The sequence below is a fragment of the Xyrauchen texanus genome, chromosome 44, assembly GCF_025860055.1.
Source record: "Xyrauchen texanus isolate HMW12.3.18 chromosome 44, RBS_HiC_50CHRs, whole genome shotgun sequence".
Taxonomy (NCBI): domain Eukaryota; kingdom Metazoa; phylum Chordata; class Actinopteri; order Cypriniformes; family Catostomidae; genus Xyrauchen; species Xyrauchen texanus.
Window position 1 is genome coordinate 22,147,711 of NC_068319.1, and position 140,930 is coordinate 22,288,640.

General features: G+C 39.4%; 3 protein-coding genes across 3 annotated transcripts; 1 reads left to right on the plus strand and 2 right to left on the minus strand.

Moving 5' to 3' along the window:
* The first annotated feature begins 26,278 nt into the window (after positions 1-26,278).
* Positions 26,279-28,218, plus strand: ppp1r3c2a (protein phosphatase 1 regulatory subunit 3C2, duplicate a). The gene is made up of 3 exons (XM_052117364.1): positions 26,279-26,420; positions 26,565-26,633; positions 26,862-28,218. The coding sequence occupies exons 2-3, from the start codon at positions 26,620-26,622 to the stop codon at positions 27,841-27,843; spliced, it is 996 nt and encodes a 331-aa protein (XP_051973324.1). The 5' UTR covers positions 26,279-26,420; positions 26,565-26,619; the 3' UTR covers positions 27,844-28,218.
* Positions 28,219-53,331: 25,113 nt separating this feature from the next.
* On the minus strand, positions 53,332-62,253 carry prkab1a (protein kinase, AMP-activated, beta 1 non-catalytic subunit, a). The gene is made up of 8 exons (XM_052117367.1): positions 62,116-62,253; positions 61,333-61,537; positions 61,052-61,221; positions 57,668-57,761; positions 57,473-57,587; positions 57,171-57,304; positions 54,377-54,445; positions 53,332-54,287 (listed from the first exon to the last, which is right to left on the minus strand). The coding sequence occupies exons 2-8, from the start codon at positions 61,477-61,479 to the stop codon at positions 54,210-54,212; spliced, it is 807 nt and encodes a 268-aa protein (XP_051973327.1). The 5' UTR covers positions 61,480-61,537; positions 62,116-62,253; the 3' UTR covers positions 53,332-54,209.
* An 8,141-nt stretch (positions 62,254-70,394) lies between these two features.
* LOC127636690 (PHD finger protein 24-like) lies at positions 70,395-121,083 on the minus strand. Its single transcript, XM_052117357.1, has 8 exons — positions 120,757-121,083; positions 104,599-105,026; positions 90,080-90,265; positions 82,467-82,545; positions 81,314-81,516; positions 79,237-79,403; positions 72,050-72,139; positions 70,395-71,736 (listed from the first exon to the last, which is right to left on the minus strand). The coding sequence occupies exons 2-8, from the start codon at positions 105,022-105,024 to the stop codon at positions 71,640-71,642; spliced, it is 1,248 nt and encodes a 415-aa protein (XP_051973317.1). The 5' UTR covers positions 105,025-105,026; positions 120,757-121,083; the 3' UTR covers positions 70,395-71,639.
* Positions 121,084-140,930: the final 19,847 nt, after the last annotated feature.

Below are 140,930 nucleotides of genomic sequence, written 5' to 3' on the forward strand. Positions count from 1 at the left end.
GATAAGACAAATTCAGCATCTGACTTATTATTCTGCTTTAGATACAACAGAAGTTCTCCATGGTCCTTACCACCCTCGGATTGCTAAAAAATGTCCTGCAAGCAAGCTAGGAAGTGAGACAAAGAACCTTTAAGATGTTTTCTTGACTCCAAAATGCCATAACCCAGTCTAGCGCTTTGCCTGACAGCAGTGATATAATGAAGGAAACACAAGCTTCAACATTGGGATACATGTGAGGTAGTTGCGACAGAAAAAGTTCACATTGTAACAGAAATCCTTGACACTTCCTGGGTGATCCGTCAAACTTCTCTGGAAGTGAGAGTCAAGGATTTACAACAGCCGTAGAGGGCGTTGGGCTGTAGGCGGAACTGCTAGTGGAAACCCCCTTCTGAGATTTACATGGGTTGGATTGTACAGATTTAAAGAGTTCTTCTGTGATAGATGTGAGCTTGCAGAGCTGCTGATGGTGACTAGTCAGCATGGCTGCTTGCAATGAAACAAGCTTGTGTAACTGTTGAAAAGCTGCTGGATCTAAGTTTGGCAAAGTCTTTTGTAGCAAAGACGCCAGGGCAGTAGTGTTAAGATCCATGTACGGTTTAATAAGGCAAATAAATAGTAAAAACAAAGAGCAAAAACAAAGGTAGGCAAGGGATTGGTACACAGATAGGCAGTCCTGAAAAGAAAACAAAGTAAGTCCGATAGGCAGAGGAGTAATCCAATAAACAGGCAATAAATCCAAAACACTCACAAGCAGGCTGGGGAATACGGAGAACAGGCAGGAGTCAAACACAGGGTAATCAATGATTGTAATAAAGCTCAGAATTGTAGACCAGGCAAACAAGGCTTTGCATTGAATGCGTGGAAACTGGGAACTTAAATAGACAGAGTTAATATGAAACAAGTGGAAGAGTAATCAGTCTGACTGGAGGATTATGGGAAATGTAGTTCGTGAAATATCAGTACTAAGGAGATGACGACTTTTGCCGTTCAGGGGAGATGGCAGGCGCTGCGGATGTAACAGATGCATGTCACTTGTTTGCATCAAAAAAGAAGAACCACAATCAATGTTGGAGCATTTCTCCTTAAATAAAAATTATGGCTGAGTTCGGAATGGCATACTACCATACTACTCATCCTATTTCTGCCATAGACACATATGGCAAAAGTAGTACGAAAAGTATGGTTAGTAAGCCATTCTGAACTCAGCATATGATTTCTGCATACAGTATAACACAATAGTATGTTTAAGTACAACATGAAAACAATCCCTGTTGATCTTCTGGTCTCCTTGTTTCATCCCAACCTACAATTACATCAGTGATCACCGGGAAATCCCAAAGGCCCATTTGTATCCTCAACATCAGTGGTTCTCAACCAGGGGGCCTCAGCATACTTCTAGGGGGCCTCAAGATCTTTTAAGATTATTTAATATATGATAGGTTATTATAATTTTAATATAATTATTATATTCAACTTACTGACAATTCAAAAAACTCCCTTCAACAGCTTGCTTTTTCATTTCTGGAGTTTTAAGTAAATATCTTATAATAGATATATGTTATAATTTAAATATCTAATAGCCTACATAGGGCCCTTCGAATATTTTCTCTGACAATGGGGGGCCTTGGAGTCAAAAAGGTTGAGAACCACTGCTTTACATGGGTTTTGCAGGATTATTGTTAACGATTAATTGATCGTTAATTTCCACGACGATTGATTTTGAAAATGTCTGAAAATGTATATCCCTAATTAAAACCAGTGAGACTGTAAAAACTTTAATAACCCTGTTCCATCTCAGTTAGCTTTTTTCTTTGGACAGTTGTCCTAGTAATGGTGTTGCAGTGATACTTTTAATCATTCATTTGTTCTCCTCTCCACAGGCAGTCATTCACACAGAAAAGCCATTGGAGAGCACAGCTGAGGACATGAAAACTGGGTGAAAATGTTCTCAGTTTTTCTCTTTTTTTTTTTTGCCTGAAAACACATAAAATGATTATGCTTCTCTGGCCCTGGGGACCACATTTGATGCTACTTCATGAGAAAATTTCTGTCAGGTGAATTAAAATATCAAAGCTGTATTCACAAGCGCTGCACGTGTGTTATTGTCGTCTGTTGTTTTTTGGACTATTAGAGAGCATATACAAATATCCAGGAGTTTGTCAAACACAAAGCAATTTTCATTTTGTTTATTTAAATATTACACAGAATCAAGTATGGGGTGTACATCTTGAAATGGGAAAATAGACAATTTCTAGCCTCATTTGTGGTAGAAGAAGGGAAGCCTGGATGCTTCGGTTTAAATCACTTTGCTCTATCTTGTCATGGGACACATTTCATTAAGCAGACCAGCTGGGGCAACAGTGTGCGATGCGTCCACTGATCCATCATACAAATACTTCTCTCTCTCCCTCTCTCACACACACACTCGCTCGCTCGTGCTCTTTCTTCCTCTGTCAGAGTATGAGTAATCTGTGTCAATCCGTCTGATGAGATGACTGACAGCTAGGACATATTTATTTCCCTCATACCCTCCTACTCTCTCCCTCTACCTCTTCTCAGCTTTTTTATGTGTCCATCAGACATCACACATAGGGGCCAGGTGTGTGGAATCACGACCCGGACCTGCCCTCCGCCCTGCCACACATGGTTTTGAAAAAAATCGATGCCAGCTCAATTAAGCTGGATAAAACAAAATACAAATACTACACCAAATTAAAAACAAAATCATAAATTTCTCAGTGTAACTTTTCACTCATAATACTGTTAGTACAATTTGTACATTGAGAAACAAATATTAAATCAGAGAAGAAAAAAAATTGAAGCATTTTCACTAGTGGTTTAAAGCTTGCAGTCCTCACTGTACACCGCTACTGAAGCTTAGTTTGGTTTAATTGGAACAGGCCAGGGGGTGGGGGTGAATTTCAGGCTGTTAACTTAGGTTGCGAGAGGTGAGCTGACAGGAGCACGAATTAAAGTTTTATGTTAAGTAATTAGAGGAGAAACTTTGAAGCAAATTTTGGCTCCATCTTTCCATGAGGCACTTCTTTCATCTTACTTTCCTCCATGTCTTCTTATCTGATTTTTACAATTTGTTGCTGAAGTGATGTATAGCTTACAATGGTCATAGGTATTTTTTCAATGGAATATCCAATATCCATTTTGAGCAACAGAGACAGACGTATACAAGGGTTAGTATTTATATCTGAAGATATGTCTAATATCCCTCTGTGTGAGAATGGGAAATTGGGCTATTCCGCACCTTGAGTTCCCGTGGGAGGAAATACGCATAGACCCCTCCCATTTAAAAAAGAATGAGCAAAGATTTCCCTCAAGGAACTCCTGCATGCTCCCCATAGAGTGGATGCTATGCTAGGAGACATGATGGAGGGGGAAGATAAACAGAAAAAGAGAAAGACAGGCAGATAGAGAGAGAATGTATGAGTCACTCTGTAGAAGAGAGTTCTGTCAGAAGGAAGGACTGGGGAAATGGGAGAGGTGAGGTGAGATGAGGGGAAAATGAAATTGCAAGTAAATCCCTCGCCGGGCTGGCATGTCACAGGGCAGAGTAGCAAATGAGGGGTGGGAGGGAGTAAATGGAGAGTGGCAGGGATGGATAGAACAAGAAAGGAGGAGGGGTGTGATAGAGAGATGGTGGCAAGACTGCTCCCCAAGCCAGCTGCTGAGTTAATCCGTTTAGGGGCCTGGAGACTGGGGGAATTGCGGAGAGGTGTGTTTGGGTCAGGGAGAGGCTTCTACGGGTTCAATGGCAGTCCTGCAGGTCTCTGACACTCTCCAGTCTGCAACAGACTCCCTCCCCAGTCTCCAATCCAATCTAAAGACCTGGCAAACAAAGGTCTGTGTATGTCTGGCTATGTGTGTGTGTTGCCCTTGACCCTATTTAGCAAAGCATAATCCGAAAGCCTCTATGGGTCTACTCCTCGATAGCAACAGATGTGAGCCTGAAACCTCAGCTTATACACAGCCCGCTAAATACTCACGTGTTAACTGACTCTTAGAGGACATCCAATCAAATGGCAACATCTAGGTCGAATCTGCTAGTACAATATCTGTCCAAATGAACCAGCTGCAACAGTAAGTGATTGTTAGAAATGTAAGTCAAAGTACTCAGGCTGGTAGTTAGGCATTAAAGTTTAAATTTCACTGTGAGGCTGTGCAAAGTTATCTAAGAACAAGAGCTGTAAAATGTCCAACCTCTTTGTTGGCAGACAAAATCTTTCTCAATTCTGAATTTTGTAATGTAAATTTTCCCCTTTGGTCGATTTGATTCTTGAGGGTGCTGAGAATCACCTGCTTTCATGTGAAGTGACTGAGACAAGTCATGGTTCATTTTGTTGTTACATGCCATCGTGTTACTACAATAATAGACCGGTGTGCATCACAGTGTCATTTCAAAGGTCTGCATATCAGAGCCGCGGCAGATGCGTTTGAGCTCATTAAGTGCTCGCCTGTTTCATTCTCCCTCTCTCTTCTCAACAGTTCCCTGTAACATTAACTGTCTTGTCTAATGATAAAAAGGCAAATATAAAAAAAAATATATATATATATATATACCGTCTGCAAATATGCACATATCTCCTTTAAGCAGATGTATAAAAAAAAACTCACACAACTTCAACAGATCTAGTGTCCTGTGAAGCGTTCATTTATTTACCTTTAAAGCATATATTCTATCAGCCTCTCCTCAGCAGTTCCCTGTAACTATTATCTTCCTTTTCTAATGATAAAAGGAAATCGTCAATTAAACTTCTATTATATTCTGTCTGCAAATATGCAGATATCTAGTTTAAACAGATGTAATTCATGAACCTCACGAAAATCCAATGTTTTCTTCTCGTCGAGCGCTCATCTAATATCTTCCTCTGAAGCGCACATTTCAACAGCCAGAATCAAAACTTAAAGATCCAATGTTCCTCTGATTCACAAATCATGACAGTCAGTCCATGACAATCCAAGCAGGCGATCCAGGCCGTTTAAACTGTCAGGAGTTTCCTGCTCATTCTGGATCCACGTGTGAGTGCAACTTCAAAGTAAAAGCGCTTCATTTGTGCTGTGAGTAAATGTCTTATTCACTATGCAATGTATGTGCAGTTGGTTTGATTAATTATTTTTTTTTTAGAAAATGAGATTGCTAATGGTTGCTGGACTGCTGTGTGTACTGTTATTTCCTTCTTCCAAATATATTCATTTCTTCATGTGTAAATATATTACAAAAATTTGATGACTCAACAAATATAAAAAAATAGAATATCATATTTTTTTATTCTTTTTTACAAAGTTAAAGTTTAGTGTGAAATTCAGTAAATATAGTGCTAAATATGAGTTTATAATTTTTTTTAGTAATTTTATGGTTATTTACTATATTAAATTGTGCAATATGTTGGCAATGTATCAGCCTATCTGGCATCCTGCTCTCTGGATACCGGCCATAAAAAAAAAAACAATGTCGGTTGATCACTAGATGCCAGTGAACATAAAGGGAGTTTATTTGATTTGATTTGGGCTATGTGTAACGGGAGCCAGGTTATAGATAGCTGTGCTATGTGTATAGCTTGTTAGCGCACCCACCCCATGGAGCGGGTAGAACAGGACCATCACAATGGTGCCATGACCCGGGTGGGATTGAGGTTTAGGGGGGTGAGTGTAACGGGAGCCAGCTTATAGATAGCTGTGCAATTTGTAGAAACCTCACTGGTATCGGAATCGGGTCCGATACCATGCTCATGTACTCATGCTTGTAAAAATGCTTTGAAATGTCATGTTTAAAATTTTAATTATATCACATCATGTCCTAGTGAGATTATTGAAATGCAAAAGCTGTGATATAATGACATAAATATTTAGTTGGCATGTGTGAACAAATGTGAGCACTTGTCAATATGTGGAGACAGTGTTGTGCCATCGCCGGCTGCACATACCTTTTAAAGCTCCTTCTTGGCTCAAACATGGAAATATCATCATGATCATCACATGCTCTGTTTGTAGCAGATAAACAGAGCACAAATTCACGTTGTAGCGCAAGGCACAAACAGAGTACATACTTATTTAAATAGCAGTCTTTGTGGTTTAATAATCACTTTGAGTTATGTAATGACCGGCTTTTCTGTACTGAAAACCTACTGTCATCACACAGAAACAAAGCTAAATTTCAATTAAAAAATGTATGACAGAAATATATCACTACTGTAAAAGTATGTAATAATCACTGTGTTACTGCTACTGATAACAATAATAACAACAGTAAATCAATAGTAATTGTATTATATTATGTAGTCATTTTATTTTATATTATATAAAAAAGTAGTGGGGACAAAATTGGCTATGACAAAAAGTAATGGAAATGACACCTATGTTAATTAAAGGGATAGTTCACCCAAAAATTAAGATTCTCTCATCATTTACTCACCCTCATGCCATCCCAGATGTGTATGACTTTCTTTCTTCTGCTGAACATAAATAAAGATTTTTAGAAAAATATATCTGTAGGTCCTAAAGGCAGCATAAATGTAATCCATTCAACTCAGTGGAGACTTTTTTTACTTTCAAACAGCATTTCCTATGCATTCACGCAAGGAATTTTTTTAATGTTTTTTGGTGATTCACAGTTTGTATAAATTGCCACCTTCTGGGCTGTAGTGCAAATATGATTTATTTATTATTTTCCTTTCCTTCATCCCTCCATTTTATTTATTTCTAGTTTTTAAACCAAGTAGCTTTTCATTAGCAAAGCTATTTTTTGACTATGTAGTGGCATAGCTTTGACAAAAGCTTCACCGCTACATCATACATGGAATACAAGGAATTTGGCAAATTATCAAAAGCTTCCAGTAGATACTGGAACAGCTAGACACAGAATTACAGGATAAGATGAATAGTATACTGTATGTCCGAATTTTTATACAGGAAAGTATGAAATTATGTTTAAATGGGTATGGATTTGTGGAGGTAATAGTATAAATGTCAAAAATACAATTTAAAAATAGTGATTTCACACATGCGTTTGTATAGATAGAATGTCTAAATATAAATGTACATACTTTTAGATGCTTTGCCTATGACAGTATGCTTTGTGCATCTGCGGTTGAAAAAAATATGAAGTGGCTTAAATGTAGTTGCTACTACTAAATGAGACTCAAAAACGCAACGTTCATAGCATTTCTATATACATTTTCCTGTTTGTATTGTAAAATGTGACTGGAATTTGAAATGCACAATAATTGCATTTATCTCAAATAATCAAGGTTAGATCAAATAATCATGATCAGACTAATATTTAATAATCAGGACAGGCCTATTCTGCACTAATAAAAAGAGAGGAACAACCAATCACTGGGGGTAATTGAGAAAACATCTAAGGTCATTTGTGTTAAATGGACATAGGACTCTAATTAAAAACAGAAACTTTCTTATTTGCGAAATCCCTAACTTCTCTCGTTTACGGTTTACTCCCCAAGGTGCCACATTGCTCCCAATCTGGTTGTCTTAGTCCAGGGTAAACCCCATTAAAGGCATTCATCTCCCAAAGGGACTGCAGAGCTCCCTGTGCGCAAACACATAAACTCAAACACAGACTGCGCCAGACAGCAGGCTACGTTGTCTTAACACCTCTTTACACACGAGCAGTGCTGCAGCAATGCAACATCATATTCATTTGTTTTGACACCTCTGTCAACATACTGTTAGTCCCCCTGTGAAACTTTGACAGTAAATATCATTACGTGGGTAGCAGAGAGGTCCGGAAATCCATTTCCTATAATTAACGTGTTTGGTGTCCTGGTTAGCAACAACGGTCCACAAAGAGTAGCCTAGATTGTGTTAAAGGGACCAGTCAACACACCTCATATGTAAACTGCTCAGTTTTGGTACTGGAGGGAGTGATGAAAAAAATATTTGCTAGGTTTGATATTAAACTAATAAAACAATCTGAGGAGGAAGGAAGCAAAGAAACCCAGTGGGAGTGGAAGGCCTACTTGAGGGGATAAGTAAGACTGGCTTACCTGTGACAGCTCCTGGACATCTTTCAATGCACCATATAGAACAAAAATTTCTAATATAGGCTGACAAACAATCATTTTGGCAGAGGGGACAAGGCTTTAATAGAAAGAGAGAACTTGGGGATTTTTTAAAAATCTAAGAACTAGATAGAATGAAGTGGGAGTATTGCTTTTGTTTTGTAGGTAACTACTGAGTGCCATGTAGGAATAAGTCAAATAAAGTCCACCAAAAGGCAAAACAATTTGATAACTATGCAAGAAGTTAGTTAAGAGGTGTGACAAAAATGTGTCAAAAATGTTTTTACATGAAGACTATTCTGGTTAAATGTGACCAATACAAGTGTGTCAAAAAAGCAAAAACAGTACACAAGGGTTAAACTGCAAAAGGCTGCGATTAAAGACCGATAAACATGGTCTGTGTGTGCTTTAGAATAATTGGTTGACGTGCTGTTCTGTGCGAGGCTCATGGATGTTTATAGTGGTTTTAGAGTAGTTCACATGCATTGTGAAAGAAAAGTTCATTTTCAAACATTAGAAAACACTAACATTTATTATACAAATGTATATACGCGGCACAGTATAACAGAAAAGGAGAAACTGACAGTGTTTGACCAGATGCAGAACATTGTACTCACTGAATTTTAGTGTCAAATCCTCAAAATAATAATGATAATTCAGTCTTAAATTATTATCATATACAGTATATACTGAAAAACTACTGTCATCACACAGAAACAAAGCTAAATTAAAATAAAAAAAAATGTATGACAGAAATATATCACTACTTTAAAAGTATGTAATAATCACTATATTACTGCTACTAATAACAATAATAACAACAATAAATCAATAGTAATTGTATTATATTATTTAGTAAATGAGCATACTGGGGAATGGGAGGTCCGTGGGGGATTCCCCTGCAGAACCACTCCCATTGGGGTCCCCAGTGCGCTCAGTGGCATACTCTGCAGTAATCGCTCAGAGGGGGAGAAAGCCACTGAAATGCACCATATATCCAACAGCATACGCTTCTTGTTTAAGAGGTGAATGGAACTCGCTGCTCAACACCACTCGGCTATGAAGAAAAAACAAAATGAGTGATTGCAAGCTTTTTTCCATTGGCCTTTTCTCAAATATCCGAGGTGTTTGGGGCTCCCAAGAGTGACCCCTAGTGTCACAACATCCACACAACGTTGTGTGAGTGACAGATAGGGAACTGAAATATCACATCGATAATAGTATTCAGACCCTTAACTCAGTACTTATTTGAAGCACCTTTGGCAGCGATTACAGCCTCAAGTCTTTTTGAGTATGATGTGACAAGCTTTGCACATCTGGATTTAATGAATTAGAGTCATTGTCCTGTTGGAAGGTGAACCTTCGGCCCAGTCTGAGGTCCTGAGCGCTCTGTACCAGGTTTTCATTAAGGATATTTCTATATTTTTCTGCATTCATCTTTCCTTCAACCCTGGCAAGTCCCTGCCGCTAAAAAACACACCCACAGCATGATGCTACCACCACAATGCTCCACCATTGGGATGGTATTGAACAAGTGATGAATGGTGCCTGGTTTCCTCCAGACATGACGCTTGGAACTGAGTCTGAGCAGTTCAATCCTTGTTTCATCAAACCAGAGACTCTTGTTTCTCACAGTCTGAGAGTCCTTTAGGTTATTTTTTGATATTTCCAAGTGGGCTTTCATGTGTCTTACACTGAGGAGAGGCTTATGTCTGGCCACTCTGCCATAAAGCCCAGATCGCTGGAGTGTTGCAGTGATGGTTGTCCTTCTGCAAGTTTCTCCCATCTCCACAGATGATCTCTGGAGCTCAACCAGAGTGACCATCATGATCTTGATTACCTCTCTTACCAAGGGCCTTCTCCCCTGATTGCTCATACAGGTGAAACTCGAAAAATTAGAATATCGTGCAAACGTTCATTAATTTCAGTAATTCAACTTAAAAGGTGAAACTAATATATTATATAGACTCATTACAAGCAAAGTAAGATATTTCAAGCCTTTATTTGATATAATTTTGATGATTATGGCTTACAGCTTATGAAAACCCCAAATTCAGAATCTCAGAAAATTAGAATATTGTGAAAAGGTTCAGTATTGTAGGCTCAAAGTGTCACACTCTAATCAGCTAAACACCTGCAAAGGGTTCCTGAGCCTTTAAATGGTCTCACAGTCTGGTTCAGTTGAATTCACAATCATGGGGAAGACTGCTGACCTGACAGTTGTGCAGAAAACCATCATTGACACCCTCCACAAGGAGGGAAAGCCTCAAAAGGTAATTGCAAAAGAAGTTGGATGTTCTCAAAGTGCTGTATCAAAGCACATTAATAGAAAGTTAAGTGGAAGGGAAAAGTGTGGAAGAAAAAGGAGCACAAGCAGCAGGGATGACCGTAGCCTGGAGAGGATTGTCAGGAAAAGGCCATTCAAATGTGTGGTGGAGCTTCACAAGGAGTGGACTGAGGCTGGAGTTACTGCATCAAGAGCCACCACACACAGACGGGTCCTGGACATGGGCTTCAAATGTCAAACGTCTTACCTGGGCTGAAGAAAAAAAGAACTGGTCTGTTGCTCAGTGGTCCAAAGTCCTCTTTTCTGATGAGAGCAAATTTTGCATCTCATTTGGAAACCAAGGTCCCAGAGTCTGGAGGAAGAATGGAGAGGCACACAATCCAAGATGCTTGAAGTCCAGTGTGAAGTTTCCACAGTCTGTGTTGGTTTGGGGAGCCATGTCATTGGCTGGTGTTGGTCCACTGTGCTTTATTAAGTCCAGAGTCAACGCAGCCGTCTACTGGGACATTTTAGAGCACTTCATGCTTCCTTCAGCAGACAAGCTTTATGGAGATGCTGACTTCATTTTCCAGCAGGACTTGGCACCTGCCCACACTGCCAAAAGTACCAAAACCTGGTTCAATGACCATGGTATTACTGTGCTTGATTGGCCAGCAAACTCGCTTGACCTGAACCCCATAGAGAATCTATGGGGCATTGCCAAGAGAAAGATGAGAGACATGAGACCAAACAATGCAGAAGAGCTGAAGGCCGCTATTGGAGCATCTTGGTCTTCCATAACACCTCAGCAGTGCCACAGGCTGATAGCATCCATGCCACGCCGCATTGAGGCAGTAATTAATGCAAAAGGGGCCCAAACCAAGTACTGAGTACATATGCATGATTATACTTTTCAGAGGGCCGACATTTCTGTATTTAAAATCCTTTTTTTAATTGATTTCATGTAATATTCTAATTTTCTGAGATTCTGAATTTGGGGTTTTCATAAGCTGTAAGCCATAATCATCAAAATTATATCAAATAAAGGCTTGAAATATCTTACTTTGCTTGTAATGAGTCTATATAATATATTAGTTTCACCTTTTAAGTTGAATTACTGAAATTAATGAACTTTTGCACGATATTCTAATTTTTCGAATTTCACCTGTACATTTTTTGCTTTGTCATTATGGGGTATGGAGTTTAGATTGATGTGCAAAAAATAATTTAAAGCATTTTAAGACAAGTCTGCAACATAACAAAATGTGAAAACAATTGTGTCTGAATACTTTATGAATGAACAGTAAACCCAGTGTTTTTATCGATTAATCGGTACTGAACTTGCTGGAGGATTCTTCAGTTAGAACAGCTTTGTTCTTCAGTATAAAAGCGGCCTCTAGAGGTGAAATAAAAACTATCACTGATACCTCATGCAGATTTGCTGTTAAAACTTTAATAATTGACAATATTCATCCATGTTTTTATCCTCACGTCAATGCATAATTTGTTATTTTGGTTAGATAATCAAGTGTTCTAAATTGAAGCAAGGACATACAAAGAAAAATGTGAATACTCTATATGGAAACTTGCCCCTTCAGCATATTACAGTGTTCAATTTATAGTGTTTATTCTGTAATAATAGTACATGTTTCATTTCCCTTATGTGTTTGTGTAAACTGAAATCCCAGATATTTAAAAATAAAAGTCCTTGGTGTATTTTGGGCTTGTTAATAATTTTAATTTCTGGGTTATGCTCCAATCTATTTTTTACTTTTGTAGTCTCTATGCATGTGCCTGTCAAAGAAAGGAAAGACTAAGAAAATTTTTAACATTCAAAAAATACATTTTTTAAATGATCTGCTTTTTCTACCACCTTAGTTATCAGTATCTGCAAAATTGACTATCCGTCGCCATCTAGTAGATTCTATAGGTGTTTAACTACATTTCCTAGGAAAAGCTGCTTTGCCTTGAGCACTAGATCCTTGAGTAGAAATCTTTACACAAGAGGGACGAACTACAAATTTCAGTCTTTTTCTCAAAGGAAAATGGCCTGTGTGATTGGAATGAAAACTCATCTCAGCTCGCGGGCAGCTTTATGGTGGAAGGTCAGGTCTCAGCCAAAGCAATCCCAAAGACTGCGTCTAGCTCATCATCTCCAAACACAAACCACAAATAAGGAAGGGTCCACCTCTATTGCAGTTTATCTCGACAATGATCATCATGACGAGGGATGAGGAAGAAAAAATATTTACGAATCCAATTATTTAAAGAATACTTTCTTTCAAGAGGTAAAGAGTTTGGAAAGTGGCCTCGGCTTGTGGTGGAATCAAAGTGGGCTTGGCTTGTGATAGAATCAATGTGGATGACATCCATTCCTTGAGCCAATTGTATTTGAGGTCAAAAACCTGTCCCAAAGACTGCTGTTGGACATTGTGAACAATTACTTGACATGCTTGTCCTGTGACTGATGCTATGAATCATTGTCTTCAGTCTTTGGAAAGTCATTTGTCGAACATATTGTCCATACCTAATTGCTTTGGGCTGCTCGGAGAGAGAACAGCAACTCAATGTATGAGTCATAGTAAATATATCTTAGGTCAGTGAGAATGCAGAGTTTGGTTAATTAATATTTGCAAGACAATAACACCTGGTATTATTACCATGTATTCACATTTTTAAGCAGTGCATGTTTCGATCTTATAGTGCATCATTCAGTGTAAAATTGCAAAGCAAGGAACAGTACATCATTCAAAAGTATCAATAGGTAACAGGACTTTCTTTGTGCCCTGAATGGCTAAAAATCTGGAGGAAATAAAAAATTAAAATAAAAGGAATGACATGCTTTCAGTAACAAAATGTAATGCTTTTCTTCATTCTCTTATTTTTTACCTTGTCTTGCCTTGGCTGTCAGAGGATATCAGCCATTTAGAGAAGTATGATCAGGTGCTGCCTGTAACCGCTATGATTGCCTCGCTACAGCCATGATTGGCATGTTAAGCACAACATATTTTTTGGTTTATAGATCAGGTCTGCTTAGTTTTGACAGGTTGCCAATTTTAGATAAGTCAGAGAACTTTTTAAATTAGCTGGCACACAATCCAATCCCAGACCGAATAGTAATTCAATTCAATTTGTTTGTATAGCACTTTTCACAATGCATGTTGTTCCAAAGCAGCTTTACAAAGAATAGCTCCTTACAAACCCCCAGTGAGCAAGACAAAGGCGGCAACTCATACTTTTTTTTTTTCTCAGCTGGCAAAGACCAAGGTTTATTGTCTTGACACATATTTTAATCACAGATGTGCTTAGCGTATGGCGTACAGTATTACAACTTAATCAAAAGGAAATGAAATGTAGATATTCATGAAAGGCGGTTATTTACGAATAGTCTCTTGAGGATGCTCTTGAGGTTTGTGACTTTCTCATAAATAATAAATAGTTTTAGAGGCTCCTTGGAAACATGCATGCAATAAGGGAGAATCTGAACGTCAGTAGCAACTGATATATTTCTTTATTAGCAATTAACCATTTGCTTTGCACAATAGACAGCCCCTCTGGCATGCTCACTGTTTTGGTTTCCTGCAAGAGCCCCTTGTACAGCTCCTTCAGGAGAATCTTAATGGAGCAACAGCTGTGCTGTAGTGGTTCCTCATTTAGATCACTTAGTGCCTGCCTCCTTTCTTAGCTTCTGAGTATAGACCAGCATCTCCTGCCCCCTGATCTGTTTGCCAAACTTCTGTAAATAGTCAGAAGTAAATGAGATTCTTTTTCATCTGTCATGTTCATAAACCTTCAGTAATGAGGACACCATCTAATGCACTCCCAGTAACCTCCCTAATACTGGGCTGGTCAGGCGTGTCTTAACAAGTTATTCAGTGATAGGATCAGCTCAACTAGCTCTTATTTTAAGTTTGGTGAAGTTTGATGAGCCTAAAAATTAAAGGTGATCTGTGCCACAAGCTGCACCAAAAATATTTGCACTTTGATTTTTGAGTGGCCATAATAACAAGTTTGAAACTTGTTAAAAACCTTAATTGATCCCAGACCAGTACTCCAAGTACTCTCAATCCAAGATGTACTACCCTCAATACTTGTGAAACATTTCTTAGACTGTTGCTAATAAGTCAATGAAATGAGAGGGAAATAATATAATGTGCTCAAATGAGGAAGAATAGCCCTGAAAAAAGAGGTATGCACTATATGCCAACACAATGAAAAAAAATATCTTTAGCAGAATGACTGATGTATTTTCACAGCAAAAAATAAAATAAAATCCAAGTCAAAACCAATTTCTTCTCTATACTCTTCAGCACTCAGCTTTGCCAGCTACCTACCTCTGAGTGCCTGAGACCCATGGCCCCTACTGAGTCTCTCCTATTGGTGAGAGAGACCTTTAGTCAGAAAGTCTCCGCTATGGTTTACTTCACAGCCCTTGAACACAACCCAAAATTACTTCTCAGTGCCAGTAACCCAGCAGACACAAGATGAGTGCTTTTAGAAAGTGCTTTCACACTTTTCCACTAGTAGATGGAAGGAAATTTTGGTCCTTTTTCACTTTTTTTTTTTTTGGTGGATTGTAACCTCCAATCTATTGAGTGTCCAGAAGTTGTTTAAATCCATTGTAAATACCAGCCCCAATACAGAGACTGCTCAGTACCCAATGTGCACAAAAAATTAAGTATTAAACATCTGCCAAAGTCCAATTAAGACATTTCTCACTTCATCGGCAGCCCATATGTTCTAACGCAAATGGGTTTATGTATATTATTAGTCTAATAAAGTTAAAATGCAGAGGTTTGCATCCAAAGCAACCCTTTGAAGGTTCCTATCAAATCTCACTTCCCAATAGACATCTCTCTCATTTTTCAAGAAATTAAATCCTGCATTATTTAAAACCAACGGAATGCAATTTTGATTATATAATTTAAATCAAGATGAAATCTCAGGTCCCTCTGGTTTTGAGATAATAAGCTTTCATTTCATTTCCTTTACATTTTACCCTTTGAAAAACAGCAAAGCAAAGGTTAGAAAAATACACCTAGGGCTGCATGATATGGAGGAAAAATGCAACATGCGATATGTTAAAGGTAATCCTATGATGTCATTGTAGCGTGTGGAACATCGGAACCCCTACCGCCCAAATAAATGGAAGTTTATTGGAATAATAGCTGTCTTTTGTTCGTATTCATTTCAAAATTAGTTCATTCAATGTGGGATTTTCATTTTGAAAAATTATGTCCAAAAGCACTTGCCGTTTGTTTATATTCAGGTGTCTTGTCTCATTATTATCTACACACACACACACACACACACACACACACACACACACACACACACACACACACACACACACACACACACACTCACACACACACACACTGCATGCCCACACACATATCACGGCCACTGTTCTCTGATGTCTACTTCGCATTGAACATTACTGAATTAAAATCTTTCAGTTATCGAAAGGCTTGCGATATGCATAACGTGATTTTTAAATTCGATATATCATGCAGCCCTAACTCAGAGGATAAAATAGTGCCAAGCAGTAAAGCCATTAGTTTGCATTTTATGTTGAGTTAAATCAGAATTTCTTAAAAATTAAATCAATAGTTTCATATTTTTCCATTGTTTTTAATTTTAATACAAAATTCAATTACATTCATGAAAGGAGTTAAGGACACAGTCTTGAACTTAAGTTTTTGTCCGATTTTCAAATTGTTTTTTGCTTTCAATCAAAGTTTGGAGTGTTGTGATTCATGTCAGAGCTAGTTGGTTTGTTCATGGCTTACAACCCCTTTATAAAGACATTTATGTAAACTCTATAGAGAAAATAATGGGAAAAATACTTACAGAACCAAGACGGCTGAAATGGTGTGATAGTACTTTTGCTCTGTTGGCTGCGTTGGCTGTATATCGAGAACACAAATTCCCAGCAAAATGCTAAACTTAATTTAAATAATCTAAATCATCATCAGGTGAAAATCAAGCACTTTTTAAGCACATTTGATGTACTTAAATCATCTTTTTCCAAGCACCCCAAAGCTTTAAATATTATCCAAATCTACATGTTACTTGACAAAGATGGAATGATAAAAAACATACTCTGTGATTTCAAACATTGCAAAGTTTCAAGAATTCCTTTACACCTACAGATAGACTTGAATCTTTAATATGTTTACAACAAAGGTCTGGGTAGTATCACGTATCTGGATGGCAATATGCATATGGTTATTATTTGTAGATGAGGTTATGCATAGTAAAAACTACGGCTGCAACTAAGGATTATTTTGATAATCGATTAAGATTAATCTTTGCTTATTTCTTTGATTAATCGGATAAAAAATCATTTTATTTCCAGTATTTTATAAATATATATATATATATATATATATATATATATATATATATATATATATATATATATATATATATATAAACAGAAATGATAAAGGCATTTTTTGTACATTACTGAATTCATGATTTTATACTCTCACAAAACTTTGAACAAAGCCTGAGTCATGAAAAGTTAAGTTTTAATGTATTATTATTATTATTATTATTATTATTATTATTATTATTATTATTATTACTTTCAGGACATATGCAAAACAGTTCCTTTCATTACTTGTAAACCTTTGTAGAACAAAAAGTACTGTACATTAAAGAATAAAATGATGCATTGTGGACAGAGTGGGGCATCAGCCCAACAGAGGGCAATGGTGACAGAAACCACTCCACAATAACCTGTATGCTTATTATGATCTTCTCTGAAGTGTTTATAAAGTGCTCTTGTGTGCTGAACAACTTGGCATGTGTTTTTCCCATCATTGTTTTTCAAATGAGTTTCATCATGCAACACATTTATCACCGGGCTGTAAAGTGATGTCACTGGCGGAGCTTCTCTGTCCTTGCGGCATATATCCAACTAATTGATAATGAAATTCATTGTGGATGATTTCCATTATCAATAATAATAGATTTTATCATTTAGTTGTTGCAGCCCTAGTAAAAACAGGTGTCATAAGCTCCATATATGGTTATTTCAGGGAGGAGATGGGGTGGGAAATGAAGCACATGCACATATGAACAGTCTTCTGCTCACTGTGATTTATAAAGGAAAATCTGTGCAGGTTCTGGTGTACATACAGTTTTATACATCTGAAAATGATTGTGCGTATGCAAAATTGGACTTTTGATAGATGCACACTTTAAGTATGAAATCTACACAAAGTTTTAGGCCCCTGATCATTAACCACTATAGGCTTTTGCTAATTTCTCTGGCCTTTCACTTTGTTGGCATCTCTGTGATGCTAATATCACACAAAAGGAACTAGACACTGTGATGACCAAACAGCTGCCAAGGTTTACATAAAGAGTGAGGGAGGAATATGAGGTGTGATTTCCCAGAGTGCTCTGCTAACATGCTAATGAAGAGCAAATTCCAAATGGCATTTTTGCATCCTCGAAGGGCACTATAGTTTCCAAACAAAAGCAAACAATGGAATCCTTTCACTAAGAGCCAAAGTGTACACACACCATAGTGACTTTAAAGGAAGTAATTTAGCCTTTTATTGTCATGTGATTCACGCTGTGTCTGAATATCCTTCCCTAATACATAGTATGCCAAAAACAGCATGCCAATTGTGTAGTATGTCCAAATCCTCAGTACTCTTTAAACAGTAAGCAAAAAATACCAGGATTACCTTCCATTTCCCAATGGAAATAGTAGGTCATCCTGGTTTCCCAACGGAAATAGTAGGTCATCCTGGCATTTCTCAGATTCGATTCTAAAATGTGGATCGACTGGACATTTTACGATTCCATAATAAATGGGAACAAAAAAATGGCAGATAACTGTGAGTCAGAAGACTCTCTTCAACTGTAAGTGATAAATATACAAAGAACGTTGGTCCTTGTGCTCAGACAGTGCTTATTTGACAAAACTAAAGTAGATTACTTGTGCGGTTGTTGTTTTAATGTCATATTCGAGTCACGGGACAATACCCACATTCCTCATAGTTGTTGACATAACTTTAAAAACATGCTGTTAAATCCCCTCTCCTTTTTACTGGATGAAACAGCAGCTCTCAGTGTGTGATGGATATATTTCAGTGTCATCCTCAGAAACTCCTGTAATTAACACATGTTAAGAGTCATTTCCACCCAAGTCATGTTGACAGCATTTATCAGCATTGGAAAAAATAGTTTCCGGTGCTGTGGCAGATGTAAGAGTCAAAGCACAGAAGTGACTGTGCATAGAGTCCATTCATACTACTTCTGTTTTAGCCAAGTAGGTAAAGCTGCAGGCCAGAGATCTCCAAAGGAGCAGAATCTCCAATAGAGGGCAGGGTTAATCCAAAAGGGGGTTGCGCCAACTCCAAAAGGGGGTGTCACTTCCACACACGGATAGGGTTAAGGAACGGTTAGGTTAGGTTAGGTTAGGTTAGGTTAGGTTAGGTTAGGTTAGGTTAGGTTAGGTTAGGTTAGGGGCTCCCTATATCTTTGCTGGCAGTTTGGAGCTCGCACCTCTTTTAGGAGCTCTGCCTGCAGCTATATCCTTTTTTCTCTAGTGGCCGAGAGTTGCATCCTTCATCAATACAGTAAATATTCAGACAGTACGCCATTTCGGATGCAGCTAAAGTGTTCACACTTTTCAGGGAAGTCAACCTGCAAATAAGCTGGAATAGGAAACAAACAATTTGAATGGAACAAGACACAAAGAAGCAATAGGCTACTACAACAGTCTTACCAGCTGTAAATCTGTATTTTGATGAGTCAATGTAACATTCCAACTCGAAATAAAACTGCAGTAACGCATGTTTTCGAGTAGGGTGCACTAAATGTGCACAAATTAACAAATCAAGAGACCTGCCTTTACTGAGCATGACCTTGTAAGTAGCACCTAGTCTTTTTAAGATGTCACACTTTTGTTTATGACATTTGCACAGGTATGTAATTTATGCGGTCTCTCATTTGGTCTAATTCATTCTGAAATATGGTTCCACATGAAGCATTTTCAGTTCTTCAAACTCTCCAACAAAGATACTAAACAGGCATGAAAACAACATAAGCTAACTGCCTGTTGCTCTTTTCAAGATTTTAATGAATTTGCACTTACCTTTTTTTTTAAGTGTTGACGAATATCGCAGCCATTTGAATTCAGTTCCTGCTCTTACAGCGGGAACACACCAGTGCTGAACCACAAAGATTTGATCCACTTTGTTGCTGCAATCAATCAACTCTTCCGTCACATCTGTTCTCTAGAAATTGCATATAGAACACAGTTTTTCCTCCTGTGAGACATCAATTTGCCTGGCCTGTTAAAAGCAAACAAGAATCATAAGCAAGCATATTTCTAAGATGCTTTTGTTTAACCTTTAGAAAAATAGAGTCAGTCTGTATGCGGCTTGCTGTACTGCACTGCAGATTGAGACGCAAGTGTGCATATTCCGAGTTATCTGATGCTTTGCTGCCATCATTTGGTTATTCAGTACATTGCTATGTGTTGTTTGTGAACAAACACATTCAAGCATTATCTTGCTTTTAAAAGGTCCAAGCCTTTTGTGTTTGTTCAGATTTAATTCTTCTTCTTATTATTATTCATATAAAGTGTCTGTGTGTCGGAAACACTACTGTGCAGATACACCAAACTTGTGGAAAGTCCCCAAATCTTGCCCACTACAGGCAAGTGGAATGACATCCACCTAATACAAGGGGGCGATAATATAAGCTTATTTACGTTTTTGACTTTGGAACTCAATGGGCTAGAATAAAAATGTGTTTGTCTCTAGATTCCTCGAGATTTGGTTTGCCATTCCTGACAGTTTCACAGAACATTTCTAGTTTATCATGGGGTGTACTGACAAATTGTTTAATATCTCCTAAACGCAAAAGTCCAGTCTGCTTGAAACATGACAAAGCTTTGTTATTCACAGTTTTATTTTTTTTAGGTTCAGCCCTTTGGGAATAACACTATGCTATGCACAGGAAATAATGCATAACTGTAAACTGCTTGCAACTTATATTGCTCGTAAATTGCTTATAACCAAGTGAGGAAGTTGACATTTGGTTTTGTGTAAAGGATTCTTAAATTGTTCAAATGTGCTGCTACTTTTGATTGGCCATCAATGAAGAAAGATGCTATTTGCCTGCAGAATGGTATAGTTCCAGAATGGTGTAGTTGCAGCATCTTTGACCCCTTGGCTATGTGCTACTGTTAACATATGCTTTAATGTCATTATCCATTTCAATAAAAAAAACACTGGAAAAATAAATAGACAATTATTTCAATTGCAAACTGCCGGTAATGATATTGGACACAAATGTGGTTGGTTTGCCAGATATGACCTGCCAAATTTTGGGGTGGTGGGGTGTTGACTATAAGAGGCCTGTATCTTCTGAACACAAAATCCTCTTTATGAAACTGCAGAGAGGACATTTTTAGGATGTGCTCCAAGTTTTGTCAAATTCTGTTAAAAACTAAAATATCCTCATAACTCTGCAATAGTTTAATTTAAAATGTTCACATTCACCACACTGTGTCCAGAAGAAAATGTTCTGCCTAATTTGGTCATTTTCGTGAATTAACCACCCAAAACATTTTAAATATGTTTGCCTTCACAAAAATCAAGTGTTCTGGCAAACTTGTTCTGCCTAATTTGGTCATTTTCGTGAATTAACCCCCCAAAATATTTTAAATATGTTTGCCTTCACAAAAATCAAGTGTTCTGGCAAAATATTCAAAATATTTGCAACTCATTATGTTCAGATGCAAATGAGATTTGCAGCAAATTCTTCATCATTGCCAAAGGTTTGTCAGAACTCTCGATTTTTTGTAAGGGTGGTGCAAAGTACAAAATCTGACCTAAATCTTAATTCACTTAATCCAAGACAACCTGTTCTACAGAGCGATCCACATTCCAAATTCAGGAGTAGCAAACCAATAATGAATTAGTTGATTATAAAACGTAGCCTACATATTTCTGTGCACCATTCTTGTTACAGGGCATATTGGTAAAACAGAAATATAAAAATATATAGAAATATATATTCTGTTCTGATAAACATAAAATGTTTATAAACAATTGTTTGAGAAGAAGAAGGTTATGCGTTAATGAACTAAATGCTCGAGGGACACTAGTATGTGTCATTTCAGTGGCACAACATGAAGAAAATGGACAGCATTAACCTTCTCATGTTCTTTCTCCAGCGCAACTGGAAGATTGAAAACGATCAAAGTGTGTACAAAGGTCCAGCTCATGGACAGATCAATGCAGAGATTAGTAGCAGAATTGGAGAGCAGAGATGGTGACATTTGCTTTGCCGGAGCTGCCTTTCCAATAAATGAGAATTCCCAGATAACAGTCAACCTGTTGAGAAGAATTGATAACCTGAGTTTGCTGAGGCAATTCTTATTGATTTCATTCAATCAGTGTGCATGCAGTGGTTTTACAGGCTAAGATGATAGATTCAGTGAAGTCCACACAGCCAATTACCACTTCGATTTTGTGTGTGTGTGTGTGTGTGTGTGTGTGTGTGTGCGTGTTTTTGTGATTTACGAGGACAATTTTGTAAGTTACAAATTAGTAATTACAAGGGTATTATGCTATAAATGTGATTTATGAGGACATTTCTAGTGTCCCCATAATTCAAATCGCTTAAAAATCATACTAAACAATGTTCTATTGAAAATGTAAAAATGCAGAAGGTTTTCTGTGAGGGTTAGGTTTAGGGGTTGTGTTAGGTTTAGAGGATAGAATCTATAGTTTGTACAGTATAAAAGTCATTATGTCTATGGAAAGTCCTCATAATGATAGGTAGACCAACGTGTGTGTGTGTGTGTGTGTGTGTGTGTGTGTGTGTGTGTGTGTGTGTGTGTGTGTGTGTGTGTGTGTGTGTGTGTGTGTGTGTGTGTGTGTGTGTGTGTGTGTGTTCCCATGCTATATTCTTGTTAAAAAGAGCTGCAGAAAGGTGGAGGTAAACCCACACCAAGATTAATAACTGCACTGAATCACAGATTCCATTACCAATTCATGTTCAATTCAAGTTTTATCTAGTTGATATTTGGTATCCAGACATAGAAGAGGCTGTTCCAGATCTTATGGCGAGTTTCAAGTAGCAACATAACATAGCAACTTGCTGTAAGTCACTTGGGAATGGAAAGTGATCTGCATTCCAAAGGAATTAAAAAAACAATTGTAGGCTAATGAGATCAGTTGGACTGAAACTTGTTGGATTGGAACAAGGAGCTCTTGGTTGGTTGCACACCCATATGAAAGATCCACCTAAACTACTCTTTCATCTTATTATGATATTATGTATAAAAAATGTACACACCTCTCCTGAAGTTGCAGCTTTTGTTCAAGTTGCATCTTTTGTTTGGTTGTGAAGTCTGAAATCAAGACGAGTTATGTAAGACATGTTAGACAGCTTTAATATGAGTTTGTAGTAAACTACATCTCTGATTTAAAAAGATTTCAATTTAAAACCAGTTGCACATAATTAAGATAAACTGTATTCCGACATGATATTCATTAATGTTGAATCTTAGAAGTTCCTCATGTTTTCAGAAGCAGTTTCCTTTAGAACCTGCACTTTTAAAAATAAAAGTTCCATAGTGATCTTTATGGCCTGATGCCATACAAGAACATTTCAAAGCTTTTTCTTTTGTAAAGCACCATTGAAAGAACTTTTCATTTTAAGAGACTTTATGAAAATTCTGGTTTTTATCAACCGTTTTTTTATCATAATTTATAAATTATTTATCATAATTTAATACATTTTAATGAATAAAAACAACATACTGGTGCTATTTGCATTGAGTTATTTTGTAATTGGTGTTTCTGTATTCGATGATACACTGTCAAAATATGATTCTGCCCAGTTAACAGCTGCATGGCAATAAAGTGTGCAATATACACTGTGACTCTTGCATTAATCATATTTCTGTGGAGATGTTCTCAACATCTGTAATAATAATAAAATAATTTTAGAGGACCATAAAATTCCTGTTTCAATGCGTACTACTGGATTGAGAACTTCACCTAATCTATGTAAAATATAGTGTAATAGCTAACTGAACACTGTCTATACCCAAACCAAAATTAATTTGTTGCTGACTGCATACCATGTGCAATGTGATCTTATGCCCTAATGTTGTTTCTATTAATTTTATTTTCTTTCAATATCTTATTTGGTATTCTAAACCTAGCTAAGTTGAAATACAGTACGTTAGGGCCAAAGTGCTTTAAAAACATGCGCTATGTCATCAATGTAGACATACCTCAACAACATCAATTGCTTGGGGTTTGGTTAAAAACATGGACCAAAGTTTTTTCTTTGTTTCATTAAAAATTTTTAATCAGAATTTCAACCTCACCTTCGACTAGTCATAACAATACAGTGTTTAATACATTTTTCTTTAGGTTATTTCAACGCCACTTTAAACTAGATTTAAATGGGAAGTTTTAAATCTGAATGTAGTAAAACTTATTAGGTCTGTATTGTCTTTGATCACATTTACATGCAAAAACTTTCCTTTATCGGCTTTCCTTTATTCTTACACTGATTATGCGTAATAAGCCGACAAAGTGTGTGGTCATGTAAATGCATTAAACGGCTTTCCTTTATCGGTGTAAGATAATAAATGGCTTAAGAATAACTTCTACTTCATTCTATGAGTAGAATTCACACACTAGGTCAGTAAAAGATGCGTTTTACTTACTTGATGATGATTTAAAGTGATATATGTGTAGTAGAAACTGCACTTGTCTTGATTCTGTTCTCAATTCATAACACACTATACTATGCGCCGGTTACACTGCTATTGTAATTTATGATGACACCAATACTACTGCAAAGATTGGTTAATGAAAGAGTGTTAATGGAAAAATTCTGACAAATGATTGATGATGGGGCATATCTTTCTTTGGCCAGATGTGTGAATTCATATAAAGCAAAAGAGTGAATGAGCACTTGAGAGTATATGAGTAGATTTGATTCCTTTTGTAGACTAATTAAACAAAAAACTGCATGACATGTTTTTGGAGAATGTCTCTATGCCAATTATGTAGGTTAATTTGCACCAGCTTGCTTACGACTGTGCACGTCAATGTGTTCTGGTTGACTGAACTTGACTGCCCAACCAACATAAACAAATTTAGCTGCTGACCTCAATGTAGTTGGAGCTTCAGGTCACACCTACCGATGACATGGACTAATGGCAGTAAGAAGGTGTTTAGCAGTCAGTAAGAAGTTTTCATAAAATTTCGCTCAGACGAGCTGTTATGAACCACCAAAATCAATGCAAAAACACCTTTTGGCAAGATTTTTTTCGTATTATCTGTTAATTTCGTATTAAGTATATTAGGGCCTTAAACCGATCTACGATTTTTGCCCATTATCCCACTTTCGAGTTGCATGAAACACCGTTATCTGTGTTCGAACCAGCTTATCCAATATACGCATGTGTTGTGTGCATGCTTCTTTACAGTTTGACATCAAAAGCATAGAATAACTGGATTATCTCAAACCTCTTGTAAATGCAGTTTCGTGGCATCTAAAAAACTGTTTCGCCCCCTTGTGGTCTGAGGTTTGTTACTGCCAGAGCAATGCAAGAGCGCACATAATGTATGTACAATGGGACCACACGTTGCACATGTGTTGGTGAAGTGCTCCTGACTGCATACTTGTGTGAATTATGTTTGGGCCCTTACTTACCAGACTGATATCGAGTTCAAAAACTGTACATTGAATTTTCTTGAGGTGAACTCTGTCTGTGCCTACCAAATTTCGATGCAGTGTTGTAACACCGTTTTTTCACAATGTGTTTTGTATGAATTTAAATCACATGAAATATCTTCTCATTATCATGCAATACTACAAATATTTTTTAGCCAGTGATCTGTGCAAGTAAATGTAGTAATTCTAAAAAAATACAAAATAATACAAAAAAAATCTATAAAAAATAGAGAAGAAAGAAAATATGAGGTCCTATTTTAGGAAGACCAGGGTCCATTTTAACATTTTTAAATTTTGGGTGTAAATCTCAGGAATCAAATTAGCTACATCACCAATTTTGTGTCACAGAAGAGTTCCCATACCAACTAAATAGTTCTACCTTGTTAATATTGTAAGATATTTTAAAACTAGTGAAATGTTTCAATTTCCCCAGAAGATAAAACAAAATAATACAATTAAAATCAATTAAACAACAGCTTATAACATGTGTAAATTGTGTTAGACAACATATGAAAATAACATAAAATGTAGAAAGATTATTTTAGTTTAACTGTTGAATAATTTTGAGACATACACACATTACATTGTATCAATATTCATTTACACTCACTTAACTACATTTCTCCGTTTATATAATCAGTTTCATCATGGTAGATAATTGTAAAAACAGGAGAATAATAAAAAACTGACCAAGGCCAGTAATTGAAAAAGTCAGAATATTGTCTGATTTATCGGCCTCGGTCATATATTGGTCGACCAATAGTCATAACTATCTATTTTTAATTGTTCAGTTTATGTTAGGCCAAATGTAACTATACATTGTGTGGAAACAATATTTGTTAATGAGTCACTGTCCCAAATATAAACAAAGAATTCTTTCACAAACTATGTACATATATGGCAGAGCCAGTATACTGGCTTTTGCAAAGCTTCAATCAAAAGAGTTTCTAATACTGTTTTTCATGTTTTTATCCCACTGACTTAAGAAATTATTTAATGAAAGTATTATATTTTGACTCTACACATGCTCATCAGAGTACTAAAAGGATTACGTACAAAACGTCAATCAATCAACACTAACGGATTGCATTTTCGTTGAAATTGACAGTAGACCTACTTCATTCAGTACATGCTGTACATTTTGTATCAACGTTCTGTATTTAGCCCCGCCCCGCCCCGCGCACCCCGCCTTCTGCTCGCGCTTTAAAAGCCCACAGGCCGCAACACAGAGTTAGAAGTAACACTGAGTTGAATAAGGGTTCGTTTCAGACGGCAAACAGTGTTGTTTACTTTATTGTTTCGCGTATTTCTTTGACATTGAGCGCATTTCTACGTTCAAAGTTCGTGGATAATCCATTTCAGCGCATCTTTCATTGACTGAGGTGAGTCAAGAACTGTAATTCTGCATGTTTTAACACTAAATATAATCGTATTTATTGAAATAACTAGTTTTCAGTAAATAAATTCACCCACATGTCAAAGTTTGAGCTCGCTGTTTACTTAAATTTTGTATTTTTCCTTCATAGACATTTCACCCTCAGCAATCTGTTTGGGATCTGACTTTGCGTCTGTAAACCAGAAATGAGCAGCACAAAGTAAGTTGGCTATAGTTCTTTGCACTACATTAAGTTAACTTTTTGTTCTTTGTTAAGCTAGTCATCAATAAACATGGACTTTGGGATATTTGATTAGAAAATATTTTCACTTTGTTAATGTAATTCTGTTTATGTCATTATGAATTAAAACAATGTGTGTGTGTGTGTGTGTGTGTGTATTCTACTTTAGAATTGTCTTAATTTAGTCTTCTCCATGTGTTTTTACAGACTATACAGATTTAATAGAGACTCTCTCCCAGCGCTTGTGATGCCTGTTGACCTCACCATGCATATGCAGATAAGCCCGTCAGTGTCTCAGCTCCTTGGCATGTCCACACTTAGGTCCTCTTCATCCAAGGACCTAAGTGTGTCCTCACAGGAGCTTCACCTATCCAGATCTTCCACCCCATCACCTACATCTTCCCTGTCCTCATACAGCTCTGGCAGCTCTCTCTCCTCATATTCTTCTGGCAGAAGCACCCCTCGCAAGAAGAAGCATGTAGTGTTTGCTGATGCAAAGGGTCTCCCTCTCACATCTGTACGCATCTTCATCACTGACCGTTTAGAGCCAGAAATGGAAGATCTTCCACAACCTGAGGAGAGGATGAAGGTTCGGTCATCAAAGCAGAGTGGGAGACTGCAGCTGAAGCTCGGATTTCCACAGACAGTTGCAAACCGTCAAAGCTTAATGGAAAATCTAGTGCAACTAGAGAGCTGTACTGTGACCGAGAGGGCGCTGAGCGGCACAGTACGGGTCAGGAACCTTAAGTTTGACAAGGCTGTCTTTGTTCGCATAACTTTTAATTCATGGCGAAGCCATCAAGATATCCCCTGCACGTATGTGAGGGAACAACATGCAGCTTTGGAGACTGACGTGTTTGCTTTTAATGTGTCTCTACCATCTGAACTGGACCCAAAAGAACGTCTGGAGTTCTTTGTGGTATTCCAACCCGGGAATGGCAACTTGCAGCTTGTGGACAATAACAAAGGTAAAAACTACCAGATCTATGTTGAAAACGTGATGCCGGAACCTCAGTTGGTGCAGATGCCAGGCAGACGGAACTTTGTTACTCCAAGTCCTCAGCGCTTTTCAGCATGGCCTGCGGTCAGAGGTTATGATATACCTAAGATGAACTATATGGCATGCAAAAGCCCCCCCATTTTAAATAGAACCTGGGAAAGAATGGCAAATGTAGCTCCATTGTGTTAGATGGGACTGAGACACATGAAGTCCACATGTCTACTTGAACTCTATATACATATACCACTGTAGTTACAGAGCCGTGTTTGCTAGTTTGCACATACTGTTGAAGTCAAATGTGAATGTCATGATATTTCTATTTTGATGCATTTTTTTTATCAGTTTTAATTTGCACATTTTACACATTTCTTTAAACCTACATTTGTAAGAATACCAATATAACTTTTTTGGGAAAACACTGGGGCTGTTTTCACCTGTACATAATGCCTTTAATTTGTCTGAAGTATTAAATATATATGTAAAAGATGTCTGTATAAATACTTTGTATATACTGTGTGTGTATATATATATTTATTTTTTAATCCTCATTAAAAAGAAAAGGAACATTAACTACTTTTGTATGATTTTGTTCTTTCCAAAAACCCAAAAAAAAACTGCAGGAATTGCGTCAAGTTTATTCTGTCAATTAAGTGCGGTTGTGCAACATTGTTTCTTTTCTAAAACATACACTGAGCATTAGCTTGTGTACATGCCTAAGGCTTTACATTCCTAAAGCTTTACATGCCTTAACAAGTCTCATAACTTGATGTAATGTATTATGTTGAGACACTCCTCATGTCTATTATTTTGATGAACCCACACCTAGCAACCAGCAAAACAATTTGTGCAGAAGAATGTTTCAGACGTTCTCATGGAATAGAACAATGTTATTCAGGTATGAAAGCTTTAAGGATCTCAACAACACCACACAGTATTTTAAACATTACAAACAAGTGACAGCAATAGTTTTAATGCATATTAGATATCCACAATTTATTTTACACTCTCCTTTTTTTTAACATGATTTAAACAATGATTCTTCAACAAAAACAACACTGTAAACTCTAACAAGTAAGCAGAACCTAAATAAAATATGAGGCAAGTTAAAAAACTCCCAAGTTTAAGTTAGTAGAACTATCAGATTTTAATTGTGTACTACACATGCATGTTAATTGCTATTTACTTAAAATATTGAGTAAGCTAATTATTACAATTTGAAAGAACTTAACTTTAAATTCTTTAAAACTTTTGCTGAACTTCATTTAAGTAACCTCAACTTACATATTTTAAGTTAAGAAAATCTAACTGGCATTAGCTAGTACAGTGAATGTTAGTATGCTGAATGCTTGCTAATTGGTATCTAGACGTTGATTAGCATAGCCATTGCATAATGAGTAAAACAATACTTTACCTGTCCTCAACCTAATCTCATGCTCTACTATTCACCAGAATGGTAACTTTCAAAACTCCAACAAAACAGAAACTCTTCTAAATAACACAACAAAACATTAAACACTAACAAGTCTCCACCGTTACATTCATCTTGTACAAAGACACATTATATAATAATACATTTCAACATTTACTCTCCATATCAAGTGTCATGCAAATCATGCTGGGAGATAAAATACCCTGAGAAATACCCTGCCCATTTTTAGTTCATTTAATTACTGTAAATTTAAAGAGGCATGTTCATTAAAGTCAAAACAATAAAATAATTCAGGTTATTCAAAAGGTGTCTGTCAACTAAAAAGAAAAAGTTCTAAATACTCATCAAGGTTATATATACCACTTATTTACCAAATAATCTCTGTTTGATTTAGTGAGTAATTCGTTACATTGATTCAAACATATTTTTTTTTATTTATTGTCTTTGTATTATTTCACGGTACCCTACCTATCGCATTCAATTCTTTCACGGTACCCTACCTATCGCATTCAATTCTAACTGCAAACTCTCAACATATACATTTGGTAAAATATTTAGGAGTGTAAAGGAATTCTGGATTATAGGGGGATTATAACAATGGGGTGTCAGTCAAAAGACTATGAGACGTGCAACCAATTACATCATTTATTTCATAACCAATGCCAGTAACTTCAAAGATTGAATCATTGCAGATGTTCACTTGGTGCAAGAGGTTGATATTGTAATTGAGTTGTAACCTGACACAACGTCTTTTGAAAGCAGTGCAAGATACATGACAGCGGTCAAAGACGTCTGTCTAATGCATGATTATTTACAAAAATAACTCTAATAACTTTGTTTATAGGAATGGTGAGGCCACACTAGGCCTGCTTGTCCCTCTCTCTCTCTCTCTCTCTCTCGCTCTCTCAAACGGAGCACCAGTGGGCCAAGGGTATGAGGATTTAAAGTAGGCTTTAATGTTGTTGCTGTAGAGATGGTCATGTAATAATGGGAAATTGCGGAAGGGGAACGAGGTTACCTTTTAGTGTAAAGATTTTTGCACATTAATGTTATAACAAGGTTCTGGAAAGGAGGATTCGAGAACTGATTTAAAAATCAACAAAACTTTAATGAGACACCAACATAAAACTGGATGGCATAGACCCCTCCGTCCCATGGTAACAGCCCTGCCACCTCCCGTCGACTCAACATATAAAACATATATAAATGTATATATATATCACCTGATGTGCTCTCATGTAAAGGCAAAATGCAGTGATTATACTTTTCTTGTCTCTTAGACGATATCTGTCTTTTGACAGATGGGTTTGCCTTCACTCTGCTCAGATTCAGAGGAAATGGAGTGTAAAAAATGCAGTAGCTGTAAAATCCACACTTAAACAAAATAACTTTAAAGCCATTTTTCTCAGTTTCAGTGTTGCTGTGGTTTTGTGTTTGTAGGGCAGAAAAGCGATGAATGAAATGTAAAGAATTACAACATTACTTGATCAGCATTCTTTGTAATCTCTAAAACAACATTCCAATTTAAAATCATTGCCTTTTTATTATAGAGGTTAGGTTAGGATTGGAATAAGGTTAGAGCTAGGACTGTTGTTAGTTGTTCTACATGTGTAAATCACACTCATATAAATCATGCATTGCCTCACACCACACATTCACATAAGGGCTATGTAAGCCAATATGGTCCACATGAGCAGCAGATGACCTGAAAGTTCCACTTTCATGAGTTTCACATTCTTTCCTTTCCTATATGATGCTGAAACAATATTGGGAAATTAGATACTGTACAACAGGTATGAGAATAAAATGTTTCATGGCTGGATGTTGTAAATTGAAGTAATCCGTTCTCCGCCTCCCTCAAAGTCTTTGTGGTTAGTTCAGCCCAGTGGAGTGAGGTAAGCAGACTGGAATGTTTCTTGTAGGTATGGGAATCTGTCACTTGTATATCAGAACATCTGCTGTCCCATTTTGAATGATGTCAGAAGATAACCTGTTCTATCTCTAAGCAACCTACATACTCCACCAAATTCCACCCCTAAACACGTGCATACAGCAGCAATTCCTTCTATGGTGTACTAAGGCTGTGACACAGATTGCATTCCTACATACGAACATCTTGTCACCTATCATTATATGTACTGGAGTTCTTAGAAAGGACATACTGTAGTTACATTGGGCAACTAGGGGCGTGGTTTAACATGAGGGGAAACAAATCCCATTTTCCCATTTATTTGTGCAGCAGACTTGACTTTGCATATTTTATTGCAAATAAAATAATTAATGAATAAATTCAGTCTAATGATTGTGTTTTCCCACACCAGTGTATATAATGCATTACAGACTGCATGTATCAGATTGAATTGAAGGAAATATTGATAATTATTGGTGATATTATCAATTTCAACAGTTGATGGATTATGATGGATTTATGTTGATAAAATAATACCAGAGCATAATACATGATTCCTATGTACACAAAAAAAAAAAATGCTGTTGGTTTAACTTAATTCAATTTGTGAGATGGGAATGTAATAATAAATATTTTTGTGTTGCATTTTCATATTTTAAGATAAAAAAAAACTCTGGGTCTGGGACAAGGGTGAAACAATAAAATCTACACTTACAAGGCATTTTTAAATAGTCAAATAAATCATGAAAGCATGTTGCAATGTTTCCAAGACAGTTTTACTGTAATGTGACGTTCATATAAGATGAATATACACAGATGAACCAAAACATTATGTCTAATATGCTGTTGGTCCTCCACGTGCCACCAAATCAGCACCGACATGCTGAAACGTGGATTCTTTTTGCATGGTGGAGCCGCCATTGATTGGACTTGTTGGTCCAGGATTAAGATCGTATTGAGATCTGGGGAATTTGGAGGCCAGGGCAACACCTTGAATTCTTCATCGTGTTCCTCAAACAGGGAATAGAATTGCCATGAAGGGGTGTACCTGGTCTGCAATGATGTTTAGGTAGGTGGCACATGTCAAATTGACATCTGCATGAATGGCCAAACCCTGGGTCGAGAGGAGAGAGAGAGAGAGAGAGAGAGAGAGAGAGAGAGAGAGAGAGAAAAGAAAAGAAAATGCTCTTCTTCGGCTCTGACGTGGACTCATCAGACCAGGTGACCTTCTTTCACTGCTCTAAGGTCCAGTTCCGATGCCCTGAAAAAAGAACCTGATATGCTTTTTAATTGCGTCTTCCCTGTTTCATTCTTTCCACTCACACATGCTCTAAGAAAGGGACAGGGGAACCATTGTTAGGGCCAACCTCACCTGGGTTGAAGCAATATTACATAAATAGATACCACAGGCAGAAGAGAGGTTTCATGCTTGGATGGTGTGAATCCAGTTTTAGGCAAGAAATATTCAGGGAAAGCCTCACTTACTTTTCCAACTCACTTAACTTTATCCTTGATCTCATGACAGATGTGTATGATTTGTTCAGCCCAGGGGAGTGAGATGAACAGATTGGAATGTTCTTCTATCTGTGGGGAGTTGTTATTTATGCCTCTCTCTCATACTTGTCTCATACTTAAGATATCTTTGTATTTCCAAGGGGTCTCCCCTCCATACAAGTTTATATTATTAATGATGTCAGAAGCGAACTTGATCTACCCCTGAGCGACCTCCGACCTGCATTCAAACTTTTACAATCATAAACACACATGCACATGACATAGCACTTTTTTTTCACACTAAAATTAACTGTCTTAAATCACACTTTTCACACTCTTAATAGTTTCTTTAATTTGTCTACTAACCATTTCTATCTATTTATGGGTATTTCTTTAACTTTGGGGCCTCTTTATGTCCCATGCAGGGGCTTTTACAAATTATAAAAAAAATATGTTTTGATTATCTAAACAAAGAGTGAAATTAACATAAATCATTTCAGTGTTTTCTGTGGAAACATGTGTTATATCAATTTCCATCACATCATCATCATCTCCGTCACACCAAACAAGTTTTTTCAAAAGTAAGTGTACTTGATAAAGTCCACAAAAGTGTCAGTGAAAAGTGATTTGTTTTGTCAGACACCATCTGTTACCTCTCTCTTTCTTTAACCTCTTTCTTGCTTTCATGCTAAGCCTCTCATAATTCAGTATTATATGACTCATTTTTATATGATGAAGTTACAGCACCAGCTGGTCTGATAGCTGGTCTCAAATGCATACCTACAAACATTGTATCTACTTGTGTTGTGTGTAACTGAGTTCTTTGACTCAGGTCTCAGCAATCATCATGCGAAGTATCAGGCCTCATGAAACATTACATCATGTCTTCCTATAGTAAAGAACACTGTTTTAATAAAATGATGCTGAATACATCTCATGTGCATTCAAACTGATTCTGAATATAAGCATAGAAAATAGTTGTATTCTATCTGTAAGATCAGATCACATATTTATATTCACGATTTGAGATATCATTCATGTCTGTTGCACAAACAAAACAGGACGAGTTGAGCATTTAATACTTTGGGTGAAGTGTTTGTTCAAATCCCAAACTCTACATTAGAAGCAACAGTTGTAGTGGCACTTGCTGTATACATTTATTTCCCCAACAATTCAGATGCCCACAGAACTCTTCTCTCTCCCTATGTCACCCCTCATCATACATTTAAAGGAATATTCTTGGTTAAATTCAAGTTATGCCCAGTCTACAGCATTTATGGGATAATGTTGATTACCACAAAAATATTTTGACTTGTCCCTCCTTTTCTCAAAAATAAAAAGCAAAAATCGAGGCTATATTGAGGCACTTACAATGGAAGTGAATTGGCCAATTTTTGGAGGGTTTAAAGGCAGACATGTGAAACTAATAATTTTATAAAAGCATTTAAATAACTTTTTCTGTTAAATCCTTAGTATTATTTGAGCTGTAAAGTTGTTTAAATCACCATTTTCACAGTTTTATGGTTTGTTGGCATTACATCGTCATGGCTACGAATTAGTAAAATTGGATTTAACTTTACACGGGATATTGTTTACATCTTGTGGCTGTACATTTGAAACAAAAACAAAGTATTTTAACATTTATGGATTGGCCCCATTCACTGTGACCAACATTATGTAGGGGCGGCTGTGGCTCAGATGGTAGATCATTTTTGGTTGATGGTAGATAATCGCAGGGTTGGTGGTTCGAATCCCGGCTCCACATGCCGAAGTGTTCTTAGGCAAGACACTGAACCCCAAGTTGCTCCCAATGGCAGGCTAGCGCCTTGCATGGCAGCTCTGCCGCCATTGGTGTGTGAATGTGAGTGTGGATGGGTGATTGGGACACAGTGTAAAGCGCTTTGGTAACCTCTAAGGTTAATAAAAAAGCGCTATATAAGTGCAGACCATTTACAAATGCTGATGATTCAGCTAAACTTGTGTTGAACTCAGAATATTCATTTGAGGAGGGCTACATAAGCCTACATATGATCCTCATAAGCATAAATACATGTTTATAATAGAGAAGAAAAGAAGTTGATTACAACTGCAGATAGGCCTGCTAGTAAATGTATATTTGGAAATCACTATTGAAGACTTCCAGACACTCCACATTGCAGAGACGTACAAGCACAGAGTTAAGAGACATGGACCCTAGGTAGAGGAAATTAGACCACCTTAATGCAGAGTCTTATTCTATAGACAAAGAGAAGAGTGTTTTGGGTTGGCCCTAGAGAGCAAGTAGAGGTCAGAAAGTTAATAAGGTCCATCAGGTAGAGATGACCCTAAACCACTTAAGTCACTGTGCACCAGAAGTAGGTCTTTATACTGTACTGTATAAATGTACTCTGGATTCTATAGGTAGCAGTGTTATTGTTCCAGGACTGGGGAGATGTGAGCTGTCCCCACTCAAGTGAAGAACCTGATCCTGAATTACCTTGTTTACGTCTTTTCCAGGCAGCATGATAAGGACAGCATTGCAATAGTTGACACAACAGGGCACAATGCAAATTCTTCAGCATCACTAAAACTGAAAGAGGCACTAGAGTACAGGCTAGTTCACATTGCACCAAAAACTCAAATAAACATAATTCCTCTTTTGGAATGTTGTGGAAACATAACAGTGTATTTCTCCTTTTTCTGTCAAATAATATTTGCTATGCTCTTCCATTCACCCACAAAGAAGTTTACCCCGCTATAGTTTACTTCAGTTTTTCAAACTCAAAGAATTCAACATTTCTGGGAATACAGTGGGAAAAGCACATACACTATAAACTATACCCATTTATACACACCAATGTATAATATCGATGATTCCTCTCGTTTGCATTTATGTGCTTGTACATTGAAGGAATCCCGGAGTTTAAGTAAAGGGAAATCCCACTATTGAAGTGAAATTCCACTTCAAATCGCTTAAAAAACAAACTAAACGGCAGAGGTGGGAGCAAGTCACACATCATCATGTCACAAGCAAGTCTCAAGTCTTAACCATCAAGTCTCGGGTCAAGTCTCAAGTGCAGTGCCGAAAAATCAAGCAAGTCAAGTGGAGTCGTGATGAGTTTCAAGTCAAGTCGAGTAAAGCCACAGTACTAAAATAAATAGAGGTTATTTTTTAAATAAATTTTAATTTTTGCTCTGAAAAGATGAACTTACAGTGTATACAGTATTTTACAGTATATTTAAATTAGTAATTTTATTTTTAGATGAATTGTATAACAGTTATGTGTTCGGATATTAAGGTATCTAGAAGTATTCACGGTATTTTTAAGAGCCCACGATAAAAAATACAGTGCAGGTTCATTAACGCAATTTCATATATATTCCAGCAGAAATATAGCTGTTACCCTGGTAACACCAGTACACAAAGCAGCCCTGCGCTTATAAAGAATACTTTATTATGCATTATACTGATGTAAGATGAAAAGAAAATGTCATTGAAGACAGTCAGTTCCGTTCAGAGATACATTTATATAAAATAGTCATAAAGGTTTTGCATTCAAGGGCTTTGGTTAAAGTCATCAAAAGTCATAATCACTATGAGAGCACTTATAGATTTCATCACGAGTCATTCTGTATATTTTATACTACTTTTCACTTTTTAAATAAAGTGTTGTGACTGCAAATCTGCATGTTATGTTTTTATATTGCCAACAAATGTTTATGGTATATTGTTGACTGTTGAGAAGGTTTAGAAAAGGCACACACACATTTAGAGGCAATGTCAGGTCATTTCAAACTTGTGGTTTGAATCAACAACTCGGTTGATTCACGATATGGCAGTGACAAGCAAGTGTGGAAGAGAGACTCAGCGCATGAAAGTTTAAAGTGACTGACTGATGCCGCACTCATGTTATATAAAGTGGCTTACAATCAGATTTAGATTTGTGGATTTGTAGTTTAATTCATTATTTTGATCCGTTTGCCATTTATTTTCCTTTATAACGGTTTAATAGTTTATAAATACTGAGAACTACCATAAATGCTTTTAAGTGATGACAACATCACGCGGGCCACAAAAAGATGGTGGGCCATCTGTTGAGTACCATGGTGCCAGAGTCTTACCCCATCATTTCTGTGTGGATGTGTTCCACGTTGTGGCTTTGGTTGATTTTATTTGACAAATTGGGTAAAAAGCTCTGTGTAATAGTCTCACCCATTCATTTCTGATGGCAGGTCAAATTTGCAAATTTGTGGGAGGGCTTAGAAGGCAAGTGTAGGAAAAGTCACCAAATTTAGTATTTCTCAGATGAAGGAACCCATTTTTAATTGTTAAAAGTCAAGTCATTTTTATTTGTATAGTGCCTTTCACAACACACATCGTTTCAAAGCACTTTACAGAAGATCAGGCATTAACAGAAGATAAAACTGTAATGTCTATAATTTCTTAGAGTCATCATTGTGTAGTTTTATAAAATAAGATTTTGAATTGTGTTTAAAAATAATTCATTTATAATAATTGTATTTATAACCCCAGTGAGCAAGCCGAAGGCGACTATGGCAAGGAACCAGACTCACTGTGGGAGCCAGTTCCCCTCTGGCTAACTTCATGAATATAATGCCAATATTACGTATAGTGCAAATATGAACTGTAAAAGAATAATTAAATGGGTAAAAATAACCCGAATAGCAATGGAGGGTGAAACAGACAACTTTAGAATGTTTGAAATGTTTTTGCCCTTTGTTGTGACAATGTAAATTGTGTGAACTGGGTTACAAGCAGGTGAAAGGTGAGGAAAGCCTTTCTCTGTTCTCCACCTCCCTTAACTACAGTCTTGATTTCATGACGGATTTTGTGATTTGCTCATCCCAGTAGAATAAAGCCAGCAGACTGTCCTGCTATGTGTGGGAGTTTGTCATTCACACCTTTCTCTTGTCATCTAAGGTGATTAATATATTTCTAAGGTGTCTCCCTTCCAAACCAGTTTACTTTTTTCTCAATGATGTCAGAAACTAGCGTGTTCTAAGCGGGTTGCATCCATGACCTGATTGAATATGATATGACTCATATTTATATGATGATGTCTTTGTGGCAGCTGGTCTTCATTATAAGCTGCACAGAACAGATTCTTACCTATAAACGTCTTGTCTTCTCTCATTATGTGTAATACATTTGTTAGACATGACCACAGTCTGAGCATGCCCTTAATCAATCTGACAAAATTCTTACATCATGTCTTCCAGTTAATGATAATGCTTTAAGCAATGTTAGCCATTCTGTAACTGCTTCCAGACTTAAGGCCTGTGTCCATCTGCCTTGTTTTGTAATTGTTTTTCTCTGTAAAATGCACTAGACAGATGTCTTAGAGAGTTGCTGCTCTAACTGCTTCTTCAGCATCTCACCGTGTCAAGTTAAGAGAAACTTTTTTTTTAAAAGGCTTGACACCTGCAGACATGCTGTTCTTGTGCTAAAATGCTAGCAAAATAGAATTCTCACACAACAAATTAATAACTGAAAACTGCTAATGAAGCTACATATATGGCATTAAATTCATTTTGAATTGTCCACTTCAATTGTCACGCTCTTAGCTACCTGCTGAACGTGCACAATGATTGACAGGCAGAAAGTGCCTCAAAGTCTTCTGGTTGGCTTAGCAAAGTATCTGGCCACAGACTGCAGTCATATTTTAGTTTGCCGTTTACAGGGCTGTCAGAGACAGGTGTGATATTCCAGGACACTTAATTCAATGAATTCTGAAAGGTAATAGTGACATTTAGTAGACATTCTATATAAACAATCCCCTGCAGCACCTTTAGCGTTTGAAATAAACATTGCGTATGATATCTCAGGTGTATTCAAAAGATCATGAGCACATGACGTTCCTGGGTTTTGCTCAATTCCCTAAAGCTCTTCTGGCATTATGCCAAAACATTTTGTTCTTGGCCAACAAGATTCCTTGAATGAGGCTTCTCTGTGTTTTTTTTTTTTTTTTCTATGAAAAGAAGAGACATTCTCACGTTTTGGGACTCTGGAACTTGATAACGCAAGGGAACTGGGGGCTTTGTTGTTGTGGATGTGAACAGGAAAGGAGAGAAGCAAGAGAACGTAATATTGGACGTTTTTTTTGTATGTCCTATAGGAGCTGCATGTGTTTTTTGACGCAGAGAGTAATGTATTATTAGACCCTATTGGCAACCCGGAATTTGTCACATTGTAAGTCCTATTAGTCTAAGAATTCCTCAAATGCCACACCATTTTCTGTTATGACTGTCAATGCATTAAAGGGATAGTCTATGAAAAAAGAACAACATGGAAAATTCGGCAAAAAATGAAAGTTCTATCATTATTTACTCCAATCATTATTTTGTTCCAAACCTGTATGTCTGTAAATTGTTCTTTCGGCCGTCTCAGTCATCATTCACTTTCATTGCATCATTTTCGCACATAATGAAAGTAAATTCTTTCTGCAAACCACATCCTTTAATGTTCCTTGGAAGAAGTCATATTGGCCATTTCCGTTTTGATCTATATTTTTAATGCAACAGGTATATTATGCAAAAAAAGGAGTCAGTTATATTCATTTTTAATAAGAAAACACACACTCATACTTGAACACATTGATATAAACTAGAGCAAGGATTTTTGTAATACTTGCCCATGACCAAACTAAAGGAGAGTCACAGTGAGTCAGAAACTGTTGCTAGGGAACACATTCTTCATCTGTTTTTATTTATTTATTTATTTATTTATTTATTTATTTTACCTTGCCTTCTCTTTTGTAATGGGGTGGTTTTAATCCTATATTCAATCTGTTTTAGGTTTTTTTCAAGCTATGCTAGTAATCTAATTTATTTGTCTTTTGTAATACCTTGCAATTTATATGTATTGATTTTATGACAATTCTCTGTTAAAAATATGTTCTAGGTTGTCTTTATTTCACTTAAGCTCTATCGACCACCTGTGGTATAGACAGGGCAGTAGCTAATAGGTGAAAGGTGGAAACGATTCTAGGGGCCCATTCTAAGATCCAGGGGGGGGCCCCACAACAAAATGTAACCTGTATTTTTTATATGAAAGGGGCCCAGAGCAATATAAACTCAGGAGGCCCACAATTCCTTGCTACGGCCATGGGTATAAACCATGTGATATGCTGTTGATTAACAAATTTTATTATCACAAGGTTAGTAATTCGTTCTATCACACTAGTCTCATATGTTAAGCTTATAGTTTCGGAACAGTGTGACAGTTTCATATTTTAAACATTTATTAGCTGTCCTGTACATGCACATGCTCCATAGTCTTCCACTGTAAGAGCATTACTGTGCACATGTTGTTATAACAAATTAATGGACGAGTCAAAACTATATTGTTTGGTAATAAACTGCAGATGTTGTTGACCTTGAGTTGTATTAAACTCAATATTCAAGAATTGCATTGATTTATGTTTTGCCAGTAGATTGCTTGTACTTGTTTATGAATTCTTGTGACCTCCAACATAACAATTTGGGTAATAAAGAATAGTTTTTTTTTTAAACATGCATGTATTTTACTGCACAAACCAACCTTTTTGATTGAGTGACTGATCAAAGATTAGCACTTTAACCACTGCCATTCACATAAGATGTTTGAGGGGGGTTTTTTGCATTCCTGTATATCTTTTTCCCCCAGGGCAGAGGTTTTCTTATATTTTTTCTAAATTTATGTCTTTGAGACAATACTTCCAAACAAAACTAAAGAACAAGTTTATAACATGTTCCTGTCACACTGATTTTATTATATAAACCTTGAAAATGTTAAATTGGCCATGAAAATGTAAGAATCTTGATTTAATTACAAGAGAGGTGTATTTTAAACAATACAGATTTAAATATGTCGTTATGTTATCATAATAGAAAATATGTTCTGTAATTCACATCACAAACACATGACCAATCCCAGAATAATCAGAAATTAGACTGATTTAACTTGTTCTTTCTGGCCTACAAACACATTGCTTATTGAAATACAATTTTGGTCAAATTATCAAGATTTTATAGTATGCATTCCATCATCAAAATTGGTCTTTGCAAGTATAAATAATTAAGACTTTATATTATTATTATATTTGTAAAAATGATTTTCTTCATCACATTTTGGCCTCATATTGCATGCTTAACCCAATAAAGATCGAGTGAATTATAGCGTCTCCTAGTGGTGGATATTTTTAATTACAATACATTTGAGGAAACGTTAACAGAACAATTCAAAATACATCAAATAAATCTCATAGAATTTCCCTAAACGACTGCTAAAAATCAGACATTTAAATTCAAATCATTAAAATAAATCATTAATGTTGCTTCTATAAAATTGATTGAACTGTTCACAGGGAGTTCATTTACAGGAAAAAAATCTAATTAGACCTTCTAAACTGATTAGTGCAATAAAGATAAAAGGAGTGGAAATCAAACTACCTACTTTAAATGTGACTATATTTACATAAAAATGAACTGTGTCCTTGGCAGATGCATTTTCTTCTGCCAAACTGACCAATAAAACATCAAAACTGAAGAGCACAAATGAAACGTCAATTTAAAGCATGAAAACAAAAGGTTTGAAGGTTCAGGAATCCAATCGCTCCTGCTGCTAAAGTCCTCGCCTGACTCTATTGATGTTGCTGCTAGAACATTTTAAGACCAGTTTTGCATATCTGTTTGGTCACATTATAATATACTAATAATGAAGTGGCTTATAAAGATGTGACATTTTCTCATAAGGGCATATGCTCTAAGACCTCATTCTAGAAACGGTTAATTCGTAGCAGATCAAATTTGGGTCAATGACAAATAAGGACGTCTGAGGAAAACAACTTTTAAAAATCTAGTTTAAAACACACGCCACATTCTTAGAAATATAATCTTTGTATTCACTGTAAACCCTAATAAGTTATCAGAACAAATGTAAATTTTAGGCAATCAGTTACATCAAATTTTTTAAGTTAATATACTCCTGCGTTTAAGTTCAACTTTCAGATTTTCATTTTGTACGCACATGCATGTTAATTGCTCTTAACTAACACATTTTGATGGCATTTAACGTTGAATGTAACATTTCGGCTGAATCTACACTATAAAAATTTAAAATATTAATAAACTTTAAAAAGTTAACTTAACAATTCAATATAATAATTCTGCAAACTTAAATATAAATTATTAAGTTCATTAAACTTGCATTTTTAAGTACAGCTATCCATAATTTTCAATATTCTTAAAAATAATTATAAATATATTTTTCTCCCCAATTTGGCACGCCCAATTCCCTCTGCTTACTAGGTCCTCATGGTGGCGTGGTTACCTCAATCCGGGTGGTGGAGGACAAGTCTCAGTCTCACTCGAGATAGTCAATCTGCTCATCACTTGGCTCGTCGTGCATGACACCGCGGAGACTCTCAGCAGGCTCATGCTATTTACCACGCGACACACTGAGAGCGAGAAACACTAATCGCGACCGCAAGGAGGTTACCCCATGTGAATCTACCCTCCCTAGCAACCGGGCCAATTTGGTTACTTAGGAGAACTTGCTGGAGTCACTCAGCACACCCTGGATTCAAACTCACGACTCTAGGGGTGATAGACAGCGTCAATACTCACTGAGCTACCCAGACCCCCTATTATAAATATATTATTAATTAAGCAGATCAATCAGCATCAGTGATCAAACTGAGCATGCTCAATAGTTTTACCATCACCACCAAACTTGACATTGTATGCGCTCACTGTTTAAAAATGTAAGTTGCTCTGACTTAAATTACATAAAAGTTGAATTTATTGATTATTTAATTAATATCAACTTTTCTAGATGATAGTTCAACCAATTTTTAATATTGAGTTTATCTGACAAACTGAAGGTTGGATTTTTTTACAGTGTATAATTTACAAGTAATTTTAATTTGTATGCTTTCAGTTTATTAAACCTATCAAGTGCAGTAAATGCTAGCATATTGCTTTTATGCAACTGTTAACACATTGCATTGATGATTATAGCAATTGCTTAATGAATAAAGCCATATAGATCATTTGTCATATGTACCTGTCCTTAACCTAAACTCATGCTCTACTATTCATCAAAACGACACAACAAATCATTAAACACTAACAAGTCTCCACCTTTACATTCATCTTGTACAAAGACACATTATATAACACTTCATTTTAACATTTACTCTCCCTGTTGAGTCAAAACAAGCAAGTGCAAGTACAACAAAAGTATTATGCAAAACTTATGCCCAAAAAAAACTTTTAACTTCTAGACAGTAACAGCATAATCATTTCTGACATGAGAACCCAAAATTCGAATCAAATTGATTTATAATTCAGAAACTGATAACACATTCAAACGTAATTGACCCGTTTACATATTTATAAACAATTACTCTAATGTTTTATATAAACGTATCCTAGAGGTGATATTGCATAAGTTATTCTTCTTTATCAAAGGTTCACAGAAAATAAAGGACATCCACAGTAATGTCACCCTCTGTCCAACAGAGCCATCTGTGCTTTTCTGCATGACCAGAGGACGTCTGGTATACTAGGTCCCTGAATTGATTTGTATTTAGTTTAAATTCTCTTGTGTAAAGAAGGATGTGACTGAAACAGTCACCAAAACATGATCAAAACTTAATAGACTTGAAAGCACAATGCATCAGCTAACAGAGGCATTCATCCAAGGTGAAATATTATCATTTTTTTCCCACTGAGCAAAGCATTGATTGGTTGTCAAATAGAAATTGACCAGCATTTGAATCAAAATACAACCTCAAAATATTTAGTGATAAATAGATACATATAATGCATTTAGAAAACCACAAATTGCATTATTACATTTACATTTACATTTAGCAGACGCTTTTATCCAAAGCGACTTACAGAGCACTTATTACTGGGACAATCCTCCCGGAGCAACCTGGAGTTAAGTGCCTTGCTCAAGGACACAATGGTGGTGGCTGTGGGGATCGAACCACCAACCTTCTGATTACCAGTTTACATGCATTAGGCCACTACACCACCATCACTCCGTTATTACATTGTCCACATTCTTAATATCATATAATTTGCTACAAAACAATACCAAACATTCATGTTCCTGTCTAAATACCAAAGTTACAATACATTGAGTATAGTTGAATCTGTTGAGCAGTGCATTCACTTCTGTTTCTTGAAGGACTTCCCAGTCTGTCAATAATATTTTAAAGATATGGCAGTTTCATATGATTTGAATGATGTTCTGGATTTTGATCCTATTTACTGACCCTTTTTTTTTTTTGTGATATTAGTAATTGTAATTGTTCAAGCCACATATTTGTTGTGCGAGCTCATAGACGACTTTACATCCTTAACTCATTGACGTCAATAAAAAAAATGTTAAACACTTCACTTACAATGTATAATGCACAAATGAAGAGGGTTTGGCATCCTCATCGCTCACATAATTGTACTTTTTTGTCTATAATAATTTAGTGTGCGTTTAGAACTGTGACTCATTTGAAAATTGGGCAGGATTCAAGTGAAAACATCTCCCAGCCTAGTGGTTGAATAAGTCATTGGTTCTAAAGTGGGTCATGACTCAAATCAAATGGGTTGCAGGTTCGTTCTGATAGGCCCAAGGATAGCAGTGAAATACATTTACATTTATGCATTTGGCAGACACTTTTATCCAAAGCAACTTACAGTGCACTTATTACAGGGACAATCCCCCCGGAGCAACCTGGAGTTAAGTGTCTTGCTCAAGGACACAATGGTGGTGGCTGTGGGGATCGAACCACCAACCTTCTGATTACCAGTTTACCAGTTATGTGCTTTAGACCACTACACCACCACCACACTCCCTAAATATAATGCATATTTCGTATAGCAAAGTAAAAATATACTTTGAAGGGCAGGAGAAAATGCCTCCCATAACTTTTGTTGTTGACTTCAAAGGTGTGTACAATCAAACTTGTGTATTTGTCACTTGGTAATATGACTAATACTAATACAATATTTGGCCCAGTGTTAATTTCATCTGCAAGGCTAGTAATGGCATTCATTGATAAAGAGTTCTGTTAATGGGACAGCATGATAATTCTATGGAATGTATCATTACATACAATCTGTAGTTCAACATGAAGAGTATTAAGAGGGATAGTTCACGCATAAATTACAATTCTCTCTCTTCTTTTACTCATGCCGTCTTAGGTGTGTATGACTTTCTTTCTTCTGAAGAACACTAGCCACATTTTTAGAAAAATAACTCCACTCTTTTGGTGCATTCAATGTAAGTGAATGGTGGCAAGAAGTTTAAAGCTCTAAAAAGCACATAAAGGCAACATAACAGTAATTCATACAACTTCAGTGGTTCATAATCCGTATCTTCTGAAGTAACATGATAGGTGTGGGTGAGAAACAGATCAATATTTTAGTCCTTTTTTAATGTAAATCACAACTTTCACATTCATTCTTTTGTTTTTGGTAAATTGCATTCTTCATGCATATTGCCACCTAGTGGGCAAAGAGGTGAATTTATGGTAAAAAGGACTTAAATATTGATCTATTTCTCACCCACACCTATCATTAAACTTCTGTAGACATGGATTTAACCACTGGATTTGTGTGGATTACTTTTATGCTGCCTTTATATGCTTTTTGGAACTTCAAAGTTCGATTTGAAAGTTTCAGAAAAATTAAATAAACAAAACTTTGTAAAAGTATGCAAGACATGCAGAATTATAAATGACAACAGAATGAAGATTTATTGTATTTATATATTATTTATTAAGAATAACAAGTAATGCCCAAGTATTTAAAAACACCATATGTGACGTTTTTGCACCAGCCCCAGAGCTCCGACACTCTCATCCGAATTCACTCATTTCGTTCACTCACTGCTGAGATATAGTGCATTAACTGCCATTCACTATAGCCTATAGGAAATAGTGAATGAGTCTACGATTGCGGACATAGTCACTCTCGTCGCCACGATTGTCTGGCGCACGCACATATCACACGCGCGCGCTCCGCTCACCTCGCTGTGCACGCGCAGAAATGCTGTCTGTTCACGCTCCAGTTGTCGTTCTCGCGAATGGCAGTGATTTACACTTAACTTGATGTTTACATGTATTTATACAGTTAATACCCCTGAAGTAGCTGCGATAGTTTCTAGTACCCCGCGAGGGCGCGGAGTAAAAGCATAAATACTGTTTATGACATGCTGGACAAAGCACACTGATGTATTGCTGCACTGATTTAAAAATGTACACTTAAAAACTGATGTCATAAGAGCCCAAAACCACCCTGAAAATGACCATCTCATTACACAGAAAAGCCCACGTTAGAATTAGAGCCAAAATTTGCCTCAGCATGCTGCCTTAAATTGGAGCAGTGATTTTAATCTTGAAATATCAGCTTGTCTTGGTGTTAAATGAAGGCATTGCATGAGGAATCGTCTCGGGTTACATGTGTAACCCTTGTTCCCTGAAAAAAGCGGAACGAGATGTTGCGCTGCTAAGGGCTACGGGGAACAGCTTTAGCTGTGAGCCGAGCTGAATAATGTGTGGAACACGTCAATGAACATTGACCGGAATTTATAGCCTCGGCTGATGTAATCATTAGATGCACCTGAGGCCAGGCTATAAATGGATACGCCACCAGGTGTCGCCAGATACTTCTTTTGAAGAGCAGTCCTGGGACGCCCCAGTGCGTAGCAGCGCAACATCTCGTTCCGCTTTTTTCAGGGAACAAGGGTTACACATGTAACCCGAGACGTTCCCTTTACAAAAAGCTTCACTACGATGTTGCGCTGCCAAGCGCTACGGGGAACGCAATACCCACGCTGCCGCACTTGGGGCTGTCCGGACCCCTACGGTTGTGCAGTGTACTCACAAAAACGCGATGTCGACTCAAGGGCATAAGAGCCCGGAGTAGCATAAACATCTAAACCATTCAATTTTGATGAATGTGTGCGGAGAGGACCAGCCTGCCACATCACAAACTTGTTCAGACATGAGCTGAGATGTCGACTCAAGGGCATAAGAGCCCAGAGTAGCAAAGCATCTAACCCATAAAGTTCGATGAATGTGTGCAAAGAGAACCCTATCGCAACACAAACTTGTCATAAAAACTGATGAATGTGAGCGGAGAGGACCAGCCTGCCGCATCACAAACTTGTTTAGGCATGGGCTGAGATGTCGACTCAAGGACATAAGTGTCCGGAGTAGCAAAGCATCTAAACCATAAAATTTGATTAATGTGTGCAGAGAGGACCAACCTGCCGCACCACAAACTTGCTGCAGAGGGAGACCTCTAGCCAAGGCTTTAAGAGTGAGGAGAGACCACCTGCTGCGTAGACTTGTGCAGGGAGCCTCTAAAAGCCTACTGGCGAGAGCTCTGGACTCGCTAGCGCCTACCGTGAGGCCCGGGCAGTAAGGTCCCTCACCCAAAGTGACAACCCGGTCACGGCTTCAAAGTGAAGAACTGCTGCCCTGACTTTACGCCACTAGCAAATGCGGTGGACATAATTCTGAAGGGCACAGACTGGACAAAGTCTGAGTAGTCTTTAGCTGCTCCAGCATTACAAACGGCAGGGAGCAGAAGGCTTAGAGAATAATTCCTTACATTTATATAGCGCTTTTCTAGGCACTCAAAGCACTTTACATAGTATAGGGGGAATCTCCTCAACCACCACCAGTGTGCAGCATCCACTTGGATGATGCGACGGCAGCCATAGTGCGCCACAACGCCCACCACACACCAGCTATTGTGACTGGCCAAGGGTCGAGAAAGGCACCTTGGGCAAGTAGTCAGGGTGAGGGTGCAAAGAATGCTTTTGGTCCTACCTGGGGCAACTCAAAACAGGCCGGCAAAAGAGACAGAGCCTGTAGGTACCCAAGTCTCCTTAGAGACGTAATTGCCATATGAAAAACCATCTTGAGAGTCAGAAGTCTACCAAACGCTGACTCTAGAGGTTTTTAAAAAAGGGGGGTCTTACCCTATGAAGAGGTCCTAGCAAGGATGCCCACCCGCCCACCGAGGCGTGGCAAACCGAAGTGGAGGCCACATAGAACCTGGCAGTGGTGAGGCAAGTGCCCTCTGACAGTTCTTTCTATAGAGACTCCAAAACTGAAGCAAACTGGCAGTTAGCTGGTTCTGTAATATGAACTTATTAGAAGGAAACGCATGCAGGCGCCACCACGATCAGACCCCCGGGGGTTATTGACTCAGGGAGAAGTAGAGGAGACATTGCACTATCAACATAGGTGAAGAGGTCCTCTTCTGCCCTGTAAAATCTACCCAGATCAGTTCCAAGTGGAGGGAGCCCTAGCACTTGAAATGGTCTCGATAACCTCAGGAGAAAGCCCTGCGAACCTCAGTTGGTACCCTACAGGGGCCAAGCATGAAAGGTTTCACAATTCGGGCCGGGGATGAATATGTCCCCTGAGCCTGAGAAAGAAGAAACCGGGGAAAGAAATGCATACAGACGCACTCTGGGTCATGTATGTGTCTTAACGTCCAGACCCAAGGGGGCTGGGTGATTTCAGGGAGAAGTAGAGGAGACATTGCGCTATTCATAGAGGCGAAGAGGTCCTCTTCTGCCCTAAGATCTCACCCAAACTTGTTCCAAGTGGAAAAAGCCCGGCATTTAAAAAAGGTCTCGATAACCTCAGGAGAAAGCCCTGTGTCCCTCAGTTGGTACCCTTAGGGGCCAAACATGAAAGATTCCACAACTCGGGGCAGGGATGAAATATTGCCCTGTGCCTGAGATAGAAGATCCTTCCTGTTCGAATCGCCCAAGGCGAGCCGTCGAGGGAAGAGATTAGCTCAGAGAACCAAGCCCTGTTCGGCCAGCGCAGTGCTATCAGTAAGAGGCAAAAACCCTTGCTGGCTAACTCTGGGCAACTACTACCTTAGGGTGGAGTTCTTAACTCCCCGCTGGTATTTTCTGTCTGGACCGTGAATCTGCTCCCGTGATAACGGGCATCCAGGGATATAACTGACCTGAGTGACAGGAGCTTACCCTGGGCCCTAAGGAGAATCCGACGTGTCAGAAATACAGCTGACAAGAACGTGGGTCTCCTTGATGATTTATGTAAGAGGCTACCGCTGTACTGTCCACCCGCACCAAGACACGGCAGCCTCAGGAGGAGGTATTTCAGGGCCAGAAATACAGCCATCAACCCGAGACAGTGACTGTGACAACCGAGCTGATGACCTTCCTATCCCCTTAAGCTGGACGACCATTTAAGGCCGCTACCCCGCCCTTCAGGGAGGAATCTGTCGTTAGCAGTCTGCGACAACAAGACGCACCTAGAGTGGGACCCAAGGCAGAAAACCGGGGTCTGAACCACATAGAAAGGGAACGAAGCCTGAGGCGCGTAACCCTATTTAGCCTAGGGGTTTTGGCCCTTGGAAGAAATCCCCTGGCTTTTGGCCACAACAAAAACGGTCTCATGAGCAGAAGGTCCAGAGGGATCACAGTGGACAAGTTCGCCCTGAGACCTGGAAATCGTTGATACTGATAACAGTGCAACCTTGACCTAGCCTGACTTTGCTCAGGGTGATCTGAATGGACTCAATACTAGCGGGAGACAGTTGTGCCCGCATTGTGATTGAACTCCATACGATGCCCCGATTGACAGTGTTCTGAGTGGGAGAGAGGACGCTTTTCTTGGCGTTGAGCCTCAACCACAGAGAAACAGATGAGCTAAGACGATGTCCCTGTGCTGAACTGCCAGTTCCTGGAACTGCCCTAGGATCAGCCAGTCGTCTACATAATTCAGAATGCAGATGCCCCGGAGTCGCAAGGAGCCAGCGCTACATCATGCATTGTGAATGTGTGGGTAAAAAGGGCTAGGCTGGGTGAAAGAACCTGACCCTGGAAGACTTCGCCCCGAAGTGAACCTCAGGAACTTTCCATGTTGTGGCAGAACTTCTAAATGAAGTATAGAAGTGCGTCATAAGATCGATGGTGACCAGCCAAACGAGTTGTAGGGCTTGAGACACGACCGCCTTGACAGGCATCATCTTGGACTTGAACACCCACGGGTAGTTCAAGCTTTAAGATCTAAGCCAGACGCCACCCCTCACCCTCCATGGGTAACGGAAGTATTTAGTGTAATAACCTAATCTCTCTCTGGAAGGGGAACACATACCATGGCCCCTTTAACCAGGAGATTGAGTCTTTTGTTTTTACAAAAAGAAATCCGCTTACGGTAGTGAGAACACGCCGTTGAAACACGGAAAAGTGGCGAGTGAATTAAATCCTTACGCCCTTATAAGACCCACAGAAAAGAATATATCTGGCAGGAGTTTCCACGCTGGCCAGGATCTCTGAGATGGGTATTATATTTTAACACTTCCTGTTGAGGGGTTGTCGGGTGTTTCGCGTCCTGAATAAAATGCAGGAACAGCGAAAACACCCAATTTTGAAGGAAGCCTCTGCAACCCGAAACACCAAGAGGTGGCGGGAATGGAGGGGCTTTGAGGGGGTGCCGGGAGGGGTGAAGTGAAGCAAGCACCCCGTCCCGAGGGGAGCTACCCCCTAATCTAGGTGCAAGACCATCAGGGTTTTCTCTTGGGTCTTGCTTCGGGGGCTGGCGAGGGCGGCGAGACTGTCCCCAATCCGTGGGAGGAGGAGCACAACTCGCCACGCTTTGCTTTTGAGCCTCCCTTCAGTCAGGAGCGAGGCGGGTCTGCGGCTTGCTCGTCAAGCGCAGAAACCACACTCAGGTCGTCCAGGGGGTCAGCCTGGTATGCCTGTAAAACAGCATAGTGTGCAGAGCAGCACCAGCCTGACCTGCTGCTTGATAAGCCCTTCCCACTAAAGTGGAGGTTGTCCTACAAGGCTTTGAGGGGAGAGAGGGCTTCTTAAGTGAGGATGCCGAGCCCGGCGAGAGATAGCCCGCAAGCGTCTCTTCGACCGGCGGCATCACAGAATACCGCCGTGCCTCAACACACCACGATAGTCGAATATAATGACGTCGAGGGTATGCGAACACGGGAAGAAAATTATATATATTATTATATATATTTTTTTTTTTTTTTAGGGGTTATCCATGAGCGAAAAAGCTCATGGAGGTTATCAAAGAAGGGAAGGGACCCATGAGGCGTTCCCTTTCTTAGACTGGAAGATAAAATATATCCCCTAATTTGGAGCGTTTGGGGGTCTCTTTTTCGCGTGGCCAGTCCAATCTGCAAATCGCACGAGTAACAACATCGAGCAATTCCTCCGTAGATTTTTTTTTATCGCGGACGGGAAGCTCGGAGGCGGGAAGAGAATCGCGATCCACCTCATGATCCGAAGGAGCGACGAGATCATGTGTGAAGGACCAGCTGGGTTTGGGGAGAGAGTGAGAGAAAGGGATCAACCCGTCTCTTGCTCCTCAGCCAAATCCATGCAAGAGCCCCACGAACGATTTTTTTTTTTTTTTTTTCGTGAGTGCTGACTGCCGGAAGCAAGCGAGGCGAGCACGACGCACTCTGCCTGTTAAAGCAAATCGCAGTGCTCGCACCCGCCCTGCTGCAACACGAGAGCAGCGTGCTCTTACCCCCAAACAAACAGAGCAAAGACTGATGTGTGTCCTCTTCAGCTATAGAGCGAGAAGAGGGGAACACGCACCGTTTGCGGCTTTCAGTCATTCTCTCTTTTTCTAAACAGAAGAGAACAACGTTCACTGCACACTGCCTATCTGATTCTAACTTCTAACAGAGGGAAAGAAAGTTTTGACAGGGTTTGTGAAACACACAGAAACAGAATCGCTCTGAAAAAACAGTTTCTGACGACACCTGGTGACGTATCCATTTATAGCCTGGCCTCAGGTGCATCTAATGATTACATCAACCGAGGCTATGAATTCCGGTCAATGTTCATTGACGTGTTCGTAGCGCTTAAAAGCTTTTTGTAAAGGGAACTATTCTTTTTTTCACTCTGAGGAGCGAAGTGTTTCACTTTGTTTGAAGATCATGATGCTGCAGCATTGATGACTTGAGTGACAGTCTGTGACAGTGACTCAGCACCAGCAGCTGTGTGAACTTCCACTTTGTAAAAGTCCCATTCAATAATCTCTAAATAAATTACACATTAATTAAAATTAAATCCTGTAATGTAATGACAGTAACGCCACCAATTATAAAGAAGTAAAAGTACAAAAATTTCATTAGAAAATTACTTACCCACTTTTAAGTCAATTTTATCTCCAAAAGACACTCAAGTAAATGTAACAGAGTAAATGTAATGCATTGCTACCCACCTCTTCAAGAGCCTGAGCTGAAATACAAAAAGTCAACAAATCATTACTGTTAAGGTAATATGTGGAGATATACAGCACTTCTCAGAAGTCAGAGATTAAAAGGGAAAACATGTGCTTCATTATTTTGTTGTTGTACATAAGAAAAGCAATTCTACATTTCTCGACTGGTGGGTTGCGACCCCAAAAATGTATCTATTTTAATAGGGTAGTAGATGGCAAGGATAAAACAATGCTAAATAATAAAATCAAATGTAATGAACCATACAATCGTTTATAGTTAAATAAATAGGCTTGTCAACTTTTAAAATTGGAGGAGTTCCCTTCCACTTCCCTTTATTTTATGTGCAAGGTCGTGTGGCCACTCAAACTCTGTTGTTTGTTTTCAGCACAAATTAAATTTGGAAGAGGCTAGCCAAATTAGGTAGATGCAAAAATGGGCAGGATACGTGACATATCCTTATCCTTGAGAACCACGAACAAAACTGTGCAAAGTAAAAGGAAATATGACCCAGTAACAGTTTACCTGCAGCGAGGAAAAACATGGTTTGTGAATTTTTGAAAATGGACCATTAAAGCATTGAAATACAACAGACAATTATAAACCAAAAAGAAGCCAAGTATTCAATTTCTGTTTGATTTTGTTGTACTGCAATCTGGGTCCTGCAGCAATTCCACTTTTTATTACATTTTCTTCCAAAAACTAATAATAAAATAGGAACAAAAATTACTAAAGCACTTTCATAAATACTAATAGTTATCTCAAATGAAAATTATTTTTTACTATTCTAACTATTTTTAATTAAGTTACTATTACTCTCTAAAGTTGTCATTAATGAAAACAATCAAGTGGTCCTTATTGAACAGTATTTGAAATGTCACATTTGGCACCAACAATCATCTATGTGATCTAATCAGCCAATCATGTGACAGCAGTGCAGTGTAAAAATCATCCAGATACGAGTCAGGAGCTAATAGTTAATGTTTACATCAACCATTAGAATGGGGAAAATGTGATCTCAGTGATTTGGACCGTGGCATTATTGTTGATGCCAGACGGGCTGGTTTGAGTATTTCTGTAACTGCCGATCTCCTGGGATTTTCACACACAACAAGCTAGAATTTACTCCGAATGGTGCTAGAAACGAAAAACATCCACTGAGGGGTACTTTAGCTGCATTGTACCCTTTATATCAAAAGAGATGCTCATGTCTTACATATCAGTGCTCAGGTGGTTTATACGTTTATATACACAATAGTGCATTATAATTTAATCTTAAGGTCTTGACCATTTGAATACACTACTTGCACAGAGTGAGTCCAAAGGCTGACAGAAGAACAGTGTAGAGGACATTCATGGTGTCGGGAGAGAAGGTCTACTCAACTATTCACCTGAAAGGGTTCACCATTTATGCTCTCAACCCAGCCTTGAAACGTGTGAACTTTGAAGGTAACCCATGACTTTTAAACTGTTATGTATGGAAATTTCATAACACGTACAAATACATGGCAAACACACACCTTGATTTATCTAATGACATGTCAATCTTATTTAAAAAACATATGTAATTATGAAATATACTGTATACAATTTATAAGCTGCTGAATTGATGCGGCATAATACTACTATAACCATTCTGCTGTATATAGAGATATGGCAGAAATAGTATATGTAGTATGGGTAGTATGTCATTTCAAACGCAGTAAAATAACTTTAGGAACCACACTATAGGTAACTTTTGCATACTTGATCACAAACAAACACAATAGCTAAAAGTGGGTCAATAATGTATTAAAACTGTTGTTGTTATTGTTTAATTCCAGAGAACATGACACAGAATACAAATTAAATATTTATGGTTGTTACTGTTCTAGTAAATATTTAGAAGCTAAAATAATGTTTAAAAGATCAATTAAAAAAAAAATATCAGTTAGCATTAACAACTATTTTCTTTAACTCAAATCTTTGGAATCAAAACCCGTTTCTATATTTGGTACCTAAACAGCAGATAACTGGCGTTTGTCTGAGTGATAACAGGGAAAGGCAGCAGATAAAATATCAATTTGCTTCCTAAAATATATTAACATTTATCTACATAAGCATGTCACATTTAAATACTGAACAAAACATTCCAAGCTCTATTTACAGTAATTTTCTACATCTCACCTACTCAGTCCATTGACGCTTCATAGCATTAAGTAATTTTAAACACTTGTGAACATGTTCTTTTGGCTCAGTCTCCATTACGTCTTTAAAATGTATACCAACATCTAAAATAATAGATATGTGCTTAATTCACCTGTAACTCTATGGCATTTCTAAGTTGCTGATTAGTTTATACCCAACAAGGTGGAATATATTTCTAAAGTGCATCTCTGTGCATCCATATTTACAATAATACACACTATGTAGACAGCCAAACTAGACAGTGCTCATATAGGGGGAGCATTTGACATTGGTACATTTTCTCAGATGAGCAGACGGTGATCAGATTGGCTTGTACAGCAAGGTTGTGACATATTTCTTCTTATAGCGATGGGTTCCACTCAGAACCATTACGCCATCCTGTCAGAGAGCCGGAGATGAGAGACATCAGTACAAACTGAAAATCAATACTGGCTCATTTCACAGAGCTCTGTAAGTTTGTTGCTTACCTTAATAGACAGAGCGTACAGGTGATTAAGCATGACATGATTGGGCTCAGGAAGCAAAGCTGGATCACACTTTTCAGAAAACAAGAATACATTTCCCTTAGTCTGTGCAATACTTGTAACTGAAGGAAAATCCCAGGTTCAATAGAAGTTATGCTCAATCGACAGCATTTTTTACATAATATTGATCACCACAAAAAAACGTATTGACTTAAACCTCCTTTTCTTTTAAAACAAAAAGCAAACAATTGAGGTTATAGTGAGGCACTTACAATGAAAGTGAATAGGGCCAATTTGTGGAGGGTATAAAGGCAGAAATGTGAACCTTATAATTTTTATAAAAGCACTTATATTAATTCTTCAATTAAAACAAGTATTACTTGAGCTGTAAAGTTGTTTATATCATAAATTATACAGTCATTTTAGGGTTTATTGGCATTACTTACAATGAGGTACTTACAATGGAAAAGAATGATACAAGAAAAACATTATACATATTAACATGATTCACTGCATCTGTGTAAAGTTAAATCCCTGAAAAATGCTGTTAATGCAGGTAAATCCCTGATTTTATCACCCTAAAATCATGCCAACAAGTATACCGATCACATATTGTGGCTATAAAGTGCAACAGTGCCCGTCCACCTTTTTTAGTCATCTGGATTCCGGAAGTATTTTTTCCCATTCGTTTTTTCTATAAGCTTTTCATAAAATCTTTTATAAACGAGTTGTAAGACATGAACCAAACCAACCAGCTCCGAGGTGAATCACAACATTATAAACTTTCAAATAAAGTATTTGAAAAACAGACAAAAAGACAAATGTACAAGACTGTGTACTTACCATCTTTCATGAGGGCATGAACTACAACTCCATGAAGCATTGTAAATGATGTCATCAAATTAAAAATGCTAGAAATAACAAAACATGATATATACAAATGTATATATGTATATATATATATATATATATATATATATATATAAATATGTAGTTTGAAAGTGTAGGGAAACTCGATTGCGTTGTTCACAGTGCATCAAGGAAGTTAGTGGTCGTTGCTTGACTTGTTTGGTTGCTTTGTTGGCCACAGTTCTCTGATTGGTTGATCAGTGTCTGCTGGACCATGGGCAGTGTAGTTGTTCAACAGAAACTCTGCTATAGGACATGAACATGAATGAAATTGAAATGGGGGCCTGGGTAGCTCAGCAAGAAAAGACACTGACTACAACACCTGGAGTCGCAAGTTCGAATCTAGGTTGAGCTGAGTGACTCCAGTCAGGCTTCCTAAGCAACCAATTGGCCCGGTTGCTAGGGTTGGTATAGTCACATTGGTTTAACCTCCATGCGATCGCTATAATGTGGTTCTCGATTTTGATGGGGTGAGTGGCGAGTTGTGCTTGGATGCCGCAGAGAATAGCATGAAGCCTCCACATGTGTTAGGTCTCCGCGGTAACACATTCAACAAGCCACGTGATAAGATGTGCAGATTGACGAGGTAACTAAGAGTCGTCCTCTACCACCCGGATTGAGTCACTACGCCACCACGAGGACATAAGAGCGTATTGGGAATTGGGCATTCCAAATTGGGGAGAAAATAAAAAACAAAAAACAATTAAGTTGAAATAATACGGACTGATGGCTTTAACTAAGACCATCATTGAACAACCTCGGAGATCATGGTAGGTCTGTCTTGAAAGGTTTAAAATTAATTGTTGAAATCAATTCGTCTTTACAAAAAAACAAAAGGGATTTTTGCTTCCGGAACCAGACTGTTGCGCTTTATTGACCAGTTTCAGTGCAGTAAATTTTTCCTCGCAGCCGCCATACTTGTGACCATTAGTGGTAGGAAGCAATGGGTGTGAATGGAAAAAGACCCGTGAAATTATATCAAGTAAAACATAAAATTTGTATCCATGCCAAGTCCCAGAAAAGTGTATACTAATCTGAAGTCTGCACAAATATTGCCAAATTAGACTTTCGCGGACATTTAATTATATTTTATCCAATATTCATCTCCATATGCCGACGAGTCTTATTCAAAATCTTTTCATGTTGTTTTCTTGTCTGATTTGGTCACAATATGACAAACGTCTGTGATGATCCAGTCTGTATAAATGTAAGAGCTGCTTTTAACTCCTGATGAATACACAGACAACAACCGAGGTGAACACTCCTATGCAAGTACACATGGAATTTCACTACTATTGTGTTTTACTTAAGTTGTCGTGCATTAAAAAAAATGTCTCTTTAGTAGAGTAGTTAATTCAATTGTTACTTTTGTTCTAAGTTAATTAAAATATATACAGTGCTTTTCAAATCAACTTTGTGTAAATATAACTAATATGCTTACAAGTCTGGATGTGTAAATAATGTCTTATGATCTGTTTATTGACAAACATTAGTAAATAATCAAGTGCTTTTTTAATTATTACAATGTGTTCCTATTATCACATTTGTTTATACAGTTTGGGTGTTATGAATTCAAATGCTGTCAATTGAGCAAAACTGACATTTATTTCTGTGTTAAAAGCATCCAATTAAACATTAATTATGGTAAATGTATCCATTTTAATTACTATAATAATGCCCAATGTAAATTCTTGAGCTTATTAATATAAAACATGTTTTGTTTTTGTCAATATTCCACTATAAATGGTCCCTCTAGTTACATTTGTGAAAATAGTCCATTTAAAACAAAATACAAATTATGAATCTTAAATTATTAAAAAATCATCACTGTATCATTGTAAGAGCAAATATTTGCACCGCTATTGGTGAGGTTTTGTTAGATACTCACAGAGATGCCCGTGTCCTTATTGAGGATGACCTGTAGGAGATGAGGTGGCAAAATGGGGGGCGATTTTAATTTTTCCTCCTGTTTGGGTACATAAGCATCCTGATGGTACGGCCCAGGAGGAGAGCTGGACAAGTCTGAAAACAACAAGAACAAAGTATCACAACAACAGACAACTGACCATTTTTAAACCTGTTTGCATTATGACATGTTATGCACCAAGTTATTTAAGTTTTTCCCTTTATTTCTCAGATGATATAACAACTGTAAAAGTGTTAAGACATTAAAGAAATTGTAGTTTTCACCGGACAAGTCAGAGCATTTCTGGGAATCCACCATAAGAGCATCGAACACCTCAAAGTCTGTCTTCTTCACCTGGATGATGTTGTTGACCGTGCCAAGCTGGTTGGTCACCACAGGCTGAGGGTACAGCATTTCAACATTGTGTTGATTATTTGTTTGAAAAAGCACTAATCAATCATGCTTCATGTCTCAGTTACCTCCGTTGGGTCATGTGTCCATTGTCCATCCACAAAGAACTTGTACTGGTGCTCACCCTCAGGCAAATCCACAATCGCCACAAAGTTATTTTGACTAATAAAGAGACAAGAAGTAAAACTGGAATGTTGTTTATGGATAAAAAAAAAACATATCGGTATAATATAAGACTGTTGTGCAACTAAATACATATAGTAACCAATATACATAAATTTTTCCCACTTATAAAAATGTCAACAATTTTGTACTTTTGTACTGTAATTATGTGCTTGTAGAGACAAGCACATAATTGTATACATTGTCTATGGAAAATCATCATACCCCTTTGAAATAGTCCCTTTTTTTGTCTTACAGCCTGAAATCAAAACTTTTTTAAAACTTTCCAGCTTTATTTACACATTTTGCCTTACAACATTCAAGTTACGAAAAAAAAAAAGGCAACAGTCCCAAAAGTGTATAATAGATGAAAAACTACTATAAGAGGGTTTGAAAAGTTATCATATCCCTGGATTTAATACTTCGTATAGCTAACTTTTGCTTTAATGAGAGCCATCAGTCTTTTCGGATATGTCTTTACTAGCTTTGCACACCTATATTGGGGAATATTTGCCCATTCTTCCTTTCAGAATTTTTTGAGTTCAGTCATACTGGGGGGTTAGCAGTGATGGACTGCTTTCTTCAAGACCATCCACAGGTTTTCTATTGGATTTAGGTCTGGGCTCTGACTTGGCCACTCAAAGACTTTGATCTACCTATCCTTAAGCCACTGCGTTGTTTTTTTGGCGTGTGTTTAGGGTCATTGTCATGCTGAATGGTTAACCACCTGCCCATCTTCAGTTGTCAAGCAGAGAGCCACAGACTTTCCCCAAGTATTTGAGTGTACATGGCAGCATCCATTTTCCCTTCAATCCTGACCAATTGCCCAGTCCCCGCTGAAGAGAAACACCCCCACTAGGGCTGGGCGATATACAAGAAATATGTTCATGATCTTTTGTTCTTTTTTTTTTTTATATCGAGATATCCGATTACATCGTCAACCCCCTGGCCGAGGGATCAGTGAATATTCTTGCTTTATTTATTTTGCTTTAGAAATGTAAATCATTTATTGAAACACTAAAAACTTAAACCAGAGATATTTCTAAATTTGAATTGCACTTTAAATTAAAGATAAAACTATTAAAATAACAAATTTTTTATTACATTTCTTTTAAATAACAACCCTTCCATTTACCTTCATGCAAGTACCGGTATTCATCTACAACAGGTTGAAAATTACTAATACAAATTAAGATCTAAGGACAACTATGAATGTAAACATAATAATGATGACGATGCTAACCATAATAATTGTAATATAATTCAATTTTAGGTTCAAGGTGAACTTGTTTAGGTTGAATACACATGTATAGGCTATAGGCCGCCTATGTCCTGCACTTAACCTTAAAGGTGCTGAAACTGTCATCCATGCTTTCATAACCTCTCGTTTAGATTATTGTAACTCTTTGTTCACAGGTTTACCCACAAAAGCACTTACAACTTCTGCAAAATTCTGCTTCTCGTGCTCTCAAGCATAACAAGAAATCAGCTCACATCACTCCTATCCCAATTGATCATGGCATACAGTTCAAAATTCTTGTTTTAGTCTTTAAGGCCTTTCATGGATTAGCACCCTCATGTTTGACAGAACTAATACATCCATATGTTTCCATCTGCACTCTTAGATCTAGCGCTGGAAACTTGCTTGTTATATCTAAGTTTAGACTGTCTACTGTCGGTGGTAGGACTTTTAGTTTTCGGACAAATTGCCCCAAAACCTTTGTGAATCTACATCACTCCAGACCTTTAAGAAAGAATTAAAATCTAATTTATTTAAACTATGACTGTCCCTTGTACAGCTATTATCTCTGTATTATAATGTACATGTCTCCATTTTCATGTTTTGATATTGTATGTCTGTTAGATTGCTTGCTTACTTGCTTGAAACTACTTTGTATGTTTATCTCTGTTTTGCCTATATTTTGTAAAGCGTTCTTCGGTTCTTGAAAGGTGCTATATAAATAAAAAATATTATTATTCAAATTATAAAGTGAACCTGCAGAATTGCGTTCACATGGAAATAAAGCAAACTAAACTTCAAGCACCTCCTGAGATGGTCTGAGATCATTTGCAGAACTCTCATAGATTTCACAACTCTTGCAAAAAAAAAAAGAAAGAGTGAGAACTCTTTACATGCATGTGTTCGAGACACCCTCTGGCTGCACGCCTCTGAAGAAACAGTTCATCAGACTCGCTCACTGATGGCTTTTCTTTCGTCTGTTCTTCAAAATATTATGAAGTGTGTTTCTTCAAGCACATGTCTTTGTGTTTAACAGCATTTCTTTGCATGTGTCATTCAGAGAAATCTTACAGTTATCATGTCACAGAGGTGGGTAGATGAGCAAACTTACCCACCATGCGCATTAAATAGACTACCCGCATTTGGCAGGTGCTAATTTCACACCCTGTGCTGCTATGTAATGTTTTTGGTGACATCCCAGCTCTATGGTTTTGTAATTTCTCAATATTGTCGATTTTCATCTGTCATTGAATGTTGCAATCAGATATTTTTCAGATATCGTTGGTATCCGAATACATCCTCCTATCACCCAGTCACAACCCCCACAACATAATGTTGCCATGTGCATGCTTCACAGTAGGTATGGTATGTTCTGGGTAGTGTGCTGTGTTTGGTCTTCTCCGAAATTTCAGTCCAAAATGTTTTCAATTTTCTTCTCATCTGACCATGGAGGATTCTGATGCCATGTAGAAAATGGTTTTATGGTCAGATAAGACAAATATTTAACTTTTAAGGAGGACTGGGCAATTGGTCAGGATTGAAGGAAAAAGGGATGATGCCATGTACACTCAAATTATTGAGGAAAATCTGTGGCTCTCAGTTTGAAAACTGAAGATGGGCAGGTGGTTAACCATTCAGCATGACAATGACCCTAAACACACGCCAAAAAAACAACGCAGTGGCTTAAGGATAGGAAGGTCAAAGTCCTTAAGTGGCCAAGTCAGAGCCCAGACCAAAATCCATTAGAAAACCTGTGGATGGACTTGAAGAGAGCAGTCCATCACTGCTAACCCCCCAGTATGACTGAACTCTGAAGACTGATGGCTTTCATTAAAGCAAAAGGTAGCTGAACAAACTAATAAATCCAAGTGTATGATCACTTTTCAAACTTTGTAATTCTTGAATAACTTGAATGTTGTAAGGCAACATTTGTAAACAAAGCTGAAAAATGAATGGGTTTTGATATCAGTATGTAAGACAAAAAAAAATTGACTAATCCAAAGTGTAGGAGTACATATCATTATCTTAACTCCAGGATATATTTACACACCTCCTAATCAAAGGAATCTTGTTGGCCCAATTGTTAAAAGAGCCAGAGACATAGACTTCCTTTCCAACTCCAGTCCAACGAAATACAGTGGGTCGATCCAAGGTGGGATCCTTTTCATTGGTGTCTAGGTCTGGTCTCCATTCAATAAACTCCTCTTTTTCTAATGGTACCTAATGGAAGATTGTAGAGAGTACACAATATCATCATTTCTATATCATGAGATCATCATAAAGTGAACTCATAATTGGTCAATTAATGCAAGCCAATGCCAACCCACATACCTTGATGTCTTCCCCGTGAAAAATATCAGCATCCTCAGGGCTGTCCATCAAGATTTTAGGACGGTCTCCCTCCTTGGTTCCTCGACTGTCCCTTCTGTGGGCCTTGTCCTGGCCCATGCCTGCCCTCTCACTGCTTGTGTTCCCCATAGTGCTTTGAACAAGCCTATCTCGAGATCACAGAGTGTGAGAGGCCAGCTGGATGGGTCTGATTAAAAACCAAAAACAACAATATCCATATTGGACTTATGGAATGTATGCATAATTTATACTTTTTAAACCATAATGTTACCAACAACTGTAAATGCTATTATTGCATTCTTGCAAGTACTGGTATTTCCTTTCCTTAACGCTTGGAATAACGTTGACAACTCAATTAATTTAGTTGCTCATTTAATTCCTAAAGTAGAGACCTTCTTTTTTTTTTTCTTCTTCTTTTTTTTTCTTCAGGTCATAACTATTTTAAGCCTAACTCTCCGTCTGTCCTGGTATTTATTGCAAACGTAAATGATCTGTTTTTAGTTGCCAGTTGACACTTGTAAAATAGGATACATATTTCATCTCCTCCAAGATAATGGAAAATGTTTCAATCGCTCTGACTGTATATAACGTTACATTAATACTATAAACAACTTAACGTTATCGCAGCCGGCCAGCTGCGACACTGTATTTCTAGCGAAATCGAGCGGTTTTATTATAGCCTGCAAACATGCAATTCTCACATATTTAATGCTGAAAATAATTACAATTCTGCTGCATTATATTAATACTCGGAATACAACTTACATCCCCCTTTTGCGCACTAACGTATATATTCGTGAGTGGTTGAGCGCAACTTGTCCCCCGTCACAGTTATTTCGTAATTTTTTCATTCACGTTGCTATCGTCACAAACTAAACTCAAGATCTTGGAAGCCATGCTGCGCATGCGCGTCTTTAACTGACAAACGGTGACAATCAGTAGTTCCTCAGCGCATGCGCATGTGTAAAATCATTGACCGCTAAAGGGAGAGACTCGCAAGTCGTACGCCTTTTATAGCACCTTTCAAATGCTGTGTGCTGTAATAATTAAAAGATCAGCCGATTAATGGTGCAAGTTTACTGTGTAGCAACTGTTCATCGTTTTATATGACGTTGGGACGTTTTTTGTTTTGGTTGCACTGTTTAAAACGAAACGTTCATTTCTGTCTACAGATATTCTGGTCATTTTTCATAATGGCCACTGTAGGGAGACATTTAGCCATTATTTAGCCCCCTGAACTTCCACCAGCATCAAAATAACGAAGTCGAGAGGATGATAATGTTCAGTTTAATTGTTTCTGTCATGCAAAGTGCAATTACTCCCCTACTGGCTTTCCCTCAATGGAGTTAGAAACAATTCTAATTGAGAAACTTATGGAAAGAGATTCACAAATAGAAAGTTGGTCCACAAATAAATTGAAGGAGATAAATGTAAGGAGTTTTTGAGATTTACAAATATATGTTTTAACTCACAAACACAACTCTGCCCAGCATTTATTTGTGGATTGTTTGCTGTGCATTTGTGGATGGCAGCTCACATTAGTGAATTCTGAAACATTTCTTGTGCTAGAGCTGCAGGCAATCCACAAATATGTGGGCTTTTTGAAAATTGCCCATTTGCAGAGTGTCATGATCATTAGCTTTATAGCTAACCTGGCTGTCTGTATGAGTCTGCTATTTTAATTTTAACCAAGTTTCTTGAAATGTGTCATCAAAACCTTTACTCTTAATGTTACATGACAGATCCAAACAGACACACTACTAAAGATCAGTAGTACAGATAGTGTCTTTATAAAACACGAATCATATTAGATGATCTTAGGAGCACAAACCATAAATTAACACCCTATATTACAGTATACAAGATCTGCTATGGCAATAATTTGGTTTCACATTATGTTAAAGTATAAAAAAAATTAAATAAAAATTGTATTGAAGTAATATTTAAAAGTATTTATATTTTTACACTTAGTGTTATGACAGACCATTCCAATGTTACTCACAAGAAATAATTATGTTAACCCGGTAAAACAATGCGTGTTTCACTTATTTACTCAGAAATTCAACATTTAACAAGACACAACACATGTCTATAACTGAGAGAAAATTATAAAAACCATAAATCACAGTATTCCTCTGATGACATCCATTTCTTTGACAAGTGACAGCCAAGTTTGCAGCCTTGATGCTTATCTGTATGTTTTTGATTCTATGCTCATGAGAGTGCTGAGACTATGGTCCCACCCTGATAGTAAAACTAAGCGTGATTGGTTGAAGAAAGAACGTAATACGATTGGTCCGAGTTATGTGGCCGTTATCTGATTGAGTAGATAATGGGTGGAGTCCACCTATTTGTGGATTGCCTGCAGCTCTCGCACAAGAAATGTTTCAGAATTCACAAATGTGAGCTGCCATCCACAAATGCACAGCAAACGATCCACAAATAAATGCTGGGCAGAGATGAGTTAGTGAGTTAAAAATATATATTTGTAAATCATTTTTTATGTGCAAATTTCATTTTATTTATTTGTGAATTAACGTTCTTTTTGTGAAACTCCTAACATATATTTGTAAATCTCATTCTTTTTATTTGTGAATCTCTTTCCATTTGTTTCTCAATTAGAAACAATTCTAACTCCATATCTCTCTGTCATAGCCAGTGTTATAGACCAACATCAACCTCTCTCTCTCTCTCTCTCTCTCTCTCTCTCTCTCATTCTCACCAACCTACTTAAACATTTAAAGTGGTAAAAATGCTATTTTGAGTGCATTTAAAGGTAACATCTAAGTAGTGCAAAATCAAGAATGTGTTACATCGTTTTGCTACACCAAAGATTTGAATATGTTGATTTGGGTTGAGCAGTTGCTTTACAATCTGTCAAGCTACATTTGCATTTGTGATCCCCTTCAAGTCTTCATCCTATTAGACAGCACACAGTTTTGCTCATACACATGCATACACAGAAAAATGAAAGAAAAATACAGGGTAAGATATTATGTTAAAAAAAAAAAATACAAGAGTATGCAAACTGACATATATATGTGATCAAACCAATAGGGCTTCAAAGCCTGGACATCTAGCATTTTGAAAAAAATTTAAAAAATCGAGGTTTAAGTAGGGATTTGTTTTCTGTTAATCATCAATGCCTGACAATGACAATTCCCCTAAGCACATCAAATATCCTTGTGTGTTTAAAGGCACTTGTTTGAATAGCTCCATTTAATTTTAGAGGTGGGTTTTTGCTATTGAAACCGTGTTCTCACTGCCTCACTAATTTTCTGGATTTTCAATGGAATAATGGATTGTCTTTGGTATACAGCCTCAAGCTTGCAAACAAGAGCATTACAATAGTTTCATGAGAAGCCTACATTATTATTTGCATTATTTATTATGGTGGCCAAGCTTTACCTCTGTATACAGATTACTTTACTTTGTTCTGGCCATAATCGCAGGTTTTAACGAACTTATAAGACCCTGACTAATAATACACTTTTTGCTCTGGCTGATGGTCTGATGCAATTTTTGAGGAAGAGAATAATAGACAGCAGTGTGTGGCACTGAATTCATGATCAGCTTTTGAATGTGAAGAGTATTTTTGAGGTTACCGCGACATACTGTATTGGCACAGGTAAAAGAGATCAGAGATGAATAGGATGAATAATTGGAATAAGAATGAAGAAATGGATGAATAATTCATAAAATATGATCTTAAAAATAGAAACAAAATAGATGTAAGTTTAGACCCTCAGAGTCTAAACAAAGACTCCATCATGTCTCTTTCTCTGTCTGATGTGTATTTCGGATAGCATGTGTATGTCACTCTAAAAGTAGTATTAAAAATTAAACTGGATTTAAAATATTCATGCATGGTTAGATCTTTTGTGAGCACTCTCAAAGACAAGATGTTGTCGGGTGAATCTCATCTTATGAACAACATGTCCAAGGTCATATTTCACATGGGGGGGGGGAAGAGACAAAAATTGATTTTGAATAAAGAAATTAAGCCTTTTTTGTAGGATTTTTTGCATTGTGAGTTCAATTTTTTGGTGTACGATAGTGTACACTTTATGGGTCTAAGCTACTAAAGAGAAATAGTTCAGTATCGGATAGCAATCGTTTGCACTTGGTCTGTGTATGCCTGGAGTATAGCTGTACTTTGAAAGACTTTAGTGTTCGACTTTACACAAATGCTAGCGAATGCTTAAAAATCAAAGTGTACTTTAGGCTTTTAGCAGATTTGACCCCCTATACTGTAATGTGTCAGGATGTTGTAAATTATGAGTTTGAATAGGCAAGGCAGGGGCCGTTCACATAGGACAGTGAAAAACAGATCAATATGCAAGCCCTTTTTCCCCCATAAATCTCCACTTTCACTTTCACAATATAAAAGAATGTGAAAAGGACCCACATCTATCATATCATTTCTGAAGATATGGATTTAACCACTAGAGTTATATGGATTAATTATGCTGCCTTTATTTGATTTATGGAGCTTCAAAGTTCTGGTCAACATCCACTTGCATTGTATGGACCAACAGAGCTGAAATATACTTCTAAAAATGCCTTTATGCCTATTGCACATTACAACTGTGTCCATCAGAGCATTGTACAAATTTTGAGGAGATACTGATACCTGACCTTTCCGAACAATGAGGCTCGGCATTCTGCCAAACTGTCCTCCTTCTCATTGCCTGAGCAGCTGATGAGTGGTGTCATCTACTGCGTTGTGATACGTCTTCACCCCAATGTATCATCGCTCATGACATGTCCTCCCTCGGATTCAGTGGAAGATGCTGTCTAGGGAGTGCCAGGTTCCAGATTGATACCATGAGTTTGAGTTTGCAATATTTAATACACAAAGACTGAAAATATACAGACTGCGTCTGAATGACTGTACCCTCAATTCGGGGACAGGGCGCTGGTTTTACTTTTTGACCACAGAAAGTTTATCTATCCTCTATCAGATAGCTAGGCATAGTAAGTGTAAAGCGTTAAGCTTCGAGGAATAGTTCACCCCAAAAAAGAAAATTCTGTCATCATTTACTCACCCTCATGTCATTCCAAACCTGTTAGAATTTCTGTTTTCAATAGAACACAAAAGGAGAAGTTTAGAGTAATGTTGTTGTTGTACTTTTCTATACAGTGAAAGTGAATATATTCCAAGTTTTCTGAAGCCATATGAAAAGCTTTATGTGAGAAAACTGAAATGTATTAACTGATTTAATTCACTGATAATATTCTTATTTGATTATATATAAAGATAAATGACTGTGCTGTGCCAAATTTGAATATGAGCATTTTCAAATCTCATTAAGGACATTTGAAAGCTATGCCGGAGAGGAAGATTTTCAGTAAATAGTATTCAATATCAGTCTGTTTCTCACACAAAGCTATCGTATGATTTTAGAAGACTTGGAATATAGCAAACAAGTCATTTGGACTACATCTATGGCACTTTTACTTACTATTGGTCCATTTTTGAGCTTGAACGGCTCTTGTCACCATTCACTTTCATTGTGAACTATTCCTTTAAGTATGGCAAGCTCAAAAGGCTTTTCAAAGGGCTATTCTTCACTATTTTGGTCCAGATGGCAATCTGATTTTTCCAAGAGAATGTCAGATGCAGTAGAGTGCGTAGGCAATGGCCCTCTGCATTCACAGATGTGTAAAAAGCTCCCTGCCGGGTGCCATTTCTGTCACACCTGCTACTGCAAATTCCTTTAGTGCTTTGGACTGAACCTCTTTTAGTTTTATTATAGGGCCATCACCATCTCCAGATGTTCCCCTTGATGAATAGCTGTGTATATCTTGAGGGACAAGAAAGGTGTGATTATCACAGCTTCTAATGGTTTTTCACATGAATATGTGTTTTGAATTCCCTTTAGTAAATGACGTACAGTTGGAAGTTAAGTTTTTATCACGGTATATTTGTTAAGTAATATGAATGTGTTTGTGTGTGTGTGTGTGTGTGTGTGTGTGTGTGTGTGTGTGTGTGTGTGTGTGTATGTGCCTGATATGTGATTTGTTTTTGCAATCTTAACATGTTAATTTAGCAGTCATTGAGCTGCTGGCCTGAACATTTTGTGCACCAGCTAAAAATAAAAGATAACTCACACAGTATAACCTTGCACACTATCAACAACACAGATACAGTAATATTATGTTTTTAACTAGAAAAACAATAGAATTGGTGTTATGTTTGGTTGCTAAGGTGTTCAGGCTGGTTGCTATGGTGTTCTGGCTGATTGCTATGGTGTTCTGGCTGATTGCTTGGTGAATGCTAGGGTGTTTCTAGGCAGTAACTATGGTGTTCTGGCTGGTTGCTTAGCTGTTTCTAATGCAGTTGCTAAGGTGTTCTGGCTGATTGCTAGGACATATTCAGGTAAATGAGAAGGTGTTCTGGCTTGTTGCTAGAGTGTTTCTAGGCAGTTGCTAGCGTGTTGTGGATGGTTGCTTGACCATTTTTAGGCGGCTGCAGTTGCGGTTACCAGACGGATGCTTAGGTAATATGGTGTTTTGACCTATTGCTAAGGTGTTCTAAGATTGCTCGGCCACTCGGCCTATTGCTCGGGTATTCTATCTGCATTTCTAGGGTGTTCTTGCTGGTTGCGAATTAATTTCTGGGCAGTTGCAAAGGCATTCTTCATGGTTGCATAGCTGTTTCTAAGGTGGTGGCTAAGGTGTTCTGGCTGATTGCTAGGATGTTTCTAGGCTGTTGATCGGGTGTTCTGGCTGGTTTCTTGGATGTTCTGGCTCATTGTTAGGTGGTTACTGGGATAATCTGGATGGTTGCAAAAGTTTTTCCAGTTAGTTTCTGGGCCATTTCTAGGTTGTTGCTAGGGTGTTCTGGATGGTTGCTTAACCATTTCTAGGCCATTGCTAAGGTGATCTGGCTTGTTGCTTGGTCATTTCTAGGTGGTTGAAAGGGTGTTTTGACTGATTGCTTAGGTGTTCTAGCTTGTTGCTAGAGCATTGCTAGGCAGCTGCTAGGGTGTTCTTGCTGGATATTATGGCATTGCTAGGTGGCTGCAAGGGTGTTCTGGCTGTTTGCTAGGGCATTTCTTGGCCACTACTTGAGTGTTCTGGCTGGTTGCTAGGGCGTTTCTAGGCAGTTGCTAGGGTGTTCAGACTGGTTTCTATGGATTCTGGCTGATTGCTAGGTGAATGCTAGGGTGTTCTACCTGGTTTCTAGGACATTTCTAGGTGGTAACTATGGTGATCTGGATGGTTTATAGGGTGTTTCTAGGATGGTTGCTTAGCCGTTTCAAGGCGATTGGAAGGGTGTTATGGTTGATTGCTTGGGTGTATTAAAGCCGTTACTAGGGTGTTCTGTCTGGCTGCTAGGGTATTGCTAGGCCACTGCTAGGGTGTAATATCTGCATTTCTAGGTTTGCTAGGGTGTTCTTGCTGGTTGCTAATTAATTTCTGGGCAGTTGCAAGGGCATTCTGCATGGTTGCTTAGCCATTTCAAAGGTGGTTGCTAAGGTGTTGCTAAGGTGTTCTGGCTGATGGTACTAGGGTATTTTGGATGGTTGCCAAAGTGTTTCCAGGCAGTTGCTGGGACATTTCTAGGAAGTTGCTAGGGTGTTCTGGATGGTTGCTTGACCATTTCTAGGCCATTGCTAAGGTGATCTGGCTTGTTACGTGGCCATTTCTAGGCAGTTGAAAGGTTGTTTTGACTGATTGCTTAGCTGGTTGCTAGAGCATTGCTAGGCAGCTGCTAGGGTTTTCTGGCTGGTTACTAAGGTATTTCTAGGTGGTAGCTAGGCTGTTCTGGCTTGTTGCTTGGGGCGTTCTGGCTGATTGTTAGGTGGTTGCCGGTGTGTTCTTGTTGGGTGCTAAGTTGTTCTGACTGGTTGCTTGGTCATTTCAAGGTGGTTGTTAGGGTGTTTTGGCTGGTTGCTAAGGCATTTCTAGTTAGTTGCAAAGGTGTTCTGGATGGTTTCTTGGCCATTTCAAGGTTATTGTTAGTGTGTTCTGACTGGTTGTGTGGTATTTCTTGGCGGTAATAGGGTGTTCTGGCTGGTTACAAGGGCATTTATTGGCAGTTGCAGCTGGTTTCTAGGGCATTGCTAGCCAGTTGTTAGGGTGTTATAGGTGGTTGGTTACAGAAAGACACACTCAAACAAATATTTTTTTACATTTACGCATTTTAGTTTCATTACTATATTCCATCTAATTGAATTTGATTAATACAATTAAATGTAACAAAATATATATATTAAAAGATTTATTCATTTCATTTTGTTTAGATACAACCCTAAATGGTACCAACAAAACTAAGCTGAGATTATGTTCTCCATAATAATCAAGAGCCCACACAATTGAAGTATAATTTTTTTGAGTTATTTCATGCATTTATTTCCAGTACTACCATCAAAACTTGTATTGCACGATCCCTTGAAATTACTGCCTTGAGTGATCCAACGTGAATTTTCCATAAGCAAATATACAGTGGATATGACCATATATACAGGCTGATATGATTACCATTTATTGATATGGTATTATGATTTAATACCCCTCACACAGTTTGAGATAATAAGTATAAACTGAGGTGCCATCTTAAAAGGATAGTTCAACCAAAAATGAAAATTCTCTGATAATTTACTCATCCTCCTGCCATGAGATGTGAATAACTTTTTCTTCAGCAAAACACTGTTGAAGATTTGTGGAAAAAGATCCAGGCTCAACAGATCAGTTCATGTCTCATCATTCTTATGTCACGGGAGCACTCAGGTAAATTTGGCCATTCGTCAACGCCTGACTGGAAGCAATATTTTATAGTTAAAAAAATGTGCTTAAACATCATTAATTTTCGTACACAAAATGATCGATTCACTTTAGAAGACATTAATGTCAGCACTGGAGATAGGATGGATTACTCTTATGCTGACTATCTGTGCTTTTTGGACCTACGAATATCTAATCAACATCCTCTCACATTCTAAGGGACTGCTGATCCTGGATCTTTTTCTACAAATCTTCAAAACTGTTTTGCAGAAGAAAGAAAGTCATACACATCTCAAATGGCATGAGGGTGAGTAATTTATCAGAGAATTTTCATTTTTGGATGAATTATCCCTTTAAAGGAAAGTGCACGGTTTAGGCCTAAAAATGAAATGGTTTCAGATATTAAAAAGTTGCTTGACCATTTATAGGCCTGCTCCAGATCTAAAAAAAAAAAAAAAAATACAATAATAAATTCCACAAGATTCTATTGTAAAAATAAAGGAAGCGTCCGTTTTATTTTGGCAATAAGTTCTGGACCTGATTATGAAGCTTTTGAAGATAAAGTAATTGCTCTCTCTTGCCTTTAAATAAGCATTTGACAGCAAGTCTTTTAGAAGATTGTACATTTGCATCAGCTACTGGGTTAACACTGGGTACTGTCATCTCTACAGGTGGTTACATATTTTACAAATCCAGTAAAATACAATAAGTATGAAACTAGTGAGTTAAAGAAACATAAAAAAAAAAGACAGAAAAAGCAAGTCAATTAATTTGTAAGGTATGGGAAATAAATATACATACTATATATAGACACCGATCAGCCACAGCTTTAAAACCACCTCCCTAATATGGTATAGGTCCCCCTCGTACCGCCAAAACAGCGCCAACAAGCATCTCAGAATAGCATTCGGAGATTATGTTCTTCTCACTACAATTGTAGAGAATGATCGGTGTATTTATATACAGAATAAAAACTGTGTATATATTATCATATATCATCTCTCTCTTTAATTCCTATGTGGAACCTTTGATGCATACTTTATTGATATTCAGATTTTGTGGTGACTGTGAAATTAGATAAGCAATGATTAGACCACAGCTCTCACATCGATACTGCAACTCATTTGGCTAGAGCTACAATTTGAAAATGGTGCAACACGTTAACATCAAAAACATTATACGCAAAAGCTGTGGTGCCGTAATTTCTCTGCTAATGGGTAACAGTTCTTTCTCCATTTTATTTAGCCACAGGCCCTCTTTAGAACAGTTACTTGGTCAAAAAAAAACAAAAGCATAGAGCTCATAAAACCTTAATTTTAAAGTGGTGGCAGATGTACTATTGTTCAAGAGCATTGATTTTGTCAGTGTGTCGCTAGATTGTGTCTTTGGTGGAAGAATCTGTTGATGGCTTGTTCAGTCTTTGAGTGTGTTGGCGTACTCTTTAGCTTTTGACTCTCGTAGTGTCAGGGTTTAGTCCTCAGCACCTCTTTCTCATTAATCCAGACCTAGGAAATTATCTATATCCCTTCTGGAATTCTCAGGCTATGGAGCCATGGTTAGAGTGGCAAACGGATATGCATGGCTGAGCTGTTGGGCCTTGCGGCCAAGATGTATATGGCGCTCTCTCTCAGAAAGTTGTTCCAAGTAACTGGTCTGGAAAACACAAAAAGGGGCATAAAAGAGTCGGCTAAAGACATGTGGTTGCTAAGGTGTTCTCAATTTTTTTTATGCAGTTTGTGTGTTCTGGGTGGTTGCTAGGTGGTTGCTCACTGGCTAAACACAAAAGAGCTCACCCCCAAGTCTCTGTGGTATAAATATGGCTTGGTTCTTTTTACAATATAGGTCTACAGGATTTTTTGCCCATTTTATCATTTGTCAGCTAGAAATCTAACGTCTAATGGTAGGTCCACACAATGTATGTTTATCAGGTTTTATCATCTTTGTGGGGACACACACACACACTAACCTGTTGTCATTCTCCATGGCTTTATCTCTGCTTCTCTCGCTGCTGGAACTGGTTGGACTGCTTTCAGATATTGGACCGACATGGCTGATACTGCAGATGAGGAAAGCAAGGTGAAACACACGCTGTTGTATTCATGTATCCCCCACACAGACACACTCAATGCTGGTCAGCTCACAGCAGGCAGCAGCTCTCTCAGTTTTCAAACTCTAATTTGTTGTTCTTAACACCTCAGTGCTCAGAGAGATTGATACCCAACCTTTGAAAATATGCATGTTCACAACACCTGTTCACTCAGGTGAAGAAACATGTATTAGTGTGAGGAATGATAGCTATTTTTATTCAACTTGCCGATGGGGTAACAGCACGGTATCAAGAATTGCTGAATTAACTACTCTTTTTATATGTGTGTGTGTGTGTGTGTGTGTGTGTGTGTGTGTGTGTGTGTGTGTGTGTGTGAGCGTGTATTTATCACTTTGTGGGGACCAAATGTCCCCATAAGGATAGTAAAACCCGAAATTTTTGACCTTGTGGGGACATTTTGTCGGTCCCCATGAGGAAAACAGCTTATAAATCATACTAAATTATGTTTTTTGAAAATGTAAAAATGCAGAATGTTTTCTGTAAGGTTTAGGTTTAGGGGTAGGGTTAGGTTTAGGGGATAGAATATAAAGTTTGTACAGTATAAAAACCATTATGTCTATGAAAAGTCCCCATATAAACATGGAAACACAACATGTGTGTTGTGTGTGTGTGTGTGTGTGTGTGTGTGTGTGTGTGTGTGTGTGTGTGTGTGTGTGTGTGAGCGTGTATTTATCACTTTGTGGGGACCAAATGTCCCCATAAGGATAGTAAAACCCGAAATGTTTGACCTTGTGGGGACATTTTGTCGGTCCCCATGAGGAAAACAGCTTATAAATCATACTAAATTATGTTTTTTGAAAATGTAAAAATGCAGAAAGTTTTCTGTGAGGGTTAGGTTTAGGGGTAGGGTTAGGTTTAGGGGATAGAATATAAAGTTTGTACAGTATAAAAACCATTATGTCTATGGAAAGTCCCCATAAAACATGGAAACACAACGTGTGTGTGTGTGTGTGTGTGTGTGTGTGAGCGGGCACAGAATGTAGAATTTAAGAATTGGCTTCCTTTAAATTCATGAGTTGAAATAGTTCACCCAAAATGGAAATTCTCTCATCATTTCTTCACCCTCATGCCATACCAGATGTGTAAAACTTACCTTTCAGAATGTGAAAGTGAAGGAAAAAAAAGACTTAAATATTGATCTTTTTCACACCCACAGCTATCATATTTCTTCTGAAGATATGGATTAATCCACTGGAGTCTTATGGATTACTTTTATGCTGCCTTTATATGATTTTTGGAGCTTGAAAGGTCTGATCACCATTCACTTGCATTGTAAAGACCTACAGTACAAAGCTGAGATTTTCTTCTAAAAATCTTTGTTTGTGTTTTGCAGAATAAAGAATGTCATACACATCTGGGATTGCATTCTGTGTTCTGTTCAAACTCAAATTCCAATTTAACATCCTCTGGCTGTGGCCAATTTAAAGGGATAGTTCACCCAAAAAAGAAAGAATGTCATACATATCTAGGATGGCATGAAGGTGAATAAATTATGAGCGAATTTTCATTTTCGGGTGAACTATCCCTTTAAATTGGCCACAGCCACTTGATGTTAAATTGGAATTTGAATTTGAATAGGAAGACGAATGTACTGAATTGTAAAAATAATAATAAGTCAAGAGAGGGTTTCATTTGTCCAAAACAATAACAAAATGGGCAAGGATCTTTTAAGCCTCTTCATGTTGTTTGGCTATGCTTGGATGCTCTGGGGTAAATGACAGTATAACATTCAATTAAATTAAGTGTTCTTCCACTATGGTCCAGAAAATATATTAAAATATATATTTTTAAAAAGACGCACAATGGAAAATATATAATTTTTATTAAAGTTAGACACAAATTGATATAGGTGGCATTTAAAAAAAAAACTACTAATATCATCTAATGTTTCTGGAAATATCTCAATGTTTATGGGAAATACTAAACAATTAAATGTATTATTAAAAACTACACTTACATCAGTCATATTAATTTATTTGATTTTCATTTAAAAGATAGTTTACACAAAATGTATCCCCCTTATGTCATCTCAAACTTTTAGGACTTTCCTTCTTCTGCGGAACACAAATAAAGTGATTCTGAAGGATATATGATGTGTTTTTGTCCATACAATGTAGGTCAATGGGGTCCAAAACTTTCAAGCTCCAAAAAAGACAAAGGCAGCATAAAGGTAATCCATGTGACTCGAGTGGTTTAATCCATGTCTTCTGAAGAGATACAATCTGTTTTGGGTGATCGTTTTTGCTTGATGCATGCTCAGCACATTGTACATGCATTCTGTCCAAACACAAGGAAGTGTGATTGAGCTTCTTTCATGAATGCACTAAGGAAACGGCAGATGTCAAGATTTATAGTAAATAAGGACTTAAAGTTATGCCTGTTTCATCCAAATATTATCCTATTGCTTCAGAAGACATCTATTAAACCACTTGAGTTGCCTTTATGTCCTTTTCAGAGCTTAAAAGTAATGTACCCCTTTGACTTGCATTGTATGGACAAAAACATATCATACAAGTTTAAGACAGCATAAGGGTAAGTAAATGATAAGGTAATTGATATTTTTGGGTGAACTATCCCTTTAAATTCTACTTCCTTGAATTGAAATTCTATTATAATTCGGAATGGTGCACAACTCTTTCAAACTTCCAAACTTAAAGAAATATTGCAAGTCGTCTTTCAGGTACACATATCTTCCAGAAACTTGACTGCTTTGATCTCAAAGCCCTCAGTTGATTTTAATGAGCGTATATTAGAAATCAAACTTAGTCATGCCATGAACGTGCCAAACAAACACACATACGCCCACACACACATGCACACTCACACCCAGGCCCTCATTGAACTTGCACTGAACCCCTTTGAGCTGATAAGAAATATTCTTAAGGGCTTTTCTGTGGAGAACAAAAGCCCCTCTTTGAACTTGATAATGAGAGGGCAACCTCAGTCTTATTTAATAAAGCCATAGCGGTTGAGAAAAAAAAGAGCCTGGAGAGAAAAGGTCATTATAGTCATGAGCTACTCACTTTAGTTTGATCATTCTATATTTTTAGTGATTGAATCATTTGCCTTCATTCTGGTGTACCGAATGAACTGCAATATTCAGTAAATGAGGCAATATGAACATGAATATGAAATGATTATAATAATAATAAAGGCAAGGAACAGAGTATGATGTTTCAAGGGGAGGTCCATGCAGATTAAGTGACTTACCCACTATTGAACAAAGGGGCACACAGTCCTACGAGTCTTCATTATAAATGGACATTCAGCAATGGTGACAAAGACGGATTGATTGATAAAAAACAACAATAAAGCATGGAAGATGATGTCAACAAACACTAAACACTCAATTCATTCATGCTCATGTAAAATACATAAAATAATAGTCTGTTTTTCTAAGTTAGGTTAAACCAAGGGTAAGATAAGGGAGAAATAATTAACAATAATAGGTAACAATTGCGTTTATCACTTTTTACAGTGTAGGAAAGATACTCCCAAATGAGATCTCTTTAATATCTCATTTGTATCTCCTAAACAGCAGTTAAGATTAAATGGAGAGCTCCTGCCTTTCAAATTGTTCTCCTAAGTAATCTTACATTTGTCTCTTCTGGGGTTTTAGAAGAGATCTCAAAATGTCTCAAATTGTGCTCAGATTTGACAAGATTTCAAAGGCTGCAAACAAAGTCAGAGATTTCCATATGAAATCATTTCTGCTGTTATTAGGGCCCGAGCACCGATGGTGCGAGGACCCTATTGTTCTTATAGGCATTTATTATTTTTTCTCAAATTAATCACATTTTTGAGGGCCTAAACATACTCGAAAACTCATGAAACTTTGCACACGCATCAGAAGTGGTGAAAATTTACATCTGATATGGGTTTCAGAATTAGGTGTGGTAAAATGACTCAATAGTGCCACCTACAAACTTTCAATGATATGCGCTTACACGCTACATTTCACCTACATTTACGAAAATCAGTACACATGTGTAACATGCCAATACCTACAAAAAAGTCTCTTGGACCCATGCCCCAAACTCAATAGAAAGACCACCATTTTGATTTTTCTCTTAGATTTTGCTCAGTTTTTGCCATTTCCAGGCCTCGTACTTACGTAGATTTCATCAAATCTACTTAATATTCAGTTATTCCAATCTAAAGGCCTTGGCGATGCAAAATTGTGAAGCTTTTGAGTCTTTACTGCACGGCATGGCCGTGACGGTCTGACAAAGTTTGATGTTTCGCCATGAAACAGGAAGTTGTTATAACATACAATGTCCAATCTGCCCCAAACCTCACTTGTTTGATAAGAGTCCCGGCCTGAATACATCTACGTGCCAATATTCAGTTATAGTCATAGCGCCACCTACTGGCAACAGCCAATTCCAGGTCTTGTACTTTAACAAACTCCTCCCAGAGATTTAATCAGATCAAAATTATATTTAGTCAGTCTTAATCTAAAGGCCTTGGTGATGTTAAATTGCAAAGCTTTTGAGTTTTTGTTGAAAGGTGTATCCGTGGCAGCCTGACAAAATTTGATATGAAACAAGTCACATTTTTGAGGCCTAAACATGCTCGAAAACTCATGAAACTTTGCACACATCTCAAAAGTGGGGAAAATTTACATTTTAGAATTAATTGTGGCAAAATGGCTCGATAGCGCCACCAACCAAAATTCAACAAAGCAGCCCTCATGCCATGTTTCACCTACCCATAAGAAAATCGGTAGGAATATGCAACATGTACAAAAAAGTCTCTTAGAACATATCCTAAACCCAATAGGAAGTCAGACATTGTGATTTATTGTTCAGTTTTTGCCATTTCCAGGCCTCATACTTTAACAAACTCCTCCTAGAGATTATATCAGATCAACATCATATTCGTCAGTCTAATCTAAAGCCCTTGGGGATGCTAAATTGCTAAGCTTTTGAGTTTTCTTTGAACGGCGTATCCGTGGCGGCCTGACAAATTTCAATGTTTCACCATGAAACAGGAAGTTGTTGTACCTCAAACATACAATGTCCAATCTACTCCAAACTTCACAAGTTTTCTAAGAGTCCCGGCCTGAACACTTCTATATGCCAATATTCAGTTATAGTCATAGTGCCACCTACTGGCAACTGGAAATGACATGTTTTACACTGTGATACACTCTTAACAACATTTAAGGGCTAAAAAATTCTAGTGACATTCCCCTGGCACAGCAGCCCCAACATGCACCAGGGTGTGAGGACCCGTTCATCACTGCTTGCAGCTTTAATTATTTATATATCTCTATACTCGTTCTGCATGTGAGCAATTGTTTCAAATTTTTCTCCTAAAATTCTTAAGGAGAAACATCCGAAAGCGAGTTGATAGTTAAATGAAGCATACAGTAACTGAGAACTCCATTATGTCTTATGAGCTATGAAAGTGCAGCCTACGTATGAGAAATACGTTTTCTCTGGTGGACATGTCAAAAATGTCTGAGAAATAATGTTTGGAATTGGCTAAAGTTTCCAAAAGAAAATGATTAAAAAGCATTCTGTTTAATTACATTGCGCTTCTTCCAGACTGATCGCACAGTAAAATTGGCGATAAGTCGATTTTTTGTTTTTACAAAATTTAGCCTTTGCTTTAAGAATTTTCAAACTGCCCTCCTGGTAGTCAAAGTTGTAACTTCAATTGTGCACATGCGTATCTTCAAGTTATGTTTTGTGCATAACGTGAGCAAAATGAAACATTTGAATGGATGTAACATGAAAGGCGTTTTTGATTTTCCAGAATATTTAAGTAATTACTTTTGAGCAAAGCAGAAGCTTTTCGAACGATTTCCAGGGCATTAACATTTACCATACGGTTACGCTTGTAAATAATCGACACAATGGGTCTTAACTGAAGTGGAATTTGTTTTTTTAAATAACACAGGGATTTCTCTAGAACACATTCTGTGTGAACAACCCCTAAAAATAAAGAGCCATAAAATGAATGCGGATAATATGGCTCAGATCATTTGACCTTAGAATAATTGGATAAGAAACGTTAAAATTACGTTTGATTGCACGCATTGGTATCTTGGCAAATCAGAGCACAGTTTTGAAAATTGTTGAATTGAAAATCTAAAGGAGACACTTGAGAATACAGGGAGAAAAGTCTGAGAAGTAAGAGACTCAAGCAAAAGCCTCCACTTGCACATTTCTCCATTCATCTCACTGCTGTCTAAAAGAAACACTTGAGGCATTAATGTGATCTCATTTTGTGATTTTTCTTTCCGATGTGTGGTGACAATTGAGGAATGAACGATTAAGGAGGACAGATGATGCATTTAGGGAACCTGGGTCAACAAATCATTCTGAATTTGGAGCTTACAGAGTCAGGTCTGAATTATGAATTGACAGGCAAAATATGCTTTGTCAAAGTCTGTCCTTGTCCCTTTTTTTCTCCAACATTAAGAAACCCTACCACAGGTGTTACTTTAACGGTTATATCATTTTCTTTTAGGTTATGCATTAATCCCAAAGTCAGGCCTGTCAGTAAATGCACATCTTAAATATTCATATTCTCTCCGTACAGCTTCTGAATGCAAAGTCATATCGGAGTAATTCATGAGCAGAGATGGGGGATTCATGCTAATGAAGTGAGAGCAGTTAGCATTGGCTGCCTTTGCCATGGCTATAAAAACTGGCAAGCTTGGGCTGATTTGTTGCTCCAAGAGGCCAGACAAATTGGACAAGTTCCTGAAATGATTTTCAAGTTTTTGTCTGAAGTTTATTGTTGATTAAGCTGTGATTAAAAAGATGTTTAGTATCCACTCACTCTCTATGATTACCCTAAAAGATTGACATATTGTCAAGGTTTTCTGCGTGAGCTGTCCTAGAAAATTTCCACGTTTTTTACTGTGTGTTCAAAACAGCCCGCAAAGTGAAATAATATCTAAAGTGGCAAAAAAAAGAAATGTATAGATAATAACATTGGAAATTTCAATTACGTATATGTTTAAAGCTGAACTAAAAATGCCCCTGTATTTAATTTCCGAAATGTGGTCACTTTCCATATGTTCGGCTCACCTGACATTGCACGACTGTGACTCTTTGTTTATCTTGTGGAACCATGAGGTCTGGACCCGTCTGGCTTCTCCGATGGTGATGATTCCATCTTTGTCCTGGTCTAGACTCTGGAATACGGCTCGTGCCCGATCCCTCTCCTTTGCTGTCAGAATTCTCACCAATGAGTTCTGGATAAATAGAATACAATTATATCAGTTTAGCATAAATATTAGATTTTGCGAAGGCATTCAAAAGGACTTATAACATTATATCAGTGTATTTATAACACTTAACAACCCCTTGTGAGTTTTTAAAATTGTGGCTGGGTGGAGGGCTGCACACCCGGCCCCTAATCAGGCTGATCAAGCCCGAGAGGGATAAAGGTGACCGAAGGTGGCAGTTCGAGAGAGAGAGAGAACTACGGGCAACTGCCCAGTATGGGTTTGTGTTTGTCTTTTTGTTTAAGTTAACCATTAAATAGTATTTATATTGTTAAGCCAGTTCTCGCTTCCTCCTTTCCCAAATTTTATCCTTTGTTACAAAAATGTTACAATTTGATTGAATGAGTCTTGTTTAAAGCTGTTGTAAAATGTAAAGAAACACACACCTGTGACCACACATTTCACAGTGTGTAAATGGCGGAAGAACAAGTGTTAACCAAATTTAAGGGTTTTTTCACACCCCTTACGATACTCCACTAGATTTTTGGATATTTTTTATTTCTTCTTTCTTCTAACAGAGTGCTGTACACTGAGCTCAATTAAACACATTTTACCATATCTAAATCTGTTCCAGATAATTCCAAAAACCCCTCCAACTTCTATGCTTAAATTAAATCGATTAGATAATTTAATTAATCACAATTAAACATATACCAATATTTATTGAGAAAGGCCCCCAAATATATATTGAGTATATATACTATGTATATTCAGGATGCACATTTTGCCAAATTCTTTTAACCGAGTAACCGCCAGCATTAAGCAGTTAACCCATTGTCTTAGAATTGGTGGAGGGGGTGGGGACACATATCCCGTGAAGGGGATGATTTGTGCAATGCAAAATGCAACCTCTGAATCACACTCATCATTGTTTATGTGAACACTATTACACTATCAGTAGTGCCACAGGAAAAGCTAAACCCATTTGAATTGATTCAGCAATAGCTGGGATACCATTAAAATGTTTTGCATTTTTTAAGCGCATTTCTGAAAATTCGACTAAAGAATATATTAATGTTGAGCGTTTCATCCACTTCGTCAAGCATATTATCTTGAGGGAGTCGCCTTGTCATGATGAAGCAGCTGAATGACATCCTTGTTTCAGGATGAGTTTTATTTGCAGGATTGGAGCAAATGTACCATGTTTTATCAAATGCTGCCAGGAGATGCAGCAGAATAAGTGAAATATCTGATATAATGAGGGCTGAAATGTATGCAATGCCCATTTGCTACCAGCCTCTGTTTACCTGGGAATACCTATGCTCAAAACTGTTCTGATGGATTGTGAGGACCCATTTTAAAGACCAGCTGTGGGTTAAACACTTCAGGATATCAAGAGCTATGTTCAAAGAATTGTGTGCCAATGTCTGTCCTTTCGTTGTTCCAGTCACATCAAGCTATGGTCAAAACACCTCATTGTTTGGCAAATAAACTGTTTCCATCAATTCAAAGTGAATTTTAACTAATGCAAAACTCAAGAAAATCCACCTCCTCCTAGCACATTACATTTTAAGCTTCCATTCAGGATTTCTTTTGCGCAATTTTAAAATGCACATAAAAATTGTTGGATAGAAACCAAACTGATGGTGGTTGGTGCTTGTCCATCATTCGGCAGAATGGAATCGGTTTCACTTTACATGAACATTTGAAAGCAGCACATTGACTTCTTGTGTGATCATATTTATTTATTTTTTTTATTTTTTTTATTTAAGGGCGATACTACTGAATTTTACTGAATGTATCTGTTAAATCTATTTAGTAGAATTTCACAGATTTTCCCCCACAAACGTTGACATTTATATTTATGTTTAAACTTAAATGTAAATAGTTTTAGGGTATACTGTTACACCTATACAGCTCTGCATGTCCCACTTTACCTCTGTACGAAACTTCTGCAGCACTGAAAGTGACTCATGGTATAGAAAGTCAGACCACTCAATCTGGCCTTTTTTATCTGGATCCATAGCGGCAAACTGGGCCAGAACCTCTTCTTCCTCCTCATCAGTCAATTCCCTTTCAAAGAGCTGCTTGGTCACAAAGTGCCTGTATTGCAGAAGTTCATCGGATACCAGGAACGACTCTGAACAGAAATTAGGTGAGAGATTGAGGGCATCATCGATCAACAGAAAAGAGACAGAGGCCTAATTACAGAACTGATATGATAAATTAGCAAACCTTTAATTAACTATATTAATTTTACCCCACAAAGTCATTTCTTTCAACCGCAACACACAGAGAGACTATTACACAGTAAAAAATGTTTTGTCAGGTAACCTAAAAATGTGATTCATGTGGTAACATCTAAATTAACTGGTTTAATTTACGTCAAAATTATAATTTCATACAACTGAATCAACCTGACTACAATGGGTTACACCAACAAAAGTAATTTTTAAGGGTTAGATCAAGTAAAAATTAATCTTTAAAGGGATAGCACACCCAAATATGAAAATTGTCTCACCATTTACTTACCCTCATGTTGTTTTAAACCCTTTCTTTCTTCCATAGAACACAAAAGAATATGTTAGGCAGAATGTTAGCCTCAGTCACCAATTGTTGGGTAGTGATGTACTTTATGTAACCAGAATTAGGTAGAGATTACAAAAATCAAGTAATTTTAATTATATTATATTGCAGTTAATACAATTATTTTATATTTATTACATTACCTATTAGTCTTGACTTTAAAAGAAATGCTGAAATTAACAATTTTCCTCAAAATATGCGATAAGTAATCCAAAAGTAATCAAATAAGATTATCTAGAAAGTGCCATTTAAAATATTATGTTACTGATTACAGTTTTAGTCATGTTCCAATGTAATCATTACCAGATTACATTTTCAGAAGTAAGTGAATGTTGACTGAAGCTGTCACTTCTAATTTTGCATTTCATTGAAGAAAGAGCTTCATATGGGTTTGGAATAATATGAGGGTGAATACATGGTGACAGAATTTTCATTTTTGGGTGAACTACTGTATATTGTAAAGGTGCAGGTTTACATCACTTAGAATGAGACTGAGATGAACACCTGGAATAATCTTGCACTGCTTGAAGGTCTCCATCAGACTGTACATCTCTTCTTCAGTAAGCAGCAGGTTCACATTATCCTGAAGGATGAAGAGGGAAAGACTTGTTCTGGTACAGTCACACAATAAAGGACACATCAATTTAAAGAGCATATTAGTTTACACTGCTTCATTTGTTAACTAATTCTACTACAGTAATGCACTTTTTGAAAGAGAATGACTTTCAACAGGATATTCTTTTTGAATACTATTTCTATTAGATGTCTTTTGTAAAACAACATGATGAAAAAAGGATGTCTCGTGAGGAAAAATGATATCTTTCACAGAGCCTCTTTGTTTAGCCTTTTAGAAACTGTGTATTAAAATAAGTTTTAAAAAAATTGAACTGCTGAAGAAATGAAAAGTACTTTAAAAACTAATGTTTAAAATTGTGTGCATTTACATGAGGCTTATAAAAGCTGTTTTATTTTACATGGAGCTGGGCAACCTCATGGGGGCACCATTTTGAGATCACATGACCAACTGAATATTACTAGACACCATCGCTCACAGAATAACTAATATGGCTGACTATGAATAGTGCATTTCTACAATAGCATGGCAAACCTAAAACTAATGCTTTTTTGTGAATGCTGCATCCACTCCTCTAGATGTCAGTATAAGTCACAAAATAAACAAAAAATATCTGTGCGCACATATTGGCATATTTGCAACAGTACCCGCCCACTTTTCAGCAGTCTGGATTCTGGATGTTTTTTAACATTCATTTTTTTTTCCATAAGCTTTTCATAAAATCCTGCATGAAAGTGTCCTAAGCCATGAACCACACCAACCAGCTTCAAGGTGAATCACAACATTACAAACTTTGATTTGAAGCAAATAATTATTTGAAAAATCTGACAAAAAGACAGGTACAAGACTATGTACTTTGTACTATGTACTAACATCTTTAATGATGGAATGAACTACAGTCCCAGAAAGCATTGCGATGGATAATCCAATTAAAAACAATGGAAAAATGTAAAACTATTGATATAAAGTTGTTGTTGATAATAAGTATAGAAATCGTTTTTTTTTTTTTTAATGTTTATTGCTAAATATTCCGATACATACAAATAAAGATGTAGTTTGAGGGGGAAGGGAGAGCGTCTGATTGCATCATTCACATTATGGAAGTGGGCGCTCACTGTTGGACTTGTTTGAAAGGCTTTTTTTTGGCTGCGGTTCTGTAATTAATGGATCTTTCTCTGCTGGACCATGGATTGTGTAGTTGTTCCTTAGGAATTCTGCTATTAAACAGGATTTTGAAACAATGAATTTGAAATGACAGACTGATGGCTTCAACAAAAGCATAATAGATTAGCAACCTCAGAGCTCACGGCAGGTCTTTATAATGGTTTAAATTATCGTTAACAATCAATTTGTCTGTTGAAAAACATTATGGGATTTTAATTTCCAGAACCAGACTGTTGCGCTCTATTGCAGTCTGTTTGTTTGACCTAACAGAGGCTACCTTGTTTGAAAAATTCAAGCGGTTGGAGTGTTTTAAACTTGCTTGAAAACAGTCGAAATTTTAGCAATTCTGTTTCATCTTGATAGTGGCACTAAAATTTGCAAATTTACCATTAAATTAACTTCAGCAGCAGGTTTTCTTTCTCTCCATTTATCTCTACAAAAAGGCTAATGATCTTTGAACTAACAGTAATAAGCAACATAACTGACTCGACTCTTAAAGAGATCTAATGGGTTTGAGGGATGCGAGGTGCAAGAAGAGGCTCTCCGAGATCAAATGTTGGCTTGTTCTTTTATATTAAATGCACAGTGAGAATTTTTGTCTGGCTAGAGCCCTGCCTTCAAATAGAGGCTTTCATTGCCCAGTAGTACTGGGAGCATAGGCGGAAATCGCGGGGGTCAGGACCCCCCCATCTGAGGACTGTCCCCCCATAAAGTATCATTAAAATATGTGTATTGTAAATAATATAATGATATATTCTTAAAATAATTGTTTAAGAAATAAAATAATACAAATGCAAATTGGGCAACAACAAAAAAAACCTTGGTGTCCCCTTCAAAAATTGCTCTTGAGAATTGTTATGTTTATTGTCCCCCCAACATTTTGATGAAATTTTCACCCCTGACTGGGAGTAGCTATATTTTCAATCAGCTTTCCCCAGCCTGATGAGAATTCTTCTGAACAATGGCGCTAGTGCAAGCGAGAAGAGTGGGTCTTCATTTCCTGTCCGTTGTGTCTCATATGACCAGTGGGATATGTTCCTCCTCTGAGGAGGAAGATTTAAATGAGCTTTCAGATGCAGGTCCATTGTTTTGTTTGAGGTCCAATCTCAACAGACATGGGTCAAAATCTCCAAAATGAAGAACAGATGTTAAAAAAACATTGCTTAGTGAGAGTTGGGATGTATTGTATTCTCTAAGGCCAGAAATATTCTATTCGGAAACAAACTGCATGAATGCGAATGCATGGTCAACTCAATGCAACGCACTGTCCCGCTGTGTGTGGTAACAAACTTCAAAACTCAAGGGGGCAGTACAGTAACCTACAACAAGGAAATAATTATAGCCACAATCTCTTTTCTGATTTATTTCTTGATTGGACTGCCAAAATGTTATAATTAAAATTATATACATTTATTTCCAAGATTATACTGTCACAATTCCCTTGTTGTCTGCCCTGTGTTTCACTAGTCTTTGTAAAATACTCCACTTCCCACAATTCCCATCTGCATGCAGACAAGGGCAGACGAGGAGTGGGGATCTAACTGCGGGTTCTTTATTTTTAATCAAAGTGAATCAAAGTGTGTGTGTGGGGGGGGTGTACTGAAACTAAAACATGACACAAATGTTTTACAAACAAGACAGGCAATGGCGCAAACATCTGAACATAAACACATCTGAAACATTAAACGATCGACAAAGGAATGGAGAAACAAACAGGGTTTAAATACACAGACACAGGATGATCACAAACGACAATCAGGTGCGAACAATGACAGCGTGCTGGCAGTGATGAGGGCCGGGAATTGTGGGAAGTGGAGTTTTTACAAAGACTAGTGAAGCACAGGGCAGACAACAAGGGAATCGTGACATATACATTGAATCCACTTACTGTACATACAAAATGATGAAGTCATGTGACAACAATATATCATAATATGTTTATATTTTTATTGTGGAATAATTCCTACTATTTCACGATTTCCACCACACAAAACTATTTTTCCCCTAGCAAAGTTTTTTCAAAAGTGAATGTATTTAAAGATTAACTCATTTTTTCCTCATTTGAACAATTTTGCTTCTAAAGAAATTAATTGTAATTTTGAAACATATGTCTAAAAGCATGACCACTCACATGAGATGTCTAAACATATCAGTAACCTTATAAAAGTTGTTTTATTCTACATGAGAGGGTCCCCTCATGGGGGTTACCATGTTAGAATCACATGACCATGTCATTTTTAGGGCTGTCTCATTCGCAAAATCATTCCTGTGCACTGAAACGTTTGCTCCCTAAAAACTCCCACAATGCACCATAAAAACCATGTTCCCATACCGGCAACGTCGTCATGTCTTCTGAAGTCTCTGAAGTCATTAGAAGACAAGCACAAGTGTTAAACTATGAAGTCAAGCCTTAAAAGAGATGTTATTTGTAATGTCCTTAATTTATAATTATCATGAAAGTGAAACAATCTTTTAAATATTTCAGTTGTTAAAATACAATTTTAAATGCACTCCAATATATTTTTATTTCTTTATATATGCAATTTATCTGTTATAATAACGCTGTATGTTTAAATATCTTCAATGAAAATGAATTATAGCATCCAATGGGGTGGCCAGGCTTCAGTCCATGGAGGCCACGGCCACCCCTGGCCACCCCCTAGCTCCACCACTGCAAAAGACTAAAAAATATGAGAGAATATATGAGACAAGTGGTGTTTAAGTAAATTGTGATGTTTACCCTATTCAAGGTAAATATCACGTGTGAGCATTTCCTGTCAAGCTATAATTTTGCAAAATTATGCAAAATGTGATACACAAAATGTAAGCAATGAAATTAGCCTTAGCAAGGCAAAGGATTTGGACATTTTATTTTGAATACGTTAAAAATGTAATTTCCATCACCGTCATTTCCACCGCATAGTTCTATTAAACTGTATAAACCCATATATGGAAGTACACAATGTACAACACAGTAGTAAGCTCGTTCTGAACATGGCACAATTGACCAGAAAAAGATAACACTGTAGATGAAGATGATTTATGCCAATGCTAAAGTGTTTGTGTCACATACTTGCACAGACTATGTTTAAGTCTGATATATAATTTCCCACAAGTACTAGCTATGACTTTAACTCTCATGTTTGCTGAAAAAGTCCAAAAGATTCAAATTTCACAAGAAGTACAAAGGATGAAACTAGCATAAAAAGCAAGTTGGACAAGCCATAGAATGAACAGGAAAACACTGCAGCAGTTTTAGCACAATGTAGCTCTGCTGGGTGATATTTTCAAATGACAAAACTCCAAAGATGCCAGGCTTACCCTAACAAGAGGGAAAAGATAACATAGCTAATCATGGATGCACTACTGGGAGACAGAGACAGCAAGCTAGAAAGACAATACAGAGTTTATTCAGTCCAATACACAGCTTAATCCTGTTTACTGTGTGACCAAATCGATTCAACTCACGCTTTTCATACTTTCTCTTTTTGTAGAGATGTCTATGCCGTTCCCAATTATCTAAAACTAGAGCAAATTAGCATATCTCTACACCAGGTGCATGTCATATCAGTTTGATGTACATTGGAAGGGACGTGTCCATGCAAAAGATGGTGGAAAACATAGTCAGTTTGGAAGTTTGGATCAACTTGAGAATGAGTAAAGGACCATTTTAAAGTTAACTAACCAATTTAACCATAATAAATGATTAATCATTTCATATTGGTTGTGTAAAAGTGATGCAGGTGTATTCACTTACGGTTATCCACTGGTACAACAGAAAGAAGTGCTTTTACTGTCATTTATTGTTTATTTGTTTTAGTTTTTTTGGGCTTATGTGGTATTTTATTTCCATGTTAAATGCATGGCAAGTTGTAATAGTGACCACCCAACTCCGAAGTAGTAGTTTACCAAGAGCCCATGAATGTACTGGGTCTTGTTTTATGCTTTTACTTTTGTTTTGTTTTTTGAGTGAGTAAGGTTTAATTACCTAAATTTTCACACACATAATGACATTGCTAATTCTGTTGACGGCAGAACATTACTTGTGATGACAAGTGCCAAAATCAGTTTGACAACCTGGCTTGGACTCGCTTAAAATACATTTTCCACTATGGTCTACTTGCTAAAACCTGCTGATGCAAAATGTCATGCCTTTGTTTTCTCCACACCTCTATCATTTAGCCCAGGTTTGACCCAATGCACAGTAATACACTTGACAATATTGGATGGTATTACATGACATGAAAAGGAATTGTAACAAAACGTGTCTCTTGAAAGCTCTCTGACAGTCTAATCCCCAGTCTCAATCTCTAGTCCTTGACAAAACACTTGCACGCACATGTGGATTAGGTAGTAATGAGGGCACAGTGAGAAAATCACATACATAAACTGTGAATTAGCCCTCTGAGGAAAAATGTGCAAGACATTTCGGCAACAACAAAGTGCTTAGCATATTGTTTCGACAGATGTGTGCACAGCTGTTAATGTTGCAGCATGGGATACAGACAATTTGTCGATGTAAATCTAAATGGACACCCAAGCCGGTCTCATGACTGTTCATAATAATAGGCATTCTAACTGCTGATCACTCTAACATTATTGGTCGGCTGTACAGCTGGCCATAGCTTTAGAAAATCTGATCAAAGATTAGATGTATTGTCAGTAAAACTAAGATATCATTCATACTTGATAAGGAATAATTTGTTTTGCCTCTAAAAAAATGTACGTTCTTTATACGTACATTTTCGTTTTTATATAAACTGCAGCAGTGCTCAATGCATCATATCATGAACAGACAAAAGAGCTATCAATGTATGAATCAAACTCAATCACAATGGCAACAATTTCTGGTACTTCATCTAATCTGACAAGGAATCAGTTTACTTGCTAAAACTGAGCATTCTGGAGGATAATAGTTTTTTTATATAAGCTGTGGCAGTGCTCAATGCATCATATTTAAGCAATATTACACGAGCAAGTACATTTTAATTAGGAAAACTGAGTACTGTCACAAAAAACGCATTTGTATATGGACCTAATTTCTTACTCGAGAGATCAGAGATAATTTTAGTAATTCACAAATGTCACTTTAGAACTAAAATCATGGCTTGGGCTGTTTCTAACAAGTTATAGTGTGTGTGTGTGTGTGTGTGTGTGTGTGTGTGTGTGTGTGTGTGTGTGTGTGTGTGTGTGTGTGTAAAAAACAACATTGGCATTATGTAAACAATCTGGCTTAAAATCCTTCAAATGAATGAATGAAGGGTTAAAATCCTTCAAATGAATGAATATTTGGTAGTTATGATCAGGACTGATGTTGGTTAAAAAATGTCAGTGAAAGTGGAAAATAATATTAATATAAAATATTTTTTGGCAGTTGTTTGACGCAGACATTTTTGTCCTTGTGTTGAGTTTCTTTTTTTTTTAACTGACTCTGCACAAAAACATTATAATTAGGGCTGTCGATTTAACGCGTTAATTCAGTACGATTAATTTGACTAAAAACAACACGTTAAAAAAAATTACGCAATTAACCGCATGCCCACGGATCATAATAAGGAAGATTCCTGAGAAATGCAAGCTTGTAGTACCACCTGTTTACTCCAGAGGGCAGTAAATGAAATTTCAGCTGTATGAGCAACACACAGTTTATACACTGAAGAAAACACTTCAGTAGGCAGAACAACACAAACATGTGTTACGTTCTTGCGTTCAAAACACTCGAAGGAGCGCAAATGCGATCTAAGGGATCTCAAGATGTGTTTAAAGATTGAGTATTAAACTATATTTAACTTGACACAGTGATCTAAACATTTTATGTTTATGACGCAACACACCCGAGACGTCTGACTTAGGTGTAAATTGACGGGTCCTTAAACAAGCCCTCATAATAAATCTCCAACTGATTGACAAATTCACTTGTGAAATGGATTGCTGTGAACTGTATGCCAATGATTGACTTATGATAAATAATATGGTAGTAAACAATACATTGTATTCTAAAGCCGCTTTTTGTATTGTCTTATCAATGATTAACTCTTCTGTTACAGGAATTTAAAGCATTTTAATTATCAGAATATTTATATATATATATATATATATATATATATATATATATATATATATATATATATATATATATAATGATGCCATCAACCCTGTTGCAAGAAATACCAATAGGGTTGAAAAACAGCTAATAGTAATGGCGATTTAATATCTCAGGGCAGTTTCACAGACATACCTATGCTTCTCATTCTTACATAACAGATCAGTTGAATACTGGTACCAGTCCACATGTTGGAGGTGAGTAGATACAGTATGCAGTTGAATATATGTACAGTATTTCAATTTTTTTGCATATGCATTTGTGGGTAGTACTCACGCAGTAATAGCAGCTCCAGCCGGTGGTGGTGTGGGCCATCTCTCTCATTTCCTGCAGGGCTTCTGTGCTCAAGTAGCCCATCTCCCTCAGACAGCCGTCGTGGAAGACCCGCGTGCACATCCGACAGGGGAACAGATCATCCGCCGTCCATACTTCACAAACCTCACACATCTCATCGTTGAGAGGCTGATTTCAAAACAGTGGGAGAGCAGACATACAATCATTTTTATATAACCACCGGACTGTTATCGATTTGCTGAAAGAAAATCCATAATTCACATAGGAAATGCATTTTAATTACACTTGACAGGATGTGCGGTGGAAGGGCTAACACTTACATACCTCCGTCCATTAGTTGCCAAATATATACATAATCTCACTTGACATTCAGTGCTCATTTAGAATCTCCCATGGAGTAAAGCACCACATCATCTGAATCTGCATGTGGTTTACTTTCATGGCATGTTATGTAGACGTCATGCAGGTTTGATGAATGCTGTATAAGATGAGATTTAACTGTACTCATGCCGGAAGGAAAATGTATTTAAAATGTTATATAAACTAAACTGAAACAGTATAGAATGGTATTATTCAACATCACTAAATCAACCTGAATACATTGAAGAGTTAGATTCAGGTAGAAATCACTCTACAAGGTAACAATTGCAGGTTACCACATTTACACAGTACCTTTTCAACATTTGTAATTTTCCTTGGTAATCACTGTGGCAATGACGTAACATGCATTTCCAATGTTTTGGACCCCATTTGTATTTAGCATTGTCCTGTTTGAAACGTAACACCCAAAATGCATCTTAATACTAGGTGTTAATGGGGCCTCTCACTGTGTCTAATATAAAAAAATATTATTAAAAAGAAAATGTGATACATTTTAAGCCTTGTCTAAATAATGTGATTATAGTACCATTACAGTATACTGTATATCATATGATGTACTTACATACATTATGATGCTTACATTGCAAAGGAAAATTAAAATGATCATTATAGATGTACAGAGTTATCCACTTGTATATTATAGTTTATTGTAACTTAAAACATTTTAATGTGGAAGGGACAATTAAACCTTTTGCTGAACCTTAGCTTCTTAAAGGGATAGTTCACCCTCATGCTTTCCCAGATGTGTATGACTTTCTTTCTTCTGCTGAACACAAATGAACATTTTTAGAAGAATATCTCAGATTTATAGGTCTTATAATGCATGTGAATGGTGACCAGCATAAAGGCAACATGAAAGTAATTCATAAGACTCCAGTGGTTAAATCCAAGAATGTGAAAATGAAAGTTGAGATTTATAGTAAAAAAGGACATACATTTTGTTTTTGTTTTCTCTCATCATATTGCTTCTGAATATATAGATTTTAACACTGGAGTCATATGGATTACTTTTATGCTGCCTTTATGTGCTTTTCAGACCTTTAAATTTCTGGCCACCATTAACTTGCATTGTATGGACCTACAGAGCTGAAATATTCTTCTAAATATCTTCTTTTGTGTTCAGCAGAAGAAAGAACATCATACACATCTGGGATGGCATAAGGGTGAGTAAATTATGATATCATTTTAATTTGGGGGTCAACTACACCGTTACCTTTAGGTTTGGCAGAAGTTAATATTGTATTTTTGTTTCACACATATTTATTTATTTATTTTTTCACAAAATATTGATTAAGCTCAAACAGTAATTGGCGAATCCCCTGCAGTACCGCCATGGACCCCTGTTGAAGGCCCCTGGTGGATCGATAAGGATCGAATTTGCATATACCAAGCTCTTGCATTGAAGATGTCATACTGTATACTGCTCTTCCTTGCTGTGTTGTCTGCTGTCCAAAGACAGACTGTGTAAAATGGGTATAATTATTGACAGCCTGTCATATTAATGCAGCTTAGGGTCAAATTATTTTAAAGGCTTGAAAACAAGTGGAGACAAAATTCTAGTTCAGAGTTTTCACATTAGAATGTGGGTGTAGACACACATTTGTTTTACATTGACTGATTGGTTAGTTTAGTTGGTTTGAAATTTGTTCTCAGTACAGTTCACAATTGATATAAAAGCAATCTGACCTATTTTGCAGAAGTAAACAGCTATTGATGAGTCGTTGCCTTATTGCTATCATTGCTATGGTGCAGCAGCTGTTAGTTCTGATCGGAATGACAGTATTTTAGTGAATGGCAATCAAATATCTGTTAGATTTATTTTATTGAACTTTTTTTAATTTTAAAGTTATGGCCACCACAGGCAGCACAGACCTTCAGCCTGTTCTGACTTAGTATGTTTGATTTTTTTTTAGGGCTGTCAATTGATTAAAAGTTTTAATCAAATTAATTACATGGAGTCCTGATTAATTAATCGCATATTCAAATATTTGTTGTGAAATATAACAATGATTTAAATCGACAGCCCTAATATTTTTTCTTATTGATCAGAGTGTCTGTCTGGTTGTCTGGTAACTGACTAAAAACAACCTGGAAACCACGCAGAACGCCATAGCAACGCCATAGTAACCACTCTATTAGCAACTACCTAGCAACCACCAACAATATACAATCAACGCCAAAGTAACCACTCTGAAACTCTTAGCAACTACTCTGTAACCACCAATAATACCCTAGCAATGCTATAGTAGCCACTCTTAAACTCTTAGCAACTGGCTAGCAACACCATAGCAACCACTCCGAAATTCGACTGCCTAGCAACACCCTAGAACCACCTAGAACTCCCTATCTCTGTTTTAAGCTCAACCAGCGAGAAACAGCCAACCAACCAATTCTAATATATTTAGACACTGCCTTGCTAGAGCCTAGCAAGCAAATAGAACCAACAGCAACCGCTTATCTATCTGTTTTTCTTAACCCTCTGGGATTAACCATATTTGGGCCCTAGAGAAGTTTTGACATTCCTTGACATTTGTTGTTTTTCAGTTGCTTAAAAACATATTAATGGCTAAAGTCTGATAACACTGTATTCAGCACAAACTGGGCTACAATAATATGTGAGCAACATGTGTGTACATGTTTGTATTTTTGAGAAAATGTTTATGCATGGTTTTTGAAAAACAAAAAAAATCACTGAAATCACTGAAATAAAGCTATATAACACATACCAAACATTTTTTCACAAGACTTTTTGGAAGTGTATCTTGTAGCCTAAAGTTTTTGCTACAAAATTATGTGAAAACCATCCTGATCACTCATTCATGCAAAACAATATAGTTATTTAACTTTTGTAAAACGCTTTTAGTGTTAGAAAGGCCATATGCCAGGAGGCATGAATGATCATGAATATTGATGTAATTCACATCTGAGGAGACAAAGACCCCTCCCCTGGGAACAGAATAAAATGTCATATCTGATATAGAGCATTTACACAATATAAACAAAATGATTTGATTTATATAAATAAAACTTGCCTCTGGGGCATTTACCATTTGCACTGATTGCCTCAGCGCATTACCTTATGAATATGAACGCCCTCTGCACGTGGGTGTGATCACATTAGGGATAATTCGCTGAGCCAGAAGAAACTGTACATCGCTTTGTTTCATACAGATTACATTACAAAAGAATATTTGTTTTAAGTTTTATTAGTTTTATTTAAAAGTAGACATTTTAAGCTTTCTTTAGACACATGTTTCATGTTTGTATGATAAGTATTCCCAGAGTTTCAGTTCATTTTTGTGACATGTTTCAGAAATATACTCACAGAGACAGAGATGGCTGAAAGTGTACCCTTTTTATTTTCTTTAATTTACAAATTACAAGGTTTTGTTGTTATTGTGAGTGTACACAAATAAAAGTGGACCCTTTATAGTTTCTAATGATGTCTTACAATTATTTGTATGCCCAAAAAGGTTGGAGTATTTTAAGTATCAGTAACGGATGGTACAGTTGGTACATCAACAAAACGTGACAATTATTGTCACTATCACTATACATAAAAAAAAACGTTGTTAATCTATTTTGTTAAAGCTTTGAGACAGTTGGCCATCTATGCTAGGGGCATCAAATTTGGGCTGCATGAACTGGAACTTGAACAGATCACAGTCCCATAATTACCTAACAAATAATTGTGTGAGATGCTAATGACTTGTGATGGTAATCACATTTTTAAGCTTGTTTGTTTTGTTTTGTTTTGTTTTGTTTTTTCAGAGAAAAAGACTTGGATTTAAAGGGTTAATTCACCCAAAAATATGTGACTTTCAAGGTGTATATGACTTTCTTCTTTCAGCCAAACACAATCAGAGTTATATTTACAAATATCCCGGCTCTTCCAAGCTTTGTAATGGGAATGAATGGTACCTTAGAATTTGAAGCCCAAAAAAGTGGGTATTAATAAAGGCCTTCTAAAATGTATCCTTTCAACACTCATTTAAAGCTATTATAATATATCCATCAAAACTAAAATGTATTGTTTTTAAGCATTATTTTTATGTCTTTATTGTTTTTATGTTTGTGGTCCCACAGACCCCATTGATGTATGTGTTATATTAATTTTGAAATGAACTCTTTTTTTCCCTCTCAAATTATTTCAATATGTTTCCCCAACTCAAAACTCAGTGGGCAGATATTATTGAAGCTTTATACCTCTGTTGTATCACAAAGACGACATGCGCTGTTAGAAATGTGCCAGGTAAATGTATTTCTGTTTGGGGTCAATTTGACAGCAGCAAAATTACAATAATGTGTTAAATGAATGAATGTGGAAACAATACCTGTGTAAAAATAACCAACTGGCAGGAGTGTATCTAGGAGTGTATTCATTGCATGTATTCATGTTTTGATGTGGGTTCTCTGGGACCCCAAACGTAAGTAACGTGACATTTATCATTGAGGATGTTTGAAGTGTGTTATCAAGTTGAAATTATGTTTATAATCAGTTCTCAAATAAGAATAAGGAAAGTCATGAAGTATAGGCCTAATACTGTAAAGTTTAAGTACATTTGTCGAGCTATTAAAATGGCCTTGGCGTCTCTAAAACCCCATACAGATCACAAGGGTTAAAATCATCCTAAGTGACTAAAAGTTCCCCTAATTAAAGACTTACCATAATGTAGTAATCATGAGGCTATTATAGGCTATATACAGTATAATCATCCAAAAGCATGAGAGGAACCAGATGTGACACAAGCAACAGACATCAGAGGGTTCAACAGACATAAGCTACAAATCCTAGATTATATTAATAACATAAAGAGAGACAGGGTTCATTGCATATTGCTTTGGTGTTAGTGGCCTGTTACACAACAAGTAATGAGACTCAAATCAAGCCCAGATCTATCGACTCTGGATCCATATCATTGCTAACACCAAAAAACATACATCCACATACAAGATTTTGTTAACCACAGCTAATATACAATCAACGCCAAAGTAACCACTCTGAAACTCTTAGCAACTACTCTGTAACCACCAATAATACCCTAGCAATGCTATAGTAGCCACTCTTAAACTCTTAGCAACTGGCTAGCAACACCATAGCAACCACTCCGAAATTCGACTGCCTAGCAACACCCTAGAACCACCTAGAACTCCCTGTCTCTGTTTTAAGCTCAACCAGCGAGAAACAGCCAACCAACCAATTCTAATATATTTAGACACTGCCTAGCTAGAGCCTAGCAAGCAAATAGAACCAACAGCAACCGCTTATCTATCTGTTTTTCTTAACCCTCTGGGATTAACCATATTTGGGCCCTGGAGAAGTTTTGACATTCCTTGACATTTGTTGTTTTTCAGTTGCTTAAAAACATATTAATGGCTAAAGTCTGATAACACTGTATTCAGCACAAACTGGGCTACAATAATATGTGAGCAACATGTGTGTACATGTTTGTATTTTTGAGAAAATGTTTATGCATGGTTTTTGAAAAACAAAAAAAATCACTGAACTCACTGAAATAAAGCTATATAACACATACCAAAAAATTTTTCACAAGACTTTTTGGAAGTGTATCTTGTAGCCTAGAGTTCCCCTTCTGTCGCTCTCTCCACGTTGTGTCGGAGAAGCGACACTAGGGGTCTCTCTTGAGCGCCGATATCCACCTCTGATCTATGAAAAAAGGCCAATGAGAGTTGGCAGCCAGTATTTGCATGTCCCGCCCCCGGACATACGGGTATTTAAGCGGCGCAAATACGGGAGTTCATTCAGAAAATTTCTTCGGAGCCGATGGTCTGTCTGCAGTTTGCTGCGAGTTACACACCACTATAAACGTTCCTGTTTCCTCTGACGATCTGCATGCTGTTGGATCTTGACGGCGCACAACAGCGGCTTTCTCCTTCACATTGCACGGCGTGCATTGTTGCCCCTGAGCGCTTCGACAGCACAGACACACACACACACACACACACTGTGTATTAAAAGAGTAAATTCCTATTAAAAGAGTAATTTCTCTAAAAGAGCAAACACAGCGGCGTTGAACGTCCTTTTAAGGACGCGTCTTTTTCAAGATGCCTTTCCGCCCCTGTGTCGTTCCTGGATGCGGTAGAGTGCTTTCTGCTTCAGACGGCCACAGGCGCTGTCTCGTGTGTTTGGGCCGCGATCACACCGAGGCGGCGTTTGTGGATGGTTCATGTTCTCACTGCGAGAACATGACCATGACCACGTTGCAGTCGCGGCTTGCTTTCAACAGAAAGCAAGCCACCCCAGCTGCACCCCGCATTGCTCCTTCTTCCCACGGGATTGAGGACGGTGCGGTTGGCGCTGGGGGCGATTTGGGGGCGGCAGCGGGTGCAGTTTCGCCGGGTAACCCCCCGCGAACCTCCCGTTCCCCGACACGCTCGATGGTTTCCGTCTACGCTCGCGGCGATAGCAGCTCGCCTCACGGCCTGGCTGTCTATCCTCCCGAGTCCGAAGCAGATGAGCTCGCCGCTGCATCGGAGAGTGCGGCGTCTGATGCCGAGGACTCCCCTGGACTGCCGCCTTCGGGACGCTCAGATGTCTGACATGCTTGCCCGGGCCGCCATGAGCGTGGGGTTGGATTGGAACCCTCCATCCTCCCCACAGCCTTCACGGATGGATGATTGGTTCCTGGGGGCGGCGCGCCGCTCGCGGCCTCGCATCCCCCCGGTTCCTTTCTTCCCGGAGGTGCATGATGAGCTGACGTCTACGTGGAGAGCCCCGCTCTCCGCTCGTCTAGGTGCCACCCGCTCCACTCTCACCACCCTCGACGGCGGAGAGCGCCACGGATACGGGGCGATTCCCCAGGTCGATAGGGCAGTTGCGTACCATCTATGCCCCGGTAGCCCTACCGCCTGGCGGGGCCGCCCCGTACTCCCATCCAAGCCCTGTAGGACAACATCCTCGCTCAACGCGAAGGCCTACAGTGCGGCTGGACGCGCTGCCTCCGCCCTGCATGCGATGGCCCTCCTGCAAGTCCACCAGGCCAAAGCACTCAACATGCACGGGGGTGGACCTGATCCTGATGTGCTGCAGGAACTGCGCTCAGCGACCGACCTCGCCTTGAGAGCGACGAAGGCCACAGCGCAGGCACTCGGACAGGCGATGGCCACCCTAGTGGTCCAGGAACGCCATCTTTGGCTCAATCTGGTCGAGATGCGTGAGGCTGATAAGAACCGCTTCCTGGACGCACCTGCCTCCCAGATTGGCCTTTTCGGCGACACCGTCGAGGACTTCGCCCAACAGTTCTCCGCGGTGGAGAAGCAGACGGAGGCCATCTCTCACATGATGCCCCGCCGCAGACCTGCCGCTACGGGCCCTGCCCTGTCTGCCCGCCGAGGGTGTCCCCCTGCGAAGAAACCAGCTCCTGCTCCGCCTCAACCCGGGCCCAGCTCTCAGCCCCAGCGTCGAGCACCCCGCAGGCGGCGCACGCCCCCTGTCTCACGAACCCCTCCAGGACCCGGAAGGCTCCCAAGCGTTCCTGAGACAGCCGACCCAGAGCCGAAGATGTTAGCTCCGGAGGTGGTAAGACCGCTCCGTCCCCCGGTGGAGGGCCGGGAAGAGAATCCTTTGTTTTTTCATGTTTCCACACCCCCTGACGGGGGCTGTGGTACCCACATTCTCATTAACAGAGCTATTTCCTTTGCCTCTGGGTCACCTGGCCCACAAATGCCGTTCTCACGGCAATCTGCTTTCAGATTACGACAGTCCCGGTACACCGGACGCGGCGATCCCGCCTTCCGCCTGCCCACGACTGTCCCCCGGCCGGCCGGTTCAGACGAGTCCAGAGGACGCCAGCATCAGACCTCCTCCTCAGTCACGAACCCGCCCCTGCCGGGTGCGCGGAGCAAGGTAAGTGCTTTGAGTCTATTCTCAGCACCTCAGCCTCGGGCCGCAACGAAGCCGCCCGACGCTGCATTACCTGTTCCGCCCCGCTGCGAGGCCCCGCCGGGTACGTCCAAAATACTCATCCCTTTGGTGCCCCTAGCACAGAGCTGGGAAGCGTGGCTTTCGCTCCCCAATGCATCACGCTGGCTGCACCGGACCATTCGACTCGGTTACGCAATTCAGTTTGGCCGGCTCCCACCCCTCTTAGCCAAGGGCGCGGTAGAGCCCGTCCCTCCAACCGAAATGAGGAAGGGTTTCTACAGCCCTTACTTCATTGTACCCAAGAAAGGCGGCGGCTTACGACCAATCCTGGACCGGCGAGTTTTCAATCGGGCCTTATTAAAACTCCCGTTCAAAATGCTCACGCAGAGAAATATTCTGGCTGGCGTTCAGCATCTAGATTGGTTCGCAGCGGTAGACCTGAAGGACGCGTACTTCCACGTCTCAATTCTGCCACGACACCGACCCTTCTTACGGTTCGCGTTCGACGGCCAGGCGTTTCAGTACAAAGTCCTCCCCTTCGGCCTGTCAGAGGGCCCTTGCCCCACTACAAGTAGCCGGCATCCGCAGAGACCAGGTGCTCCGGCACCTCAGCCGTTTGGGGCTTCAGGTCAACTGGGAAAAGAGCAAGCTCACTCCAGTTCAGAGCATCTCTTCTCTCGGGTTGGAGTTAGACTCAGTCTCAATGACAGCACGTCTCACGAGCGAGCGTGCTCAGTCGGTGCTGGACTGCCTCGCTTCCCTCAAGCCAGGCACAGTGGTCCCTCTAAAACTTTTCCAGAGGCTCCTGGGGCATACGGCATCCTCCGCGGCGGTCGCGCCGCTGGGGTTGATGCATATGAGACCACTCCAGCACTGGCTCCAGACTCGAGTCCCGAGACAAGCATGGCACCACGGCACGCATCGGGTAAGGATCACCCCCGCCTGCCTCAAAACACTCCGACCCTGGACAGACCTCTGCTTTTTACGGGCAGGAGTGCCCCTGCAGCAGGTGTCCCGACGCGTTCTGGTCACAACCGACGCCTCCCGGTCCGGGTGGGGTGCCATGTACAGCGGGCACGCAGCAGCGGGCCATTGGAAAGGGGCCCCGCTGCGTTGGCACATCAATTGCCTGGAGTTGCTGACCGTCCTTCTTGCTCTCAGGAAGTTCCTCCCGTTAGTTCGGGACAAACATGTCCTCGTGAGATCGGACAGCACCACGGTGGTGGCGTACATAAATCGCCAAGGCGGCGTACGCTCCCGCCACACGTCACAACTCGCCCGCCGTCTCCTCCTATGGAGCCAGCAGCGACTCAAGTCGCTGCGTGCCACTCACATCCCCGGCAAGCTCAACGTCGTAGCGGACGCGCTATCACGACAACGCCTGCCCGGCGGGGAGTGGAGGCTTCACCCCCAGTCGGTCCAGCTGATTTGGGAACGGTTTGGCAAGGCCCAGGTAGACCTGTTCGCCGCCCAGGAAACCTCCCACTGCCCGCTCTGGTACGCCCTAACAGAGGCTCCCCTCGGGACAGACGCGCTGGCACACAGCTGGCCCTCGGGGCTGCGCAAGTACGCATTTCCCCAGTGAGCCTTCTTGCACCGGTGCTGTGCAAGGTCAGGGAGGACGAGGAGCAAGTCACGTTGGTGGCCCCCTACTGGCCCACTCGGACTTGGTTCTCGGAACTCAGGCTCCTCGCGACAGCTCCTCCCTGGCGAATTCCCCTGAGAAAGGACCTCCTCTCTCAGGGATGGGGCACGCTCTGGCACCCGCGCCCAGACCTCTGGAACCTCCACGTCTGGTCCCTGGACGGGACGCGGAAGAGCTAGCCGGCTTACCGGCGACCGTTGTGAATACCATCAACCAAGCCAGAGCCCCCTCTACCAGGCACCTTTACGCCCTAAAGTGGCGCTTGTTCGCAGATTGGTGTTCTTCCCGAGCCGAAGACCCGCAGAGATGCGCGATTAGGTCAGTGCTTCTGTTCCTACAGGAGAGGCTGGACAGGAGGCTGTCCCCGTCCACCCTCAAGGTGTATGTTGCCGCTATCGCCGCCCACCACGATCCTGTAGACGGCAAGTCTTTGGGTAAGCACGACCTGATCCTCAGGTTCCTGAGAGGCGCCCGGAGGTTGAATCCCTCCCAGCCAGGCCTAGTTCCCTCCTGGGATCTCTCGGTAGTCTTGGCAGGACTCCAGAGACCTCCCTTCGAGCCGCTCGAATCAGTTGGACTCAGGGCCCTCTCTCTTAAGACGGCCCTGCTGATCACGCTCGCCTCCATTAAGAGGGTCGGGGACCTGCAAGCGTTCTCTGTCAGCGACACTTGCCTGGAGTTCGGTCCGGCAGATACGTCTGTGATCCTAAGACCGCGACCGGGCTATGTGCCCAAGGTTCCTACCACACCATTCCGAGATCAGGTAGTGAACCTGCAAGCGCTGCCCCGGGAGGAGGCAGACCCAGCCCTTTCGTTGCTGTGTCCAGTGCGCGCCCTGCACATTTACCTGGACCGCACACAGAGCACCAGACGCTCTGAGCAGCTCTTTGTCTGCTTTGGGGGATGGCAGAAAGGGAATGCCGTCTCCAAACAGAGGCTCGCCCACTGGGTTGTCGACGCCATCACACTGGCTTATCACACCCAGGCCGTGCCCCTACCCTTACGGGTCCGAGCTCACTCAACAAGGGGTGTTGCGTCCTCGTGGGCACTGGCCAAGGGCACCTCCCTAGCAGACATCTGTAGAGCCGCGGGTTGGGCAACACCCAACACCTTCGCGAGGTTTTACAACCTCCGCGTTGAGTCGGTTGCGTCTCGTGTTTTCTCAGGTCCGAGCCCGTAGAACTCGGTAACACGTAGACCGACCGGCCGGGTGGATCGCTTGCGCCCAGCGCCCTTTTCCTGACGTCAAGGTAAAGTAGTGCGCCTTCTTCCCAGGGCGCCCCACTCCGAGTTGGGACCCTGGTCGATTCCTCCCCAGCCCTCCGGGTCCGCGGTTCAGCGGAGGAACTCGCCAACCCAAGCCACTGCGGGTATATTGATGGCTACCCTGTACTGGTATAGGTGCTCCACAGGTAAAATAGATGGCCTCCTGCGCGGACGCCCCCTGTGCGTAGTTCCACAGTTCTGTCCCCTTACGAGCGGACCCCCGTGTCTCCCTTAGGCAGTTACAGCTGCCCCGGTCGCCGTGCTGTAGCAAACCCTTCGAGGCTGGGATCTACCACCGCACCATACTTTCCACACGAGCCCTAAGACGGCCGTGTGACGTGTCTACCACTTTTCCTCCCCAAGAAAAAGGGCAGGTGTGGTCTCCGCAGGGTCTGGTAAGACCCCTTCCCTATATGCGTGTAAGGGCCCCGGCCGTGATTGCTCTATGCGAGAAACATAGAGAGAAAAGAGGCCCAGCCAGGCTGGCCCGTTCCCATGTTGGCAAACATCGCCTTGTTCCCCTCCCAGGGTAACTAGAAGGATCCCGATGTTCGTATGGGGCATTGGGGAAGGGTACGTGCAGCCGGGTACAGACGATGCGTGGCACTGGATGAATCCCTGCCCGCCTCTGTATCGGCAGTTCACGTACACGGTTCAGCACATGGCAAGATTGGAATGGGTCTCTAGTGTCGCTTCTCCGACACAACGTGGAGAGAGCGACAGAAGGGGAACGCTTGGTTACGTATGTAACCTCCGTTCCCCGAGGGAGGGAATGACACGTTGTGTCTTTCCTCCGCCATGTCACTGAACCGAGCCACTGTTGTGGCCGGACCATTTCCGGCTCCTCAGAAAAATCCTGAATGAACTCCCGTATTTGCGCCGCTTAAATACCCGTATGTCCGGGGGCGGGACATGCAAATACTGGCTGCCAACTCTCATTAGCCTTTTTTCATAGATCAGAGGTGGATATCGGTGCTCAAGAGAGACCCCTAGTGTCACTTCTCCGACACAACATGCCGTTCCCTCCCTCGGGGAACGGAGGTTACATACGTAACCAAACGTTTTTGCTACAAAATTATGTGAAAACCATCCTGATCACTCATTCATGCAAAACAATATAGTTATTTAACTTTTCTAAAACGCTTTTAGTGTTAGAAAGGCCATATGCCAGGAGGCATGAATGATCATGAATATTGATGTAATTCACATCTGAGGAGACAAAGACCCCTCCCCTGGGAACAGAATAAAATGTCATATCTGATATAGAGCATTTACACAATATATAAAAAACAAAATGATCTGATTTATATAAATAAAACTTGCCTCTGGGGCATTTACCATTTGCATTGATTGCCTCAGCACATTATCTTATGAATATGAACGCCCTCTGCACGTGGGTGTGATCACATTAGGGATAATTCGCTGAGCCAGAAGAAACTGTACATCGCTTTGTTTCATACAGATTACATTACAAAAGAATATTTGTTTTAAGTTTTATTAGTTTTATTTAAAAGTAGACATTTTAAGCTTTCTTTAGACACATGTTTCATGTTTGTATGATAAGTTTCAGTTCATTTTTGTGACGTGTTTCAGAAATATACTCACAGAGACAGAGATGGCTGAAAGCGTACCCTTTTTATTTTCTTTAATTTACAAATTACAAGGTTTTGTTGTTATTGTGAGTGTACACAAATAAAAGTGGACCCTTTATAGTTTCTAATGATGTCTTACACTTATTTGTATGCCCAAAAATGTTGGAGTACTTTAAGTTGTTTCCGCTGTTATGCAGAAAAATTCCTGAAGGACGCGACCCCTGAGGGTTAAGGCCTGTATAACCTACTAACAACTTCCCTGATCAACTTCAGGGGCATAATTGATGTTCCACTCTATTTTCAATGTTTGGATATTAACTTTATTAACAATTGCTGGTGGATTCTCCAAACTGCAAATGCAGGAACAGAGTTTAGACGTTGCAATGTGAATAGAGGTGCTTCTGAAACGTCTTAACATAATGACCTATTTCTCATAAATTAGCAAATTGTGCTTGGCACCACTTCATTAATATAAAATACACCCCAGATTGTGTGCATACACACACAAATAGCACAAACACTCCCACTCTTGCCCACTTGCACTTTGCACTGGCATGAAAATTGCGCTCACGATTAGATCTCTAACAAAAATTAGATAAGACGTTGCCCAAGGTTGTTGCGTTGCGCTGTGCCTAGCACAGTCACAAAAATAGAGCCCTTCATGTTTATTGCCCTTTGCTAAAGTAAAAGAAAGTTTGCACCATTATATTCACCAGTCCATATACAGTATTTTACATTCCTGATACAACTGGAATTTACTTTCATGAAAATCCCCAAAAATGGCAAATGCATCTATAACTCAAAAAGACAAGCCAAATTGCATCTCGTTCTGCCTGCTCTTATCATTTATATCTGCTGTGAGAGACACTGTAGATAAACAAAAGTGTTGTGTAGAGCAGTGGTTTTTGGAGTGGCTCCTCTGTGGCTCGCTGTGAGGTCTGATCCCTTCTCACGTGCTTCAGCGAACCCAATTAATTTCAGACTGAACACGGACGCCACCGCAGCTCAACCAGCCAGTACCCACTGCCCACGCACTGTCAACAAACCTAAGCTGCCATGTAGGTTGAGCTGGAATCAGCTTCCCTTACTCTAAATCTTGATGTTGTCTAGCATACAATAGTCACAGAACTAGTTTCAGATCAGAATGAAATGATAACCTCCACCAAAACTCCTCTTCTGTCAGCTAAAGGGAAAGACAGACTAGTTTTATAATTATATAGAGTATTATTGAGTCATCTGCTCCCATGTACTGTATTTATAGTTAGTGGGCTTGCTGAGCAAATTACCAGATATGAAGGTCAAGAGAGATTGTGTAATGAATTTTGGGAGATGTGTTGAATCTAGGATTGTTTCTATGGAATCTCATTTTTAAACCCAGACTGTGAATTCAAGTCAAAAGTTCTGCTAAATAATTACCAAAATTCATAACACTGCCCCCAGTGGCTAAAGCTGGTAGTGTTGTCGAACATATGTGCACGTGTGAGCTCCAGTTTCAGGTTGAAACATCCACAGGGTGGCACCAAAAGCAATAATTAAAGTAATACAGTCAAAAGGAATGTATATTTTATAAACCACCCCCTATCTCGATAAACTGTCATTAACATTGTGATTTTAGAGAGAAAATACAATCTCCAAATTGTGCTCGTCATGTGTGTACACAATTACCTCCTGGTTTTCATGTGACCAAAAACCACATCACATCATTTGTTATTAAAATGTTCAGCCAAATTACCTGCTCTCTTTGCCCAAGCAGCACATTTACTGGCTGGTCGTCATTGACCTCTCTCTTTGGCCGCACAAATGCCGGAGAAGTGAGCTGATGTGCCTTCTTTAGTTCCTCAGGCTCCACCCCCTTCCCATCACGGAGACGCCCCCAAGCCTCCTGATTGGCTTTGTTCTCCTTTTTTTGCAGGATAGAGTCCTGCTGAGTAGATAAAGAGCCTAGTTTGTCATCTTTCTCTTTCGGTTCAGTCTGGTCTGTGTTAAGCTGGTGGGATCCTTCAGCAGATCCATCGACGTTCTCGGCCACAACCTCCTCCGTCTGGACCACAGAGGCCAGGGCCGCCCTATCCTTCAGTCCCTCTTTAAAAGCCGACACCACCACACTGCACTTCTGCACCTTTTCCACCTGCTGTTTCTTAGACATTAGCACACCCATGGCTGCAATGGAGTAACATAATAGAAGTTAGATCAACATAAGATATTATTATGGTAATGATTGATTCTTCATTTAGGAATGCTTTTAAGTGGTGGGTGGGGGAGGTGTGTGTGTGTGGGAGGGGTAAAAGTAGCAATTATTTTTACATATCTGTTTAACAGCTTTTTCAATCAAGGTTTCAACAATAACACCAAAGTTTGATTATAAGTTAGTCAGAGTGCGTCCTTGAGCCTAAATCGATGTTCGCAAGCCTGTTCACTTAATGAGGTTACCATAGCAACAGTAAGTGCTCAAATACTTTTTGTTAGTATAGTATCAGTAACGGATGGTACAGTTGGTACATCAACAAAACGTGACAATTATTGTCACTATCACTATACATAAAAAAAAAACTTTGTTAATCTATTTTGTTAAAGCTTTTGAGACAGTTGGCCATCTATGCTAGGGGCATCAAATTTGGGCTGCATGAACTGGAACTTGAACAGATCACAGTCCCATAATTACCTAACAAATAATTGTGTGAGATGCTAATGACTTGTGATGGTAATCACATTTTTAAGCTTGTTTGTTTTGTTTTGTTTTGTTTTTTCAGAGAAAAAGACTTGGATTTAAAGGGTTAATTCACCCAAAAATATGTGACTTTCAAGGTGTATATGACTTTCTTCTTTCAGCCAAACACAATCAGAGTTATATTTACAAATATCCCGGCTCTTCCAAGCTTTGTAATGGGAATGAATGGTACCTTAGAATTTGAAGCCCAAAAAAGTGGGTATTAATAAAGGCCTTCTGAAATGTATCCTTTCAACACTCATTTAAAGCTATTATAATATATCCATCAAAACTAAAATGTATTGTTTTTAAGCATTATTTTTATGTCTTTATTATTTTTATGTTTGTGGTCCCGCAGACCCCATTGATGTATGTGTTATATTAATTTTGAAATGAACTCTTTTTTTCCCTCTCAAATTATTTCAATATGTTTCCCCAACTCAAAACTCAGTGGGCAGATATTATTGAAGCTTTATACCTCTGTTGTATCACAAAGACGACATGCACTGTTAGAAATGTGCCAGGTAAATGTATTTCTGTTTGGGGTCAATTTGACAGCAGCAAAATTACAATAATGTGTTAAATGAATGAATGTGGAAACAATACCTGTGTAAAAATAACCAACTGGCAGGAGTGTATCTAGGAGTGTATTCATTGCATGTATTCATGTTTTGATGTGGGTTCTCTGGGACCCCAAACTTAAGTAACGTGACATTTATCATTGAGGATGTTTGAAGTGTGTTATCAAGTTGAAATTATGTTTATAATCAGTTCTCGTATAAGAATAAGGAAAGTCATGAAGTATAGGCCTAATACTGTAAAGTTTAAGTACATTTTTCGAGCTATTAAAATGGCCTTGGCGTCTCTAAAACCCCATACAGATCACAAGGGTTAAAATCATCCTAAGTGACTAAAAGTTCCCCTAATTAAAGACTTACCATAATGTAGTAATCATGAGGCTATTATAGGCTATATACAGTATAATCATCCAAAAGCATGAGAGGAACCAGATGTGACACAAGCAACAGACATCAGAGGGTTCAACAGACATAAGCTACAAATCCTAGATTATATTAATAACATAAAGAGAGACAGGGTTCATTGCATATTGCTTTGGTGTTAGTGGCCTGTTACACAACAAGTAATGAGACTCAAATCAAGCCCAGATCTATCGACTCTGGATCAATATCATTGCTAACACCAAAAAACATACATCCACATACAAGATTTTGTTAACCACAGCTAATGTGTAGCATAATACAGTCTCTCGCTGACGTTATCTACAGATTTCTCTAAAGCTGTGACTCATGTGATTGATCACTAGAAGACTTGTATTGGTGCGCTGCCATCACAGTTCATCAATCATTGCTAATGGCACCATGTGGCGACTTGTGATTGCAATGTGAACAGGGTGCAAAACCATTGCAAAGCTGTTGAATCATAAGATTTTGTGATTTGAAAACGAGGAGTACAAATTTGGCTGGTTAGCATGCTAGCAGTTAGCCCCTGCAGGTAGTTGACGTAACTACACTATTCTGAGAGGAAAAATGTATCTTTTACCATTGACGGCCATTCAAAAGTAGCCATTTATTTTGACGAAATAAACATTTTCAGCCAGCAAAAGTCAAAAATACTTCAGTATATTCATAATATGCTATTATTTCAGTGGCTCTGTATTTCTGGAGAGTTTTTTCATGTTGATAAATCTTTAAAATGTTTGATACATAATTATATGTTTATAGATTTGTTTGAAGATTTGGTTGAAATTTGGTCTAATACATATTTTTGTCATTTCATGCTATTTTTTCATCTAAAATGTTATTTCCATTGACTAAATTCATCTAAACATATACAGTATACATAATATATAAAATGTACTAAAATTTTGGCGAAACACTAACTAAATGTAAAGGACATTTTCATCAAACGTTTTTTGCTTAGTCCAAGTCAGTGATGGACATTTAGCTTGTCCAAAGCAAATAATTTTGCTTGCTAGCTCCATTTATTCATTGTTTAATCAGGGTAATGGTGTGAAACTACTTCAGATGGAATCATTTTCCTTCTAAATGCAATGAAGCAACACGCTTGGGAATTTCAACAAATATTGCCTGCCCCCACTTGTTCATACTCTACTATCAACCCAAGCTTTGATCCATCACGTTCCACATGTCTTCTTTTCTCTCTCTGCTCCCACCTACAGTAAATGAGCCACACCATAATATGAACTTTAATTGTGATTGAAGTCAAGGAGATGACTTGGTCCTAAACGCCATCTCACTAAAGGCCTGGGAGTGACAGAGAGATTACTGCAGTAATTACTCTGGGCACAGTGATGTACTTTACCCTGTTACCGATCAATGTGTTCTGGCACTCATAATGCCACTCTGGCTACATTATACATCAGCTGGCTGAGGGAGGTGTGGTTTAACGTCTTGTCACTGAATTAATTAATGTGTCTCATTTGGGTGCAGTCTCGCGGCTGGCTACAAACAGCATATATTACTGTCTGATAATGACATAATTTCTCCCTCAATAAAGAAAAAATTTACTCCTAAGCTGACTGGTTTTTGTACAGTATACTGTACACCAGAGTTGAGATTGATGGAGAACATGCCTTTGAGGAGAAGTAGAATTTAGAAAAATCTGAATTTGATCCAGAATTTGTTCCCACATTTTGGTCAACAATGTTATAGTATCTCAAGTAAGCAGACTTTTAACTACTGCTATAAAGTCTGGTCCACTTTGCAGCAAGAAGGTCTCAACAAATCCAATTTGGTTTTCAAATCTGATCTTTGCATGTGATGAAATCAGACCCCTTTTAAGATAGTGTTGTCAATATCCAGTGTGTATACTTTGGTTGCTGTAATAATGATGTAATAATGTAGTGCCAAAAGACTTTCTTATACAATAACTGAGAGTAGTGTCAGTATTACTAAGCAAAAAAAACTGATTGAAATCTGATCTTGGGTGCATTTCCCAAAAGTATCGTTGCTAACATAGCTCAGTGGCAAATGACATCGCAAATTTGTGTGGTTGGATCTACAGCTCTATACCTGTGGTTTTAAGTATAGGTCTTTATTAGTTTCCTGTGTGGACATCATTTCAATTCCCTGAGGCTTCTATATCTTTTCTTCCATAAATATCATTAATTCTGTCAAAAAATCTTTAATCATGTTAAAAATGTGTTTAAAAAAACGCTTATTCTTGGGTTTTGCAGAAAAGTGCTGTTCTTAAACGTCACGTAAACACGAATTAAGCCATTTAAGGGATTAAAGTTTGTTAAGAGAAAGCGCTTTAGCACACATGGTTTCTGTCAGAAAACATGGCTTTTATGTGTCCGTGTTAATGCATAAGAGAAGTTCTTATATGTTTTTGAAGAGAGTGCATGTGCGTATGTGCTTAAGTTTGATGTAGAGGGAAACCCATCTATTGCAGCGTATTTACTGTATCTACAAATTAAACGCAGCTTTGTGTCTTCAGCAACTTTGTCGCATCAAATGGCTTTTATTAGTTCTTCAGGTCAGATCAGGTATTTAACACACATACAGCTCTATGTTGTTCAACCTTTGTGGTTCAAATGATGGATGTGCAACGTAGTTATTACAGTTTCGGGGGGAATAGTCATGACTAGCTAGTTAATTTCTCCAACAATGCATCGTACTATGTGGTTAAGCAGTGAGTTTCGTCATTGTTTGGGAAACGCACCTCCTGACTGTTTAGACTAAGATGCATTCCAAAAATATTTAAGTGGTTTAAGTGGTTATATATGTATCTACACATATGGATGTGGTTTGGATTGGATTTGCAAACATCCAATTTAATGTGTTTTGTTTTGTGTAATTAAATTAAACTTAATCTTACATTGTGGGCATTCAGTTATGGAAACAATTGTGAGCCAATTAGCTGAGTTCTAAATGTCATGTGACAGGTATACTAACACTTCATGCAGCAGACATGGAAAAACACAAGACTTTTTCATGTTATATAAATAAATTATGTGATTTATGGTTTTGGGTTTTTGCATAAAATTGTATTTAATCAAAATACTGTCAAAATAAATAGCCATCTATAAAGAAATATGCTTTTTGCAGACATAATTGTGTATTTCATCTACCAGCAGGGGCTAACTGGAACATGCTAACCAGTCAAATCTTGACAACTTGACTTCTGAAGCTTAATCAAAATGCCCACTTAGACAGGAAAGCCCACTTGACCGACATATAAACCACAGTTCAACTTTTTAGGTTGTGTTAAGGGGCAGGAAAATCTTAAAAGAACTTAACTTTCAGAACAAAGCCAAATAAAGTTCAAAAAAATTTTTTCCTCAGAAGATGAGTGGATCAGCCTTGAAGTGTATAAATGTAATTTTGTGCAAGATGCACCATAACAGCCGGAAATTGCGTAAAAGCCAGACAATCAGATTGAAACTAGTGATTGCAGTCAGCTATTGCCCTTTCTGAATGCATCATGCATCAGACACTCCCTGAATGATTTGAGGATAAAACTGGAACCGCTAGACATACTCTTGAATTTATACTGATGGATGAAGAGTCTTCAGAGGCAAAAGAAAGAGGAAGAGAGAGGAGACAGCAGATCACCACTTAGAGCATAAAAGATGAAAATCTCTCTGGCTATAGAGCTGTTGTTACAATGTCTGAGTCCATCCCTTTGTGAAACCCTCATGATAATGACTTTTGACTAGAAACCCCACTGCAACAATGCTTTCAGCACAGATTATAACATTTACAGTCCAGTGGCGACTGGTGCCTTTAAAAAATGGAGAAGTACAGATGTCACTCACCAATGGATAAATGTGTACTCTAAAAGCTTATAACTGTATTTTTGCAATATTTTTAAAAGACAAGAGACAAAATGATCAACGCAACTAAACGTGTAACAATAGATACATTTTTGGGCCACTGGTATCACCAAATGGAATTGCTAATTACCAAGCACTCCCCCATCTGCCATTGGTCATCCCAACAGATAGTCCCGTCCTCACACCATTGGCTAAGCTAATGTTGCTATGTTGGGTTGGTTAGGTTACTTGATCAAAGAGAGCTACATTTTGATTGCATATAAGTGTTTATACATTTCAGGGAAATCCACCAATATTAAGATAAGAAAGTATTGTAACATCGAATTAAAATGAACATCACCTTTTAAATAAAATAAAATCAAAATATATCCTGTTTACTTTCTTTATACCTGGTCTTAAGGCGCATGATTAATTTGTGTTATTCCAAAGAAATGTGTCATTTATCAAAATGTAATAACTTGCAATACCTCTGCCAAATATAATGAAGAACATTTACAATACCTCATTTATAATTACAAATAGTTTTACAAATACAGGTAGCTCATACATGACACCTCAAGGAAACCAACTTAGGGATGTGCACAAGTAATCAACTAATTGAGAACTCATTTTGCACCAGCTAGTCAATTATTAAAAACACTACTCCCCCCATTGGCCCTTATCTATCATGGCCTCCTAATAATCTCCATCCCTGAATTGGCTACATCACTCTACTCTCTCTTCTCCACCAATAGCTGGTGTGTGGTGGGCGTTCTGGCGCACTATGGGTGCCGTCGCATCATCCAGGTGGATGCTGCACACTGGTGGTGGTTGAGGAGATTCCCCCTATTCAATGTAAAGTGCTTTGAGTGCTTAGAAAAGTGCTATATAAATGTTAGGAATTATTATTAATTATCATTATAATTATTACTCGAATATCGCAAATGTATTTTCTTTTGCGCATTTGCCTGCCATGGGCAATGCTGAATTAACCTGTACTTCATATTAACCTCTGACCAAATCTCATAGTTACAACTGAGTCCAGTGGTTGGTGCTGTGGATGTGTGTTGTTGAGGTATTGAATGAGAGGAGACATATCTTTGTGTGCTTTAAAGCAAAGCCACATGTGGCAATACTTGTAATATTTGGACTCTTATTGATTTCTACTCTGGTATTTGGTTCTTGCTGAAGTCATGCATACCAACGGACAAGGATCTGATATTATGGTGGAAAGAAAATCAGAAGCGGTACAAGAAACTCGGAAGCTTATCAAACCGTTATGTGTTAAATACCTGATCAAGGGCAGAGCACATTTGATCAAATCTAAATAACTCCACTTGTTTTTCTGAATAATACATGTAAAATAATAAAAATGTTATAGCATTTTTATGTAGTTTATGTTTGTGCATTACCCTAATGTCGTCAGTATTGATTTCTATGTAAGCGTTATTTTTATGTAATTTATTTTTATTATTATCTTTAATGCATATTTTTTATTAAAAAAAATTCCCCAAAAGAAAAGCATAGTTTGTTGAAGTCAGCTTATTTTGAAACCATTCTTGGTAATGTTTGTAAATAAAACAAAATATTAATTTTGTATAGATGTGTCATACTTGATATTTTTAACTGACATATTAATTAACAATTAAATCATTCATTTTTATTTTTTTTGTGGGTTAGAGTTCTCGACTACTACTTGAAAATGGCCATCCCTAAACCATACACTAAATAAATATTTCTTTGGGGTGACAATTTGCACTAGGTGGAAATGGCACCTGCCACACAGCGGGGCAATTTGCACTAGGTGGAAATAGCACCTGCCACACAGCGGGGCAATTTGCACTCCAGTGGTCAGGTGGAAACAGAGAAATTAAAGTCATGCCATGCCCCCAAGTGTCACTGCAATAGCTTAGTGTGTAAAGACAGTGTGGATGAGTTTTTAAAGCGGACAACCCGTGTTTCCTTCTGTGTCCTATTTTTTCCCATCCTATCTCCTGTCTCTTAATATTTCATTTAATATTACTTATAATAATAAAGAAAAAATATATAACGGTTGGTTTTTTTTTCTTTCTTTTTTTTGACATGGTGGGGAGTTGAGAGAAAGGTTTTATAAGGATCAAATTAACCATGCTTTTACAATAAATTTGTAGTAACCATGCTTTTTGGCCATATATTTAATGCAATTAACCATGGTGTTACAACATTAATATAGCATTAATATAGTAACCATGTTTAATTTTGTGGCTGACTATGATTTTACTACAAAATACAATACAATAGAGATACTATGGTTACTGTAGTAAAACCATGGATAATTTTGTAAGGTAAGGTTAGGTTTAGGGGTAGGGTTTGGTGTAGGGTGTCTGTGGGACTCTAGATAAGCACAATAAACACACTGCAGTGATATTGTATGTTTATATTTATTTAGAAGTGTAAATAGCATCTATCTCTGTTTGCACTTAGTGCAAGTAGCCGCTGCCATAATTATTTATTTCAATCCATGCAAAGTCAAACACAAAATTCACTTCCTGAAATTGATACTCATAGCTGAATATTTGTATTTCACCAAGGAAACCCTGCAGTCCCTGGGAATGAACAGACTTAGGAATGCATATTTTTTCACAGTACAGATGATGCAGAGAGTCAGCAATTTCACAGAAATAAATGAGTGAAACATTTTTCTTATAAGCTCAAAGGCTCAGTTGTAGTATTAGGCACTCACTAACACTCACAGTGCGGCTAGACCTCCTTTAAAAATGCAGACGACTCCACTGAAAAATAAATGAACAAGGCTGCTTGGGGGTAGGGCAATGTGACATCTTTTTTCATTATAATAATTCATTTAAAGCTACAATGAGACACAATTGTAGTTTAACCTTGTCTAACATGATTTTGTAATTCAAAGAATCACAAAAAACATTCATAAAATACATCCATTCATTTAATTAATTTAATATGGATGGATGGGTGGATGGATGGATGGATGGATGGATGGATAAACTATTTCTTTAAGTAAAGACAAATGGAGGTCGGAAAACAAACCAGACATGTTTACAGATGGAGTGTAAAGACACTGAGCAGCCAGGTCCCTTTCACAATAATTCAATCTCATTTATCTCAGAAAAGGTTTAGGTATTCAAAGGTTTTTTTTTTTTTTTTTCAAACATCATGTCAGCATTCTTGTACTGTATGAAATCTTATCTGATAAAATTAGGCTGAGAATTGGAGTTTATATCCAATTTATTTGAGGACACTTGGGACATCCGGGACGCCTTGGCTTCTAATTCACAGATGTTTGGCCGAGTGGTGTTATGTTTAGTAGTAATGAAGCGACAACCCTTGTTTCTTCTAGATGTTCAATTAAATTACATCTTTCTGCATACTTATGCTGTCTATACCTGCATGACTGATCTGTAGCCAATAAAAATGAAGCAATGAAGCCTAGCTTTACATTTCATAATGATGTTTAGATGGAGAACTAAATCAACATGATTGTCATCATGTTCCGAAGAAATAATGCAGGGTTTAAAAACCCCATGAAGTGGTTTGACAAGCAGAGGATTTTTTTCCTGTGTTGATGTTTTTTTTATTAAACTGAAAGATTGAGTGGGACATATTGAAAGGCTTGTCTATTTTCTTTTAAAACACTAGTAGGCTTTAGTTATGTCACTGCCATGAACCATGATTTGTTACCTGCTAGTCAATTACTTTGATTTTGACAGGCAAACTCTAAATTCACTAGGGATGCACCGATGTATCGGCTGTCAATATTTATGGGCAATTATTGACCAAGTTAAAACCATGAGCATATTGGTTATAATCTTGAAAACGCTGATATGAAAAATCGATGTTTGATTTATAATTAATTAGTGACACACTTTGTAAAAAATCTGTGAATTCAAATGCATAATCCAGAAATATTAACAGCTACAATATGTAGAAGGGTTGGCACTCCTAAGAACATGTAATATTACATTTATATTATTTTTCATTCTCACGTTAATGCGGAAAAATCGGCATACACAAAGGTGACAGTTGTGAAAGAATACCTATATGCTAAATGATGAGGAAACCCATATAAACGCCTTGAAACCAGCAGACTTTGACTTCTGAGACATTGGTATTATATCCATTAATACTGTATGACTGAGTGAATTAACATTGAAATCGTAACATGGCCATGCACAATTACTAAACTTTAAAGGGGTCATGTCAAGAGGAATACAATTTTCTTTTGCCCATCAGTGCTATTTTTAATTCTTGGTGTATGTTAACACACACTAGATGGATGCCTTTGACCATTTTGATTTGTTTTCGCCGATGTGCACAGTTGCAAGATGATACAGGATGTGTGCGTTTGTGAAGCAGTCATAAAACTAAGGAATTGTCACTGAAGGATATGGGGCTGTTAAAAACACTTTTGGATCCGATTAAAACATGTGTCAGTCCCTCCAGTCTTGCAAATTCATCCAATCTCCACATATTTTGTGGTAGCTCGCAATGTTTTATATTTTCTGCAAATGTTCCGAAAAAAATTTAAATCTGAGGGATTCCCATAGCTTTCCTTCATGTTTGACAGGTGCCAAACAAATGCTTGGAAAGCCTGAAGCGGTCTCAACATATCCAAATGCACAGCTGCCATTGTATCATCTCCATAGTAAAAATGTAAGTGTCTACTTCACATTTTGCGTTCATTATCAAAATACTTCTAAACTTTGGCGGGACCGCTGACAGCACACATATATCACAGCTAGCATTTAATCTTCACCATGCGTTCTGTAAATGAGATACAAAGCCTGTGTTTATACAAAGAATCCCTAACATTCACTTAAAATCCCCGTTAGTTGTGTAGTAAAATGTGATTTAATCTGAAGTGCTTAACACAGTAGGCTACGAATCTGAAAATGGCAATTGCAGTATATGCTGAAAATAAATGTTTTTTACTTATATAAAAAGACCACTGATACACAGTGGCACCTGCAGCTGTACAGGCGTACACACTGTGTGTACCATGAGCGCTCCGACTGACCTGAGAAATATTTACTCTCAGAATATTTCATCAATCGTGAAATGTGTCCCGTATTTCTGTTGGCTGTTTAAAAGAACTAGCAATGCCCAATTTGTGAATGAATAATACTTTTGAGTCGGTTGGTTTCAGTGAATTGGCCAAACAGACTTGTAAAATGGTCTGAATCGATTTGTGATTCAGTACAATTCGTTCAGACGGCTCTCTCACTGAATCATTTTGAGCGGTTTTTCTCACACAGAACAAACAGCGCTGTATACAGTGGAAACTTGCCTACAATCCTCTGAAACAAAAGTCTGTCTTTTTGAGAGGTAACTTTGAGAAACTTCAGCTAGTGCTGTGTCATGTGAAAAAGTAGCTGTTCAAACTGAACGTGTTTTTTCGTCCACTCGCGTTGTTTTTCAATCGTTTTCCATGTAAGAATTCGCTAGATGGATGTCTTTTGACAACTGCGTCGTTTCACTGTGTTTTTAGGATCGCTCACAGCAGTGTCACATTTTAAGATGCAGTGTCGAGTTAAAAGAACTTCAACTGATAAAAGCGAGTCTCGAGACATCTGCGTTCTGCTCTATTCGTTGTGGTGCATTTAGATTTTTTTAGCGCAAAAACGTGTCTGTCTGTCTGAACGGTTACTGGAAGAAATGCTTTAGCCAATAGTTACATGACTGCTACTTATACTCAAGAAAATAAAACAAATGCTTATCTCAAAGTCACCAGAATTGAACGCTTTGGTGTTAGTTTTTTTTTTACTTTCTAAAATGTTCCTTTGTGTTGTTGGCAACGGCAGTAATAGCACCAGCGCAAAATAGAATTGGACACCTGTTTACTGTTGCCGTGATGTGCTGCAACAGCATCGATTATAATGGGTTCTTCTATTTTTTTGAAACAAGACGCCTCTCGTGTCCAGTGTAGACAGTGTGTGAGTGTTAACAGTTGTGTTTGAGATGAAAAGTTTAATATATTCAGATACAATGTGTTTCAAAAATGGCTGATTTCAAGGGGCCGCACGATGTAAACCAATCATAACAGTGGCCATTTACGTTGAAGTTTTAAGAAGGCACTTAGGCCAAAACCGAGTGTTTCAGACAGAGGGCTAAATACAGGGTGTAAAATGATCATATGTTATTAAACTGTGACTGTTTTGGTGAGAATAAAAAACACTTTACTTACAATATTGGTGGACCTCAGGAAATATGATGCAACTATAAAAAAGGAGCATTTCATGACTCCTTTAAAAGGCTGCATTTTAAAATATAGTCTGCATTCAGCACTCGTCAGCACTGTATGAGCAAGTGGCACCCTCTAGTGGTCTGGATGGCATTATCCATTGTCCATTATACTACTATAATGCATCATTTTGTAAAAGGGGTTTTATTCCTTTGGTAAAACTTGTAATTTGTCCTTGATGTGGTTGACATTTCTGTGAATATGCCCAACATATGCATAGTATGAATTTCACGTGAAGTTCGCATGATATGACCGTGAAGCGATCATCTGTGTTCCGCAACTGCTTTCGGGTCCTTGAATAACGTATAACGTGCGAGCAAGGGCAGCCGGTGGACTTTCTGGTGCCCTCCTAGCGAGTTGGTGCCCTACGCGGATTGCGTAGTCTGCTTATAGGGAGCAGCGGTACTGCATGTGTTCAGCAGATCCAATACATGATCAATGGAAATCTTTAAATATTAGAACAGTGAAAAGCTTTTGTACTTTTTTGTACATTTTTAAAGGATAATTCCAAAGTACTGCAGTGATCTGGTTTAAGTTATGGCAAATTATCGGTATCGGCCTATGGGTTTTTGATAGTTCAGTATCGGTTACAAATCTACTCTGTTTTATAATTATTTTTGTGTGTAACAAGCATGTATCTTTAATGCAATCATATCTCTTAAATCAGCAAGAATGGAGTATATAGAATATAATGAATCTGAATTTGCTGTTGTATTAATGTTGGATTTTTATTTTTGCTTTTTTCATGATTGTTTTCTTTATCTTTGGATATGCTTTCTTTGTCTGTTATTGTATTGCCATTATGGTTATGTTATAAAAAATGTATTGATAGTAAGTTGCAGGTGAAAAGGGGTCATTCTCTTTCTAGAGTAAAATTGATTGGATAAAATCTGATTAGTTCAGAATAAGTAATCAGTATTTTTTTCTGTTTCCCAGGGAGTACACTCTCATATGGATGTCTTAAAAGCTGACATGGACTAAAAGCCACAAAACGTCAATTTCGATTTCATGGGGTCTTTAAATTCAGCAGCGTTATACTTATTGGCTGTAGTGAAAAGTCTTGAGTCCGTCTCTTACTGTTTGTGATGCACTGCACCTACAGGATTCAGGGTCTTCACCCATACCATGTTTTTACAAATTGTCTCTGCACTGTCAGTTGTTGCTGACTGGAATCCCAACAAACACTGCCTTTTATCGCCTGTTTCTGTTGTGAACTGTTCTGTGAATAGGAAAGCTACAAATCATTATTTTCCATGGGAATTCTTTCCATTTATGTGAATATTCAGTCCCCAAGCACACGAAGAAAAGGTCTAAACTTAGTCAACCTAACGAGTTCACTAAGGCTACCTTCTGACAGTGAGCAGCCAAACTTCATAAATAAAATCAAAACACATAATCACGTCTCTCTGTGCCATATGAGCTTGTACATTTGAGTTCCACAATACTGTCCCTGCTTTTTTTGTCCCATAGTGTCTGACCTTGGACACTCAGTAGCCCAAAAGCAAAGCGTTAGGGCCAAACTATGAGTACAGTGGTTGAAATTCCACTCGCACGCTGGCCCATGGGCATGGAAGCATCACAATGTGGAGAAATTTGAATGTAAATACCTCTAGAGAGGAAGAGGTGCCCCCACATTGGCATTCAGATTCTGTCAGGCGTCTGTGCCAGGCAATCTTCTGAGAAGAGCTGACAATGAGCACTGTGAGAGAGACTGTCTGCAGGAATCCAGAGCTGACACTCATAGTAAATTGTGGGTAAGAGGGATAGATGAAAACTGAGTACAAAAAGATGGAGGATGGTCCCCAAGATGTGGGATAGTGACATGCAATATTTAGGGTTGAAATGTGGAATATATTGGGAATATTTGTCACTTTCAGAGGCATTTTTGGTTCATTTCTGACCCCGGTGAGTTGGAAATGCTATATAGATTAATGGCCTGTGTAGGGGTACATTATTTAACCCTTTAAGCTCGGATAGGCCCACCAGGAAAATATAATCATCAATATATTAATAACTTCAGCCTTTACCAACACAAAATAGGTATAATTTGAAAGCTTAGAAGCTCTACTTTTACATTGCATACAGATCATTATGACCAAAACTGAACTTGTACTTTTAAATTTGCAGACAAATCAAAAGTGTTCCATTTTGATCATTTAAAAAAATAAAACATCATTTTATTAAAACATTAATAAAAACATCAAACTCATCAAATTACCATGTGTCATATATTTTTATATATATATATATATATATATATATATATATATATATATATATATATATATATATATATATATATATATATATATAATAATATATTTATATATATATATATATAACAATATATTTATATATATATATATATATATATATATATATATATATATATATATATATATATATATATATATATATATATGTCTTAGACACACATGTTGGTGTTTCTTATGTGCTGCATTTTCACTTATAACTTAACAAAAAATAAACAGAACATAAAATATCACCATAGCATTATTTAGAGGAGAGTGTCTTTCAAAGGAGCCCACACACAAGGTAATCGATGATGGCACCAAGTATATGACACAGACTCGATGAAGACTTGTTGTGTCAAAAAGCACTCATTCTGTGAAATCTCATTGCTAAAATCATGTCAGCATGCTATGCATACCTTTGGTCATCGTTGTGTTTGTATGTGTAATTAGTTCTTATGTACAATTATTATGTTTTCTTTGTTTGGAGAGACTTTTTGACACATAGAGACGTTTTTGTAATGCTATAACTTTTGATTACTTGGTTCAAAAAATTCTGAACCACCATATTTACATCCAGAGATATATAATGTCAAATAAGCAGTTTCTTAGGCTGAGAGTCTTAGAATGTATCATAATCTATATCATAAACATTTTTGGAAAGATATTTGCAATGATACCAAACACTTGACCCTCCTTGTTATCTTTTGGGGGGGGGGGGTTGTAGAGTAATAAGTCTTTAATTTTGGATTTAGGTCAAATAATATTATATTAGAAATGTACATAACTCAAGTAATGCACTTAAAAGTAATAAACTGTAACTGATATTTCATTTCAAGAATTTAAACTGTAGGCTAATGTGTCATTTGATTAAAGTAACGAATTACTTTGTAATCAGATTACACACAACACTGTTAAACAAATGTTCAGTGTTGTCCAGAGTTGCCACAAACCATCTGATTTTGAAAATGTTATCAAAGAATTCAGTACACTTAATGAGAAATATCTCCTATTAATAATGTTCTGTTCAGACTGACTTTATATTGATATAATAGAATAATATTCATTATTATAATCAATGTTATTAATAATGATATTATAATAATTAATACTAGTCTCTAGAAGATAAAAAAAAAAAAAAAACATCTACTTGCCCTGAAATGTGATCACATTAGAGAGAATTTGTCAAAGCACCAGACTTTGTCTTAATGACTACATAACACTGTCAAATATGATGCACAGGGGTCTTACTAAGAGAGACTGAACTGATCTAGCAAATTCACCTCTGCGGTGCTGTGCAGGGAGCATGTGCATAACTTAATCGCGCACATAACACACCTTTAGAATTTGTTTTAATAATTTTATTGAATATTCATTCTTAAAGCAAACATGTAGCATGCAACATTCATTCAGGGTTGTAAAAGTCATTGCATTAATAATATTAGCCTATCGGTATTTCAGTCATCCAAAATGGCAAAAAATTTAATTAAAACTAAAATTAGAAATTAAAATTAATAATAATAATAATAATAATAATAAAGTTTACGTAGCGGAGTAATAATAATGCGTTGTTCTCTTCCACACCCGTCTAACAACACCGACCTACATCGCACGGGTGGGATAGGCTGCCCGGGTCTTTTTCTGCACCCACACACAAAACATTGATGCATGAATTTTCTAGCTCGCGATATTTACGTCCGTGCACAGTAAGTAAGGCTTTTATGGCACGCGATTTAAATGCGCGTTAAAATTCTACCTTGTCAGTCTTAATTGCACCTCTTGCCAGATTTACCTATTGACGTTTTAAAATAATGAGTATAGAAAATCACAATTACCTTGATTTTTTTGAGTATCAAAGTTAAAATAAAACTAAGACAAACCTGGGACGGATTCAGGTGGCGCTCCGGGACTTGAGATTTGATTTCTTCTGCTCCTTTTACGCACTGCCAGCAGTCATTTCAAAGGGTTCGCTTTCGTCAGTGAATGCTATGCGCCTCGGTATACCACAGCTTTGACGTATTGTGTGTAACCCCTTCAACCATATATTCCGCAAGCGAAGAAAAACAGCGTTGTTTGATGACGCGCGAACTCAATGAAGCGTCTTGCATCAAGGCGGAGAATAACTGGACAGCTCCGGTGCTGAATTCTTCAGAATGTGAATGACAAGTGTAACTTTGCTCTGGTATACCTACGGCTCCAGTAAACACGGAAAGAGCCCTGTTAAAAGTAGTATCTGCGGATTCAACTGTCTAGGCTACTTGATTTAAGGTTCAAGTGTTCTTTTAGCCTCTTGGGGAACATGTTTTCAACCACCAAATGAGACGTTTCATTGGTCTGCTGAAATGACGTTTGCACCGGGGGATGCAATGAGCCATTACGTAGAATATGGATGCAAACATTGTTTTAATATTTCTGGTTTATGAGAAATTAAGAATAATTCCCTTGTTAATTTTTGTAATAATCATTAGTGGTTGACCGATATGGGTTTTTCAGTGCCAATATCTAACGGATGTTTTCAAATCATATATAGACACAAGTAATAGTGATAGCACATATGTATGTACAGTATACACTATGGGTCAATGACGTGATTTTTTTTGTACTGATCTATTAACAGGATATTTCACTTAAATATTTTGCTGTTTCGGAAGGAAATCGGTACTTTAAATCAAGTGGCTTTCCACTGAAGTATAGTCAGGACATTACTTATGTAATAAACATCACTATTTGAAAAAAAGTAATTTTTATTAAATCTAGACAGGCCTCATTTCCAACAGCCATCACTCCAACACCTTATCCTCGAGTAATCATGCTAAATTATTAATTTGGCACTAGAAAATCACTTGGTTAAATGAAGCTTAACATTGTATTTGTGTTTGTTTTTGAATTGCCACAGTATGCAATATACTGGCATGTATTAAGATCAATATTAGGTCAAAAATGGCAAAAAAAAAAAACAGCTTTCTCTACAAACTCATCAGTCAGTCATTGTTTTGAGGAATGAAGGCTATACAATGCTTGAAATTGCCATAAACTGAAGATTTCGTACAAAGGTGAACACTACAGTCTTCAAAGACTGACTCTAACAAGGACAGAAAGAGATGTGTAAGGCTAGATGTACAACTAAACAAGAGGATAAGTACATCAGAGTCTCTAGTTTGAGAAATAGACGCTTCACATGTCCTCAGCTGACAGCTTCATTGAATTCTACCCACTGAACACCAGTTTCATATACAACAGTAATGAGAAGACTCAGGGGTGCAGGCCTTATGGGAAGAATTGCAAAGAAAAAGCCACTTTTGAAACAGAAAATCAAAAAGAAAAGGTTAGAGTGGGCAAAGAAACACAGACATTGAACAACAGATAATTGGAAAAGAGTGTTATGGATCTTAACCCCATTGAGCTTTTGTGGGATCAGCTAGACTGTAATGTGCGTGAGAAGTGTCCGACAAGACAGTCACATCTATGACAAGTGCTACAGGAAGTGTGGGGTGAAATGTCACATTACCAAGTATCTGGACAAACTGACAGCTAGAATGCCAAGGATCTGTAAAGCTGTCATTGCTGGACATGGAGGATTATTTGATGAGAACTCTATAAAGTAGTTTTTTCAAAATTGTAATGTTTCACGTTGATTGATTAATGTCCTGACTATACATTGTGATCAGTTAAATGCCACTTTGGTGAATAAAAGTACCAATTTCTTTCAATAAGTGCAAAATCTGTACATTATTCAAAATTTTTGGCCACCAGTGTGTATATATATATTAGGGCTGTCGATTTAACGTGTTAAATCAGTGCGATTAATTTGACTAAAAATAACATGTTAAAAAAATTCGTACTGCCGGACAGTCATATGGAAGATTCCTGAGAAATGCAAGCTTGTAGTAACACCTGTTTACTCCAGAGGGCAGTAAATGAAACTTCAGCTGTATGGCAATGCACAGTTTACACAGTGAAGAAAAACATCATTGAGCAGCAGAACAACACAAACATGCGTTACGTTCTTGTGTTCAAAACACTTGATGGAGCGCAAATCCGAACTAAGGGATCTCAAGATGTGTTGTAAATATTAAACTATATTTAACTTGACAAAGTGTCCTAAAAATTTATTTTAATGGCGACCGGCGACCGCGAGGGGAGAAGGGGCTCCTAGCCGACCAACTGGAGCGGTCAGGGTCGCTGCCAGGGGCGGGGGAGACCCTTACCAGCCGCTAAATGCGGCGGGGTTAAGAGAGGACTGCCGACTGCGAGCGTGGAGGGGCTCCCAGCCGACCACCTGCAGCAGGAGACCCCTTCTGTTCCCCGAGAACGCGGCAGGGCGTTCCGTCCGCAAGGGGCCAGGGGACTGCCTCCGATCCATTCAGGGAAGCATGACTGTCGTCCATTAGAGGGTGGAGGAGTGGCCGAGGACCGGAGCATCGGAGAACAGGCGAGTAAGTGTTTTTTCTCTCTCTCTCTCTCTCTCTCCTTTCTCTCCCCCACTGCCATTACGCTTTGGCTTTTTCCCTTTCTTTTAAAGGGAAGGGGGGGGGGGTGTACATCATGCCAGGGGCTCCCCGGTCTGAGAGAACGAGGGAGGAATGTGACAGGGTGGAGGGCAGGGCTGGGTCGTGATTTTGGGATCTGTCCATGACTCTAGAGTGCTCAAGAACAGCTCAATGTACCAACCAGAGAGACACCACATCTTAGGAGATGGGAGTTTACCCCTGCCCTAGCCACCCAATCTTTCTTATTACACCATAGAGAGAGTGACTCTAGAATACAAGTCAGCGTCGTTTCAACTCCCACCATGCAAAAGTTCGGCCCATAATTAAGAGATTGTGGATGGGCAATCCATCTTCTTCAAGGCCCTTGAAGTTTTGCCAGTGTTTGCTCCAGAGGTCATAGCTTGTTGTGCTGTACTGCACAACATCTGCATCACAAGTGGTGACATCATGGAGCCAGAAGAAAGCTAACTGAACAACGCTGACCCTGATGACCAACATATAACAGTCCCGAAGCCATTTTATTTTAAAATATTATAATTTTATTTGTGTATTATTACTTTTGTTCACAAGTCAGCTGGTTTAACCAACATACAGGTAGCCATTCAGCTGTCATGTGAATATAAAACAGAGAGGTTGCCTTTAGACCCTCATGAGTGTGTGTGTGTGAAGATTTTTGTTAACAAATATTTTTTACCCTGAAAAATATGCTTGACATTTTTTTTTTACACTCACGTTTATTCGAGGTGCAAGGAAAATACTTAAACACCTTTTACTTGGTGGTTATGCAACTTGACATATTATAAAAATTTGTACATATATATATATTTTTTTATTATTTTTTTTATCTTTATTTTTAGAAAATGCTATAAATGTTTTTAAAACTGTATGAAACCAAATAAGTTGAAACATACTTTATGTTTTAGACTAGATTTTCAAAAGATTTAAAATTTTTAGCACCACGGACAACATTAATTGTCAATGACCCATACACAAAATTGCTGAAATTAAATAAAAATGTATTTTACGCATTACTTAGCCTACTCAAAATTAATTAAAGAAATGTTTATAGGCATATGAGCACAGTTTAAGCCAGTTTATAGGCTATCCAATAAATAAACAAATTTCAGTGGAGTAATCTGCCAGACCAATATATATCGGTTTATTGCTAATAATCATCATGAAAGGTTTAGGTTTCACCAAATGGGGCTTGAACATTTAATGATCTCAAGACCACTAATTAGTCATATTTTGTTCTTGTATGTGGCTTAGAAGTAAGAATTATGATCACTAAATATTCATGGGATGCTTTCTCTGAATTAATCACAGTTTTCATATAATTTTATATAGTCTCATTTTAGTCATGCATAGGCAGTTATGTCCAACACTTCCCTGTATGTGGTCCAAGTGCATGCTGGGTCAAATGGAGATGCATACATAATTGATGGTGAGGTAAATGCCCATTGAACAGTGGATCCCCAGTGACCACTACACCTATACTGTCAAAAGGAAATGAAAGAGAAGATCAAGCATTTATGAATTAGATCTGGTACCAAGCCAAATCCCCACCCTGCTATCTCCTTCTGTTCTTTCACCAGGAGAAAAATAAAAATAAAGTTTGAGATCTTAAAATGAAGATCACATACTGATATGAAAGGCAAAGTGGAAAGTTGGAAGCTAATGATGCGAAGAGGCATTGTGGGAGATAATTTAAGGTAGTTACTAGTGTGTCATTTCTGCTTTAATAATGTTTTATCTTTTTATATTTCATTTTAAAACATGACACACTGTAGTTATAATTTTCATCTTAGGTTTTATTGGTTGAAAAAACTCTACATCTTTGTCAAGCTCAGATTGGGCCAAAAAGATGTAAGAAATTATTCAAGAGCAGCCAACAAGTGCTTCACCACTCTTTAATACAGACAAATGTTCCTGACCAGAACACAGGTACAGTGGAGCCAGACTAGGTGCTTTCACAATGAATGGCAGGGACAGCGTTGCACAAGCTCCATCACCATTAGCAGCCCATCCACAGCGTGATCTCTCGGCCATTAGTGTTCATTTGGCGGTACTCTGGGGACGAGCCCGGCATTCAGCTCCCTGCTAACAATATGATGAATGAGAGAAAAGTGCTGACAGACACTAATTATGGATGCTTCTCTTTGGTTGCCTTTGTTGTTGACTCTAGGTGCCAGAGTTCTGACCCAAACTACTTTGAAGCTGTAGCTTACCAAATACCTAAACTAGTCAAGATACATTTTGGAAAAAAAGTACTTTTTACAACACTACAACATAGGCTATTATTAAAAAGTAGCTAACATTTTTACAAATGTAACTATATCTGATTATAATTTAATCAGAGCGATTTTTATTAGCACAAAAACAATGAGGGTTTTTAAAATGAATTAACAATTTAAATTAGGGGGTCAGCATTAATGCTGAAGTGTGTAATTTCTGTTCCACTAACGCTGCCAAACAAAACTGCAAAAATAAAAGTTTTCAACGGCTTTCCTGAATTCTTCCCACATATGCTGTTGATAGACCGGCCCACCTCATTTTATCTGGCCCGTTAGCTGATTTCTAAAATGTATGATGGAAGGTAAATGGAAAGTCTCACTGACCAATCAGTTAGATCTTTCTCCATGAATATTAATGAGCTTTCCCCTGGAGCGCATTTTACTCTCTCCAAAAGTGAAACAAAACAGCGCTACCCAGAACAACTTCAGCTCTGGCCAAGCAGTGTGAGCGCAGAGAAGGTGCGACCAAACCGTATATCAGCACATCATTATCAACAGCGCTAACTGCTGCCTGGATCAATGGAGAAAAATGCAAAGAGGTGCGTGAGCACAGAGCAGATGCATTTTTCCCAGAATGCAACATGCCGTGCAGACCATAATATATTTATATATTTATATGTATGCATTTGGCAGATGCTTTTATCCAAAGCGACTTACACTGCACTTATTACAGGGACAATCCCACCGGGGCAATCTGGAGTTAAGTGCCTTGCTCATGGACACAATGGTGGTGGCGGCTGTGAGGATCAAACCAGCAACCTTCTGATTAACAGTTGTGTGCCTTAGCCCACTACGCCACCACCACACCTTATAAGCAGTGCTTGTGTCAAGCGTGGTAAGGATAACGAACCACATTTGAATTATAATGCAAAACTTCAAATGTATAATTGATTAAACTACTTTTAAACCATGTTAAACAGCCCTGCCATTATAAACAGCAATGACGGAGAAATCATGAAAAAATTAAAGGACACATGAATCAGAAAAATTTTCACTCCACATACACATCATATACATTACAAACATTTACCACAGATTTACTGTAAAAACACTAACTGTATTAATTATGATGTTTTGCCAGTAATAGTTTCTAAATGTATTTAGATTACTGTTCTTCTTTACCGTTCTCCCATAATTTTCATAATTATTATGAACCAAGCTATCAGTTTTCCGTCTGTGTAAAATCTGGTCTCTATAATAATGCTGTATGATTGTAGGAAAATGTAACTGGGTTTGTTTGCTTTCATAAAAGCAAAATGACTACTTTAATAAGTAGGAGCCTGATGAAAGACATCTATAGAGGAGACCCATTTTAGTTGCTCTGTCAAAATATTTAAATTTAGCCCTAGACAGATTAGGCATTAATATTCTCACAGATGTTACTGTAAATATAATAATTTACATATACATCCCAACCTCAAATTCAATGCTTTATTGACAAATGGGCATTTTAAATGCACACAATATGCAATATTATTGGATATTGCATGGTTGCTACCAAATCAGATTTTCCACTGGCCCTTTGAGGGCATATATAATGCTGAAGTGGCCCGGGCTGGAATTGAGTTTGACACCGCTGCAGTACAGGGTAGCTTGCGGTACCCGCAGTGGCTTGGGTCAGCGAGTTCCTCAGCTGAACTGCGACCCACGAGGGCTAGGGAGGAATCAACCAGTGTCCCAAACCTGAGATCTCTTGGGAATGAAGGCGCACTGTTTCCCCTGGTTAGGGGGAAGGGCACTAGGTGCAAGCGATTCACCTGGTCAGATCGTGGGCGTGCCACCGAGTTCTACGGGCTCGGAACCTGAGAAAACACAGGACGATACTGACTCAACTCGGAGATTGTAGAATCTCGCAAAAGTGTTAGGTGTTGCCCAGCCCGCTGCTCTACAAATGTCTGCTAGGGCAGTGCCCCTAGCCAGTGCCCATGAGGATGCAACAATCCTGGTGGAGTGAGCTTGGACCCGCAAGGGGGGGGCACGGCCTGGGTGTGATAAGCCAGGGAAATGGCGTCGACAACCCAGTGGGCGAGTCTCTGCTTGGAGACAGCATTCCCTTTCTGCTGTCCCCCAAAGCAGACGAAGAGCTGCTCAGAGTGTCTGGTGCTCTGTGTGCGGTCCAGATAAATATGTAAAGCACGTACTGGACACAGCAGTGAAAGGGCTGGGTCTGCCTCCTCCCGGGGCAGCGCTTGCAGGTTCACCACCTGCTTCCCTGAAGGGCGTGGTAGGAACCTTGGGCACATAGCCCGGTCGCGGTCTTAGGATCACGAAAGTATTTGCCGGACCGAACTCCAGGCAAGCGTCGCTAACAGAGAATGCATGCAGGTCCCCGACCCTCTTGATGGAAGCGAGCGCGATCAGCAGGGCAGTCTTGAGAGAGAGGGCCCTGAGTCCAGCTGAGTCAAGTGGCTCGAATGGGGTTCGTCCCGTAAGGACGACCGAGAGATCCCAGGAGGGGAACAGGTTAGGCCGGGAGGGAGTTATCCTCCGGGCACCTTTTAGGAACCTGACGATTAAGTTGTGCTTACCAAGAGACTTGCCGTCTACCGTGTCGTGGTGGGCCGCGATAGCGGCGACATACACCTTGAGGGTGGAGGGGGACAGCCTCCTCTCCAGCCCCTCCTGAAGAAACACGAGCACTGACCTAACTGCGCACTTCTGCGGGTCTTCGGCTCGGGAAGAACACCAGTCCGCGAACAGACGCCACTTTAGAGCGTAGAGATGCCTGGTAGAGGGGGCTCTGGCTTGATTAATTGTATCTATGACGGTCGGTGGTAGGCCGGCTAGATCTTCCACATCCCGTCCAAGGGCCAGACGTGGAGGTTCCAGAGGTCTGGGTGCGGGTAACAGAGCATGCCCCGTCCCTGAGAAAGAAGGTCCTTCCTCAGGGGAATTCGCCAGGGAGGGGCTGTCGTGAGGAGCGTGAGGTCCGAAAACCAAGTCCGGGTGGGCCAGTAAGGGGCTGCCAGAATGACTTGCTCCTCGTCCTCCCTGACCTTGCATAGCACCTGTGCAAGAAGGCTCACTGGGGGAAATGTGTATTGCGAGCTCCAGCCAGCTGTGTGCCAACGCGTCTGCCCCGAGGGGAGCCTCTGTCCGGGCATACCAGAGCGGGCAGTGGGAGGTTTCTTGGGAGGCAAACAGGTCTACCTGAGCCTTGCCGAACCGGTCCCAAATCAGCTGGACCGACTAGGCAGTTGATGTGCCAGCGCAGCGGGCCTCGGTTCCACCGGCCTGCGGCTGCGCGCCCGTTGCATACGGCGCCCCAACCCAATTTGGAGGCGTCGGTTGTGACCAGAACGCGTCGGGACACCTGCTGCAAGGGTACTCCTGCCCTTAGAAAGCAGAGGTCTGTCCAGGGTTTGAAGGTTTGGCGGCAGGCAGAGGTAACTTTTACGTTGTGCGTGCCGCGGCGCCATGCTCGTCTCGGGACTCGAGTCCGGAGCCAGTGCTGAAGTGGTCTCATATGCATCAACCCCAGCGGCGCGGCCGCCACGGAGGATGCCATATGCCCAGGAGCTGTTGGAAACGTTTTAGCGGGACCACGGCACCTGGCTTGAAGGAAGCGAGGCATTTCAGCACTGACTGAGCACGCTCGTTGGAGAGACGTGCTGTCATTGGGACTGAGTCTAACTCCAGACCGAGAAAAGAGATGCTCTGGACCGGGAGAGCTTGCTCTTTTCCCAGTTGACCTGAAGCCCCAAACGGCTGAGGTGGCTGAGTACCTGGTCTCTGTGTGCGCATAGTAACTCTCGGGAGTGGGCCAGTATGAGCCAGTCGTCGAGGTAATTGAGTATGCGTATGCCGGCTTCTCGGAGCGGGGCAAGAGCTGCCTCTGCGACTTTCGTGAAGACGCGAGGGGACAGAGACAGGCCGGAGGGGAGGACTTTGTACTGATACGCCTGGCCGTCGAACGCGAACCTTAGGAAGGGTCGATGTCGAGGGCGAATTGAGACGTGGAAGTACGTGTCCTTCAGGTCTACCGCTGTGAACCAATCTAGATGCCGGACGCCAGATAGAAATTGTTTCTGGGTGAGCATTTTGAACGGGAGTTTGGACAAGGTCCGATTGAAAACTCGCAGGTCCAAGATCGGTCGTAAGCCGCCGCCGTAGAAACCCTTCTTCATTTCGGTTGGAGGGACAGGCTCTATCGCGTCCTTTAAAAGAAGGGAGGCAATTTCTTCGTGCAAGGAATGGGCATGTTGGCCGTGTACTGCGGAAAAATGTACGCCCACGAAGGGGGCCGGAGACCTGGCAAACTGAATTGCGTAACCGAGTCAAATGGTCCGGTGCAGCCAGCGTGACGGGTCGGGCAGTGAAAGCCACGCCTCTAAACTCCGTGCTAGGGGCACCAAGGGGACGAGTTTTTTGGATGTACCCGGCGGGGCTTCGCAGCGGTGCGGAACAGGTAACGCGGCGTCGGGAGGCAACGTGGCGTCCCGAGGCTCTGGTGCTGAGAATAAACTCAAAGCACTTACCTTGCTCCGCGCATCCGGCAGGGGGCGGGTTCGTGACTGAGGAGGAGGTCTGATGTTGGCGTCCTCTGGACTCGTCTGAACCGGCCGGCAGGGGAACAGTCGTGGCGCTGAAGGCAGGGACACCGCGTCCATGGAGCCGGGACTGTTGAGGCCTGAAAGCAGAGTGCCGTGAGAACGGCATTTGCGGGCCAGGTGACCCCAGAGACAACAAGGAAATAGCTCTATAGAGTGTAAAGAATTTAACAAAAAATTCTCCTCCCGGCCCTCCACCGGGGAACGGAGTGGTCTTACCAGCTCCGGAGCTAAATTCTCGGTCTCTGGGTCTGTCATCTCAGGAGTGCCTGGGAGCCTTCTGGGTCCTCAAGGGGGTCCATGAGACGTTGGGCGTCCAACTTCTGCGGGGAGCTCAACGCTGGGGTTGAGAGCTGGGCCCACTCACTTGTTAGTTGAGGCGGAGCACCACTTTCTTTCTTTCTTGAAAGCCGCAGGAGGACGCCTTCGGTGAGCAGACAGGGCATGGCCCCTGGCGGCAGGTTTGCGGCAGGGCAGGATGCTCTTTTTGCTTGAAAATAGCCTTCGTCTGTTTCTTCACCACTGAGGACTGCTGGGTGAAGTCGTCAAGTGGTGTCGCCGAATGGACGGAGCTGGGAGACGGGGGCGTTTGAGAAAGCGTGCTTTGTCTGCCTCCCGTACTGCCTGTCCATCGTTGCGTTTCTGGACCACGGAGTGGCCATCGCCTGTTTGAGTGCAGTTCCTGCAGCACATCAAGAACAGGACCACCCAAGTGCAGATTTGAAGTGCCCTGGCCTGGTGGACTTGCAGGAGGGGGCCATGGCGTGCAGGGGGGAGCGGTCTGGGACCGTTCTACCACCGAGGGTAGCAAGGAAGCTGGGCTTGCTCAGCTCGTCATGCACATCCGGGAAGGAATCCGGGGGGGGCGCGGCTGTGAGCGGCGCACATGCCCGCGGAACCAATTAAGCCCGGGGAAGCATAGCGGACCTTCTTGCGTCAGGCTCAGACTGGGCGGAGACCCGAAGGTGGTGGCCCAGGCGAGTTATCCGCATCCGGCGCCGCTGTTACGCTCTCCGATGCAGCGGTGATGTCATCATCCAATGCCGGGGAGCTCAAGGGACCGGACGGTAGGCTGCTCAAGGGACCGGACGGGGAGGCGGGGGGTTTCGAGGGGGTTCACCCGGCGAAACGGAGCCCGTCACTGTCCCCAGATCGTTTTCATCGCCCGCGGCGCCTGCCTCAATCCCGTAGGAAGGAGGCAAGGCACGGGGGGCGGCTGAAGTGGCTGAAGCGGCTTTTTCTCACTACAAGAAAAAGCCTACGACCGCAATGCTGTCATGGCTATGTTCTCGTACTGAAAACATAGACCATTCATAAAAACGCTGCCTGCGTGTGATCGCACCCAGAAACTACACTGATGCGGAAAATTGTCTTTAAAAAGACGCGTCCTGAGAAGGACGTTCAACGCCGCTGTGTTTTGCTCTTTTAGAGTGAAATTCACTCTTTTAGAATAACTCTTTCGAGTTGTCTGTGCTGTCGAAGTGCCCAGGAGCAAGAATGCACGCCGTGCACGAATGAGAAAGCCGCTGTTGTGTGCCGTCAGATCCAACAGCATGCAGAGTGTCAGAGGATTAAACAGGAACTTGGTGTGTAACTCGCAGCAGACTGCATGCACGACCATCGGCTCCAAAGAAATTTTCTGAATTAACGGGCTTAAATACCCGTATGTCCGGGGGCGGGACATGCAAATACTGGTTGATAACTCTCATTGGCCTTTTTTCATAGTCCAGAGGTGAATATCGGCGCTCAAGAGAGACCCCTAGTGTCGCTTCTCTGACACAACATGGAGAGAGCGACAGAAGGGGAAAAAAATTTGCAAAACATTTTTAAGACTACTAGCACATTTTAAGTCACCTAAAATTATATAGTTTAATTATTAAGTTAACGTGGCTTTAAAAAATAAGTTAATACAAAGCATATTCATGATTTCAAAAACATATGTTTAATTAAGTTGTATAAATATTTTAATTAAAGATAAACTATGTAACTTTTTTGTTAAAAAATCACAAAATGTTATTAATGAGTGCAACAAAAATCCATCTTCGAAACCATGTCTTTACCTGAATACACTTTGATAAACTTATGATAATGATATTATATTTTAAATATTTTAGAATTGTAACTGTATGCCGTATGTATGTGATTTCGTGGTAAATTGCATACACACGTCATTCGTGTGTACGTGTTCATGTCATATCCGTACACAAAGAAAATAAGCTCCGGCTACTGTAGTGTGAGTATGGTGTGGGAGTAGCTTGAAGCTGAAAGTTTGCTTTCACAACGAATTAGAAAAATGTACCATGTATCATTCAAAATGCCAAACCTTCAGAGAATCACTTTGTAAAAACAAAGAAACTCCGAACAGAGCAGAGTCTAAAAGCAAAAACTGAAAATGACAGAGTACGTAATAAACCCAGAATCAACATTGGCTTGGCTTTTCAGAGGTGGTGACATCTCCAAGATCTGCAAGGATTTAAAAGCAACCCAGAGATGGGTTGTCTGGGTTTACATTTTTTTCTCTGAACTGTGTCACTTTGGTTTTCAGTGGCATTGCATAGGTTGTAATTTTTACATTAAAGGTGCAAAAAGTTTGATATGATTTATTTTTGTTTAATTTTTTTAAACCACAAAAACCTGTGGTTTTAACAGGGGTGTGTATACTTTTTATATCCACTGTAGTCTAAATGAGACAACAAGGCTTATATGTAGGAGAACCTAACTGATTCAAGCTAAACGAACACCATTCATTCAAGTTAGTTTTACATGGTCTGTTTTATTGGGTTTAAATTGATTCTGTTTTGTTAAGAGAACTTGTTTCAATCAAGTGGAACCACTCTGTGTCTGTGTGTCCACCAGTGCCACCTTCCATGGCACTGTCCCTCGAGGCACCCATGGCTCCGCCTTCCACGGGTCCGCCTTCCATGACCTCGTCCCTTGAGGTCACAACAGCTCTGCCTCCCGTGGCTCTGCCCTCAGAGTCTTCCACGGCTCCACTTTTAACACCCGAAACTCCACCTCCTACGACTCAGCCTGCTCTTACTCCTGATGCTCTGCATCCAGATCCACCTATGCTCATTTCTCCTCCGCTGGCTGCATCCAGGACATTAGCTCCTCCTCCCTGGCCACCGGATCATCCGCCAAGTCCTCCAGGATCCTCCTCTGTCATCTGTTTCCTCCTGCCCTCCTCCATCTTTGGGCGCCAGGAGTTGCCCTTTAAGGGGCAAGTTTTCACTCACACCCGCACATCATCAGTGACTAATCAAGGAATTCATGTATACCCCGCTCTCACACTCAGTCATTGTCTGATCTTGTCAGTGTTTCCCCAGAGACTACGGACTCCCTAGATTCATCTAGACCAGCATTTCTCAACGGGGGCGTTTGGACAGTGTTGGGGGGCGGTGTGAACGAGGCAGCAAAGAGGGGGGCTCAGGCACAAATGGGGGCGTTACTCAGAGGTACTCAACAGGCGGCCTGCGCAAAAATCTTTTCAGCTCTTCTCCTTAGCCTATGTCTTCGTCTTGCTCGGATTACTGCTGCTACTTCACCAGGAGGATATGCCAGGAGAGCCGCTTCCTAAGTTACACATGCTTTTAAGAGGCGGAGAATTTTCAGCACAAAATAGAGGCGCTTTCACCGGCTTTTTCTGTACATAACGCGGAATACATAATTAGGCGCATAATTAGTGCTCAGGGCTCACACTAATGACCGTAATTAATTTTTAAAAAGTGGCTGTTTTTGACGCCGTTTTTCTTCGGTTCAGTTCAGGTGGCCGAGCTGTGGTCGTTTTTGTTCGGTCATTTGAAATCAAATGACCGTTTGTAAGCTATTCAAATTTGAAGCCTAGTATATATTGCCTAATTGAGTGCGCGAACGACCGCTGCTTTTTCATTGGCCATTTAGGTTAGTTACGTTATTGTTCACGTGATTGGTTCATCTTAAAAAAATGTGTGTGTGAGCCTGAATTTGTTTGAATTTCTAAATACATTTGCAATACCTTTCAAACAATCCATGTGTATTTGCATTTTTTTTCCAAACACAATATTACTCAACTTGAGGCTTTTACATGTAGATTCCTTTACAAAAGCTTCACTATGATGTTGCGCTGCTAAGCGCTACGGGGAACAGCTTTAGCTGTGAGCCGAGCTGAATAATGTGTAGAACACGTCAATGAACATTGACCGGAATTTATAGCCTCGGCTGATGTAATCATTAGATGCACCTGAGGCCAGGCTATAAATGGATACGTCACCAGGTGTCGTCAGAAACTCTTTTTCAGAGCGATTCTGTTTCTGTGTGTTTCACAAACCCTGTCAAAACTTTCTTTCCTCTGTTAGAAGTTAGAATCAGATAGGCAGTGTGCAGTGAACGTTGTTCTCTTCTGTTTAGAAAAAGAGAGAATGACTGAAAGCCGCAAACGGTGCGTGTTCCCCTCTTCCGCTCTATAGCTGAAGACGACACACATCAGTCTTTGCTCTGTTTGTTTGGGGGTAAGAGCACACTGCTCTCGCGTTGCAGCAGGGCGGGTGCGAGCACTGCGATTTGCTTTAACAGGCAGAGTGCGTCGTGCTCGCCTCGCTTGCTTCTGGGAGTCAGCACTCACGAAAAAAAAATAAAAAATAGTTTGTGGGGCTCTTGCATGGATGTGGCTGAGGAGCAAGAGACGGGTTGATCCCTTTCTCTCACTCTCTCCCCAAACCCAGCTGGTCCTTCACACATGATCTCGACGCTTCTTCATGAGGTGGATCGTGATTCTCTTCCCGCCTCCGAGCTTTCCGTCCGCGATAAAAAATCTACAGAGGAAATTGCTCGATGTTGTTACTCGTGCGGTTGCCAGATTGGACTGGCCATGCGAAAAAGAGACCCCCAAACGCTCCAAATTAGGGGATATATTTTATCTTCCAGTCTAAGAAAGGGAACGCCTCATGGGTCCCTTCCCTTCTTTGATAACCTCCATGAAGAGCTTTTTCGCTCATGGAGAACCCCAAAAAAAAAAAAATTATATATATATATATTTTCTTCCCGTGTTCACATACCCTCGACGTCATTATATTCGACTATCGTGGGTGCTGAGGCACGCCGGTATTCAGTGATGCCGCCGGTCGAAGAGACGCTTGCGGGCTATCTCTCGCCGGGCTCGGCATCATCATTTAAGAAGCCCTCTCTCCCCTCAAAGCCTTGTAGGACAACCTCCACTTTAGTGGGAAGGGCTTATCAAGCAGCAGGTCAGGCTGGTGCTGCTCTGCACACTATGCTGTTTTACAGGCGTACCAGGCTGACCCCCTGGACGACCTGAGTGTGGGTTCTGCGCTTGACGAGCAAGCCGCAGACCCGCCTCGGTCCTGACTGAAGGGAGGCTCAAAAATAAAGCGTGGCGAGTCGTGCTCCTCCTCCCAGGGATTGGGGACAGTCTCGCCGCCCTCGCCAGCCCCGAAGCAAGACCCAACAGAAAACCCTGACGGTCTTGCACCTAGATTAGGGGGTAGCTCTCCTCGGGACGGGGCGCGTGTTTCACTTCACCCCTCCCAGTACCCCCTCGAAGCCCCCCATTCCCGCCACCTCTTGGTGTTTCGGGTTGCAGAGGCTTCCATCAAAATTGGGTGTTTTCGCTGTTCCTGCATTTTATTCAGGACGCGAAACACCCGACAACCCCTCAACAGGAAGTGTTAAAATATAATACCCATCTCAGAGATCCTGGCACCATGGAAACTCCTGCCGGATATATTCTTTTCTGTGGGTCTTATAAGGGCGTCAGGATTTAATTCACTCGCCGCTTTTCCGTGTTTCAACGGCGTGTTCTCACTACCGTAAACCGGATTTCTTTTTTTTGTAAAAAAAAAACTCATTCTCCTGGTTAAAGGGGCCATGGTATGTGTTCCCCTTCCAGAGAGAGAGTTAGGTTATTACACTAAATACTTCCCGTTACCCATGGAGGGTGAGGGGTGGCGTCCGGCTTAGATCTTAAAGCTTGAACTACCCGTGGGTGTTCAAGTCCAAGATGATGCCTGTCAAGACGGTCGTGTCTCAAGCCCTACAACTCGTTTGGCTGGTCACCATCGATCTTATGATGCACTTCGATACTTCATTTAGAAGTTCTGCCACAACATGGAAAGTTCCTGAGGTTCACTTCCGGGGGCGAAGTCTTCCAGGGTCAGGTTCTTTCACTCAGCCTAGCCCTTTTTACCCGCACATTCACAATGCATGATGTAGTGCTGGCTCCTTGCGACTCCGGGGCATCTGCATTCTGAATTATGTAGACGACTGGCTGATCCTAGCGCAGTTCCAGGAACTGGCAGCTCAGCACAGGGACATCGTCTTAGCTCATCTGTTTCTCTGGGGTTGAGGCTCAAAGCCAAGAAAAGTGTCCTCTCTCCCACTCAGAACACTGTCTATCGGGGCATCGTATGGAGTTCAATCTCAATGCGGGCACAACTGTCTCCCGCTAGGATTGAGTCCATTTAGATCACCCTGAGCAAAGTCAGGCTAGGTCAAGGTTGCACTGTTATCAGTATCAATGATTTCCAGGTCTCAGGGCGAATGCGTCCACAGTGATCCCTCTGGACCTTCTGCTCATGAGACCGTTTTTGTTGTGGCCAAAAGCCAGGGGATTCTTCCAAGGGCCAAAACTCCTAGGCTAAATAGGGTTACGCGCCTCAGGCTTCGTTCCCTTTCTATGTGGTTCAGACCCCGGTTTTCTGCCTTGGGTCCCACTCTAGGTGCGTCTTGTTGTTGCAGGCTGCTAACGACAGACGCCTCCCTGATGGGCAGGGTAGCGGCCTTAAGTGGTCATCCAGCTTAAGGGGATAGGAGGGTCATCAGCTCAGTTGTCACAGTCACTGTCTCGGGTTGATAGCTGTATTTCTGGCCCTGAAATACCTCCTCCTGAGGCTGCCATGTCTTGGTGCGGGTGGACAATAAATCATCAAGGAGACCCACGTTCTTGTCAGCTGTATTTCTGACACGTTGGGTTCTCCTTAGGGCCCAGGGCAAGCTCCTGTCACTCAGGTCAGTTATATCCCTGGATGCCCGTATATGGGAGCAGATTTACGATCCAGACAGAAAATACCAACGGGGGAGTTAAGAACTCCACCCTAAGGTAGTAGTTGCCCAGAGTTCGCCAGCAAGGGTTTTTGCCTCTTACTGATAGCACCACGCTGGCCGAACAGGGCTTGGTTCTCGGAGCTAATCTCTTCCCTCGACGGCTCGCCTTTGGCGATGCCGAACAGGAAGGATCTTCTGTCTCAGGCACAGGGCAATATTTCATCCCTGCCCCAAATTGTGGAATCTTTCATGTTTGGCCCCTAAGGGTACCAACTGAGGAACACAGGGCTCTCTCCTGAAGTTATCGAGACCTTTTTAAATGCCGGGCTTTTTCCACTTGGAACAAGTTTGGGTGAGATCTTAGGGCAGAAGAGGACCTCTTCGCCTCTATGAATAGCGCAATGTCTCCTCTACTTCTCCCTGAAATCACCCAGCCCCCTTGGGTCTGGACGTTAAGACACATACATGACCCAGAATGCGTCTGTATGCGTTTCATTCCCCGGTTTCTCTGCTCCCGGGAGTCTTGGCAATGTTCACCAGCAAGGGTCTTGCCTCCTATTAATGGTGCTGCGCTGGCTGAACAGGATATGGTTCTCGGAGTTATTATCTCTCCTTGACGGCTCGCCTTGGGCGATTCCGAACAGGTAGGACCTTCTTTCTCAGGCTCAGGGGACATATTCATCCCCGGCCCGAATTGTGAAACCTTTCATGCTTGGTCCCTGTAGGGTACCAACTGAGGTTCACAGGGCTTTCTCCTGAAGTTATCGAGACCATTGCAAGTGCTAGGGCTCCCTCCCTTGGAACTGATCTGGGTAGATTTTACAGGGCAGAAGAGGACCTCTTCGCCTCTGTTGATAGCGCAATGTCTCCTCTACTTCTCCCCGAGTCACCCAGTCCCCCCCTCGGGGGTGCTGATCGTGGTGGTGCATACATGGCACAAATGCGCCTGCATGCATTTCCTTCTAATAAGTTCCAGAACCAGCTAACTGCCAGTTTGCTTCAGTTCTGGATTTTCGGTGGAAAGAACTGTCAGCGGGCACTTGCCTCGCCACTGCCAGGTTCTATGTGGCTTACACTTCGGTTTGCCACGCCTTGGTGGGCGGGGTGCCCTCTAAGAGGCATCCTTGCTAGGACCTCTTCATAGGGTAAGACCCCCCCTTTTTAAAACCTCTAGAGTCAGCGTTTGGTAGACTTCTGACTCTCAAGATGGTTTTTCTTATGGCAATTACATCTCTGAGGAGACTTGGGTACCTACAGGCTCTGTCTCTCTTGCCGGCCTGTTTTGAGTTGCCCCAGGTAGGACCAAAAGCATTCTTTGCACCCTCACCCTGACTACCTGCCCAAGGTGCCTTTCGTGACCCTTGGCCGGTTATTCTCTAAGCCTTCTGCTCCCTGCCGTTTGTAACGCCGGAGCAGCTAAGACTTCTCAGACTTTGTCCAGTCTGTACCCGTCAGACTTATGTCCACCGCATTTGCTAGTGGCGTAAAATCAGGGCAGCAATTCTTCATTTGGAAGCCGTGACTGGGTGGCGGTCACGTCCTGACAGACTATGTCACTTTGGGTGAGGGACATTACTGCCCGGGCCTACGAGGCGCGCGATCAAGCTTGGCCAGTAGGTTTTAGGGCGCACTCTACCAGAGGGCTCTCTTCCTCTAAAGCCTTGGCTAGAGGTCCCCCTCTGCAGCAAGTTTGTAGTGCGGCAGGTTGGTCCTCTCCGCTCACATTCATCAGTTTTTATGACAAGTTTGTGTTGCGATAGGGTTCTCTTTGTACACATTCATCGAACTTTATGGGTTAGATGCTTTGCTACTCTGGGCTCTTATGCCCTTGAGTCGGCATCTCAGCTCATGCCTGAACAAGTTTGTGATGTGGCAGGCTGGTCCTCTCCGCTCACATTCATCAGTTTTATGACAAGTTTGTGTTGCGATAGGATTCTCTTCGCACACATTCATCGAGCTTTATGGGTTAGATGCTTTGCTACTCCGGGCTCTTATGCCCTTGAGTCGACATCTCAGCTCATGCCTGAACAAGTTTGTGATGTGGCAGGCTGGTCCTCTCCGCTCACATTCATCAGTTTTTATGACAAGTTTGTGTTGCGATAGGGTTCTCTTCGCACACATTCATCGAACTTTATGGGTTAGATGCTTTGCTACTCCGGGCTCTTATGCCCTTGAGTCAACATCTGAAGCTCATGTCTGAGACCTCTCGCGTTTTTGTGAGTACACTGCACAACCGTAGGGGTCCGGACAGCCCCATGTGCGGCGGCGTGGGTATTGCGTTCCCCGTAGCGCTTAGCAGCGCAACATCATAGTGAAGCTTTTTGTAAAGGGAATGTCTCGGGTTACATGTGTAACCCTTGTTCCCTGAAAAAAGCGGAACGAGATGTTGCGCTGCTTTGCCGCACTGGGACGTCCCAGGACTGCTCTTCAAAAAGAAGTATCTGACGACACCTGGTGACGTATCCATTTATAGCCTGGCCTCAGGTGCATCTAATGATTACATCAGCCGAGGCTATAAATTCCGGTCAATGTTCATTGACGTGTTCCACACATTATTCAGCTCGGCTCACAGCTAAAGCTGTTCCCCGTAGCGCTTAGCAGCGCAACATCTCGTTCCGCTTTTTTCAGGGAACAAGGGTTACACATGTAACCCGAGACGTTTAAATACAATAAGAAACTTCTGTTTCAGTTTTTTTTTTTTACCAAAAACTCAGGCTTCAGGTATCAGTGTTGCAATTGTTTGGCTGTAATAGTATTTCTGAAGTGTTTTTGTTTTTTTTTGGTTTTTTTAGGGGGGGGGTGTTAAGAGGATCATGAAGAGGTCAGGGGGGCGTTTGTTCAAAAAAGGTTGAGAACCACTGATCTAGACCCATGATTGACACACATACACATTTCTGCACAAATTAAATAATGACACAATTACCATTTTTAGGTGAACTATGCCTTTAAAAGTTCACCTTTATGTTGATTTAAATGGTTAAAAAATGCACAGCGGAAAAGATTAAATCTGTTTGTCATTTGCGTCTGTGGTTGCTATCCATTCTATATTTTTATTCTTTTATGCATCAGCTGAAGTAATACCTGAAGATGAAGTGATTTATCTCCTGTAGAAGGGTATCACTCTTATGCCATGATGAAAGCAGGGAAATTAATCTACTGCTGCAAAAATCTCATGATTTGCCTGGATTTAGATCTGTCCCATTTGTGAAAATAAATCTGACAAAATGTTTAGAAATTAGAAATTAACAGAAAACTCATTGCTCATGCTATTAACTGAAATACAGCGCAAATGCTATCTAATGTCAAATGTACAAACATTTCTGAATGTTTATTTGGTATATTCTTCTTTTGTTTTTAATGAAAGCATGCACTCGAGCTGACATGGACTCCACATGTTTGCTCAAAACCTGATTTAAAGGTTATATATATTCCAGGATGATTTGAGAATGTTTCAACTAGATTCTTGAGTGTTTCAGTGGAAGCAAGGAAATATGACCTTTTCTACAAAGGAGTTAATATAATAATTGTAATAATGTTACAAATGTACTTTGTGATCAAGAAATAATGAACAGTGTTTTTAAACTGTTCAATCCTTAAAAGGTCAGCGCGGTTACCAGCATCATCAGAGGCAGGAAATGCCTGACTGCTTGGCAAATCGAATTTGCAGCAATACTGAAATTTT

Excerpts from the sequence above, each read along its gene's own strand:
- prkab1a (XM_052117367.1), bottom strand. The coding sequence starts at position 61,479 with ATGGGGAACACAAGCAGTGAGAGGGCAGGCATGGGCCAGGACAAGGCC. Across the intron at positions 57,762-61,051 it reads AAGATTCCTTTGATTAGGAG|TCAAAATAACTTTGTGGCGA; the intron begins GTGTGTAAATAT and ends TCTCTTTATTAG. Across the intron at positions 57,305-57,472 it reads GAAATGCTCTGACTTGTCCG|ACTTGTCCAGCTCTCCTCCT; the intron begins GTGAAAACTACA and ends TGTTGTTTTCAG.
- LOC127636690 (XM_052117357.1), bottom strand. The coding sequence starts at position 105,024 with ATGGGTGTGCTAATGTCTAAGAAACAGCAGGTGGAAAAGGTGCAGAAG. Across the intron at positions 90,266-104,598 it reads TGCTTGGGCAAAGAGAGCAG|CCTCTCAACGATGAGATGTG; the intron begins GTAATTTGGCTG and ends TTTTGAAATCAG. Across the intron at positions 81,517-82,466 it reads GCAGTGCAAGATTATTCCAG|AGTCGTTCCTGGTATCCGAT; the intron begins GTGTTCATCTCA and ends ATTTCTGTTCAG.